This window comes from Limanda limanda, chromosome 1 (genome assembly GCF_963576545.1).
Source record: "Limanda limanda chromosome 1, fLimLim1.1, whole genome shotgun sequence".
NCBI classification, from domain to species: domain Eukaryota; kingdom Metazoa; phylum Chordata; class Actinopteri; order Pleuronectiformes; family Pleuronectidae; genus Limanda; species Limanda limanda.
This window is the reverse complement of record NC_083636.1, coordinates 34,593,576-34,734,566: the sequence shown is the minus strand read 5'-3', so window position 1 is coordinate 34,734,566 and position 140,991 is coordinate 34,593,576. Positions and strand designations below refer to the sequence as shown.

Below are 140,991 nucleotides of genomic sequence, written 5' to 3'. Positions count from 1 at the left end.
GACACGAACATGGCTCTCAAATATCCGTGTACAGGATTAAATGACTGAGATGGAAGGGATGTTGTTTCAAACGCTTAAGAAATATAAGGTGTTGACATATGTTAACATTAATTTATGAGATTACCAATGAACTAGTTCTACAGGTGGGACAACCTGTTTACCTCATGTTGAGGCCACAGCAAAGAGAGACGTGTAGTATCTTGCATACATTTTTTTCTTTTTTGAATCCCCTAAAGACATTTTCTATGTACAAATACTTCAAACATTGGTCATTAATGGTAGAATGACTTATAGCTGTACGATCAGTAGTAGGCTAAATGTGGCCAGGCATTTTGTGTGATAAGCAATCCATACTCATAGTCCAACACGATCCTGCTCTCTCTAAAAGTTTCTTCTCTCGTGTCCATCAGTGTCTTTGTCAGTGTCTTACAACAGCACCAGTTTGTTTCCAGGATCTAAACTGGGCACAGTGTCGGTCTGACAACAACTTTCATCACGCCTCTTCGTGGTTTGATGCTTTCCAACAATGTGTCACTGTTAGTTTGTGTGAGTGAAAGCTTAAGTGTGAGTATTATATTGCATTTATGTGTGTCTGCTGTAAGTTTAGCCTATTGATCTGGAGTGTTTTCTATATTTTCTGTTTTGCTGTAAAGCACATGGAGTCTGCCTCTGTATGAAATGTGCTATATAATTTGAGTTTTATCCAATTGACCATCAGAGGTGTTTGTCTAATTGTTACAGAATGAAAGTAATTCATCTTTACTTTTTCTCCTAGGATTATAAAAATGATCGAAGGCTCCATGAAAAGCTTCTAAAAAGATCTTGAGGTGAGAATTTATAATTTTCGGAAGCAGTAGAGCAAACTGCATCTTTGCTACAAGTTGAAATATTTGTGGTGGTCATCAGAAGTTCGAAATTTAACCTTCTGACCTCTGCTACTGAGTTGACAACAACCGAAGCCACAACACGCATCTATGTGAGACATAATGCTTACAAATGACAGCTTAGTCAGTGGGTTAGACCAGTGGGTTAGACCATCAGGCGTGTTGCAATTCAAGTTATTGTGACATCACTTCTGGGGGGGGGGGGCGTGGTCTTTAAGTCGAAACATTTCAAACTCCAGATCAGTCAGCAGAATATGTTCAGCCCAGTGAGTCACTGAAGAGCCTGAACTCATAAAACCTATTGAGACACGACATGGAGGGAGTGTTGTTTCCTCGCATCTTTCCTCAGTATCTTAAATGAGCTCATTGTCATTTGTCGTCGAGCCCAGTCAGCATTTGTAGAAACCATCATGTGATTCTATTCTAAGCCTGTTGTGTTTGTACAGAGCTGCAAAGCGTGACGATGCAAATAAAGATGTGATCAAAACAGTTCCTGGTGACTGAAAGGTTTTCATCCGTGATCTCTCCTCACAGACAACAGTCCTGGTTCGGCTTTGAGAGGAAACCTACTCCTGAACATTTTGTCACTGGATTGATCAGATTGACACAAACTAAATGATGTATTGATCAAAACTTTGTAGTGCTCACGTACACCACATGGTGGCAGCATTTTATCAAGAACAGGATGAGCATTGGTTCCTGACTAAAGAAACTTCAGTTATTCTTGATGCCAGTTTGACTTGTTTTCATTTGGGTCGAGGTATAAAACTTCACATGTAGCACTTGTGGTTTTATATTATGTCATCCTCTCTGTTGATATACAGGGTTCTCGTTTTCAGTATTGTAGCAATGCTCTCCCTTCTCTTTCCTCTCCATTCATTCAAGTCTTTGTATCGGTTCTTATCAAATTACTGTAAGCTGATCCCAACCTTTTCCATCCAGTCCTGAAGAGCTGGTTTCATCGCTGCTGAATCAACAGGCTCATTAAACACAACTGAGCGGCTTAGAAAACAAGATGGCTATCAAATCATTTCCTCCCGACACTGTATGTCAACATACTTTTCTTTTACATGCAAGCTGAATGACTGAATATTTTTTGGGAGGTGTTTTACAAAAAACAATCTAAGGGCATATTTATGTCCAACAGAAGGAATAAAGTGGGAACTTAACTGACAAAGGATGTAAACTAAGAAAGCACCCCTTTAAATGTATATCATTTTCTCCTCATGTGTATCGGTTGGTCTCAGAAATCCACTCGGAACAAGTACAATCAGACTCAAATGTGACCAACTGTCCTTAAAGGAGAAAAAAAAGGACTAGGCGGTGGACTAGTGGCAGAAACTTGGACTATGGGCAGAAAAGGTCTCTGGAACAACAAAAAGACGAACCTGGATTGATCTGTCCAAAAATTCAAGAGGATTCTCCCTACCCTGTCTAGTGCTCCTGAGCAAGGCACCTTACTCCCCTAACATCTGCTCCCCGGGCGCCGTACACGGCTGCCCACTGCTCTGTGTGTCTGGCACCACATGTGTTAAAAGCAGAGGTTAAATTTCCGCTTGCATGAGTGTGCCTGTGCATGTCTGTGCATGTGTGTGGGATAATAAAATGTATCTTAATCTTAAAGCTTCATTATGGCACCAGTCGATTATGAAGTCAATTAAGGTGCAGTCGCAGAATGTCATGAGCACTGGGAAGTTTCCTTGGGCTCTTTCAACTTGTTTCAATATAATTGGTCTGATTGGTCCCCCCCCCCCCCCTCCATCCCCTCAAGCCACAATCAACTGCTTGTGAGCTGTTTCAGGTCTGTGTGACTCTGATGAAATTAAACCTGCGTCAAAGCATTAGTCCTTAACCCTTGACCAGACTAAAAAGCTGGGTGGGAGGGCCTGAATGTTTTATTGACACTGTTGCTAACCCCTCTCCACACAAACACTCCCACACTGAACTTGACCCCATGTTTTCAGTCACTTGGTGTCACTCTGTTGGCTTCACTTGTAATTACCAATATACCTATAATAAATTAGCACAACATAAATTCCAAAACAAACATTTTGATACAAGATAAAATAAATACAGGGCACTTGGTGGATAAGGTACTTGAGTGTTGCAAATTTCGACCTGCATTTTTAAATAAATCAAATTACAAATAACCAGTTTAACTGAGTCTCGAGGGGATTCTGGTCCCCAGGGTGAGAAATCCAGTCATCCACAGCCCGAAGGTAGTATTCTTCATAAGGCCTGAGAATGTTGGATAATAAGACTGCAGCTGGTCAATGACAAGTAATGAAACAAAGTATTTAAAATATAAAGTATGTACACACAGGAGATCCATCACTGTCTGTTAGGGGCCCACAGGGTCTCAGTCGGTGTCTGACAGCAGCACCAGTTCATTTCCAGGATCTAACCTGGGAACAGTGTCCAGAGTCCGACCATGACTTTGTGTCTCATGGTTTGACCACTTCTAACAACATGTGACTGGACCTGGTGAGGTGTGGTTGACGGAGGGATGTAGAACCACAGGAAGAGTTTCTGATGAACACGCTGTCACCTTGGAAGATCGTTTTCAGTTTTCTGTTTGCGTCACGGGTGTTTTTCTGTTGGATTTGATTTCCCCTCTGTCACGAGCTCGTCAAGTCAGAGCCGAGTCTCTGTGACATCCTCCGCTCGGCAGTCGACAGGATGCTCGTCACACGGGGGTTTGATGTGATAGCCGAGCGGGTATCTTGACAACCTGGTTTTGCACTTTATCACCTTTCATTATTGTCATTCCCTCCATGAAGGTCTGAGCCTCCCTCTCTGTCAGTCCCTGAGACGATTGGGTGGATCGGTGCTGACCTCACATTTCACAAAACATTCTGACTTGTCAACAACTGTAATTTGGCATTTGGGAAGTAGGCTCTGTTGTCTGATACCAACATTTTGGTTGGACATTTTGTAGCCTGTGATGTGGTCCAGCAGGTCATTGTAGATGTGTTGTGTGGATTTGTAATAACTTCAATATTCTCTCAGTTTGAGTGTAGCATCTGAGTGTGTTTCTAATTTTCGCATGTCTCCTAACAGCTTATCTACCTGTTGCAGAACATACATTCAAGCTTTACACAGTGTAGTATCGCCCCCTAGTGGAACTCTTTATTAGTGCCTTTATTTTATATAAGGCACACAAATGCAGTATTTCCTCAAAGTGGACACTATTCAATTCCCATTATAATTTCATCATTAATGCAAATATTACTATTACTAACCATTATCATTGATACTATTATGAATTGGTTTATCATTGATATCAATATCTTTAATGTTCCATTGTGTAAGATCTAGATTAAAGGGATCTCTTGGCAAAAATTGAATATAAAATAATCCTAGTGACGTTTTCACTAGTGTGTTTCATCTACTGTACGAATTGTTTTCTTTACCCTAGAATGAGGCCTTTGTATTTAAATACTTTATATTTACATTGGGAGTGCGTCCTCTAGAGGGCACCATGTTTTCTACAGGAGCCCAAACTGGACAAACTAAACACCTTTGAGTTTTTATGACAACTGAAGGTTACCACAGGTTCTCTTTCATGTTTGGACGGGGATGGTGAGGTGAGGAGTATTCAGCTGCAACATGCAACTTCACCACTAGATGTCACTCAATTCTACACATTGAACCTTTAAGTATCATTATTTTTGTTTTCCTCACAAGATACTGTTCATGCTTAAATACGACAACATTTCTCTCCTCTCACCCCAACTGTTAGAGGCAAATGTTCGCCCACGCAGAGTCTGGTTCTATTGAAGGATTCTTCAAGTTAAGTGCGTGTTTTTTTTTCACTCTCTCCACCGTCTCAAGGTGTTTCTCTGTTATTAAGAGGTCTCGACCTTAAAGTTCCTTGAGATGTTTGATTTGATTTGGTGCTATGTAAATGAAATCCCAGATACGATACAGATGAGGGCTTCATGCAATGATGCATTACTTCTTGCCTTCTTGTGCCCCGGACAAAATGAATGTGAGCCTAAAGTGATCCACTTGTAAAATAGCAATTGTGGCCCAAACATACTTAAACAAATATTGGCCTTTTTGTTGGCAAACACCTGCTGCTCTAGACAAGGTGTCGTCTGGATGGAACCTAAAGTGGCCCATGGTAAATATGGCCAATATTGCATAAAACAAATTCGGCCCCCTTTGGTTGACATGAAGTATTGCTATGGCTTAGTTATGGCCCAGATGAAACAGGAGCAGACCGCCCAAGTGTCATCATTCCATGTGGGTTGGGGGCCGGATCTAGGGATATATGTCAATCTGGCCCGGAACAATTTTCCTTTGTGGGAAGAAGTTGAATTAAATAATAAGAGTCACAGGTTTTAATAGGGTGGTTACCAAACCGTTACTGGCCCCTGGCCTTTCAGAGTAGAAGAGGATTTTACAGTGGTTGAAAGGGCTCGACTAAATCAGACCATGCTCATTTATTTTCTCTGTGCAGAGGAATTGATGTGTCTGCTCCTACAGAATCAATCTGGTCTGAAAAAACAGCAATACATTTTCTTTTCTTTATCTGTCTCTGCCCTTGAGATGCTCTTTCTCATAAAATTGGCTCACTTGCTGCGTCTGTGTGTTGTAAACCATTACCGAGCGCACTACGTCTGGTGGCTGGGAATTGATTTGAATAAAGACTCTGCTTCGGAGAGAGAAGGGGGGCCAGAGTAAATAAGGAGGTGCCGGTTATATACAGACACACAAAAAAATAGGGGGCGGAATAAGCGTGGCCAAGGAGAGAGGGCAGCCTGAGCCTGCTTTGCATGCAGGGGGGCTTGTGTGGGAGAGGGGAGCTGACAGGGCGCTGCAGTGCTGCCTCCAGCTCTCAGACAACAGCTGCTCAGAAAGAGGAGACGTCCTGAGGGTGCTGCGACATGTCTCGCTCTCTCTCTCCATCTCACTTCACCTGTCTGCCTCTTCCTTTCATCACACACACACACACACCTTTCTCAATGCTGCACACACACCCACACACAGAGACGAACACAATGGGGCAAGTGTGTTGAGAGATTTATAAGAAATTGGCAGGCTGCCTGTGCTCAAACAAAACACTCCAAAATAAACCATGAGGCTGAATTTCTGATGGAGTGTCTTGTTTGTTCTTCTTATTCAGAAAGATGTGTATAAAGAGTAATTATCCGCAGTTTAATGGAAATGAAATGTTCTCCCTCCGCGGCTGTCCAAGCTGCTGATGAGACGTTTGAGCAGACGAGCGTTTGTCTTGACTTCAAAAACACGCCTTTCCAAAATTTGCATTAGTGTAATTTGGCTAATTTTCTGTGTTTTCAGCTTTTGATCTATTTCCTTCAGCAAAGAATAGAAAACCAATTTAAGCTGAGTAATTTTATTCACAACCTGAGGACCACACACACACACACATACACACACACACACACACACACACACACACACACACACACACACACACACACACACACACAACACCACACCACACTAACACTGAAGATTGTTTGATGTGACAGCTCCGGGATTTCATGAAAGTTTTCTTCCCCATTAAAGAGAGAATCGCTTCGAAGTTCTTCATCTCTCATGAAAACTTGAGAGATCATTTAATTACCAACTAATCCAAATGAGTGCATGACAAATTAATGAAGAGTCGCCCTGCATCGATAAAGCAGACTGTGCATTAATATAAATGGAGCTGAAATGAGACTGAAAAGCCACTTTTTGTTTTGAGTATAGTTTTAATTACTTTCACGATTTGGAGGTGAAAACATCCAGAAAGGACGATCGGGGGGGGATGAGAATTGAGAAAAGAGCTGATTTAAACTTATTAGTCTGTCTCATGCAATACATCAGGAAAGTTGTTTCATGTATTGATGTATTGATCCCATAATAAGGGACAAAGAACTGTACCTTCTGCTTGTTGCCCTTGGTTTGTCAATAGAGAAAAGCAGAAGGGATTGCAGAGGCATGGACGGGGCAGAGTTTGATCTCCAGACAGAGAGAAATCAATTTTCAGAGTACAAGCGGTTCAGACGCAGACAAAGACGAAGTTGGTTACAGTACGAGACAGTATGCTTGTCGGAAATTTTTTTTAAGTGAAGTTTGGAATCATTACTTATTAAAATCAAGATCAGGAAGGGTTATTTAACCTGTTATTTCCAAGTGGAAATAGTCATATTCTTTCCTGCCTCAACTTCCCCCAGTGTCTCCCGGGGGTTGGATGGGTGATGTAGTCCCTCAGGTGTGTCCTTGGTGGGTTCTGGGGTGTCGTCCCAGTGGTTCATGCCTCAGGACGTCTCCGAACCGAGGAGCGTGGCCTTTTCCACCACCTCAGTTTGCTCCTCACTCTGCGAAGGAGCAGGGATTCAGCGTCGAGGTTTTTCAGAATCACTGAAGCTCAGTTTAACAAGCAGACACCAGCCAGCCGGCGGAGAAACCTCATTACAGCCGCTCGAACCTGCGATCTCATTCTCTCTCTCACTATTCAACAAGGACGTGAACCAGGGCTGACGGGTCAATAGAGAGTTTTACTCTTTGGGCTCGGCTCTTGACTTTCGCCACCGCATTGTGATGCAAAGCCCGGCCAGCCAGTGGCCTTAACCGACCATCAATCTCACCGCCCCCTACGTCGCTCCACAGTACGCCGCCGCTCCATGTGTGGCAGCTGCTCCCTCCTCCAGGAGAATGAGAAATCTGCGCCCAATAAAAAACCTCTCAAATCTCCAACACTCCACTTCACATTTCAGTGAAACCAACAGGAGAAAATCCTCCTCGAAAAGTAGAAATGCCTCCACAGAGGTCAGATGCCCCCATGTACATTTACATTTGCTCAATGTATTAAGTTAACTATTAAGACAGATAATAAGTTGAACTGATTGCTCCCTACTTACCTTTAGTTGAGTTGAGAAATATTGATAACTGATAAACGATAATACTCTAGCCTCACTGTACGATAGTTTGAACTGCGATTTGCCCGGGGTCTTTCTGTGTGGACGTTGCAAAGCTCTTGTGACCCTTGACCTCCAATATTGAATCTGTTCATGAGTCCAAACTTCCTCGAGGCGTTGCTGAATGTCATGGGACCAAAAACATGTTTTGTGAAGCCACCTTGACCTTTAACCTTCCACCAGCCCAATCATCTCTAAGCCTGAGTAAACCCTTGGGCTGAATTTTAAGAAATTACCTCAAGGCATTCTTGCAATTTCATGTTCACAAAAATAGGACAGATGAGGGACAGACAGACGACCATAAAACGTCGTCAGCTCAGCATCTTAAAACTCATGTGATTAACAATGGCATAATTATGTCTATCGTGACATTGAGACAGAGTGAGCTGGTTTAAATTTGACCTAATTAAAACTTTCTATTGCAGTTTTCCTACTTGTGCTGGTTTGCATCCAGCAGACTCTTCAGATGCATCACCTCACGGGAAGCTATGTCGTCTGAAGCATTGTCTGTCTGAAGGGAACGTCGCTGTTAGGAAGACTTCTCGTAACCAGTGTCCTCCAGTCACGCTCTGGGCTCTTTAGTAAAGTCTTATTTATCTAAATATCAAATGCAGGAAATGTTTAATGTAGCTTAAGAGGCTGAAAATGGAGAGTTTCCAATGATTTATTGGCGAGGGAATAACAATATTGAAAAGGTCATATAAGGGGAAACTGATATCCATATTGGTCCATTAGGAACCTTCCAGTTGTAGATGTTATGGATTCAGGGCCACGACTCTGACCTTACATGTAATCAAAGTCTATAACCGACGTGTTTACGACCTCTAGGCTGTGAATGCCAACACATTAACTTTGCCTTGACGTTAATTTAGGACTTGGATGCTTTAACCTATTTATCCTCATAGACCAAGCGGCTGGCTCATTAGAAATTCAAATGATCAACCCAAACTTTGTGCAAGTCTACTGAGCTTAAATGTCAAAAAAAGTCATCAACCCAGTGATTGATGCAAAATAAACCCTTGAAAATAACAATGAAATAAACATAAAATAATGATAACGCATTCAATTTTCCAGCCGAAGTGATGGTACAGCTAAAATAAAATGGCATATTGGATTTCACTGAGCAGATACAGTACGTGATAAGCATGGATTTTTTTTATGAAAAAGCAAGGACAGCTGATGGAGATGGAGAATATTGAGTAGATGTGGGGCGTCACAGAGGTGGTCGGCTGTACGCTGCAGATGAATATGTGATTATGTCTCCCTGACTTATTTTAAAAGAGACCATAGCTTTTTGTCTGTCAGGTTGTTTTTAAAAATACATCAGTCTTTCTCAAGGGCGTGCAAAAACAGTCTGGGGGGAAAAGAACAAAACAATTAAACCGTAAGGTATCAGAAAATCCTGGAAAAATCCCCCAAATTACCAGGGAATTAAGAAAAAATACACCTCACAGCAAAATATGGTATTTAAATTGTCCGAAAAAAATGTGTTAGGAAAAACATTAAAAAAAAACTGAGGAGAAAACACCTCCAATCTCAGAAAGATCCCCAAAATTTCACTTTAATTGTTGGTAAAAACCTGAAGGACAATTTACTCCTGAGAACATGCATCTATTTATCCTCTGAGACCTTGACCTGACAAGACTGGATCATGAAAACGACTCCGGATCATGATTACATGTTTAATAAATGTACGTGCGGACTCCTTCCTGCATTATTAACATCTTACAAGGGAAGCACCACCACTCAGGCCAAACACATAACTGTTTCCTGCACCGTAAACAAACCAGATCCAATCCCTTGTTCAGGAGTTAGAATTTCTGTTAGCTGTTGTACGAAGGTCAGAATCCTGACAGGTGATTGTTGTTTATGAGCTTTAACTTAAATCATTGTTTCCTTCATCACTCTCTCACACAGAGATGCAATCAAAGTGTTTTTCGTGACGTATGCTGTCAGTCAGTGCTCAGGAGATGAATCTTAATGATGCCTTGTTTGAACCCCTGATGTTTGTTTTCTTTTTACCAAGAGCTGCGTCATGGTCCAAGTGGCAGATTTAATACGTTCAGCAATAAATACTTTTGTTGCAGATTTTTAAAGCCATTTTTATTCGAGTGTAACTGCGAAAATACGTTGTCGTGTACAGTAATAAGAGGTGATCCATTTCCCTTTATCTATTTCATTACAATTTGATTTACAAACATAATTGTAAGGCATGAAAGGCCATCGTAAAAAATAAACAATATAATTCATTGTATTATCAGTGTAACATCCCATTGCTCTTCTTAAACACACGCACACCGTGTTGTCTCGGTTCGAGCACCACTGCTCTTTGTATCTGGCCACACAAAGTAAACAACACACTCGTGTACGCCGACTTAAAAATGCACCGGCATGAGCCAAGGTCGGCGCCGTGTTAGTAATCACTCCCCAGACATACCTGTCAGTAAGTTCAGTGTTTCTACAGGAATATAGAAGCAACGAGGATGCTGCATTTCATATCCCAAACAAAAGCTATTTAAGATTATTTATTTAGAACAAAGTAGTACAAATATCCTAAATCATCTCTGTAATTTATTCAGCGCTGGTTTAAGCGGATACGACCTGAAGTTAACGTTGTCTTTCTTCATGCTGATCGATTCCAACGTGTGCGTCTCCCCGAGCCCTCGAGACGAAGCTTCAAACGAGGTTCCACCGTTGAGGGAGTTTTACCCCGACTCCTTTTCGGCTTCCTGTTCCTCCCGGGTTTTTTTGTTGCACGTCGACGAGGGATCGTTCCGCAGGGAAAGCAGCTTTGTAGCTTGAAAGGGACTGTGAATGATATTCAAATCAAATGAGAAATCATCAGTATATTTTTATCTTTCTACTTTTCCAACTTTTCGTGGCTTTAGACGCTGTAAAAGTCAAACCTGTCGTGAAGTTGAGAAACTTTTGGTTTGAATAAATTTGATAAATAGGCCTTTACTCTGGTTATTTCTTGGGGTGTTGAAAATGGATGTGTGCCCGGTTAATACTCGGTCTGTGGAGAACAGATGCTGCTTTGTATTCTCACCTGGAAGAAATTCTTGGACCGGCTACAGACGGGGAAATTGGTTCAGCTAAAATATGCTGACTCGCTGAGAAGAGTTGAGAAGAATCTCCTTTTCTCTCCCGGCACAGCGGCGTGCGTCCCAGCGTCTTTCTTCATGACCCCGAGTCTCCTCCATTTTCCTTCCATTTGCTCTCCTGTGTTCTGAAGACACTTTGACGGTCGGTGCTAAGAAGGATGGGCTCTTCAAGCTGTTATATTACGTTTCCTGCAGCTCAGTCTCTTCCCGGGTCTCTGCTTCACACTCAGAAAGTACCTGTTGTGTTGAGATGAAGGCCTGAGTCACGCTGTGCCGGGGCCGGGCACCGATCAGCCGATGCTCACCTGCTGCCAGTGTTGGGGAGTAACGGAATACATGTAACGGCGTTACGTATTTAGAATACAAATTATGAGTAACTGTATTCCGTTACAGTTACAAATTAAATAGATGGTATTCAGAATACAGTTACATTGTTGAAATCAGTGGATTACATGACGGTACTTCTCTGTTTCACGAGTTTAATCACTGTCTCGTAAATCCACCGGAGGCAAAGCCCCCAGGAAGCAGCTGGAGACCAGGGCTGCCGTAAGAGCGCCCGGACCCCGGCGGCGTGAAGAAGCCTCACCGCTACCCGCTCGGGACCGTTACAGGCCCGGGACCGAGGCTCTGAGAGAGTTCCGTCGCTACCAGAAATCTACGGAGCTGCTGATCCGCAAGCTGCCCTTCCAGCGCCTGGTGAGAGAAGACCGACCTGCGCTTCCAGAGCTCCGCTGTCATGGCTCTGCAGGAGACCAGCGAGGCATGCAGGGTTCACACCGGACGCTGAAGCGACGCTAAAATAATATCACCCGTTGACCCAGTAGTATAAAAGCATATGGTCACTTGTTGCTCCAACATTAACTGCAACAGCGTCCCAATTTAATGTCATCCATCTTCAAGAACTTCTCCGCTGTTTGCTCCGTTCAATGTCGGGTGTCGAGGGTAAATGACGTATTCTCCGCCCCCCCCCCCTCTCTTTTTATCTTTATGACTGCTTGTGTGTCTGTATGGAGGGGGGCATTTAATAATGTGATCGGTCAAATTGGTAAATTTAAAACTCCAGGACAACAGAAGGGGAATACAAACTATGGGATGCATGCTTTATCATTTATATCATATAAAATATGTCATCAATATCGTTTAAAATCATTTTTCAGTGTGATTCCTGGAGCGATACGCTCGCGTCAAGCGCAAAAAATAGACTCGACGCCGAAACGATCGCTGCACGGCGCGAGGCAGCCTTGGCGCAGGGCGGGGCTTCAGCCTCCGGTGGGACCGGCACAGAGGTGGGAGTGGATGGGAGCCGGACATCCAGCTGGCCCGACGCATCGGCGGAGAGAGATTTTAAACTGCTGCTGCTCCACTGACTATAACAACGCCGCAATCATACACTTAAAAAATGCAATACAAACCGGAAGTATTCCAAGTATTCAGAATACGTTACTCAGATTAGTTAATGTAATGGAATACGTTACAGATTACATTTTTGTGCATGTATTCTGTATTCTGTAACGGAATACGTTTTGAAAGTATCCTTCCCAACACTGCCTGCTGCGTTACAGTCAAGGTTAGAGGATGCGAAGCCTGTGGCCCAATTGGCTGGGATCAGGGCGAGGCTGGTGAATTGTTATCGCACGGACACCATTGAATTGGTTATTTCACCCTCCGCTGCGGACTACAGGGATTTAGTGTTGTTTCTCTGTGATTCTCCTGCAGGGTGACCATCAATCAAACTTGACAGAAAGTGTCATATCCGTGGAAACAATTTTACTCCCCAGCAGCAACGAGACGCTCCTTCATAAATTCTCCTCCGGAATATGGTTTCAGCGTTCGGCCGTCAGTTGGCTCACATTCCTGCACAGCACGTTCTTGTGAAAGCAGCTCGCCGGGCTCCCAAAATTTGCCGAAACTTAATCAGACTTAACTTGATCAAAGTGTATTTGTCCTTGAAACTCAAAGCATATTTCCAGCTGAACTGATCCTTGAGATTTACCTTTTTCATTACTGTGAACCCAGCCCCGTCTTGGAAAGCCCTCTATTTTGCATCTACTTTTAATTTCTTGATAGTTGCCATGATGGGTGGACGGATGATCTTTATTATACATAAAGATAAATCATGTAGTCATCATTTGAAATAGCAATAAATTATAAAAACACGTTTGCAATTACTTATATAATCGATCATCAATTTCCTCAATGGAGGATCAATAAAGGTAAAACCTATCTTTTCTTGCAGCTTGTTTAAAACCCTGTTGATGGGCCACATGATGTTTATGGCAGGAGTAATGCTCAGCAATTACACATGACAGCTATGTGTGTTTTTTTGTTCACCCTGACCATTAACAGGCTCCAGTGTGACTCAGGCAGCAATTTCCAAATGTCAAAGCCCGAGAGAAAACTAAATAGCCCGACCCGAACCCAGCAGTGTGATGTTTTCCCAGAAAAAATCAAGTAGATAGCCGAGCAGACATCATTTCAAAGTCTGGCTTGTGTCGGGTATCCAAACTCTGTGTAAGGCATATGACTAGAGCGCACCATCCTGAAGGTCGTTGGTCTGCTATCTTGTTTTATTATATTTTCCTATTTCATCCACACAAGCTAGGTTTCCCACCCAGTGAGCTATTTAAGGTTGATGTCTGAGAGGTGTATAATGTTACACACTTTCACTTAACAACTATCCTAAACCCGTCATTTCTGGTCACCTCAGTGTGTACATGCATATCGGATGCAAAAAACATGAGGAATCGGGTCTGGGACCTTCGCTGTCATTGCTGTCTGACATCTGTCGGGGTTCTTGCCGCAAATACAGATTTTTAATTGTTTATCAGGGTCATTATCATTGAGTCACAGACTGTGACGCTGGCAGTGGATCCATAATAAAGTAGCAGTTGGGTAATCAATCACACTGAGTCGGGCAGCAACACTTGACTCGTGACATCTAAACTCCAGAAGCGCGACAGCCCCATAAACACATCTCGGCCGCTTTGAAGCTTTTCCAAATTAGTTTCAAGAAAAAGCTTCAAGGAGAAATTTGCAGCGATCCTCAAATCACAGCTCTCTTTCATATGGTATCGCATCTGGCTGATCTGACTCAGGCTCCAGGTTTACAGATGCAAATGCAAACTTTGGAAAACTGTCACACTCCTCACATCCCCACTCCTCCAGAAAAGAAAGTTTATAGAATAGTTTTATTCCCAGAAAGTTATATGTATTTATTACCACATTTATTTTATTACACGAGAACACAGAATTATAAAATGTATATTTAGTTATTAAAAATGCACAAAGTACCCTTTTACTGCTCACTACTGCATGTCTTCAATAATTCTACCTGATTACAGCTCTGCTCAGTTCCATGTTAGGTGGCACTTTAATGAGATTTACATGAGATCACAACGCTATGTTCCAATAAGCATAATGAGAAATAGAATATTTACTTTTCGATGCTTTATCTCATTATTTACCAGTCTGTTGTCCCAAACATCATTTAATGTGGCTCACATTGTGCCCATTGAATATTTTGATTGAGAGTTGCACTGAATGTTTATGAATCGACTGCCATTGCACATCTGCTGCTTCGTCAGATCACATTGTAGAAAGTTACATCTGAACAGATGGAAAATTATCAACATGGGAAGAAAAGAGTGTCTGTTTGTGTCCTCACAAGCACATCCACAAACTCTGCAATCATTCATTATTCATTCGGCAGTTCACTCCTGCGGGGTGTTAAAAAATTGGACAAACTATCCCATAATGAAATGTGTAGTGAGCAGTTGTTTGTCACGTACAAAGATGTTTGTTTTTATCTAAAGAGCTGAGTCCAAATGGTCTTAGACTTGTGGATTCATCAGAGGTCGTCTGTGCGTCTGTCATCCAATCCAGTTCTGTTTACAAAGGTAATCAGTGTATATTTTTCCATAGTATTAATTCTTGAGTTGTGGCCAAAAACAAATTGTGTGATCACCGACCTTTGACCTTTTTACCACAATAATCAGATCGTATCACTCTCGGTGAACATTTATGTTGAGCTGTCCCTGAGTTTGACGTTGTTCTGTAGATGTTGTGTTAATGACAGTGGCACAGACGTGAGGTCAGAGTTACCTTTGACCAACAAAACAGAATCCATACATGTCCGAAGTCAAGGAAGAAGGCAAAGTTTTAAGAAATTCCCCTAAGATATTGCATTTAGGAGAATGGGACAGACGGACAGACCACTCAAAAACTTTAGACATCCGGCCACAGCTGCCCGTCTCTGGCACGGATGAATAACTCGATGGCTGCCAGATATGAAAAATCACCTAAGTAGTGTGACATTGCTTTGATCTTACCAAATGACATAGTATAGTCCTCTATATATATATAATTTACCCCATACTGTGCAGTGCATGGTCCACGGGCAAAGCAGGACACAGGACCGTCTGTGATGATAGAGCAAGACCAAGAGTTGTTGTGCATTATCCTGCCCACCGTTGTCTATCATTAGAGAATCTTCTAGTCTACACATAAACTAGTTGTAGTTGTAGTAGTTGTAATATTTTGTGACAATCTGTTTAAGCAACAGCTAGAAAGTTTGACACCTGCTCATCAAAATTATGTAAAAGTGGAAATTCTGCTGGTGGATTGTTGAATACGAGTGTTGTGCTGCTGTGTGTTTGCCTCCCAGTCAAACAGGTGAAAGAGGAGGATTTCCTCCACAGTGACGGCTCTGTTCTCTCCACACGGTGTCAATTTGCGTCTGTTTTTAGTTTTTCCAAGAAAAGCCGAAAGATCGTCCGTTCCACTGTGCAGCTGCAGCAGATTGTAGGTTGAGACGCAGCGGGTCGTTTTATATACGTCAGGTTTCAGTCTGGATTAACACCTGCTGCCGAGTGAGACAGGTCTCTTTGTGGCATATCTAATGGGGCTCACGAATAATTTGTCATTTCTTTCCCCAAGGAGAGGAATTCTTTCAGATAAAAGCAGACGTGCAGGAGCAGGACTGAAAGATGAAAATAAGAATGGTCTCTGTCATCAGAATTAGAAATGCTTTGTTGGTCAAACTAATTTGTGTAATGCAAGATGGGATTTCCCTCAAGTATCATGAAATCAGTGAGGAGGATGTAATATCTCTCCATAACTCGCACCGCCTCAACAGAGGAGCGGCCGTCTAACCACTCACCTAATGCATTTAAATGTACGCCGTGGTTAGTGTGGAAATACCAGTGCAGGAATTATACATTCACATCCAGCGATGAGAGACTGAAAGTTTAATTCAACTAATGCAGGTAATTTCTCCCTGTTAACCTTCCTCTGGTTGGTTATTAAGCTACGTGATCAGTAGCAGACGCCAGGATCAAGGTCGAGTCCTGTTTCCCAATCTGGTAAAAAGGACCCAATGTCGCCGACAGGATGTGTCAACACGTTTGTCCGAGGCTCGAGTCTGCAACTGGAGAAATTTAACATTATTTAAAAATACTGATGACATCTTACGTCATAGCTGTGTAAACACATGAATCTGAAGGGCAAATGTTAAATCCAGAAAACAGAAGACGACACAAATGCAGACGAGGAGAGTTTTTCAAGGGAATAGAAGACTGAGCAAAAGAGAACAGACTAAATACACAAAGTAAACCAGACACAGGACGGGACAAGTAATCAGCATTAAGAGAAAGCCGAAAATGATGGGAAGCAAAGACAAAGAGGCGAACAAGGGAAGAAGCTAGAAAGTCCACGTCGAAATTAAGAACTCAAAGAGCAAACAAAGATATAAATCCAAAAAGCAAACAGACGTAAATTTGTTTGACGGAGATCCAACAATGGGGCTGAATCGTGAGAGTAAAAAGGTTCAAGCAAGGTTCAGTAATCAGGTTGTTGGTTTGAATCCCCGTTCAACCTGGGCCTTTCTGTGTGGAGTTGGCATGTGATCTCTGTGTACCAGTGGGTTCTCTGGTTTCCTTTCACAGTCCAAAGACATGGAAATTGTCCGTCATGCACACACGTTTGAGTCGGAAAGGAGCTGCAGCTTGTGGATCCAATCATATATTTCATCTCACCTTTAAGTTTTAAGCCCAGTTAAAGTGGTAGTATCCCGACTGTAAAGAGAAATTGATGGGACGCCATGCAGACGATGCTACATGGTCAAAATCTGGATTTATGCCGTAACGTAATGAATGAAAAGTGTGATTTTATATGATGGGTAGCTGTGAAGATAAATGTGCAAACTTCATAATAATTCTGCAGTAAGGCACCGGCCTAGGGACAGAGTAGAATTTGTCCTTACGCTTGTGCAGAGTAGAATTTGAATTTTTCTGAATATCTCATTGGACTTTTAAGTATATCTGGCGTAGGTGACTAATGCCCAGTTTGGAACCGTCATCTCCACATGATGAATATAAACCAGCCAGAGGTATTTCATAATAATCAAGCGTGTAAATAGGCTGCGGTGGCAGAGAAGCAACCAGCACCTGTAAACATGACAGATGGACTGAGGGGGGGTGCAGTGACCCCTCGCTTGTTTGGAGGGGAACCGCACTAATGTGGCAGGGAACAGATATTTTGAGAGACAGTTTTTGATTAAATTAGTGGGCAGAGCAGAGGCAGGAAGCAGAAAACACAGACTGGTTTTGCTTCCAGCATCGATAACATCCGAACACTGTATCAGACGCTCTGCACTTCATCTCTGTGTTTGTAAATCTCTGTTGTCGCCTCAGAGTTTGTCATTATTGTTTTGCCTATAGAGGATTTTAATTAGTAATTTAATGCTGATGAATGCGTCCATTTAGGACGATCAGGTGGTTCCGTCCAAAGGAATAAGTGTTGTGTGCTATATGAGAACAAATGAACAGCACCCTCACAGAAAGTGGAAATTAAATAGAGGATCTTAGCATTGTAATTTTCTCTTCGGGATTTGTATCTTAGATTGCTTCTGCATCGATGGTCTCATCTTTCATGAGTCTAAAGCCTCTGATTTCAGGGGGGGAGGAAAATGGAGAATCAGAATTAGCTGCATCACTCTGACTCAGGTTTTTCATCGCTTCAAAATAAACAATGCTTTTTTTTTTCTTTTTTTCTTATCGGCCGACTCTTGAAACTTTAATGTCCTCGTTTCAAGTCACTTTCAGAAATGACCAAAAAAACCATTGACCTCAGGTAACAGTGTTAAATCAAGATACAAGATGTGAAATCCAGCTACGCACATGCAACCTACATGATGGCAACACGCACATCTGCAAGGATTACATGAGCGACCACTCTTGGAAAACTAATCTCCCTATGTGATGTCTGGGATAACGTTCGTAGAGGAGATTAATATGCCAATTGTGTAGAAATACCAGGCTATTCATGAGCAGTGTTTTAATAGCCCTGATGTATCTAAATCACACGGCCGCTGTCTGCACATAAATCTTGCAATGCCACGCTGTAATTGGCATCCGTAGTACGGGAGGAATATAATCACATGCAGGTTGCGTGGTTGTAATCTATGGAATGTTTGGACAAGCGAGCGTGAGTGTGAGAGCAGTTTAAGGATTTACATCTTAAAGTTAGTGAGATATGCTAAATGTAGAAATAAGGGATGCAGCAGATGGACGTTGGAGTAAAGCTGTGAAAGGCAAAAAGAAAGGGAGAAATAAAGAGGAAATTATCGACGGAGAGACAGATGTAATGGGTTATTCAGGATGGAGTTTCAACATTGTTATTCATAGAATTGCATGCTCGGATTAGCAGAGTTTTCTCACCCACATAACATTCTCATGGCTTGAAATTACCACAATGATGGTTCAAAGCGATCGGGAATGATTAGGGGGGGAAAGAGACGGCACTGGCAAGGAGCTGGATGGATCTAGGGAAGTATAAAAGTATATTTTAATTCAATTAAATCTTTCCGTCACATTTTAACTTTGGTTTCTGAAATGCAACTTGTATTTCTTTAATATTTGTCTGCTTTTTCTGTAAGTAGAAGTGGGGACAGTCTGGAAACACTAGGGGAGAAGAGATTACCGCAAAGTACCTGGACCACATTCAAACCCATGTCACAGCTTCATGGTTTGTATTTCAGTCCAGTGAGCAGCCAGGACACAATAATCTCTTCCCTCACACACTCCCCTGGAAATAAAAAAAACACTGTCATCATCAGCTGCCGGAGCAAACACACTTCTACAAATCCACTGACAGTTAAATCGTGTTTAATGCATCTTTAATGATTTCTTAATTTTTTAATGATCCTCCTGACGCACGATTGACGTCTCAATATTTGACCCTGTCAAGCGAACACATTCCAGAGGGAGGATGTGTTATTGTGGACATGTTAAATCCAGTATTTGCATTGAAAAGGTTTCAGTTTGGGTAAATCTGTCTCTGTTGGCTGCAAAGTATCTCAGAGGAAAGGTACCGTCAGCTCTGCTCATTTGAAAAAGGACATTTGAGCTTTTTATCCTGACGTTTCTGCACATCCACCTCAGCCCGGCTCTCAGAAACAAATCTCGGTATCAATCAAACACGGTTTTTCTACTTCTGAAGGCACTGATCGGTGTTGGAGTCGATCCGGGGACTTATGAGAGGGAGTCTGTAAATCTCAAATGCAGACAGATAATCTTCACTGACCACGAGCACTGGCAAAGCATCTGATCCCCCCACCCTCCCCTCCCACCACCACTGCCACCACTGCCCCTTGCGGGTACCGATGGCCGGCGTCCTATCAGGAGCAGTCCTTGTCCGGAGGCATGTTCCAGAGATAAGAGAAAAGGGGACAATGGCAGAGTAAAAAGTCTGGGAGGAGCTGAATATACACTGAACTCAATAATATTGAATTTGCTGAACAAACTCTGCATCTGTGAGAAACCTTATAACACATGCAAGAACTAATGTGCATTAACAGAAATCACAATTCAAGAGCTGAACAAGCGACTTTTGAATATTGATCAGAATCGTCTGCGTTAAAAATGATCATAACATGTTGGTGACTCTGCAGAAAACTATTATCCTTCCTGGCAAATGAAAATAATAAAAAAAAATAAATAAATAAATAAAATTGAAAGAACAAAAGGGGGGACTTCCTGCAGCAAAAGGCAAATGGAAAAATTACTCTATTTACATAGTTAAACTTAAATCCAGGGGCCGCAAAAATGTCTTAGAGCAGAATTTAAAACCACAGTTTTTCTGTCTGCGGCAAATATAAATAAATTTATATGCAAAAACAGCAACTGAAGAATTGGCTCTAAATCGAACACATAAAAAACATTCATGCATAAATGCATAAACGCAGGAATAAATGAAACTATAAATTCACTCCAGTCTTCCTATAAAGTAATCTGCCTACAAATAAGTGTTCGACCTGACACCCCAGCTCAATCCCAGCTGATGTATCACCCTCCAGTTCCTGGTGTAACTCGTCTCGTCTGCGAACGCGTGTGCATCTGCTTCCTCCGCCTGCTGGCTGCACCGCCGCTGTCGGGATTTCCCATCCTGCCTCGCTGTGGTAATTGAAACTGTGCAGGTGTGAGGCTCAGTGCACTGGGACTTCATTAGTAAAGAGAGAGATTTTAGTTTGACCCATTTTCCTGAGAGCCGGAGAGCTACACGGATCTTTTCTGACATCCCAACTGACGCTTTGACGGGAAAAGAGGAAAAGGCAATTAATTGATTGCTTTGGCATGTTTGATCCGCAAGAGAAAGTCTCGGGGGTAATTTCCAGACCTGGAGTCCTGGAGGTGTGAAAGGCCAACGTCTGTCGGACTGGTGATGAAACTTGTTTTAAAACCATGTTAAATTCACTTTACTGCTTCTTATATCGAGGACATTTGGTGTTGTTTGTTCTCCAAAAGAAAAAAACAGAGACAGATGCAGATCATTCCGAGATCTCCCTACTGATGGATTAATGGAAATGAGCGAAGGAATCGTCTAGTTTGGAAATCACTTTGCTGCGAGCTGACTGTCCGCTCGCCGACAGGCATGAGCGGAATATCAAGTGTTTCACAAAGACAGGGAATCTCCGCTTCTCTTGTGCGGATAGATTCAGGTATTTTCTTGCTATTTGAATGTGGTGAATACATTAGAACTCCACTGACGGGATAAAATGAGTCGCTGTTTATCGGCAGAGAGGAATAAATTGAAAACGCAAATAACGCACGCCTCTGCCTTATCTTGCGATGTCAAAGAAAATTGATTAAAAAAGAAATGCTGGATACGTCCCTTTGTCCCTTTTTATACACGGCCTATGGTCCGGATCTTTGCCAAAATGTATGACTGTACAGCACCTGATGAAATCACATTTAAATCTGTGAAATCCAAACATTTTCAGGCCCCTAAATGTGCTGGATTTTTCTTATCATGGTGAAAAATATGCACATGAGCCCTGAAATAAACCTTTATTGTCCCCCCCCCAAGGTTCATGAAAATCCATTAAGTGTTTTTTGTGTTAAACCTGCTGACAAACAAACCGAAGCACAGGGGTGACAACATAACCTCCTTGCTAGAGGTTTTCCACTTGGGCTGGAGGTAACCTGATAAGATTTACACTAACTGAATAACCGGAGTTATCATTTTGGCTGCAGAGGGGAATAAATCAATTGACAACGACCTTGGGGCTTGATCTTACACCAGTGCAAAGCCACTGGGGACTCAAGAGCTCAAGTGCATTCACTATCTAAATAACACGCACGCTGGGAAGGAAAATTACGGAATGCAAAAATAGCAAAGACACCTGTGTGGTGCTTGGCGCTGGCGTGACAAGAAGTCGTAACTCATCACGGAGAGAAGAGACACATCAAAGAAGGTGATTTCATTTGTTGCTTTAATGTGAAGAAGGACGACGCTCTATGACAGCATGTCCTGGATATAGAGCTGTTCTTCTTACAGGTGTGTTTGCAAGCTCAAAAATAATAATATGCTTAACTGAAAATCACCGGTTTTTATGACAGTAACTGTCAACGGTGACTAACATCTGAGGCTTGTGACTTGTTTTGCGAGGCGATGGACGCGATGCCACCTCCTCTTCCTCTTCCTCTTCCTCTTCCTCTTCCTCTTCCTCTTCCTCTTCCTCTTCCTCTTCCTCTTCCTCTTCCTCTTCCTCTTCCTCTTCCTCTTCCTCTTCCTCTTCTTCTTCCTCTTCCTCTTCCTCTTCCTCCTCCTCCTCCTTCTCCTCCTCCTCCTCCTCCTCCTCTCTGTCCTGCAGCCATGTGTCCAAACCTTAATGAGTCTGGAGCTGACAACACGGCTCTTCAGACATAACGGGTCACGAGGAGATTATTTCACTGTGTCGACCAGGGAGGCAGATTTTAATTCATCCCAAATCTCCATACTCAATTTGCATTTCAAAAGGCAGCAATCCTTTAATTTCCATGAAATTGGGTGTCTATTAGAGGATGACTTGGATACATGGAATACAGGAGTCACTCCAATAGGATTGTGACTTGGAGAATATCACGCGTGGGAAATTACCCTGCAGATTATTGATGCGCATGAGGTTTTTTATATCTATTAAGCAACTTTATCTTCCAAGTATTCATAACCAATAGATTTTCAAACAAATGAATATTTAAACATCCCGATATTGTCTTTTTCACAACCATCTAATCAAAGCCGGGGGCTCTGTGCTGCAGAGCTGGAAACTATTAGATACAGAGAGAGAGAGAAAATAATCATCTTATCTGTTGTTTTCGTTACATTCTGTTTTTTTGCAGGAGCCTTGAGTGCCTTGATTACAGTTTTAATAGTCTCTGAAATATTTAACACAGCATAATGTTATATTGCCTTTTACTTCTGTTGCCGTGGGATCTGAGTCCATTATGTAACTCCTCATTCTGCTCAGACGGATCATGCTCTCAATTTCCCTGGGCGAGGCGGAAATATTTTGTGACCTAATTCAGAGCTGGTGGATCTACGCGTGTAGGTAAACTTTCATGTGTCAGTTCTTGGCTGCAGAAGATTGGAGAAAATTTTTAATTTGGCATGGTTAGGAAACTAACGGCTCGATCAAGTTTTCATGAAACAAAATTCTGATTATAAACCACATGAACTGTCTTTAATATCACTGACCCAGGAGCTTGCAACCAGATCAAATCTTTTTTGATTTCTTTATTTCTCACATGAAATTACCTCTCCCACAAGTTCCTTTCTTTCCCTCCGAGACACTGTCTCCACAAAACTGCTCCGAGAGGTCACAGATTTAATTCACCCCTGTGTCTTGTCACATTGCATTTCATTTAGCGCGTGATCTTGTCGAGTCTAAAAGTATTTTGGATCCATCTTTTAACTCCTGTCAGGGTTGGTTGTGTCCAATCATCTGTTATTTTATGCTATTTTAAAGTTAATTGTCCCTCAAATATTTTGTTTAAGGCATCTGGTGCTATTCTTCCTCATGATGTCCTGTCGGTATTAGCTTAGCATTTGCCCCTTAAGAGACTCAAATAGGGTAAAATCCTCCTTTAACCATATCATAAGTAATGCAGCTCGGGCATTGTCAGTTCCAGAAATTTTTAAATTGACAAATAATCTCAGCATTCAAAATATTACCATTAGGTTCAGTTCCTACTTTGGCTTTCGTGCTAATGTGCCATGCCAGCTATCAACGCAATGCTAAGGGGACACACATGGGAGATAAAACACACAACCAAACAAACACAAACCAGGTTCACCAGCTGCCTTGGCCTCCTGTTTTTTCAATTAATGTGATTTGATTGGCTGGCGTCTCTGTTTAAGTAATTGTTTTAAAATGATTGGATTGGCTGATGCCTTCGCTGCCACATGGAGAGTTGAGATCTGCCCAACATCAACTGTACAAGCGAACAAAAGACACAATTACGTTCGGCAGCACAAGCAAATCAAGGATATTAAAGTGATAATGTCAGAGAATCAAAGACGGACTTCTTCACGTTTCCATAAGGTGCATATTGCACATGTTGGATTAAAACACGTGGTTTTCAATTTATTGTCAATGTCCAGACCTTCTCCACTCTTATTTCAAAAAACATCTTACCGCAAAAGACCTGATTTGGATTCACAAGTGATTTGGCTTAAAGGGGACCAGCTCCCCTTTTAAAAGCTCAGACAGGTTTTCTAAGACTTGTGAGTGGATTTGTGGGCGTTTATTTATGCTGGAGACCATGACGTCACAGTGAAATGAAGAATACGTCCCTTTCACCTCCTTCTGTGACTTTGCCTTATGTCTCCCTCTGTGTCTCCCCTTCAACTAACCCTCACAGTATGAGCTGACCTCACCGTCTCCTCCACGTTCCTTCATATTTAGCATAGTAACAGGACTGAGGGAGTCATGAATCCGATCTGTCTCCCAAGAGGAAGGTGATTATGCCATTTCATGAAACAAGGAGCCATAACGAATCTGGGCCACTCTTTCGTCTTTTGTGTAAACTGGTTGAGCTGAAAAAAAGTTAAGAGAAACAATTCCGTTTGTTGTAGAAGTTTTTCAGGGCCTGATGGTGGAAAAAAAACACTGATGAGGAAAGATAAGGGAGCAGAGCAAACGGGAAACAACAATCGCTGGAAGGGCAGAGGATGGAGGAGAGCGATTGAAAATAGAGACAGTTTCTAGGAGAGGGAGTTTCTGCTTCATAGACAGAAGAGGTTAATTAAACAGAGGAGGTTAATCAAAACACACAATAACATCTTCGTAGAGATCCCCCCCGTGTTTGAATCTAAACAATGTTTAATTTTCCAATTAAATCCCTTTGACGAGGACGAGAGACGCTGAGATCGAAACAAAGACGGCTTTGTTGAAGAAAGATAAAAGAAATCAAAAGTATGCAATTCTACACAAGTTTGTTAAAGAAAAAGAAAATTAAAACTCTTAGTTTGAAAGGTCATCCGTAGCTGCAAACCTTTCACTCATGACAAAGCTTTCCATCTCTTGCTGCTAGACCTTCTCCTCCTCTAACGTGTTTTCAGACAAACCATCAAAACCGCGCCTGAGGGCAGAGGAGTCGCAGGTGTTTCTGTTAACATCAGTCAGAGATCTGGAGAAAAATATCAGGGGGGAAGAAGTCATCACAATCCAAAGACCCCATTCGCTATAAGGAATGGGCTATATAATGGTTTTGGTTGTTTTCCTGGCGTCGAGACAAAAACACGAGGGTTTGTTGTTCATGTTGCAACGAGAAAATAATATTATCCTCATCCTTGTTATATAGAGACATCAACTTTAGCCTGTTTTCCTTGATGGTATCTGATGAGTAAAACTTTGAAGTCATTGTCCTTCAGAGAGAGTTCTTGTCTCTTGATGAGATCTGCGTGAAGCGGACGTGATTACTGATTATGATAAGAGGTTAAATTAAATATGGGGAGCGTCCTTGTCTGTCCAAACAGCCGAGCCAGCCACAGCACTGAGAGATAGAGGGATCCTCGTAACCTCAGAGGGCAGATTCATGTTTTATGACTAATTTACGGATAATCGTTAAAGTGAAATAATTCAAAGATCATTCTGAATCATCATTTAAAAGCTTTTTAATTGAAACGTATCCATCAGCTTCCTTTTGGTTCTTTTAGTTGCTCAAATCAGGAAAATTAATATGCTGAGTCAGAAATGATGTAACTCAATAGCCACAAAAGATAACATTTGATGCTGGAAAAAAAAGTTTTTCTATCAGAAGTTCCCCCGATGCTTCATGGTTGAAGGAGTTTTTGCTGCAGATTGGCTTCACTGATCCAAAACAGATTTAGCTGAAGAATCATCCTGCAGGTGAAAACACACTCAAGTCTTTCAAATACAAGAAGAGTCCAAATATCATATGGCTTATGCTACTGGTATTTTATATTGTTTTTGTGGTCAAATTCAAATACAAAATAAAAACAAATACCTGACAGATGACAGGAGTACTGTCATGAATAGACCCCCTATGAAAACCATTACAGAAGCTGTATCCCCTTATCCATATAAAATCAACATAATGCAGGTTTTGAATATGCAGTGGAGCTACACCAGAATATACTGTTCAAAGCTAAGCTCACTGAAAACTATTGTTTTGAGTGCATGTGTGTTTGATGTACACATTGGAAATGGAGGATCTGCTCTCAGCGGGAACATTTAAAGCCTAATGGAATGGTGGTGGAAGAACTTCATGAATACTTCAAAAACACAAAATAATTTTTTTAGTACATTTTAAAAAGTTTAATTAGCAGAGGAAGTTTGAAGTTGCAGTTTGATTTGACTAGGAAACACTAGTAAACTTGTAAACAATAAAGATTATTCACGGATTGAAATTACTACGGGGTGAGATCTGAACATCCTCACATCTTCACAGCTCCTCTTACAATATCTCTCCCTCAGCTCTGTCCCTGTGCAGCAGCTTGGTTCCACCTCAGCACACCGTGACGGTAGAGACGAGCTCGACCCTGTCCATGGAGCTCCTTACGACCTGCACGTCTCCCCAGTGACGTACGACCAGAGCCCAGCTTCAGGAACCCTGGGTGCATTGGACCAAACACTGCTGTTCCTCTCCCTGCAGGTCACGAGGCTGCAGCCACTCGGAGGCGGGTCACCACTCTGGAGACCTGGCGATGAGCTTGAGTGAGCCAGACAAGTTCAAGGTTCTTCTGTCACTGAGGCCCAGTGCTGTAAGGTGTCCAGTCTGAGAGGACTCCTTGACCCACCCTGAACTGAGATAAACACACAAGAGGAAAGATATAGCTCAGCTACTTTTGGACTTTTTTAAATAAACTGTTTTTGTGAATTGACAAATTGACGTCATCTACATAAGTCTGTGGCAATCCCTTTCAACTGCTATAGTCATATTGACTGTCATATGCTATTGTTATGTTTACCTTTTTTATGACCTGATTACCAGTACTCCCTGCACACCAGCTCTTAATTCTTAAATGATAAATCCCTTCGCTCTATAGTCCCATCAGTTTGGCAGGTTGCTGCCTCCAATGCTGTCTTATCTCTTTCCTGCTTCAGCTCTGACTTCTGCCTCTCTGTGTTCGCCCTGTTGGACTTGTGTGTTTTATCCCCCCTTGTTTCTGCTTGTTCACTTAGTCATAACATCGACTCAGTACATTTTACTACAAGTGTTCTCCCTATGAGTTGTGCTTCTGGGGCCACACCTTGCTAAGATTGTTACACAGATACTGTCACACACTAACAAGTTTTGCTCTGCTGGAAATTGGGGCCAATGCACAACACTGTTTTCCTGTTATCTAGCTACAGGGCCAATGTTGTAGCAATATTATGTGTGTGTGTGTGTGTGTGTGTGTGTGTGTGTGTGTGTGTGTGTGTGTGTGTGTGTGTGTGTGTGTGTGTGCGTGTGTGTGTACGTGTGTGTGTACGTGTGTGTGTACGTGTACAGATATCTTTGTGAGGATCATTTTGAGCCTACAACCTTTGGAAAAGTGAGGACATCTCGGCCGGTCCTCACTCTCCGACTCGCTTTAAATTGGTTGTTTCGAGGTAAATATTTGGTTTTGTGTTTAGGATTAGGACTAGGTTTAGATTAGGGTAAGAAGTACCCTGATCCACTCCTGACCTTTATACATTATATTGGAATTCACATTGTTCCGTGTGCACTTTCAGGAAGAAGAACTGCAATTGAAACTCTGATTCCAAATCACACAGAGGTGACTTCACTCTCAGTTCCAGTTTAGCCATGATCTGGCATTTCTCGAGAAACAAAACATTAGATCATAAGTTTTGCTCCGTTTTAGATGGAAATTTCAAAAAAGAGGAACAAGGAAAAAGTTGCAAAACTGACAAAAAAATTACATCACATCATCCTTTTAATGCGAACAAGCAACCGGGAGGAAGTTTCCCAAAGTGCCTAGGTCTCTAAAAATTTCAATTACAGCTTTCAATTTTCTATTTATTGAAAAGTGCAGTCGAGCTCATTTGTATGCAGCATTATCAAATACTATTCAAAGAAGGGAATTGCATTTTTTCTCCATGGAGAAGGCCGAGAGAAGGGGATCAAAAGTGTGTGATTAAATGGGAGGTGAGGGAGTTTATAAGAAAACGACCTTTTGTGTCCTGTCCACATAACATTAGCAACTTTAAATCAGCCTCCATCCTTCCTGTGCTCGTCTGAAATATGCCACACACTTAATTCTACATTTCTTCCCCAGGACCAATCTGTAAGTGCATAAGGGTGGGGTTTGGGCAATAGGTGGTTTGTTCTAATAAAACTCATCAGCCTGGAAAGGCATCGCGATGAAATCTCATATCCCTGCAGTTTGCTGTCGTCACATTGGACATCTTGACAGAGGGAAAGCAGTTTATCGCAGCTTCCTGGGTCGTAGCAACCAACTCAAATTGGATGGGAGCATCTGCTGCTTCATTAAGAAATTCAGCCAGAGGATGTTCATTCTGTGAAATGAAGAAGCACCAGGGCTTATCTTGCAGAAATTTCTTTCTAAACAAAGACTGGTTTGTTTCAGTTCAGTTGCTCCTCAGCAAATATGTTGTGTCCTCGAGGCTCTATTCACATATTCATTGCATTTCCAATCTGATAAAACATTTGTTAAGCCTTCGTTTCCCGCAGTGTTTACATCTGCTTGTGTTATTTTTTCTTATTTACATTTCCTAGTGGACGGCTTCAGAGAGATGATAGTAAATCTTCCCCGTGCTTGTACATCCCTGTGCATGCAAACAATACATAGAACCAACGGTGATCTTTTAACCTCCCCTGCCAAAATCCAATTTGACACAGCTCGGGGTCACCTTCTTCATTTTCCAAAGGACAACCTCCGTCCTGTCATCTGCGCCCCGTGTTTATGATTGGCCGTCTGCTGACTCCACAAAAGAGCTGCGTGACACGAGGGCAAAGAGGATGAACAGGCCGGCGAGCGAGCCGCTGCAAAGAAACCATCTGCTCAAACCAAACCTCGCTTAGAGAGACACTGCTGACTCTGCAAAACAAAATCAAGAGCTGGTCACTCCTCAGAAACACACTCCTCAGACTAACTTCTGGACAAGGGAAAGGGAAAAATTAAGGGAAAATCACAAACTTGGCTTGAAAATGAACTTACAATTAGATTTAAATTGACATTTCGGTACATTCGGTACATTTCCTAAAAGCTGCTGAGATCTGTTTGATCAAGTGCAGACCAGAGCTGATGACATGCCCACAGGATGATCAAACACTTCGCCTTAATATTTCCACCAGTGACTGCAACTGGGGGGAGGGAGGGGGGGGGATAAAACAGCTTCATTACACCAGAGGCAACCGAGCCTAAGAACTGTAAAATTGGTCGCAGAAATGGTATTGATCTGGTATTTCAAAGCGCTGCTGTGACCGGACTCATAATGCTCCTCTTGTTAATGCTCCCGCTCTGCTCTGTCTTTAAGCCACTCCGCGAGATATCATGTGGCAGGGTATAAGAAAAAGAAGGATTTTGATTGACATGCCATTGACAATTAATTTGCAAAAGTAAAATTCAACCAAGGACAAGTCTTACACATAGAAACCTTGATAACATCGCCCAATTTACGAGCTTGTCAGCGAAGGAGAACACGTTTGCCAAGATTACAAGTTTCCATCACTGATCCTGAGTCATGCATTGGTAAGTGTAGCGTACATGGGACTGCCCATTCAGAGCAGGGTGACCTTGTCAGAAGCAGGAGTGGTCCTTACCCACAACCACCTGGGTAGCAGGCTAATGAAATGGGAGACGGGGAGGATGAGCCAGTGCGACCAGCTTGTGCAAGACAATGACTGATTGTCTGGGGAATGCTACCCAACATAATGCATTACCCTCACGTAATAGACTTTAGTGCAGGACAAGATCCCCAGAGGACAAACAAGGTCACGGGTTTTTGGGGAAGAAAGCGACGCGAGTGTACAAAGGTTTGTTTCATGACCAGGTGAACAAAAGAAGTGGAAAACACATGGGTCCCTTATCCTTAACCTTGCTTAGCAGCTTGAATAGAAAAAGCACGTTAACCTGCATCTCACGACAACAAGCCTGCCCTTCTATTCAAATGCGTCTCTGAGGCCGTGATATTCAATTTCCAGGGAAATATCAATCTTTACAGGATTGCCAAGAGATTGTCCTGAACAAAAAAATAATGCAGAAAGACATCAATGAATTCCTGCCATATGATTAGTCCATCAGGAAATATGGTGGCGGAAGCTGCTCCTGACATTTAATGAGGCTCGCTGACTGAGTCTGGCTTGAGTCTCCAGCCAAACGACAGCATATTTAGAGCCATCACCCATCAAGCACCTGTCAGTCCGCTGTGCCTCTCACCCTGATGGATGGTTCGCCCCTGGTGTATAGTGAGGAGCGAGCCATCCGACCACAGTGTCACCAGCGGTGGTTAATGACCCGCTCGAGGGCTTCCAAGACGAAAGTGAGAGCGAAAGTTTTGACCAGTAACACGCGCGTCCACAAGGAACACGTGAAGAAATAGTACAACAACTGAACATGATTATCTAAGGTCAGGGGGTATTCACTTCAAATTCAGGTCCAGATAGAGAAGTTCTCCTAAAACAAAGACCTGAAACATTACAATCCCAGCACCATAATCTTAGATGTTATATATTAGCATTATAGACACCTGACTGTCTAATCAAAGAAGGTATAATGCAATAATATATTTCAGTTTTTAACATTGAATTACATGGAGGGATTATAATAAAGAATTCTCATAAGAAATGTAAAAGTAAAAAACAAAATACATAGAGTTTAAAGTGCTTGAAATTAAATAAATGGTGTAATTTAAGGGTAACTTTTTCTTTTTGTTAAAAAATCACTGTGAAAAGCCACTATTCTTACTTTTCTTTGACTCACTTATCACTGTCTATTCTCTCTCATCCCGTTTCAGGTTCATTCACACACACACACACACGTGGATTCAACCTTCGCTTCCTTTTTAGTTTGAATCTGAGTGATTGAAGAGAAGAACAAAACCCTCACTTCCTGTAACGAAGCAAATCGGCAAGCCTGGTTTTGCCTGGAGTTCAACTTCAGTAAACTTTGACATTCACCTAAGGTGTTATGCGTGACCGTGCACTTATGCGGGTCTGCCCACCGACTCACTGGTCTGATTGGTTGAGCGGCGTCATGTGAGATGATTTTATAAAACCCATGCAGTTGGTCTGTTGGCTGCAAAGGCAAGGAAAAGGTGCACCTGTTGAAATAGGTCGTCTGTGTAAAACCTTCTCCTCCAGCACTGAGGCGTATCCTGGCATTTAATCCTGGGATTAGTCAGTAGCACAATAAATCCAGCAGGAGGTGGATTCCTGTATTTATTTCTGTGAAGTAAAAGCCACACAGCTCGGTGTGTGTGTGCTCGTGATGGATGTGCACTTAATGCTCATTCTTGGTGAAGGTTATTAGCTGCTATCAATGTTTCACTGCTTGATGCGGTGGGTTATGAAGATAGACAACCGCTCACTCTTATCCAATAACTTGTCTCGCTGCTAAAATGTTTATCAAACGGAATGATGTGTTCCGCCCTTTGCTTGTTGTGAGGGACGCAGACATTACGCTTCAGCAGCGACCCCTGAAGAAAGAACAGTGGTGATGTTTTAATCTGATTGTCACACTATAAATGTGGAGGAGGAGGATTAATGTTTTACTAGAAGGTGACGAGAAGGAATCTGTCTGAAGTCATCTGTAAAACAAGTTTCTTTAATCCCTGTTTGGTGAAACCTGTGACTATCCCAAAATGAATGAAGAGCAGGAGATATTGAAGATAAGTAGGAAAATGATTTCCACTCACATAGAATGTCAGATATAAGTCATATTGTTTCCATTTAAATGAGAACAATGTCAGAGAAGTGGAGGCGGACCAGCTTAAAGATTACGTTTTATACTGATGAGTTATTCAGACGAGTGAAAGTTAATAACCGAGCTGGGAGGCGGCTCTTCCTTACCCAGGTATTCTCTCCTCATGTTTCCCCAGACGTGTGTCTCACGTCAGGGCCTTGCTATTGAACATGAAGGTCTCCTTAGAGCTGTTTTCCACCTGTCAGGATGTGTTTAGCTCTGCTGGCCAGGCAGCTGCCATGTTCTCCTGATTGCCGGATTAAAGGGACGAGAGTAAGGAGAGCCAGCCGAGAGATAGCATCTCGGCAACAACATGGTGGCAGCTGATGGGTGAGGCGCAGTGACTTCTTCATTTCTTTCCCGCCAGACTGCTTCGATGTATAAACCGTTGATTGGACAGAGGAGACGGGAAGGGAGTTCACTCAACCCTGTCAGAATCCAATTCAGCAGGGAGGCCAGACGTCTCCTCAGTGACATGAAGAACCACGAGCACATCCCTTGGTATGCTTCAAAAAACATGTGTGTGTGTGATTGTTTTAACTGCTGGTAAATGATCTTTGACATTATTTACTGAATTGACTCTTAAGGCGTTTAATTAATACTTACATAAGGTGCAGGAATAAACATTTTAAGAAGCGTAGATCCAGTCTAGTCATTGCATTGAACCATAGAGTGTTTATAGACGTGAAAGATGTTTTTCTGCTTTCCTCTGTTGTACAAAAATATAGCTAAAATATCCCAAGGGACCGTAATCAATTACTTTTGGTGTCATTTTGAGCCAGTGTGCTCGGTCGTGGTCGTGGTGTAGAGCCACAGTATATTCTTATATTTTTATACAATGAAAAATACCATCTGAATTAACCTTTATAAATATAAAGTTTGTGTTCATCTGTAATAGATACTTATACTCTAGATTATTTTTGGACAAATAATGTAGATTATCTTAATGATTAAATTGTATATTTTGATATTTAAGTAAGACTTCAATGTGTGTCTAGACTGAGGTGATATTTTGTCTCTTCTTTGCAGAGCAGTTGTACGGCGTGGATATGACCATCAACCAATCACACCTCTGGATTTTAAAGGTTGCAGCAGTGGCCAATCACATTTCCACGCCGCACCTTCGTCAGTCCTCAGACAGGCCTCGGGCGTTCAGAGATATTCAGAAGGGTACAGCCTGATGTCCTCGTTATATTTTAATACATCACTTGAATAGGTGATTTAAAAATTCAATTAGAACTCCGAGGCGCTTCTCTCGCCCCCGTTCGGCTCTCGCAAGGGGGGCGCGAGAAGAAATGAAATACGTCACTAATGGTCACGATGATTCGCAATTAATATTTCATTGGGATGCCAGGGAGTCGTCGCAACTGCTGTTAATGACAAAGAGGGCCATCTGCCGCAGCAACAGGTAATTCAGGGAATCCATCATAATCTCAGAATGATACAGTAACACGGCAGACGCCCAAATGTCTGGTCTCTCTGTTCTCTGACAACCAGCCAGAAGTTGAATTCCTGCACTTCAGATGTCGTTGCAGTCAGGTCTGAGGTTTTCCAGCAGTGGTGAGTGAAAAAAACCCAACCCTGCATGAATAAAACATTCAAGAGCTGAATTTTTTACATCTCATTTTCATTGAACCCTATGTTCTAAAGCATGATGGCATCATAACCTTCCTCATTGAATCGGACCCCTGGTTCACGTATGAGCAGCGGGGGTGACACAGCCTGACCCCCGCCGAGGACAAATTAGTATTAGTTAGTTGTCCGAGCCGGAGCAGGTACTCGTGGTGCATGTGAATTGAGATAAAGGGTTTATTCCATCAAATATTCATGAATGGCCGTGCATTACAGCCCGTGACGTACGCCCGCCGATGTCTAATTGCCAATTACACCTGCAGCTCTCAGAGCACGATGGTGAAAAGTGATAGTGAGCGCAACAACACAAAAGAAGCTACTGTCGGGTCGTTCCTTAATGCGTTTCTCATTAAAAAAATGTGAACAATAAGAAATAATAAATATCATGATAATCGTGTTTTGAAGGACGGTGAAGGATCTGTGCTGTGAGAAGATGAGTGCAGGAAGGTGACCTCAGGAGGAATTAAAAAGAGAGCGCCACGTCCAGGAAGAACACCAGCCATGGAGATTAGGAGATATAACATCTACACTGACGTTGTAACAGCCGGCTTTATACTGGTGAAACAAGTAATCATAAAACCCTCACTCAGTGGAAACCTTCTTCATGTGTGTGTATCCAGGTCAATTGTACACCCTATACTTCATGAGTACTCCGCGGCCAGAGGGTACTTGAATTGTGCCCTTAAGTTAAGAGTATCTTACATTTATCCTGGACAAGAAGCTGGTTGTCTTTACATGACAACAATATAATACAGTATACAACTCATGGATGAACTGGATAGAAAATTGTGTTTTAAGTCAAAAGTCAAGGCCACTGTGATCTCACAAATCAGGTTTTCAAATTGTGAGCATAATATCTCTGGAAAACCTCGAGGGAAATTCTTCAAATTTCCTCAGAATGATCACTTGGAACCAAAGATTAATCGATTAGTATTAACTGGTTGAAGGTCAAAGGTCAAATGACAAGTTCACGATAACCTCATATCTTCCCAACAGCCACAGAGAGTTTCATTACATCTTGGACAGGACTCAAGGATGATCTGATTTGAATTTGGAGGTCAAAGGTCAAAGTCACTGTGATCTCACAAAGCCCGTCTTGCTTCATGAACATGTTCTCTTAAGAACGCCGTGAGAATTCTTTCAAATTTGGCAAATAAATGTTGGTCAATGATCAAGGTCACGTTGACCTTGGGAAACATTTGTTTAGTCTCATTGACACGATATCTCAAACTGACTTTGGGTCATTTCGTTTGCTTGATCAGTCGTCACTTGGACTCAGAGATGAAATAAAATCAGATTGCAGGGGTCAAAGGTCACTGTGCCCAGCTATGAATCAAACTGAACTGGTTGTCAGAGGCACATAATTCCAGTTGTTCAGGTTTTCTCTCCGTGTTACATCTGTACATGCAATGGGATCCCTCCTGTGTTGCTCTCCCTGACATTTCTTCCTTTTTCAGGTTAACGCACAGTTTTTTTCACCTCGTTTGATTTCTCATTTTGACGGATTGCTCAGTCACAAGTGTATCACAGTGATTACTCAAACCTCTCTTTGAGCCAAGCCTCTTTACGGCCAGATGAAGTGAAAGGGGGCAAGGAAATAAAACAATAAATATCTGAAACATTTCCTTTGTACACACCGGGGACACTGTTTCCATTCTGAGCACATAAAAGCTCTCCGTGGTGTAACCTTGTGTCGTCAATTACAAAACCCCAAATGAATCCTTCACGGTAACCTGTTTGGATGTGGTGCCATTGATGAGATGTTTGGAACTCCTTTATGCGCCGTTAGTTTAATAGATTGCTTTTTCCATGCAGGGAAAACACTGTAGGTTTAAAAAAAAAACAACTGACCTGTGTTTCCTTAAGATAAAGATGAATCTCATCACAAGAGGGTTTGATAGACTTCGCCTCAACACTAACAAAGAAGTGGACTAAATGCAACAGCATCTGAATAGCAAGTAGAGGTGCTTGTGGTGTTTAGTGCAGGTTTTGTAAATGTATGCATGAACCTCGTGAGATAAAACACCAACTGATGTAAATCCAATGACATGTGTAATCACCTTCAACATATTTCACAGCAGGAGATGCAAAGACTTTGATTGTCGCTTAGATCAAACCAGTTTTCAGACTAAAGGGAAACGTCTAAATTAATTAACTGCACAAAGCCGTCCTCTTCTTTTACCAAGTGAAACTTCAAGTATCTGGAATTTCATTTCAGTTCTGAACAGTAGCAGAACCGCGGAATGTATATATTTTTATGCATTTTTCATTTATAAGCCTGTATTTGACCAGATTAGTCCCATTGAGATCTAACAAACACACAGATATATACCATTTAAACTTGATCATATTAAACACTTGCACACAGGGGAACTGGGCTCAAGAGATTTAGGTTTTTAAAATGATTCAATGTCACAAGGTGCTAAAGCTGAAAATCAGTCTGTAAATAATTCCGTGCTTTAGGCGTTAAAAACTTAAAAGTTTTCATTTCCAATTCAGTCCTGACCTTGGGAACAACAAATCGTAAAAAGGTGCATAGAATGAAGATTATGTCTTCAATGATTCTAGTTTAAAAGAGAAGATAAATATGTAGGAATGTCCCCATCTGCCAACATGGAGAAGGCAGGGTGTATAACTTATACTGCAGCCAGCCAGCAGGGGGCAATCAAGATGATTTGGCTTAAATTTCGGGGATCCGTCATGTTGTCCGTCTTTATAAACATTCTGTGGGTGAGACTGACTTCAAACAGAGACAGTGTCCTCACTACTGTACGTTTCCAACAGATTAATTTGGTTTCTATAAACTCTTCTCATTTCTCGCTCCACAACTCCACAATAAAACAGAAATTATGAGCCATGCTATGCTCTCTTCTTTTGTGTCTCTGCTCAACAGGTCGGCTCGTGTCACAAATGCTACCATGGAAACAAGGCTCTCTTTGGCCTGGGGGTAAGGTCTTAAAGTTCTAAACTCTTAAAGCTTAGAAATAAGTTTATCTTTAGTCTTTTCTGTGAGACTTACAAAAGACGTGTAATCAGCCACAGCCAACAGGCACTCTTTATTTTACATCACAGTCTTATAGTGCAGCTTTACTGATCATGTTGTGATAAATGATCCTCACCCAGCCGACCTTGTTTTTCTGAGACTGCGGTCATGACTGGACGTCGGGAGGAATTTACAACAGTTTTCCTCGAGCTCAAACTCCCGGACGTCGGCAGCCGTGGGTTTGATGTCTCTTCCCTCCCTATACTTTCAGGTCTGTTACCTCTGTAGACGACTCCCTCCGCCCCCCCCTCGATGTTTAATTTGATGATGATAGGATGGATGTCAGGACCGAGCTCCATCGGTAGACGACCCCAAGCTGGGACGGTCCCCCCTCTGTGATCCCCCCCCATGAATGACCGTCATGTCTTCTTTTGAACCCTGGGAGGCTCAAATAGTGTTAGCTCTATACTTATATTTGCAACTGCACATGCTTCCATAGCAACACAGAGGTGACTCACACTTCTCAGATCTCATGAAATATTGGCTTGTTCGAGTTTGACAAGTCTGAAAGTGACTCAGACATTTTTCTGCACAGCATGAAGAGTCAAAGTTTGACATTTTGTTTCGTAAATTATTGTGTAAGAAAATACGAAGTTAAGGAGGCTGTGTTGCTTTTAATAATCAAGTGATGAAATGTTTAATGAAAGCTCTGAGTTGTGTTGTCATTTAAAAGCAGTGCAAGTGTATTCATAGGCCTACAGCAACATCCAGACAAAAAGCAATTCAAACAACATCGCCCGGCTACACAATTACTGGATATCTATGCTTCTCCTCACCGAGTGAATCCAGAGTTTTGTAGTCTGTGTTAAAATGATTAATCTGAGTCATCACAATGCCATCATATTGCCGAGGAGAAAGAACAAAGCCTGCTATTCAGGTTTTAAGTAGTGTGCCTGTGTGAGCACGGAGCCAGCGGGAGGCTCAGGTGCGGCAGAAAGAGACAATTCCCTCACATTCAGAGGGGAATAGACCTGTCAGTCCCGTAAACCCTTCGAAGAACCAACCAGTGGAACCACATGCAGCGCTCTCAGCCCACGTCACACTTATCTGACGTGTACCAGGGTGGAGAGATACCGAAGCGGGGGGAAGTCATTATGCGAGATGCAAGGGGAGTCTTCTGGGGGAATTGGGGAATGTTTGTGTTTTCAGAGGGTTGACTGTGTTGTTGATTCGGATGCATCGCAGTGAATACACATCACATTTCAGCCTCGGAGTCGTGGAAACACAAACCTGAGGGTGTGTGCTGCTGCTTTGTTTTGGGGGTTTAAATAAAGTCTGCAGTCTGTAACACTCTCTCTTTGCTCACTCACTCCTCAGGATATTTGTCATGAGTAAATTCAGAGTTAGCCTCTAAGCCACAGTCACTTTTTTAAAAGACATTTTTGTGTCGTATCTACTATAAATCTCTGGCCTTAACGAGATTCCTATAGAAGAAAAGAAAACTGCATTGTTCCCATGGGAAATTCTGCCTGCAGGGATGAGTGAGCAACAAGGTAGTTTTCTCTGGGTTGTGTGCTGCATTCCACTTCCTCTGGGTAGTTCAGGTTATGTTTTCATATTAATAAGTCCCAGCATCAATACTGTATTAAAGGAATTGATTGACATTTTTGTGAAATATGCTTATTGACTTTCTTGTAGAGAAATGGATGAGAAGATTGACACTTGTGTCCGCAGGGTAAATATGAAGCTGCAGCTGCACATGTAATATAAAGTCATTATAAAAGACCAAGATGCTGACGCCAAATGGCTCTAAAAGCACCATATACGGTAAATTCAGCCCCAAAAAATGATCAGCTCAGCTTTTAGCTTGTCTTTGTTGGTGTTATGTCGCTGATGAGTAAACATCTCAAATCCACAAATTAAATTTTATATTCTGCATTTGATTGAATTCCTGTTTGCCCGTGAATCGTTAATTAAATGCCCGAAAATACGCTCCACATGAACTAGCCCTGGGTTTAGTTTAATTTGTTTTCAGACGTTCAAATGTAGTAGCCTAGTGTCAATATTGCAGCCAAACTAAAAGCTGAAATTCAAATGGTTTGTATCTATAACACTTTTCCAGTCTTGATGACCACTCAAAGTGCTTTACACTACAGTTTTTGCCATCCATCCATTCCCACAGTGCACCTATGTGCAGCTCTTTCTCTACCACACATCATTCATGCACTGGCGACGCTGTCAGGTTCAGTATCTTGCCCAAGGACACTTGGGATCAAACTGCCAACCTTAAGGTTAGAGGACAACCCGCTCTACCTCCTGAGCCACAGTCACCAGAACAGATAAGTAGCTGGGCTCAAGTGTATCACCACCTGTTGCTGCATTCACACTCTCCTGCGCCATTAAACGCTGCCAGCCGACTCTCTGTATTATGATCCCACAGGCTTTTGACTTGGAGAAAATCTCATTACAGGTTTTGGAGTGTGTGTGTGTGTATGTGTGTGTGTTTGTGTGTGTGTGAGACAGAGAGAGGTAGTGAGTGAGTGAGAGAGAGAGAGAGAGAGAGGGAGAGAGAGAGAGAGAGAGAGAGAGAGAGAGAGAGAGAGAGAGAGAAAGAGAGAGAGAGAGAGAGAGAGAGAGAGGTGTGTGTTAGAGAGAGAGAGAGAGAGAGAGAGAGAGAGAGAGAGAGAGAGAGAGAGAGCATCAGTGTCTCCTGCAGCGTGTCGTCTGTGTCAGATGAGAAGGGGGGGTCATCTAGGAATCCCTTGAATCTGCTCTCAAGGAAAAATCCCACTAAAATCTCCAGATTGTCTTTGATCCCTCGCTCTCTCTCTCTCTCTCTGGATAGAATCAGCTCGTGTGCGCTGCTGCTTTATTTGCGTTATCATCGATTCAGGTTTTTTCCTCTTTTTTTTTTAAGAAGATGCCGAAACGGGAAAGAAAAGTGATGCAGAGAAGATCGGGAATCGATCGTTTGACACCCAGAGACTCGCAGTAGGAATCAATCATCGATTTGTTGCAAATATTTTTTACTTCATTTAAATTCTTTTTTTATCGTTATTTTCTGTTTACCTCTTGGGATTAAGATTTTTTGAATACGAGCTAATCGAGCCGTGCCGGGTCAGTGAAGGCATCATCATCGACAGTGTGGAGCTTTGCGCATCGGGCTGGACGAGAGTAAAAAGTTTTTAAGATGTCATTTTTATAAGATCGCCTGTTCGCTTCACGTCCTGCTCCCAATCGGCTGCTGCAGGCTATGCATTGAAAACCAGAGGAGATTCACAAGCTGCACTGTTGATCCAACACGAAGGAGATCTTCTTTTCTTTTTTTGGACGATATCATAACACCTGACGAGGGGTTGAAGAGTGTTTTTCTGTGTTTTTGCTCGAACTCTTCTTTTAAATCGAGAACAGTAGCAAAGGGTCTCTGTTGCAAACTCCGGAGAGGTGGGCTTTATGAAGATCGCCACACAGTTGTTGGTTTCCCCTCGCAGAAATGCCAGTGCGTGCTGTGACCACCAGGTTCATGTACAAGGGACTTTGCACTATTCCAGACATCCTCACCTACCGGACTCCTGTCATCCTGCCTGAGGATGAGGTGGAAGGTGAGTCATTGTTGGAGGGATGGATGTTAGGTCGGCTGGATTATTGGTCTGTTGGATGAATGGTCCGTCAGTTGATTGGATGGATGGTTTGATGATTGGATAGATGGAGGGTCAGTGGGTCGGCTGGTTGGTTGATTGAATGGTTGGATGGATGGTTTGTTGGGTGGTTGGATGGTTGCACTGTGATTTCAAGTTGTGAGTGACTTGCAGCATCAGAATCCAAGGTCCGGCTTGTGAACCGGTTCAGGACCCTGGAGAGATCCTGCCAGTGTGCGCTTCTTTTCCTCACCCACACATCTGGGTACACTGAGGGCTGTAGCTCTGCATGTTAAAAATATTCTGTACTAACTTACATATGTTCCACATCATGGAGAGAGTTCACATATTCCATCAAATTCAGCACATTCTGCTGTATATTCTCATGGTAATTCTTTTATCTCTTCACATGTGTCTGTTTTTCGATTTTTTGACAATTTCTATGTCAGTTTTTTTATTTCACATAATTCCCAAAGAATGCAGTAACTTATAACTAACAACATGCATTTTATTGGTTCACCATGCATGACATGTTGTCTTAAACTTGTGCTTTCAGACAGGTCAAACATAAAGCTATATTATGGCACCTGTGAGACCTGATTTCACCTGGTCTCCTTCCCTGTAGGTCATTTGTTTCGGAAAGACAAGGCTTCAAATTGGTCCTACAAAAAAGCGCAGCCTCAAATGGAGAAAAACGACTGTGATGAACGTCAGTTTGATAAGAAGCAGATGAACAATACCTCTTCAGGAAAATCTTTACCTAGATAAAAAGCAGTTATAAAGATGGAAGATTGATTCATTTCCAGACTTGAATTGTATCTTGATATTAATTAATAAAAAAGAAAGGATCCATCTAAGACACAGGGCCGCACTTAAACCAGATACAAGATTCATGGGAGCATTAAAAAATCAATCTTGCCGTTATAAACGTGGTGCAGAGCCGTTGAGATGGGACGTCTCATTTTGGCAAACAGGATCCACAATGAGAGCACAGCTGGCTGTGATTTGGAACAAAGCCAGGCAGACTAGAATAAAGAGATAACTCGATCAGATTCGATATCAAGAAAATCTTTCATGAGAAGGGAATTCCATTTCCCCTTTATCTGTCCGTAGGTTGCCCGGGCCCACAAGTGGCTGCCTGCCCTTGCTTTGAGCCACTTATTTGACATTGAAAACGCTATGACGGCATAAATTTAATTAAAAAAAGCTTGGTGTTGGGAAAGCAGGAATTAGAGCAAGAGCGAAATGACAAGGGTGCTGTTGTGTGGCAGGAGAAGTTGCGTATAGTCAATGATGAGAGAGCTTTTCGGGTAATGAAGGAGTCAAAGAATGTAGCTGGCTAATTGAGTTGCATTAGATATTCAGGACATAGTGTGACAGAGCATCCGAGCGTGACTGTATTTATCCAGGGACGACTCGCCGAGCACATAATTCACTGCTTCAATTACATGGCCTCGCACCTCAGCGGGTGAACACCGCTCTACCTTGTTTTCCACCCAGCAGCTCCGCCCACGCAGGTTTACTAAACAACTTTCATTTACAGATCCGCAACCTCCCACGTACAGGTCGTCTCCCCCTTTACAGCCCGGCCGCTCCACCTTAACACGCAGTGTGGGAGCTGCAGGGCCGTTCCAACGCACACTGTTTGTCTGTGAACTATGCTGCAGTCCACTGGGTCTTGAGAGAGAGAGGCCTGAAAATCAACCTATTCAAATTGTTTCATCCACAAAATACTTAATTACCTCGGGGCAAAAGCTCCTTTATGTATATTTATTTATTTATATATATACATATATATATATATATATACCCCTCTGAGAAATAGATTATAAACACATTACTGAACTGCAACACATTAAGCGTTGGAAAATGGCTGTAAAAATGACATTAGGACAAAAGCACAGTAATGGTGGAGGTTGTTTTTGAGAATTAATCACGAAGCGAAGACAAGTTAAGAGAAAGGAGGAAAGACAATAAAACACCAAACACCAAATTTTGTGTAGGATGAGTTTCATCCCTCCACCATAAGAAAATACTGATATAACTGATTCAAAGAGCCAAACTTCTATACTCTCAACGAGCCCATTGATATTACACAAACACAATAATAGGAAATTAATGTTGTTTTTATTAGTGTTTATGAGTAAAGAAAAAGGAAACACGAGCTATGTCAAATTTTCTCAGTGACATTGTTGCAGGGACATGTCGACTTTTATTCTGAAGTTCACACTGACAAACACAGCACAACACAATCTGACGTTTAATAACGATTCTAATTTGATCTATTGTCAGTGTCATGCAAACTGGACATCAGCTGCTTCTCTGTCTCGTACAACAAAGTGTGAGTTTCAATTTAAATCAAAGAAACTCGGTTGACAAGGCTAAAGTCTCCTTTGACACTCATTGTTATATTCGCAGTGATAACGGGACGACAGAAGCTTGCAGTGCACGGGAAGACATTGTTTATTGAGGGTGAGGTGTAGGCAGAGTTATTAAGCACCTCAGCTCCTAATGGATCTGCTTCCAGGGGGTGTTTTTTGAACAGATGGTTGCTTATAGCAGGCGGGTCAGTGGCGAGGCTTCTTTGCCCTTGTATCATGCAGTTGTCATAAACCCTCATATGTATTCAAACCACCACTGCTGTAAAACCAACTCTTCTCCTGCTTCATCTAAAGCATGTGGACTTAATATGCTTCTCATTCCAAACAGTCTTTCAAACGTTTAACTTTGGCTCTATCTCTCGTTTCTCTGTGTTTCTGTGGCAGGGACAATCCATCAAAAATTACCTCCACACCGACGCCACTTTAGCCATTCACACTGTTTAAGTCCATGACAGCAGTCGCCACATTATTCCTGCCAGCACATCCATTAAACGTTTATGTGTGTAGTCAACCTGTGTGAAAGAGTTCGACCCACTGAGTTTGGTGAACGTCTATGTGGAAGTTATGCTGAGCCAAGTGCCTCCCAGTGTCAGGAGCGTCTTATTAATACCAAGGTCCACGGCCAAGTTCAGCCCATTACACCTGGAACGACTGGGATTACCGAATACGGCCATGATACTTTGACTTACGAGCACTGAGATCTGTCCATCACCTTTATAGAGTCCACTCTGAAATGTGATGCATGATCATGTGATGATATATATCTACGCTTTATATGAAATGAAAGACATCAATCTGTATTTAACACGATGCACTCGTCTCAGCTGTCAATCACGACTTTTCACACCGTTCTTAGACCACTTTAAATAATTGATTTAAACCGAACTTACCAGAAAACCACTTCCCTGCAGAATCGATCCCTTATGGGGGAGCTGTCATGTCGTCCATCTTATATACAGTCAATGAAGTTACATTTGAAATAACAATCATTAAAAATGTCCATGATTAGATCTTTAATGTAATGTGCATTTTCTAATTTATTCTATACTAATTCGATTTTTAAGCTGATATCGACCCACGAGTCCAAAATAAAGCCGAACTTATACATCTAATTATTTTCCAGCCGTTTAATTTCCTTTTCATTCACGTCATTAAAAGTCAATCTCACCTTGTTAACATTGCAAATGCATTTACAATAAACTGGCAGACTCTTTAACTGCCCACATGCTGAAGCTGATAAGACTTGTGTTTTATGGCGCAACAGTCGCGTCTTCCTGGCAGTTGCACTCTTGGCGGTCGCTGCGAGCTCGTATCACATCCTCCGTGAATCCCTGACAGAGGATGTGAGCAGTGTTTGTGGATCATAGCCAGCAGGAGAATCCCCCAGAAACCAAGCATTATAGTGGAGTGTGCACCAGCTTCCACTTTGTAGCTGTCGTCTTTATGGCTTAAAAATGGAGCAGGTTTCTGCGGCAGTATTGTAGCAGGACTGTGTGTGTGTGTGTGTGTGTGTATGTGTGTGTGTGTGTGTGTGTGTGTATGTGTGTGTGTGTCAGGGATCTATAACTGCAAATATATTCTGCACACAAACAGAGGAATATTTGTCAGTCCAGATTTGCAATGGTTTGATGCGCTGTTTTATTGAAAGGGCCACACTCGCCCAGTTGAGTTCAGTGAATATAAATGCAGAATATTTGCGTGTTCATCTTTGATATTGAGCAAACCAACAACAGAAAGGTTACAAAAAGAAAAAGAAACTCCTCTCCAGACCCCGACACTCCGCTATCTTTGCCTAGGTTTGTTTAATGCGTCTTCCTCTGTGGTCAAAGACAAATCCCTGCTCATTACCGTTGTAGCCGCAAAGGAGAGATTCACAGTTTCAGATAACATTGTTTAACGTTATGAGAAGACGTTAATTATGAGACTGTGTCTTTTTACTGTCCGCCCTTCTACATCAGCCATATTTTATTTAAATCATCGCGTTGAGTTGGGACACAAAGCAAATGTTAACTGATGAAACTGGTGCAGATGAATATTTATGAATATACAAAATTCATGCCACTTCTACCCTGGAGTCTCCCTTAGATGTGAGAACCGCTTCAGGTAATGTTCAACAAAGACTCGACTTAATGCGCTTTGCTGTCTGAGGGGTGTAAAGTGCATCACTGAAGTCTGAGGGATCTAACTCGTCCTGATTCGTTAGAGAATTGATCGTATTCTCATCGGAAAACATCGGTTATGTCATGGGTACCCGTTTGTTTTCAAAGTAACCATTAATATATCTTTTAAAACGAGCGCATTAATTATATCTGATGTGTTTATAAGAGCATGAAGTCATATGAGTTATTCCTGCAAAACAGCAGCAGCAATATAAAGTCCTGGTCTAATTCATAATAGAAATAATTCTTAATAGTTCTTTCCCAAAATAATGGTGTCACATAATTTATGATGAGCCTCTGTGTGTGTGTGTGTGTGTGTGTGTGTGTGTGTGTGTGTGTGTGTGTGTATGTGTGTGTGTGTGTGTGTGTGTGTGTTAGAATATAATAACAAAGAGAGGTAGAGATGAAGTGTAAATGTATGGACTGGTTATGGATTGCTTTGTGTGTGTGTGTGTGTGTGTGTGTGTGTGTGTGTGTGTGTGTGTGTGTGTGTGTGTTTGTGTGTGATAATAGAATTCTCCACATGATATCTTAATTTGGACTAATACAGTTACATATTAGTGACAGACACTGATACTATGATCTACTCTGAATAGACTTTTGTGATTATTGTGTGTTGGCAGATCCTCTAATTTAAATGTCTCAATCAAAATGTTGGAGACTTTAGCAACCATCTGAGCTCAAATTAAACTAGAAGTAATTAAAATGAAACTTAAAGTTAGCAGGTGACAAACCTACAAATCTCTATTAAGCAAATTCTTGTGGCATATGTTGTCCTTGTGACCTGAATGTTCCCATCCACCCATGACCACTAGGGTAGGAAAGACCTGTGTGTGGGCGTCGACTGGAACATGTACACAATTCTCACCAGACACAGAATGTGCCAAGTACCTTCTATGTTCCTGCCAGTGGGTTCTCTTAAGAGACAAGTGTGTGTGAATGGGACTGAGCGGTCTGCTGGATGATGCACTGATCTGAATTCTGTCAGAGCTTTGAAACACACCCGGTCGTGAAAAGCATCTGAAGTTCTGTTGACTTAGAGAAACTTTGGAGACTGAGGACTACAGCTTATTACTATTCGATTCTCTTCACTTCACTTCCCGCAGAGCGGAGCGACGTCTTCATCTGCCTCCTGCTGTGTTGACTCTGTTACAGTTCCCTGTGCAAAGTCATGATCATGACTGGAGGGGGAGAGGGGTTTGGCAGTAAAGCTGGACAGTCACGGTGGGGAGCTCCCAGTGGTGGTACACATGGTGGATGCCTTTTTCTTCAAGGATACAGTTGTTTGGTTCCTGGTACAGAAGAACAACATGAGTTAATACTTTATCTTTTTTTTACAAAGTTTCCTTGAATTGTGGAGGAGATTATTGTTGAAAAAGAGCAAAGTCAACTAGTCGTTCTATAAATTTAATTATTGGATCGAGGAATTTACATGAAAGTAACTAATCTCTGGTGCATAGGAATCACTGCACTGCCTTCTTATAATAGATTGCATTTTCTATTTATTTGTACTCAAATAACTGAGTACTTTCTCCTTCACTTTATTTTACAAACAAGTGGTAAATCGATTCAATACCCACTTTGCATTCTTGAAACAAATCCTCTCAGCTGCACTTGGAAAGGAACCAAATGTTGTTTATTACAGGGTTTGTCACAATAATTTAGCAAAAGGTATTTTTCAAACATTTAACATGATAAATAAGATTTACTATACTCACACTATAAAGTACACAGGTAAATTAACCGTTTTAATATCGCACTTCTCTAGTATTATCGACCACTCGAAACAAAACACCTTGAGCATTTCACACACACATTTCTATACACAGCATATACTGCAAGCAAGGGGGATGGGGGTTTCAGTGTATTGCTCAAGGACATTTTGACATGCATACTGAGGGAGCCAGAGATCGAACTAACAACCTCCTGGGTCGTGGATTATTTATTAAATCACAGATGTTGCAGCCTCTTTGAAAGAAAATCTTGGCTCCATAGAAAAAGAATAATATCTCCCACATATGTTATAATTAATTCCTCTTTTGTTTAGCCCAAACATGAATATCTGGTTGTATGATTTTTAATCAAAAATGTAATATCATCCTCCTCTTTCACACAATCTTCTGTATCTCTAAGCCTTTCTTTGGGATTTCCCTTGTTATGTAGAGGAGACGGTGGCCTTTCTGCCAGAGGCACTGAAACTTTGCCAGGGTGCAGCGGCTTCTTGGCATCAGACTTTCCGTTCATGGCAGTTTTCAGCTCCACCGACGACCAGCGGGATCCATCAGTGGGTCCGAAAAGTCGGGAGGATCTGCTGCTCCTCATCCTCTGATCCGGGTCACTTGGAAGGTCAGCAGACTTTTAAGTGCTGGGTTCAGATCTGGAGTTTGGAGACAAATCCGTGTTACAAAGTGTACACAGGCTCCTGAAAGTACATCTCCTCACAGGGGAGGGATGAGGATGAGGTAATATGTGATTTACTGAGATGTTGACTGAAGGACGAAGGTGATAATCCAACTGTGGGTCAAATAACAAACAGCTCCACGTCGAAGAATAAATAAACATCAACTCTCCTCTCAAGGAAACAATCAGCGGCATAATTCTTTTGGCAGCCGTTGGTTGAACCGTGAAATTGTCAGTCAATATTTCATTTTGTTCTTGCGTGGCAAAATCTGATGAAGTGGTGATATCACTTTTGTGTCCGCAAAATACACCCGCTGCTCAATTTAATGAAATTTGCAATTCTCCTTCTTGCCTCAAGTGACCCAGTCCTCTGATGTAGAGCGTACACCAGAAAGCACCAACTGCATGAGAAGCACGGGTGGTAGGAAGAGAGCGACCCAAATAAGAAAGACAACACGAAAAACACAAGAATATACTTGTGCTGCGATGTAACAAGCAATAACATGCAAATATTACTTCTGTGGTCCCCAGGATCCTGTTTGAGATGCTGCAGCTCCTGTTTTGAGGACGTGAAGTCTGCACATTGTCAGAAATAGAAAAGATTATTCATTGGTGTGAACACAGGCAGCCACACTCACGACTCGATGCGTTTTGGACCATCCATAAACCAGCATTCAATAAACGATGCTGTCAGCATTAGATTTGTATCTGACAGGGACTGTGGCTGGAGTGAATCACATTTGCTTTGCCATGGGAGTATCGTATTTGTCCTTATAAGTGAGGGCGTTTCATTGGTTACACCATGGGTCTGTTTCTTTGAATTTCACGGAGAGCATTTGCCAGAAAAAGTGGTTTATTTCAGTCCTTTCACATGGGTAAAAATAAGCGAATCTCATTGTAAAATAACAAAAGGAAGAATGGACATTTGTTTGTATTTTGGACTTCAATCCAAGCAGATTCTGTACTTTGGAATTTAAAAAATGTTGGGTTATTCTTTTCTTCTCAAACCAGACGATAAATATAAGATTATAATTAACTCTTTCTTCACGGAGAAGTCTTGGTTGTGTGCTTTGGATGCGTCTCTACACGTTTCTAACATTCACTCTTGTGTGAGATAATCAGTAGTCCGGCCACTTCTCGGCTGGATCGGTGAAATTCATTATTTGTCACGGGCACCGGAGGTCGCGACACTGACACCGGTGCTTGAGGAAGATACGGAGCCTGTGCCTGTTGCACTCCGGCTGTAATTTAGACAAATACGCTGGGTCTGATGTGTCAAGGCACAGTTCAGACAATGTCACATGTCGAGGAGGAGCTCAATTTATGCACCTCGGCAGTTTCTTATTGTCTGTGCATAGACGGCCACTGTTGACAAATCACTTGTAAACTTCGTGCACGCAAGATGGATGACCCGTGCCCGTCAGCTTGCAAGGCTGCATGCAAATCTCAGGGGGCGCTCGCCCAATCGTGTTCTTGCATGCAAGGTACTTCTCTCCAGTGTAGAAGCACTTAGTATAATTTCATGCTTTCAATGCATGAGGTTCAAATAAGGTTCTTACAAGCTGTTTAATTTTAAAATGAAATATAACTGAAGAAAGAGATTTTGAGAATTAATGACTGATTTCTGAATCTACATACACTTCTGTACAGAAAGGAGTGAGAGGTTATGTGAATGTTTATTCTGTTGATTAGCTTTTTATTTAAATATTTTTTTTACACTTTAACATCACTGCTTCAAGTATAGCAGGCAAATATTGCTCATGAATTGATTTACATAGTGTGAGCAGATGATACCTGCTCGGCCGCCTTTCAACATAGAAATCTTACAACACTACACTACTGAAAGAGCATCTTCCTCCTCTTTGTTTGGTTTATTGGCCGGTGGCAACCAAGGTCAAACTGCATTACCGCCATCCTCCAGATCTGCCTCTCCTTCCTTACTCTTCTTCGATACATATATAAATATCGTTCCAACTCCCTGAGAAATCATGGAGGGGTTGTGTATATTTGAGGATCTTCATCAAAAAGAGCCACCAGCATTCAGCCTTTGATGTGCAACTGCTTTTCCCCACTTCAAACAGAATCCAGCGATGCATGACGAGGACGGCAGCCAAATGGTGATGTTTATGGATTATTTACCAAAAGTCGTAGTTAATTATAAACACATGAACCTGTGCACCGACGTCTGTTGCTACCAACTGTGTTGTGGTCAGGGTTATTATATCTGAAGGTGCCTGTTAGTTTACAACTATACTGATCAAGGAATTTTCTCTTTTATAATCTTAGCGGAAAAAAACAATTTATACAATATTGATATAATAAGTCGAGGCCAAGGACAGATTTTTGGCCAAGCATCCAATTACTTTTGAAGCCGAGGAGCTTGGGAACTACGTGTTTTAAGGGACTGTCTCTCACACAGCTCTGTATTTATTGATGTAAACCCACTCAAATTATAGTATTAATGTACTATCAATTATTTTATTTGAAACTAAATGTACAACTGATGAGTCCGTATTCAACCACCGTATCCCTGTCTCTATCCATGGTGCTGAAACACTCAACTACAGTATTTCATCTCTCTTTACATGATGCTAGAGATCCATCATATTCACTATCTCATGCACTTTTTTCTTTACACCATTTTATTTGAGTTCAAATTCTGAGTGGATCAATGTGTGCGCTGTAATTTGTCCTGGAAGTTTTTCTGTGTAAATCGAAAAAAATAGTGTCCATGGAGGGAAGGCCGGATTATAGCAGATTCTATATATACCCATCCATACACATTTTTCCCTTCAACTTTAAAAATTGCTAATTTAGATGAACTCCCTTGACCTTTAACAAAGTGCTAAAACTGTTGTTAGGAAAAAGAGAATGAGACCAATACAAGTGCAATGATGTGGATCACTCTCTGGAGAGATACGGTACAGGAATAAACTGGAGTAAATCATGATTTGGCTGCTTAGACAATGTTAGGATCAAATTATTATTGTTTTTTGTCTTTTTTTAAGGAATTGTTGAAAATAGGAAAATGCTAAATATCCCCACACTTTTTAATAGGACTCTCTGTGCCTCTGGATTTTCTGAAACTTCTCGAAGTCTATCAATTTTCCCTCTTCAAACACAAAAATATATTAAAATATGCTTCTCCTTTCTCCAAAGGAAGAATATCCCGATAATATCTAAGAAACAGCAATAACTATGAGCCAGCCTAACTTTCTGAACACATTTATAAACTTTAAACTACTTTTCAGTTTTGCTATAAACACTTCAAACACACTTTATAAATCCACACGTTCAACTGAGCCAGCTGTTGCTGTCAGTGGGAAAGTGATAAATCTGTATTCGCCTGTTTGCTGTTCCGTGCATCTCTGCTTTCTCTAAACTTCTCCCTCAATCATCGCCCTCCTTCTTCCAACAGAGATTCGCGAGGCTTTCAAGGTATTTGACCGAGATGGGAACGGCTTTATCTCGAAGCAGGAGCTGGGGACGGCCATGCGCTCACTGGGCTACATGCCCAATGAGGTGGAGCTGGAGGTCATCATCCAAAGACTGGACATGGATGGTACGTTTCTCTCTCCGGGTCCGATCATGAGTGTTCAGGCTGCTGCATAAAACCCTGCAGTGAGATGTCCGTGGGCTTTTCTGTCTCATCAGGTGACGGCCAGGTCGGCTTTGAAGAATTTGTCACTTTACTCGGACCTAAGATCTCCTCTGCTGGAATGCCCGATAAGTTCCACGGGGCTGACTTTGATTCAGTGTTTTGGAAGGTAAATCATCAGCAGCATCATCAGTCAGGTCTAATCAAAGTCTTCACCTTCTCCCTTATCAGCGTAAAACAACTTCTTTCTTCTCTTTAGGATGTTTTACAGAAGGCTTTTCTAATGGATTTTTCAATAAAGAGCCATGTGATATGATTTCAGAGGCATGGTGGTGCAGTGGTTACTCTAAACTGTCCATAGTTGTGAATGAGAGCTTCATTGTCTCTGCATGTCGGCCCTGTAATGAGCTGAGATCTGTGATCAGTGTCTAATAGGATTGACTCCCCCCCCCCCCAGAACCCTTAAAGGATAAGTGATAGGAAAATGACTGAAGTAGGATCTAATCATTTCAACATCAATAATGTTTTGTAGTATCATATTGACAGACAACACCTTGCTGATTACTGCACCACCTCCAGTATCTCCGTGTCTTGCATCCAGTTGCGTTATGAAATAATTTATTGCGGTGTCTGGTTTCAATGGAAATGATTGTCTCTTTTGACGGAACAGCCCAGCGAATACTTGCAATCTCTAACAAGCACTCATGACCGGGAGCCAACAATATTTATAGCTGATCTGCAGCTTGCGTGCGTCACTTTGGGAAATTGAGACGGAAGTTGACGTTTTTTTCTCCTGTGTTAATTAAACCTTTTTTTCCTCCTCCCAGTGCGACATGCAGAAACTGACGGTGGACGAGCTGAAGAGACTTCTGTACGACACCTTTCGTGACCACCTCACTATGAAAGACATCGAGAACATCATCATCACTGAGGAGAGCCACCTGAACAGCCCAGAGTCCCACGTGGACATTGACAGTACGCTGCATTTGAAAGATTTTATTTCACACATTGTTGATCAAACATTAGGACATTGGCTAATATTTCTTTTTTCTACATTTTCATCCCACAGCAAGCCCAACGCAACAGGAAAAACACACGTGTGTGCGCAAAAGCCTGATTTGTGCCTTCGCCATCGCTTTCATCATCAGCGTTATGCTCATCGCAGCCAATCAGATGCTCCGCAGAGGGATGAAGTGAATGTGCCGCTGATTTCAATAAGGTTGGACTGAAAAAGCTAATGTTAACCCAAATACATTTCTGTTATTGATTTTTATTTCAGTGTTTTCAACGGCAGCAACGATGCTACAACAGCTTCTCTCCACAACGGATTACTTGATGTCATGCAGTGATTCTGTGTGACCACAACATGGTGAAACAAAAAAGAAACTCATTTCAAGGGCTGGTTAGAACCCTAAAGCAGTCAGACTCAAATCTCTGATGTTAGATAGTGAAGCAGACTGTAGAACACGTCCATGTACAGTATGTGCTGTAGTGATAGCTGTGTGCTGTGTCTAATATCTCAAAAACAATCAATGTTATGGATTAGAGCTCAATGCTATTTGGAATGCGCCTAATAACGGTTATAGTGCTAAAGCAATACAAAGGTAGCGATGGGATACATGTTGTTGTTTTAAATCACTTTCTAAAAAACACAATGCAGTGTGTCTCTTTTATTTTAGTGTTGCTATATTTTGTGTGTGTGTGTGTGCGTGTGTGTGTGTGTGTGTGTGTGTGTGTGTGTGTGTGTGTGTGTGTGTGTGTGTGTGTGTGTGTGTGTGTGTGTGTGTGTGTGTGTGTGTGTGTGTGTGTGTGTGTGTGTGTGTGTGTGAGTGTGTACTTGTACAGATATCTTTGTGAGGATGAGTTAGAACCTTTAACCCTACACATTTTGGCCACCTCCCACACACAAGCATTTAGTGGGATAGGGGGTTAGGGAATGCATTATGCCAATGAGGGTCCTCACTAAGATAAATGTACAAACGTGTGTGAGTGTATTCTTTCTTATTTTAATTTGTCCAATACTGTGACTAAATACCGGTGCAACCAAAAAAACATTCCCATATCTGTTCTTTGTCTCTTGTGCTTGTACAATGCTTATACCTGCTAAACATCAGCATGTTAGCATTGTCAGTGTAAACTGTGATAGCCGAGTACTCACAGAGCCACTAGCTTGTCCAGGATAAAGTGCATGTAGTGTAGTGATATACAGCTTTAGGACTACACATGTGACATCACACAAATCTGTCAGATTGCACTAATTTGTCACTTTAGTAAAAGAACATCTCGTAAAGCTTATATTGATGTAAAGAAGCAAACGCATCAAAAGAAGAAAAGTGCATTGTCCAAGTACAAACACATGCTGTGTTCTCCAGTAAGCTGTTCTGCAGAGAAATCCTGTGGCGTAATTCTAAGGATGTGACAGTTTTCTAAAAAAGAAATCTAATTGGCTTGTTTTTTACACTCAGAGTGAGACCTCTCAGCGGAGCAGCTGGGGATTCCTCTGTAAGTCACACAGCTGTGTACCGAGCTGAAAGGTGGAGAGCTGTCAGTTTAAGATGGCGGTAAACAGTGACATACAAATTAAAGGCATGACACCGAAGGCAAACATCAAATCTTTGAAATGTCAGACATGAGTGTGTACGTGGGTATTTATGCAAAGATTCCCAAGATGAACGGTAATCCCCTGCAACTGGTGAAACATGTTTCCATCTGCCTGTGATACTTCAAACGTTACTACATATTTCAAATAACTTTGCATCCAAGGCACCAAAATGAGAAGCTGTGTAACCTGGACAAGCAGCCGTGGGTAAAAAACAATCATAACACGCGTAGAGTTCAAATTAAACTGTAATATTTATAGCAGACGAGTTAGTTCACCCAACACACCTGCATGAACATTAAACCTGAACTAAATGTGTGTTCTATGTGTGTGAGGTCCAATCTTGAATTCCAATGTAAGTATTCAAATAATTATGCAATTTGTATAGTGGTCATCGCAAGAAATATTCTCAGTATATGACATTTTCCAGTAAATGTCGAATTTTGTGGACGTGCAAACCAATACTCAACACTAAGCAGAATGCTGTGAACGATAATTTAACATATCATGAGAATGTTGTTTTCCGGCTTTTACATGGAACACCAAAACAACATATTGTTTAAAGTATAACATGGTTATATTTTCTTACTTGGAAAAGTGAAACGTTGAATCTAAGTGATTTTATTATGAATGTAAGCATAATGTTTTATAAAAAAACAAACTATATCCATATATAATATACCAAAATATCAGGTTTCTGATGTATCATTTCCAGTTTAACTGGACATTCAAATACAAGTGCATGTGTGTATTAAGCCCATGCTCTTACATACATTTTTCTGATTAGTTAAGATTCATTTTTCTGAATGTTTTCTTTTACAAATATTTGTTAAATTTGACGAGTTTTCCTAAATGCTATACATTTTTCTCACTCTTTTTATCTTAAAGTTTATCGAAGCTCGACCGCAAGATGAGACAGTGGCAATAAAACTGATATTTGATCTCATAGTAGCTGTTTATGTATGACATACATATTCAATCACATTACCTCTCCATGTGAACATATCACATAATAAGGTGTGGGTTTGTGCAAATATAAAATATATTTATTGTGTCAAATCTTGTCTAAAGACATATAAGCAGATATTGTGTCCTATTATGTGTTAGTGTTTTAATGAGTGGATTTCTGTAAACTCTGTTGATGGTTGTCTTAGTTCATTTGATTTAAACTGTTTGATAAATCTTCGGTTCTGTGCCTTTGTCATCTGAAGAACTAAAACCTGCATTCCCACGCCCTGTCTGATATTAACTTTAGCAGATTTTAGAAAGATGCAAAACACATTTAATAAAAATCCTGAATTCTAATCTAATGTTAAATGTATTTTTGAACTGTAACATATTATGCCGTGGGATTACTAAACTGAATGTTGGCTATGTGTATGAAGTATTTGGAGGAAGAGTTGCAAATGTCAAAGGATGAAGAATGTGAATTCCAATAAGCTAAATAAGAGTCAGACATATTTTGAGCTTCTGAAATAATGTTCAAAAAAATATTTGTTGTATATCACCTTTTGTGTGCATGTAAAAAAAAAAAAATACACTCACACATCTGAATGTGTGAACAGGAAAAGTTCTCACGAATTCAAGTTTGTGGATGTGTAATAAAGTTTTGCAGCTGTAGAAATACTTTGTGTATGTGTTGTTTATAAATGTACGCAGGAATATGTTCAACAGTGAGGTTTTACAAAGCTGGTATTTGATTCCATGGACACTCGGCTATTGAACAAAAATGGCCGTATAGCTGTTTGACATGACTGCAGACTACATCAAATACTAAAGACTCCTGTGCTTAACAGTTAATAGTTTCTGACTCCGTAAACTAGTGCAAGTTTTTTGTTAACTAACGTAAAAACTTGTGTAATATTTTCCCACTTCCATTTATAGAGATTATACAAGTAAAAATACTGCTTCATAGTGCAAGACGTAGCTTTAAGTAACAGCAGAATGAGACACAGTATTGACAAAACTGTACGTCACACACAAAAAGACATTTTAATGAGGATTCTGGTGTCAAAACGGTATTGGGTAATGAACATAGAAACAGTGTTAACATCTCAGCACAACCACAGATAAGAGGAATACATAAAACTGAAGTTTTTGAAAGGCCAAGGCCATTGATAAAAAAAAAAATCCAACATATCTGCATGAGGCTTGTTGCAAAAACGTATTAACAAGAAACTTTACGGGGTTGAATCTTATAATTTCCCGTTGCTGGTTTAAAGAATGAGGTCATGAAATCTGTTATTCCCCAAGAGACACAACACAGGATTAAGAAGAGTTAAAATAAAACAAAAAATAAATTTCCATCTGCTTAGCGATCCTGCATTCCTCTCAGGGCATCAATTGTTACCCCGGAGAGGTGCCTTGTTTTAAAGATAGCTCGATGGAAACATCTAGTCTCAGATTTTGTACAAAGAAAAAGTTTTATGCAAATACAAACTTTTAATCATCAACCCCATTCAGCGTTCACTTTGACTTTCCATCCACCCGGAGGAGGTGGAATAAGAGATGGTGGAAGGTCAGGAATGGAGAAGAGCTGTGGAGGTATGTCACTTTCGGATTGCTCCTCTTCACTGTCTTCCTTTTGTTTAAGATCTCTGCAAGATATAAATAATTGAGCCGATGAATACTTCATCAACAGGAATAACCATTAATCATGTAAAACGGGTTGCCTAAGTTCTGAAACCAAAAAGAGGATGATTACCCTTTGCTTCCGAGGGCACCTCCCCTCTTCTCCCTCCTTGAGAGCCATTCTTCTATACTTCGGCCCTTCCTCCTCCTGTCCAGAGAATCCTCTCTGTGCTGTCTCTCATCTGAAAGTCAATGAAAATGTTCACTCCCCTCAAAATGGAGTTATTCACACAATCATTTAGATCAAATGGGCCGATGAGGAGGCTTGAATTTAACAGTTTAGCTATAAACTTTATTATAAATAACAATAAATATAAAAAAAGAGAAAAAAATGTAATTATTCATAATCTATTTCCCAAACTCCTCAAACACATGGTAGATGTCACTACCCATCGGTCACATCTTACCTTCCACGTGTCTTTTTAGGTTATACAGATCCTCTTCGGACATGTGAGAAAACCTGCAGCTTGGCCCAAAATCACAAATTCCTAAATAAAGAGAAAACCAGGATGTTTATAAACATGCATTTCATAAAATGTCTTGGTTATAGCATAAATGTTTGGTTCAACTGTTTTTCTTTACCTTTTTGGAGAAACTTCCTACACGGTTTCTTGGCTTGCTCGTCATTCAGAATGGCTGCCGAGTCTGTAAAAAAACAACAATATTAGAGCATCCATGCTTGTTTATCTTACCCTACACTTTGAAGGGAACAGGTGTGAAACTGAGATGGCATCTTGAAATATAAGCACGCTTCATTCTTCAATCATGGTGTCATTCACTGGTTTAGATAGTAAATTTCACAGGGATTCTGTACACAAAACAACCAGAAGATAACATCTTGGGTAATTTCATCAAAACACAACATACACAGGTCTCACCTCTGAAATGATCATACCAGGCCTTTTTTGATCTGTGATGCTGGACTCCATTCAGGTGTTTCTTCCTGTTGTGCATGTTGTCCTGAAAGGACCTGTCGCAGTAGTCACAGTAGTATCTCCTCCCCATGGTGCAGGTTCTGTGTTCCAACCACAATGTCACCTTTTAAACCTCTGAAACACCAAAAGCAGAAACAAAACAGCTTTAGACACAGTAGCTGCTCTGCCAACACATGGTGAGAGAGTAACCTTGCTCTTGAGATCTCATTATATCCAGTATTACACTTAAAATGTTAATGTTGCCATACAAATAAGCTCTCTGATTGAAATCTATACTTCAATGTTTTCGTCAGAGGCCTGCAACAAACATATTTTTATCATAATTACTTGATCTGTAAAAGAAATTCTCTGAAAGCTTTATTAGCTGTTGATAAATAGTCAAACCCTCATCACAATTCCCTAAAGCTAATAAATGTGAATGCAGATCTGCGTAAAAGAAGAAAATACAAAAATGGGAAGCACAAACCTCAAGTAATCCAGTCTGCACTAACTAGAAGCCATAACCAATATAATACTCTACACAACCATATATAAAAGGTATATTTATATCGAGTGTATTGGTTTGACGGTCGATTGCTGCCATCTCCTGGTTTGTTCCTGCCTTTTATTTTGAAAAACCCTGTATATTATACTTCCTCTTTTCAGAGTGTTTCAGCCTTTAATCTGCCAACATGAGGTTTTATAGAAACACGATGATCGTGTAAACAAGTGATGTGATACAATTCACAGTTTGAAAAACACTAACATCGCTGAATATCTGTGCGTAGCGATGATAGTTTAGCACACGTGGTTACAAACAGTCAAATAAACTCTCAATTTAAACAGCTAAGATCTCCTACCATTAATGAACCTTTGATGTCCTCCTCTGTGGTTTCATCTTTCCTCTTCAAAGCAAAGAAAATGTAAAATCCTGCTGCGTCCCTGCAGGATCTTTATTTACGTCTCCCGGCCACTTCCTGTTCCGGGGGCGGAAGTAAAGAGAGCAGACTTCCGGTCCTGCGCACTCTCTCGTCCGTCATGGCGCTGGCTAAGACCGTCTACAACTTGCTCTTCAGGAGAACGTCCACTTTCGCTGTAACCATCATGGTTGGAGCGGTTTTCTTCGAGAGACTCTTCGACCAAGGCGGCGACGCGATCTTCGAGCAGATGAACAGCGGGGTGAGTGTTTCCGGTGACATCTTAAAGCCGGTTCGATTCTGACCTTGTAAACAGAGGGCGACGCGGCCGGGCTGTTAGCTAAGGTAGCTCGTTTTGTTAGCCTAGCCCTGCGTCCTTCCGGTGCCTGTAAACTCAGCCTAGTACGATTCTAAACCATGTTATCGTGGAGCTAACCTTGTCAAATCTGTGTTTTTACTTTAGAAACTATGGAAACACATCAAGCACAACTACGAGGTCAAGGAGGAATAAGGACCCGGCTCCCGGGGTCACCTGAGGCTGACGTGCAGCTGTGGTCACACTTCCCATCTTCCATTCTTCCATTCTTCCTGGACTTCACATCAGCAGTCAACATGGACAGTGAGCTCAGGACTGGCGACCAGAGGAGCCGAGGGAGCTGATCCACTGTCCAGACCATCACGAAGCTGGAGCAATGGTTCCTGATCCCCCCCCCTCCATCCCAGTTGTTGTTTGTCATGTCTGTTCATCTTTAAGATTGTAAATGATTAAATTAAACATGTATTACAGTACACACTGTTTTGTTTTGTTATATCAAACATGGCCTGCATGTCTAAGTGCACTAGTTGGTGAAGTATAGAGATAAGATTTAGTCTTTTAAAAATGTAATATGACTAGTATTTTCATAGGTAGTCACATTAATACCTATGAAACCATCAAAAGATCCATATCCACCGTAAAATCAGTAAAGTGCTTACCTCAGCAATCTTACACGTGATTGTCTAGTTCCTTAAGTAGAACTACAAAAGGGGGAAATGGAAGTGGACTGAAAAACTAAACGTCATACATTATGATCAAAGAAGTCTGCACCCTCATTTGAGAAGCTTTTGTTAGACCCTCCACCAAGTTTGGTGTAGATCAGGTATCTTGTTTTTGTGTAGGAGGAAGTATTTTCAAATATCTTGGTAAAGGGCATTGCTATACAATGGATAAATAGTTGTGTCCTTTTCATAGAGCTGATACATGTTTTTTATGACATGCCTGATATCTGATGCTAAAACAGAGAAGCATTTCAAAGAGGGCAAAAGGAAGTTTGTGTTCTGGTGGAAAACGTTCTGTGTGGGATCTTTATTAAATAAATAATAGTTAAGTATATGTAATTGGGCTTTTCAGACAGATACGAATGCCTCTTTTGTAACCTTTTATTGAGGTGAGGTTTTATGGAAAGCTGCCAAACTGAATATCTCATACATGAATTTGAGTTTTTTGCTTTTTATGTAACTATTAATACTTTAAACAATAATGATATATTAACCACAGCAACAGGGTCAAGCTAGGCCACAACTATTCAAATGCAACACAAATGACTCCTATAAAGTCTCACGCCTTTACATGGCACACTAACGCTACTAAACAGCAAACAGCCAAGGGCTAGGTGGTAGTCGTCACACCCTATTCTCAATGTTGGCTCAACATTAAATTTGCACCATAAATGCAAAAAAAAGTATGTTATATGCTATGAACTATATATACTTCGTTCAGAAACATTTAGACTTGCAGTGAAAAACAAAGGTTAGTTTCAAAATAATGCACAATTTCCAAATAGACAAACGAAAGGTGAGAAGCAGTTGAGGGTCAGTAGCTGATGAGTGAGGGCATCGGAGGTGATAAGTAACATGGAGGTATCGTTCAGAAGAAAACTTGCAAACTACTTGAATAACAGGAAAACATTTGTTACAATAGGAATCAAATGTACATGTCGCATGATTGCTGTATTTTAGTAAATGTGTCAGTTCCAGTCAAATGTAGAAACAGTATCTTTTACCCAACCCCATAGTCGAGTGAGCCACAGACTCACACCCAGGTCTGACAGGTACTGGATCTCAGGTGTGAGCATTTTTTCACACAGTGTCCTGAATTTGGGATCGATATCGTTCTTCATGTTGTACCCAAGGATGGAGGACTCTCCGACCGGCTGCCAGGGCAGGAAACGACTGTCCTGAATGTTCTGGGCTTCGACTGGATTCCCTCCCTCGATACAAATAGCCTCCATCTCTGCATTTCTCCTCCTCAGCTCAGCTACCTCCTGTTTCATTCTGAGCTTCCCAAAGGACTCCACTCTGGCCCAGAAGGTGGCATTGAAGTGCTGATAGAGTCTCCAGTCAGCCCCGTTCCACTCCAACGCTTTGGCTCTGACCTCAGGGCTCAGTTTAGATACAGATGAACTCTTGCGAGAGTTGAGTTTAAAATATAAAATGTCCTCTGTGCTCCAACACAGCTTATGCTTTAACAGGATAAGAGACTCCTCAAAGTATTCTGCTATGAGGACCAAATGTAAATATTTGGATAAGTAATGAATACCCCTCATCACACTAGTATCATTAGCTTCAACGTTGTTATCAAGACCAAAGTCAAAGAAGAGCAGGTTTTTAAGGTAGAATGAGTTGTAGGCATCCGGGCTGTAGAACGCCTGAGGATTCTTCAGAAACTCCACCAGCTTGTTCTCTCCGGGGATACTCCATGTGAGAGGAACCGCCCTGTGATAATAGTGGAAGGACGACTCAAAGAGATCCACCGGGTCTCGTAAGATGGTGATGTAGGCAGCATCTGGAGGCAGGAGCTTGGATACTTCTCGGGGCTCAAAGCGCATGTGGTTGCAAACAATGTTGAAACAATCTCCAGGCCTGTAGTCCTTCACCTGGGAGCACTGGAAAGGCGATGGGTAGAGGAAGTCATTGCGCCCATCGGGGAAGGCAAACTTGAGCTTGTGCTTTTCTCCAAATCTGAAGAGGATGTTGAGCATGGTGCTACTGGCAGTTTTATGGGTCTTCATGAACATGATGTTGGCTGCAGGGTGGCACTCGTCTGAATTGGGTTTGCTTCGTTGAGAAGGCCTGGTCACATTTACCTTTAATATTTTGGCCATTCTGTGTGGACACGTGTCTTCTTGGGAGTCCCTGTAAATAAAGCACAGGCATAAGTCAAGGGAATAGAGCACAAACCTCCACCAAGGCCCAACAGTCCCCCTATGAAACCACATTTGATTTTTATACAAGTATAATAATGCACATTGTGTTTTTTCATGAAGATCCAATAATTTTCCCCTGAGAAATCAAAAAAAAAGTGGAAAAATGTCCTATCTCGCAATGTTAATGAAAAAACAAACAAAACCATACAAAAACATGATCTCTTTGTCAGAGGTAATAAATCTTTGCTTTTGAAATATTTACCTCATCTTCACTTGGTTGGGTTTTGTCAAGCAGTAGAGCAGCAGCGTGATGTTGGTCAATAAAACCCAGAGAATCACCCTTCGTACTACATGTGTGCACTTGAGTCCGTTGATGCCAAACATGACTTAAACCTGAAAATAAAATCAGTATTGTGGAGGAAAACTTTACAGGGAAAACTCTGGTGTGGCTGTGAAACACACCTGTCTACGGTTTGTTGTGTTACCGTTGTGCTCTCATATAACCAATGAGCAGCATCTGCTGAAATGCCCTGCAGCCATTACACACAGAGGGCCACAAATGACTCCCTATAGCCTCCCTCCAAAGTACATATCATGCATTTGCTTTAGATTGAATGTAACCTACAGCATCGCTCAACAGGAGAGGTCCAAATTGATATAATAAACTCTATGAGGGATATATTCGAGTAAACTGCTGACTTTCGATCAAATAAAACACACAACCCCCATGTTTACACTGTAAACATGCTTACGATTATAGAACTGCCCCACGCACAGTTAAGGTTAAAGTCGAAATTCAAACAGCACAGTGTTCACACTGGGAGACAACAGAAAACTAAAAGAAAATGGCTTAGTTGTTCTTGAACTTTCTCAGAGAGGCATTGAATAGAGAAAAGATCAGGTTGAAAGATATGTCCCTGAGAATGCAAGCTGGGACTTCTTATCACTGTCATCTCTATTTGTCTCGTACAGTCGTTTGCGGTGGATGACTAAAGAAATCAATTAGTTTACAGCCGACAAGAAATACATTTAGCTGGGAATAACAACTGTATAAATCAATATCAAAACGGCAAATCAAAACAAAATATAAATGACATGGTGAGACAAAGACAGAATGAAAGAGCAATACACCTGTTGGAGAAAGAGGAGAGGAGCGTTCCTCACCTGCAGAGGACGGCTCGAGCAGTCCTTAGTTGCAGGAGAGCCTTTTGTTTCTCTTTCAGCATTCTGCAGAGTGTCTGAAGGTCCCGTCTCATTGGCTGTGAAGACTGAGGAAGGATCTGAGCTCTCCTCCCACAGGGCCAGGAAACGAGATTGTTCAGTCTGAAGGGAGACTGCTGGAAGGTTCAACTCCACATAGCTGCTTTAATAGATTCGAAATTTATTTAATCAGCTATACAAACACCAAGTCAACCTCTAAATCTAAATATAACCTGCTTAAGTAGATTGGGGTTCTGGTTTTGTCAGTTTTGGAGAAATAAATATGACTATAACTGTATGATGATGATATTGGCTGACACACATGTATTGCATATTGGACTTAGATAGATAGATAGATAGATAGATAGATAGATAGATAGATAGATAGATAGATAGACAGACAGACAGACAGACAGACAGACAGACAGACAGACAGACAGACAGACAGACAGACAGACAGACAGACAGACAGACAGACAGACAGACAGACAGACAGACAGACAGACAGACAGACAGACAGACAGACAGACAGACAGACAGACAGACAGACAGACAGACAGACAGACAGACAGACAGACAGACAGACAGACAGACAGACAGACAGACAGACAGACAGACAGACAGACAGACAGACAGACAGACAGACAGACAGACAGACAGACAGATAGAAAGATACATACATACATACATACATACATACATACATACATACATACATACATACATACATACATACATACATACATACATACATACATACATACATACATACATACATACATACATACATACATACATACATACATACATACATACATACATACATACATACATACATACATACATACATACATACATACATACATACATACATACATACATACATACATACATACATACATACATACATACATACATACATACATACATACATACATACATACATACATACATACATACATACATACATACATACATACATACATACATACATACATACATACATACATACATACATACGCAAATACACATACATATACATATATACACACATATACATAAACATATGTACACATATACATCCACAAGCAAAAACACGTGTTTTTATGGTTGCACTGTGTAGGATCAATGGTCTATTGTAAATATAACAAGCACTGTTCCTCCAAATGAAAACACTTCTGATGTTCTGTGCATCGTTTCATACACATTACCTATAGATATATGGATATATGTATGTAAGCGTACTCACCCAGAGGGGTCTGCCTGACTCCTCCCAGCTGTGTGCTGTGTTGTGGGGGCAGTCGGGATGCTTCAGTCTCCACACACTTGGACGCAGGTGCTGTTGACTTTGCTGACCTGCTGTTGACTTTGGCTGCAGCTGAATCATTCTTGTCTGATTCAGTCGGTCTCATCGATTTGGCATTGGCAGCCCACCAGCTTCCTGTGTGACGTAGTTATTGATGTGACTGACATCACAGATTACATCACAGAGGATAATCAGATCTGTCACTAGGACACAGGAGGGAGGTTGGTATATTGACTTTGGAGTTTCTATAATCAGGAGGGAAAATGATGTTTGGTTAACTCTAAGGCAGCAACAGACCTGTTATATCATGTCAGTCATGTTGTGTAACTTGTGTAACTTTAGTTGTTGTGTGTGTAAATGCTCCACAAACAAACAGAACCTATGTTTAGATATCAGTTTTGTTTGGGACTTGCAATATTCTCAACAAGAGTTAAATAAAACTGATTTTTGTTTACAATAACTGCATTTTATTGTCAAAATATTTTACAATTGTACAAAAACAGAATATATATATGTAGAATATATATTCAACTAATCTAGAGGAAACCAGACCAACACAAAAGTAATTCATCAAACTAAACAACATATATTCTGTTTGTTTTTCTGTTTATTTGTTTCTCAATTGAAAGAGAGCAAAAATTTGTTTCTGTAAGAACTGGAGCTCAAACCACTTAGAGCTGTTGTTGTTACTATCAACACTCCAGACCAATACATGCAGCTTGTCTGTAGTCAGGTTTGTAGACAGGTTCTCAATTAGCTGTAGTCAGGTAATTCAGAATGACCTGACTACAGGCTTAATATTTGTGTATCTGTGTTTATGTAGCCTAACAAAATTGATGAACTAAAATACAAACAACTTTGACGTTAGTCATTACACAGATGAGGGATAGAAAAAAAACATTTACCTTAAAATAGCGGCTTCAAAATCCTTCTAATGGTAATGACTTGTAATAGGGAGAATGGAGTCTCTTTCCCCCCCATGCCGCACCCTATTCATGCACCATTCCATGTCACTGCTGTTTTCAGGCCCCAACAGTAACGTCGGCATGTAGATCAGATTAAAAAAGCATGAAGTCTAAGTAAAAATGTCTGTCTGCATAAACAGGTTCCCAAAGCATTCAGACTGCTTATTTAACCATCAACCCTCCAGGCCCGTAGAGGCAGCTCGTTTATTAACTGTTGGCAGTGGCAACATGACAACGAGGCAATTTACACACATATGACTGAGTGACAGTGTCACATGAGGAGTTCATAAACACAGCTGTAAATACAAGCAACATTTTTTTTTAATTATCCTCCAGCTGCAGTGAGAACCAACTCCATTCAAGGAGATGAACTTTTTTAAATTTGCCCTGTGTATATTATAGTTTTACGTTATAACTTGTTCGTTCACCCCCCGGGGCGAAACCTCTCACAGATGACTGAAAGGCCACAGACAGCATCGAAACCCGAGATACTGACACAACCAGTCCAAAAAAATCGCATTCTCTGCATTGATAAACTGCAGCGAGGCCACTTTCTGCTCACGTGCAGCTTATGAAACAGAGCAGGTGAAATCACAGCATGACTCAGCTTGTTTTTGGAACATGTCGGAGCAAAGAAAATAAGCAGCTTGACTTCTGCTTTGGAGATTTGTCCTCAGCATAGGATGAGGGGAAGATGTTCTGGATTTCAGGGAAAACTGAACAGACAGATTTCTGCTCAGTAGAGAGTAAAAGGAATTTAATCAGAAACAGACTAAATCAAACAAACCCCCCGAAGACACGTCAGGAGAGAAGGGATGGTTGACTTTTATGCAAAACTCCACAGTTTACATTCTTTGCATCAATAAACGTCACGTGAGAAAAACAGCTTTTCTTCTTGTTGATATGCTGTTAGGACTTAAAACAAGACATGAAGATACATTCAACTGGTTTTTATATCATTAAAACCCCTGTGGTTTACAGTAATCGTCAAATGTTAACACATTTACATATAATACCAACAATAAACATGCTAATATAATTTACAATCCTGCTGGAGGAGTGTACAGTGACGACAAGTTGTACAGCAGCTGATTGCTTTCAGTAAATCTCATGACAACCATCATAAGGCACTTTGAGTGACAACTATGACAAATAAAATGAACATAAAATACAAAGTGTCTTTCATCATCAAGGCACTTATAAATATATACAAATAGGCCACATCTGGTAGACATACAATATCATTTTCTTAACATCTACTGAATAATTCCTTGTTATGAGGATAAATGTTTACAAAGGTCCATTAACAAAAGCAGGTTTTTATGCTTTTGCAGATTGAATATGAGGATCACAGTTGCCGGGTTAACTTAAATAAACTGGTGCTGAAATATCAACCACTTCTTAAAGGATCAGCAGTGTTTTTAACACTTTGGTTATTAAATATCCTAAAATAAATCCCATCACAGGCAAAAAAACATTCTTCAATACCTCGAACCCTAACAAGCACAGGAGGGACACTAGTCTTCCTCTACTCAGAGCAGCTATCAGGTGGTGGGTCAGCTCAGTTCAGACGCTGGAATGTTTACAGAGATGTACCCCTGTTAGCATGTTGCGGTGCTGTAGCTCAGTAGACAGGCTTGTAGAAAATCTGGCCACACAGCAGCCTGCGTTTCAGCTCCTTCCACAGCAGGCTGCGCTCCCTCTGTGATCCCTTCATGAAGCCGCGGTTCTCCTGGGCGCGGCGGGACAGATAGGGAATGACCTCATTGACTGGGCCGTATGGAACATACTTGTAGACTGGGAAACCTGCCTGACCTGTTTTTATCGAAGCAGAGAGAAAGAGACTATTATTAAAAACAGGGGTCATTATCTCCACCGTGAGTGTGTTTGCATGTCATGACTTTGTATGTAAGGTCTGATAACAGCTTTTAAATACGGATGTAGCAGAAATACAGTCAGGAAAAGTTACCAGTTTTTCAGAATATATTCATTAATCTTAGAACTGCTTATAGAGTTATAGTAGTTATTTAACTGCAAGTTGGTGGGAAAAGTGAATAAATATCGCGTTAGATAACTGACATGCAAAATTTGCCTTTTGAGATATCAAGTGATATGACAAGGTCAAACTGGCCCTTCTGTTACGCTAGTGGAAAAAAGATTAGGCCTGTTACAGCATTAACTTCTTTTTACATGAGGATGAGTGTCTCAGTTTTATCAGTGCTCCATGAACAATCTTGTTTCACAAACATGGAGTCTGACTATTGTGTCATGTTCTGTTATACAATAAAGGACAGAGCGATGCCAATTATCTCTCAGACAATATTGGCTGGTGATGTGTTTATCTTGATAGCGTGCATCCCGGCTGCAGCAAACATAAGAAAACGCTTAGTAACAGACAGGTAAGAACATTGAGTAACTGGAGTTGTTTGTGCCTAAGATATGTTAGATCATCTCTAAGGTCAGTGGCCACCTGAGTACTGAAAGGGTGACGTCAGAGTGCATATGTCGGGGCCAGGACTTTTGGAACCCGCCGTAGGTTTTACTGGAACCTAACCATGTCGTGCGAACAACATACCTAGTGGGAAGCTGATCTGGTCACACATCCCCAGCAGCTGTCCAAAGTAAACTTTATTCTCAGTGGGTGAAAGGCCCATCTCATTCATTCTGAAAACGAAAACAGAAAGGCACGCAGGTTACATAAGAGGAGCTGCAGTGTGGTGTTTGTCCCCTCGGGCGGCAAATCATGTAATTGCTCTGGAGAGTTGACAAAGACGACCTTTTGCTCAGAGAAATATCCAGAGCTTTGGTTTAAACCATTGGGAGTAATCCTTGATGAATGAGGCTGTTTACAGTTTCCTTGTATGTTTAAACCAAATCTGGACTTAGTACATGTTGAGTGAAATCTTCATGCAGGCTTAAGACTGGACGTACTTCTGGAGGGTGAATTTCACCGTTTCCTCGTTGTGCGTTGCCACCATGACGTTTGCCTTCCTGTTGTGCTCGATCTCCTCCAGCAAGTATTCCAAACACCTGCACAAACAGTGAGGCAGATGTTTAGAGTTCAGTCATTATCTAACCGATCCACATGTGGCCTTAACAACATAACTCAGCGCTCACTTCTGATACATCCTGTTGGTGGCCTCATAGTCCGGGTTGATTGGGTCCTCGTATCCGATCTCCTCGGCCCTGGCTCTCTCTTGGTACATGTAGGCTCCACGCACCAGCTTGGCACCGAAGTACCAGCCCTCCCTCCGTGACAGCTCCACATCCACAGTCACATTGTCATAGGCATCCTAAAAGCATTGAGTCGTTCAAATACACACACACACTCAAGAGAATATGAGAGATCATCACTCAGCTCTGGATACGTTTTTTGTTGAGATAGAATGAAAATTGTCTCAATGCGCCTTCATGAGGAAATCGTAGTCTCACCTTGAGGTAACACTGGTACGTGTTGAAAATGATTGGCTTTTCTTTGTTGAATCTCCTCTGCATCTCCAGGGTCAGTCGACTAATAGCCGGCTGGAAGTACGTCTGCTCGGCGTCTACCATCAGCCTCACCCCGTTCTCCACAGCATGCTGGAACACACAAGGTGTATTTACGTAATTTAAAGATTTAACGACTGGCTGCACGTGACACTCATCAATGTGCAGAAGAGAAATCAGCAAATCATAATACACAAAACAGGCATTTTATCATAATATGGCTGTTTCCTCGTCTTGTTTTGTTTCCCTACCTTGGCCAGAATGTCCACCCTCTGCAGCATTCTCTTCATCTGTCTCTCTTCCCTGTCTGTGAACGTCTTCAACAACGGCTCCAGCTGGCCTGTCTGCACAACCACCACACAAAATATCCAATCATTTGGCTGATGCTTTCCTCAAGATCGGAATAAGTATATTTATATTTATCTATAAGGTGCAAAAGTCTGACATGTTATTCTCATCACTCCTGGAGAAATGTCTCTTTAAAATATATATTTTTTTGGAGAGCTCTGACTGTAAAAATACATTTCGAGCTACGACAAGTCTGAATTATTGGAACCAGAAAGCCTCACCTCAATATTTGGCACCATGAGCAGATTGGAGATCTTAGTGGTGTCATTTATTAAACTGTTCCAGTCAAGCAGATCAATCGTTCTGTAAAAGAAAATGCTTTAAATCAAATGCCCTCAGAATATTGTTATTGCGGATTAATTGGAGCTAGTTTCTGTGTAAAGAATAAACCACAGGCCTGTTGATACTTGTCTGTGTGAGATAAGTTCAAACACGTTCTGTTTTCTTACTGATTGTGCGTCAAGAACTTAGGAACTCAGCCTCTTATGTATTTAATGTAAATAATAAAAAATTATGAACGTGTGTTGTTGTTATCATTGTTGTAATAAGCGACTATCTTACCCTGACAAACCCAGCTTCTCTCCAGTAAACCAGTTCTCTATGTCATCCTTGGCTCCAACACCCATCTGAGTCAAATTTGCCTTCAAGAGAAATATTTCACATGAATTGGGTGAAAAGTCGTAGAGATTAAAACAGGTAAAGTGCATTCAGCAAACAAGCCTGGCAGCAGTCATCCATGAGCATGCATTGACCCTCTTTAGACTTTGGCGAAGGTGAGACTCACCTTGAGTTGGTCCAGCTCCAGCTTTTGTTCCAAAAGCATCATTTCAGATTTTCCCTGTTGAGCGGCGAGGAAGCTGAAGAAGTTTCTCCATTGGACCAGGACTTCAGAGAACTGGAGCTGCTCAAACACAGAAAGAGACATTAACATTTAGCTCCTGCACCTGAACCCTATTGTGATGAACACTGAGGCGGGAATCTGACACAGTAAATATTGTTTTCCATAAACCAGTGTCCTTCTTTTAATATTAGCCATGTCCCCTAAGGTTTGTACACAATAAAGTGAATCTACGACCGTGCTTATCTTTTGGCATTGGCTTAACACCATAAAGGTAAATAGATCATGTTTTATATCCTCATTATGATGACATGGAGCCAATACGCAGGATTTATTAGTGTAACATCAGGGATCACTGTTGTTGCAAAATAAAGGGAGTCGCGACTTTATCTAACATCTGTGGTTAACATGGTAGATGAAGATATGACTTACAAGGAACTGTGGACGTCCCAGAGCGGTTAGTTTGATGGCAGAAAATCCATCTACAGAGGCTCCACCTTAAAGTGATTACAAACTTTATTATGTCAGTCATAATGCTGCACACATTTGATGTTGTTTAACTCAGCTATAGATCATTTACTTATTTTGTTCACGATGCAGTTTGTAGAGTGACTACACTACAAAAAGCTTCATGTAACTAGTAAAATTGAGTCTCTAAATCCCTAGTACAGGAACCTTCCTACTCACCGGAGGCTTTAATGCATTTGATGAAAGTCTCCATCTGGTTGTCACACTTGGCCTCATCCGCGTAGAAATAGGTACGAGCACTGATGACACCCCCCCGCCTGTCACCGAACTGTCGATGAGCTTTATATTTCTTCTCACGATGAGCAGCCCCTGGAGTCGGAAAACAAAACAAAACATAAGACACACCGGAAAAAGACAAATAAGAATTTAGTTGTTTTGATTTATTAATGGGGGCTCAATGGAGGTTTCCCTTTAAAAAAAAAACATATTCCATCATATTTAAAAACTCTAAAGACAGAATACACAAGTATTACACAAGTTATCAACAGTTGTTATTCAGTACCAATGGTGGTAACACTTAGTAGTTACATAATAAATCCAAACAGATTTATTTAAATCCCACAAGCTGTTATTTTGAGGGCAGTAAATGTATTTAATTCTGCTTAAATGTATCACAAGCAAATGTGGTTAAGGGGAACTGTCACATGTTCTTGATTATTCATTCAGCTGTCAGCCGTTCTGAAAATAACCTGAGGTAGTTGTCTAAACATGTGACTCCTCATAAATAATATAGTAGCACTGCTGTAATCCCTGTAAGGCACCGCTGCAACTGCCAGTAACATTACAAGATATTAAGGAAATATTTTTATTGTGATATAAGATTTATAAATAAGGCCAGAGAAATCCCCTGGGAGTGATGAACCGGAGCCTCACATTTCTACCCTGTCACGCAAACAAAAGTTTCCTCTTACTGTACCAGCAGGGCAGAACATTTCAGACCCACCAGGATCCAGTTATAACCGGCACTATCCAGGCCTGACCACATGAGCACATAACTTAGACGCACTAACCACATGAGCACATAACTGAGACATACCAGTGCTGACACACGACCAGGCCACAGAGCAGTGAGAGTACCCCGGTCTTTACTTGCATGTAAGTATTGTGGTGTATAACCTTGTATACAAATAAAAGTTCAACACACCTGGACTTTCTTTCTCTGCTTCAGAAACACATGCACTGTAAAAGAAGGAAAGAGTAAAGCAATTATTATGATTTCCTCCACCAGATGTAACTTTACTTTTTCAGACAAGACAAATGGAAAATTGATTTTAGTGTCTGTACTTAGGACAAATATACACTCTCTATAAACAGGAAAGCCTAGGTGTTCTTCTATCATGATCAAAAGAGAATTGAAAAATATGGAAAGGAAAATTTAAACGTTTGGAAGAAACTTACTTGCTAAATAAAATGTATTTAGCAGGTAATTTAAACCAGACTAGCCGAGCCCATTTGAATGCAAATGCGATGACCTAATTTCTGGACCTGTTGTAACACGAGTGAAGTATCTGTGAACAAACATGTTCGGTGGGTCGTCTTCTTTGACGTCTGCCGATTCCAAGATGGTCAAGATAATTGGATCCAGTATATATTTTAAAAAGTGCTTGGATTTATTTCAGCATGCGTATGTTCGTGCTTCGTAACATAATCCCCAGAATAAGCTCATTTCCTCTGCAGGACGTTACACAACATGTCCATATGTGTGTGTGTGTGTGTGTGTGTGTGTGTGAGAGAGAGAGCCCTTTGAAGGGATCCACACATTGCTCTAAAAGGCTGGCAGCCTCCCTAAGAAACAACCGGGCTCAACCAATCAGAGGAGATGGGTTTGTCCCAGCCGACCAATAGAGGACGAACACTGTTTTGCAATCGCACATTAAACAAACACATTGGATTCTGATAGCTGTGTTGATGTGAAGGAAAACTACTACGGATCACATGACTCATGAATTAGATAAGAGCCACAACAGAAGTCAGACTTGCAGTGATAAGATAAGAATAAGTTGCTATGGATTCACAATATATCTCAATGGAATGTTTTCATTAAGCCAAAGGGGGTTTGACCTGAGACCAGAGATGTATGTTGTGAAAGTGAATTACATGTTTACAGCACATTCCATACACCTGTAATGTGATTGTACTAAGAGGGACAAGGGCAAAATGACTACCGGGGATCTATAATATCTATTTCTCACAGACTTGTAATTCCGGCAATTGTCACTCTCAATTTGCAGCTAATTCTACAAGCAGACATGGGGGGGAAGGGGGCTCAATTTGAATGGACTCTTCCTGGAGATCAGGGCCTGGCACAGAAACTTGCAGTCTGGTTACGCCCGTTGAAACACGACACTGTTACGCAATACATTGCCCTGGCCCTGGTGTGCTGCACATTTGTTATACATTAGAGCTGCTCTTGGTTTTAGAGCCACACAGAAACCTTTGGCAATGTCCCCTGAGCCACAGAGAGGGAGAGGACAAAGGCCCTGTTGTTGTCACGGTCGGATGTAAACAGAACACTCACTCCATTTCCTTCTTGACGGCCTCCTCCTGGGTCAGGTCTTCCTCGACACTGTAGTCCAGAACAGCCCCCACCCCGAAGGCCTGGTTCTTCTTGATTAGAGGTTTGATGGACTCCTGGTCCTCCCCTGCCACAAACTGGCCATAGAAGGTCATCTTCATCACTTTCTCAAACAGCCACTGACCCAGCACCTTCCTGCTCAGATCGATCAACTGACAACACGGAGGAAAAACAACAACAACAACAACAAGGACATTAGATGAGAGGCAGGCCGAGAATTTCAAAGTGTTTTACATGAAATATAAAGGGCACCATTTGTAACCAATTGTAAAAGCAATATAAGCCGATACATGGAAGCATTTAAAGAGAAATAAGGCTACATAGAGAATAAAAAATTTGAGACAGTGTATATAAAGTGATTATTTGAGTTAATTACATGCCCTAACAAACAGGAAAGTCATTGATTTAAAACAACTAAGATCTTGCTCCAGACGACCTGAGGGGTCTGGATGGTTCCTGCTGTGGCTGTGGATCAGAATCTGGGGTGAAGACCTCCTCACCTCTTTGTTCTTCTCCACCAGCACGTCCACGGTGCAGAGCTTGAACACCACCAGACTCCGGATCAGCTCGGCGTTGCCCTTGCTCTCGTACGCTTCCTTGGTGTTGTCGAAGTCGATGTGGACCCTGCTGAGCGGAGTGTCCTTGGAGCTCCGGGTCTGATGGATGAGCTCCAGGGGCTGAGCCTCCACCACAGCGCCGACCCCCGGCTCCTTCTCCTCCACCACAGCGCCGACACCCGGCTCCTTCTCCTCCAGGCTCCTCTTCGTGGAGGCCGCCGTCGATCGACATCTTCCGCTGCAGATCCGCAGTTTGCCCGAGTTCCCCCGGACGAGAGCAGACACCAACTTGGCGTACGACATGTTTTTCTTTCTTTAAGACAGTCCGCAGAGCTCCTTGAACCGCCTCTGGTCGGTGAAGCCTCTGAATGGCTCGATGATGCACGTGCCGGAAAGTCTCCGAACTTTAAAAGCAACTTGCGCCGGGGGGCGTGGCCTCACCCGTTATGTCACGCGGGAATATTTTTTGACTTTATATATCAAATATTATGACAGAATAAGACAGATAGATAGACAGATAGATAGACAGATAGATAGATAGATAGATAGATAGATAGATAGATAGATAGATAGATAGATAGATAGATAGATAGATAGATAGATAGATGGATGGATGGATGGATGGATGGATGGATGGATGGATGGATGGATGGATGGATGGATGGATGGATGGATTGATAGACAGACAGACAGACAGACAGACAGACAGACAGACAGACAGACAGACAGACAGACAGACAGACAGACAGACAGACAGACAGACAGACAGACAGACAGACAGACAGACAGACAGACAGACAGACAGACAGACAGACAGACAGACAGACAGACAGACAGACAGACAGACAGACAGACAGACAGACAGATAGATAGATAGATAGATAGATAGATAGATAGATAGATAGATAGATAGATAGATAGATAGATAGATAGATAGATAGATAGATAGATAGAAAGAAGATAGATGGATGGATGGATGGATGGATAGATAGATAGATAGATAGATAGATAGATAGATAGATAGATAGATAGATAGATAGATAGATAGATAGATAGATAGATAGATAGATAGATAGATAGATAGATAGATAGATAGATAGATAGATAGATAGATAGATAGATAGATAGATAGATAGATAGATAGATAGATAGATAGATAGATAGATAGATAGATAGATAGATAGATAGATAGATAGATAGATAGATAGATAGATAGATAGATAGATAGACAGACAGATAGATAGATATTAATATATTGCGATTATTATTGCTATTATCTCTATAGTAGGAGTATAGTAAAACGTGATTTTGGATACAGCTGAGCTATGTGGAAATCATACTCAACATTTCGCCTTTGGATCAGAGTCCAGAATGGTACAGGGCTGTGATCATTTTCTGGCTTTAATTGTAAGAATTTGGATTGTGGACTAATAAGCTCAACATCCTTGTGTGAAAGTCATTGTCATTTACCTCACAGGCCCATTTATGATTTATACCTGATCAAGCTATGAATATTAAAGTTGTATAAAGAACCATATACTTTTTTGTTTGTCTGGTCATGGTACACATTTGTATTGATTTTTGTGAAGATCGGTCAATGTGAACATGTTCCCTTACATGTTGGTAAGAATCATTTATAATATATAATAATAATAATAATAATAATCCCTACAATTTCAATAGGGCCTGCCCAAAAAAATTAAATAGAATTAAATAAAATTAGGGCCCGACCACTGACAGGCACTGACAGACAGTGAGGCCCTATTGAAATCGATACACAGGTGTATCATGACCAGAACAACAAAAAAGTCTATAGGTGCAATTTGAAAACGCAACAGGAAGCCTGCTATTTGGCATTTAGTGGCCATTTTGGCCATATTCCACATTTTACTTTGAGGTACTTGTACCCGGGCTTACATCAGATCAACTTCAAATTGAGATGAGTGTCATCACAACAAGATGGAGATACAAACTAACTCAAAGATCGATTTTTCTTCACACGTTGTGACCGTGGCGTGGCGTCAAAGTTTGATTACACGCCATTAAAACACGATGTTTCAATTAAAAAAATGCAATTAAATTATATACAGTCTATGCCCTAGACTGTACATAGTTTTTTACAGTCTATGGCTCTATTTACAATTTATTTGTAAGTCATATCTTCATGTGTCTACTACGTTAACCACATCCATCCTCTATCTAACCAAATTACTTTTTAAATGCTTCCATGTATTGGCTCATGTTGCTTTTACAGTTGGTCATGGTGCCCTTTATATATTATGTAAAGCACTTTTGAAATCCTCATAGACTGTGTGGTTACTACTGGGTAATACTCCTCTTTAACCGGCTGGAGGCAGCAGAGAACTCACCAGCCGGATGTTTTCCCTGAAGTCGGAAGTAGAAGAAGTCACCGGGCTGCTTGTTGCTAAATGACGGTAGCACAGCGCGCTAGTCGGCAGCATTAAACCTACACAAGAGGGCGAATTCACTTGCTTCTGAAAGGTAACAGCACATTTTCTACTAAATTGTTGAGTTCTGCATGTATTCCACGTCCATTTCCCAACCACACACATCGTGCAGCGTGAGGAATATTCGTGCGTTTCAGCCCGAAACAGAACGGACGTGATTAACAAAGAAGTGAAACCGTCATGGCTGGTGTAGGCTCAGCGGCTCGTTTCATCTTCAGCAGCAGGCCTCCACCACAATCTAACAATTACCACATTTACTGTTGCTTGGTTTAGAAAGTTGTACAATATATTGTTAAAAAAAAAGCAAAAAAAAAGCGATTAATTCATTCTAAATATCCGAATGGTGGCTAATGCTAGCCTAGAAATGGATGATTTGAAATTCTACCATTATGTGCCGTCGTAAAACAAGTGTTAAAGCGAATGTGTGGCCCAGGATCTAACTTTAATAACGAGGTGAATCGGTAACCTGTGGATGTGAATGGTTTGCTGAAAGAGGGCCATCAGGTTTGGCCGGTTCACCTTCTCTCTCTCTCATACAAGTCAATGATAAGCCACTGGGCGATCAGTGGTTATCTTACAAAACTGGTTTCTCCAGCCATCATACATTTTATGACGAGGGTCCAAAGTTCTACTTCTAATGTAATGTAACTGTTATTAACCTTCATTTTCAGATGTGTAACCTCTAGCCCCTTCTCATAATTTCACCTAACGTTATTGTGCTTGGTGCTTCGCTCTACTTTAGTAAATGTTAGTTTTTAGTTAACAAACACTGGTGACAAGTAAAAGGATTTATCCAAACAAATGAGCCGATTATGCAGATTATCAGTTGTAATTTAAAGAGAGACTGAAACCCAACCATGTCACTAAATCAGTCTCAAATGTAGATTCCTCCACAAACAAGATGACACTTAGACTTAAAATAAGAATAGTTTGAATCCATTTAATTTGTAACCCATCTATACATTTTTGCTACATATGCAGATGGAAGCAATGTTTGTTTCTCCACATGATAATTTTGATCCTGTGTTTTAAGGTTTTCAGACTTGGATCCAAGGTCCTGTGCCATTTGTCTTGAGTTCATCATTTACGACTATGATGGCAGCATCTCTGCTTTAGAGTTTAATCTTATTTAAGACATTTGATGTGGATGGACTAAGTGTTGGATTGGGACTAGGATTAGGATCAGGACCATCTCCAAAGCTCATTGTGAAAACAAGAAGTGATCTTAAAGTCCCCAGGTGCCCCCATTCTGTGTCAGCAGTGCCACTCAAATCAACCACCATGTCAGATGGCCGGATCTATGTGGGGAACCTGCCCGTGGATGTCCAAGAGAGAGATATCGAGGATCTCTTCTACAAATATGGAAAAATCCGCGATATTGAATTGAAGAACAATAGAGGCACTATCCCTTTTGCCTTCGTCCGATTCGAAGACCCACGGTGAGTTTTTGACGTGGTCTTTGCCGAGTCGAATCACATTCCCTTTGCATCATACCTTAATCTCTGTGATATGATATCATCTCCACTGACTGCCAGCAGGAAATGGATGGAAATGGCAATTCCAGGTCAATGTCCACTAGTGAAACAGGCGTATGGTAAGGGGTTCTTTGCTGTCTTCTCATAGGGATGCGGATGATGCTGTCTATGGAAGGAATGGATATGGGTATGGAGACTCCAAACTGCGTGTTGAGTATCCTCGCTCTACTGGTGCTAAATTTGGTCCCATGGGAGGAGGAGGAGGAGGAGAAGATGGTGGTGGTGGTGGAGGAGGAAGAGGAGGAGGAGCAGGAGGAGGAGCACCTAGGGGAAGGTTTGGACCCCCAACTCGAAGATCTGAATTCCGCGTCATAGTGACTGGTAGGTGGACGTCATGAGTCATAGCCAGATATTATTTATCTCTCTCACTGCAACCTGGAAGTCAAAGAAACTGGTAGGAAGGTGGACTTAAGTCTTAGGCAGACATGTTTTCTCTCTCTCTCTCTCAATGGCGGAATTGAGGACAAAGGGGACTATTAGAGGACATCATGAGTCATAGGCAGACGTTTCTCTTTCTGTCTTCTGGCGGAATGGAGAACAAAGGGACTAGTAAAAGGACGTCATGAGTCGTAGGCATAAACATTTCTTTCTCTATGGCGGATTGGAGGACAAGGAAACTAGTAGATGACATCATGAGTCTTAGGCAGATATGTTTCTCTCGCTCTATCTCATGGCGGATTGGAGGACAAAGGGACTAGTAGAGGACATCATGAATCATAAGCAGAAATGTTTCTCTATCTCATGGCGGATTGGAGGACAAGGGGACTAGTAGAGGACGTCATGAGGCATAGGCAGATATGTTTCTATCTCTTGTGGCGGATTGGAGGACAAGAGGACTAGTAGAGGACATCAGGAGTCATAGGCAGATATGTTTCTCTATCTCATGGCGGATTGGAGGACAAGGGGACTAGTAGAGGACATCAGGAGTCATAGGCAGATATGTTTCTATCTCTTGTGGCGGATTGGAGGACAAGAGGACTAGTAGAAGACCTCCGGAGTCCTAGGCAGATATAGTTCTCTCATGGCGGACTGGAAATCAAAAAGGACTAAGTGGATGAGGTCAAGTCAGACCTTAAGTCATGAAAAACAAAACAGTAACTCGAAACCAATCATGTTGGCTGCATAATCCCAAACACCAACTTTAGTGACTGGTAGGTGACATTTTGTCATTCTTTATGATTAATGATTTGTTAATGTACTACATTAATATATGTATACAAGCATGTTTATACCAGCTAGATAAACGGGACTCTTTGTTTAAGACAAACCACACAAATAAACAAAAATGTATAGTTAGGAGGTACAACAGAGTGAGGGTCTCATGTCTAAACACTTTTAGTTTTCTGAAAATTTTACAGAAAAATGTAATCTGCACTAGTATATATGCGTACCATACACAAAATCTTGTGGATATTGATTGCTCTAGTGTTTAGACTTGTACACATAAAGAGTTACACAAGTAAAATTAATAATCTCCTATTGGTAGTTAAAGTGACTGTCCACTAAGCATTTCCAACTTTTGGTTTGACATTAACTTTGGGTTTAACATTGCATAGGGAAAAAAATGTACATGTATTTTCCGTAAGCACTTTGAGAGTAAAGAAAACTACAACTCCCAGAGAATTAACATTTAGCTATTAAATATCCGTGACTAAATAAAAGGGGTGGTTTAGCTTAAAGGGTTCATGCTTTATGCAAAATATTAAACTTATCCCTGCAATGAAGCTCTTGTCCCAACTCCCTATCACATGTATGTTTTTCTTATGTCAGGGTTACCACCAAGTGGGAGTTGGCAGGATCTGAAGGATCACATGCGCGAGGCAGGCGATGTTTGTTTTGCTGATGTGCAGCGAGACGGAGAGGGGGTCGTGGAGTTTCTCCGCAGGGAGGACATGGAGTATGCTCTACGCAGACTGGATCGGACCGAGTTCCGTTCACATCAAGTAAGTGCCGGCGATGATGAGATTTATTTGTCCCTTTTACTTATGGATGGTTAAAGAAACAAATGTCCTTTTTAAAATTCCTTTTATAGGGTGAAACTACTTACATCCGTGTCTTTGAGGAGAGGGGGGAGAGAGGAGAGAGGGCGGAGCGAGGAGAGAGGGGGGAGAGGGGCACTCCCAACTGGAGTCGCTCCCGTTCCCGCTCCAGATCCAGAGGCCGCTATTCATCCCCCTACAACAACCGAGGATCTCCTCCTCCACGCTACCAGTCGCCTCCACGCCACGCCATGGCGCGCCATAGTCCACCCCCCCGGAGGCACCCTCCACAGCACCATAGCCCACCACCACGTCATTATCGGTAGAAAGACCCACCATTTACCAAGGAATTGGGGAAAGTGTTTTGTAATTCTTTTAATTTTAATTTTGTTTACTCCAGTCCTCCTCATAGGATTCCCCAATGTTACCTCTTGCTACAAACATTCCACAGTCAGGATCCCCTGAACATCATGCTCCTTCCCACAGCCTTAAAATACATTTTCCCATTTATTTTAAAAGCAATCCTATGTTTTGTGGAAGCAGGATTTATTTTTCCCCCGACTTGGTGAGATAAGAGGTAATTGTATAACATTGGAAGTTTCTGATGGTGAGACTGTCAGGAACCACGGCGAAGAAGAAATGTTGTGTCATCCAAAACAAATTGCACAGTTCTGCAGCTATCATTCTAAAGTTTGTATTGTTTTCTTAAAACTCGTTTTGTGTGTGTGACAATTCTGCAGCTTGAATTTTAACGTTTTTTTTTGCCAAACTACAAACCTGTGAAGCTGATCAATATCCTCCTCAGTTCACCTGTTGGACCAGTGACACGTTAACTGTGAGCCTCACTTGTCAGTTTCTTTTTTTTTAAATGAAGTGTGAACCGCTGACTGAGGTGGACTTAAATTTGTATCCATCTCAGATGGTTTTTTTCTTTACCAATAAAATGCAAACTTTTACTGTGATTCTTTTCATTCTTTCATTTCTTCCTGATGCAACTTAAATTCACCTGTGGTATTTAAATTTTGTCCATGAAGAAATATTTGTTGTGATTATTGCTCCAGTAATGGCTAACCATGGGCAGGTTTACGGTCTTTCAAAGGGTCAACAGAGTTCATTCATACCCATTATCAGAGTCTCCAATTATCCTATGCAGCATGTCTGGACTGTGGGAGGAAGCTGAAGAAAAACCAACTCAGACCTAGAGAGAACAATTCTCCCTTTGTGTTTCCCCCGACAATCTTTCAGAGCTGTGGTGAGATAAAATGGGGAATTTTCTACACAAAATATTTGAATCCTTTGATTTCCATGTCTTCCATTGAAATCACATTAGAAAGAAAAGGGGCCTGTGTGCTGATAGATTAGAGAAACAGAAATGACTTATTCCAGGATATTTTGTAGGAACAAAGAAATTAAATGTAGTCGACCCTATGCCTAGAGTATCTTGTATTCTTACCTATCCCTTTTAAATGAGATAGTTTGAAGTGTGTAACTTTCTGTCACTCTATAAATAGACACAAGGCACATGAGATGCAAAATATAATATTTTTAATACACAATAAATCAATTATACCAGGTGACCATTTGAGAACACAGAAAAAAATAAAATAAAAATATTTATTTCCAATGGTTTACTTTTATCTTCTTTTTCATTCTCATCAGATAAAGCCCATATACTGTACAGACATTGTATTGCATTTAATAAATATGTACTAGCTTATTTTTTTTGTACAATAAATTCCATTTCTTTTCAACACAGTAAATCCTCTGAAACAACAAACACAGCAATACACAAACAGCAATACTCAGGCATGTTTCTGGAGATCATATGGAGACACGTTAGCGGTGATATCAAAGCACTGGACTCGAAGCCACATGAACCACGTCGGCGTGTTTTGGCTACTTTGCAAATGTGAGCGGCACCGTTAAAACAAATGTTCTGACTCGTGTCTTGGTGAAATCACATAGAGATAGTTGTGGACCATCTGCTGAGATTTTAACAAATCCTTCCATCAGATTGACTTCACGTGGATTTCCCTGGGATTGCTCTCTACCAAAGAAAACCTGTCACAGTATAAAGGCTTGTTGCCATTATATGTGATAAAAGCTGTCAACATTTGAAATGAAGGATTAGTTAGGGTGCTGCAGATTTATATCTTAAATTTACACACACTCAACAAAGATTATATCCATAGCTACATACCACTGATTAGCTTTCACCGAACTGACCCTTGAAATGTAAACACTTCAGGTACTTTACAAGGCTGTGGGGACCTGAAGAACAAGCAGGTGCTGGCCGCCTGAGTACAAACGTCTGTGTGCGGAGTTGTTTCGTCCACTCAAGCTAAGAGGGGGGGGCAGTAGTCAACCTGGTGACCCCTCCACAGGACTGCACTGCTTCAGATCCAGACAACTTGACTGCCTTCTCAAATGATTAATCGAAAGGCGTCCTCTGCAGGACAAGAAATGTAACTGAGGGAGCGTGACAAGTGGCCAAAGTGGAGCAGCGGATGTCAGCCTCAGAGGAAGGAGTTTATTTTTGAATCAGTTTGAAGAAGGAGATCTTGAGGTAATAGTGCAGAGAAAATGCACAATTACTCAAGAATATTTGAACAGCTATCCTAAAACCTTTTGCCAGTTCAGGCAAGGAACTAGATATACGAGGCAAAGTAGATCTGCAGGGCAAGACAGAGGCTATGAAACTCTTAAGGGGAAGTGAAAAGGAAGCACGCTGCCTTCACCGCACGCCACCAGCTCAAAATCAACCACCACCGCTGCTCTCATGAAGCTGCAAGGAAGCACAACCTGTCTGCACTGATCCGTCTTGGTGTTAAAGCTGAATTCCCCAGCCTGAGTGAAAGGCTGTTAGTCCAGCAGAAGAAAGGTACTGAGCATCTGCATTGACCACTTGTGTTCAATTCAGGAGAAAACGTTGGTTTTCACAGAAATAAAAGCTAGGATAGGTAGCAACAGTCGAAGGACATTATGCAGCACACAGCATAAGGAGCAGAGGAAATGATGCAGCTCCATATGCAAAATATGTGAAATCGGTGTGTACAGAGTTTACAGTTTCAGTCTTGATATCCTGCCAGCTTGTGTGCGTCGAAGGCAAATCAGAAAAAAAGCCTCAGAAAGGCCAGCGAGTGGTAGTGGTGCTCAGAGACAAACCAGTGACTACACATTGCACTCGAACACAACCAAGTACCTTCGTCTGTAGCACGTCTACTGTCCACACAACTGAACTGTCTTACAATGTCAGATAATATCACTGGAAACATATTCAAGTGTATCACACATTGTAAACGTATATGGCCGTTAGAACTTAACGGGGGAAGGGCAATGCAGTGGAGAATTTGGTCGCTGTATCCCTGAAAAAATGGCTATGTTTAAGGCAAAATAAAGAACATCCTGAAGCAGTTTCAACAAGGGTCAATCCACTAGGTGAACAACAACACTTCCAAAATAGATGTACAGGCAACACTTGCATTTCCTGAATGTGGAGAGGAGCAAGTGCAGATGAGTTGTTTTACAACAAAGAGCAATTTTAACGACCAATTCAAATTTTTTCAGCACTTCATCATTTACACTGATTCCTTTCCTCTCTATTACAGAACTATGTGGTTGTGTCGGTATCTTGAATCGATTTAGCACAAAGAATTGTGAGAGTCACGCTATCACTTGTTTTCTATGAGGGTCTGCACCTTCTGGACCAGGTCTCGAGCCATCGTCAGGACCTGGGATACGTCGTGATGCTCGGCCATTTCTGAGGAGAGAGTTTGAAAATCATTTTGTTTTTAAGGTTAAAACAAAAATATATTTGTGGACCAAGCCTTACTGAGAACTATCCTGCACACTGTCTTACTTGCAGTGATACCTTTATTTGCAACATCTTGTAGGTTTCTATCTAAACCAGACATGGGCAAAGTACGGCCCGCGGGCCGTATACGGCCCGTTGGGCTTTTTAATCCGGCCCGCCGAACTTGTCCAAATAAAAAAAAAAAAAAAAATAATAATTAAATTAAAAATATATATATATATATTATTTTTTTTTGGGAAACTAACAATTTTGTATATATATATATATTTTTTTGGGAAACTAACAATTTTGTAGCACTTAAATGGCACGTACTTATAGAACTTTGTAGTTTTGCTTGTTGTTCTGGGTTTAAACCCTCGGGGTTGATGCACTGATTGTAAATTGCTTTGGATAAAAGCGTCAGCTAAATTAAATTTGCCCGGGAGTGTGGTGTATAGGGCTTGAAAAGGCACATGATCTCTCTTCACTTTTTCCCTTTGCCCTGTGAGCCCTTCTGTAAAATGAGAGGATCAAGGAAACAAAGAGTGGACAATGAGCGCCGAGTGTTTAACACGGAGTCGACAACAAAATACTTTTTCACTGAAGTCCAATCTAAGGCTGTATGCCTGATATGCCGAGAAACTGTCGCAGTTTTCAGGGAGTACAACATCAGCCGTCACTTTGCTACGGAGTCAGTCAACGCAAGAACGGGTGGCTGCAGCTCAGAGGTTGGCGACTTATTTACAGACTCAGCAACATTTTTTTTCACAGACAAACTGCGATTAAAGAGTCATCTACCAAGGCATGTTTTTTGGGGGGCATTCGAAATAGCAAAGGCTAGCAAGCCTTTTTCTGAAGGCGAGTTTTGGTTAAATAGTCTTGAAAATAAGTGCTTTGCTACTTGGTAAAGGCAAAATCTTTTCATGTAATGATTTTTCCATGTCATTTATATTAGTTCACAAAAACACTCCATCCATCTGTTCCTGGCCCGGCCCCTCTGTCAAATTTTGGAACCCATTGTGGCCCGCGAGTCAAAATGTTTGCCCACCCCTGATCTAAACTCTGGTAATTGTTTTTCAGCACTAATTCTACTATATTATAGCCCTTGTATTTCTTACCATTGAAGAACTTGATGATGTCCGTGAAGTCCATGTTATTCTCCAGGATGATGTCTCTATACATCTCCACAAGTGCCAGAGCGATGAAGAGCACAAAGTGCTCGGAGGACGTGTGTTTGGCCACCCAGATGGTTTCCCACACAGAGAACACATCATCGTACACCATTTCTATTTGCAAAACAAAACAGAAATAAATCATATTACATTCAGCAACATGTTGTGGCAAATGAGTAATCATTGATTCAGGCAGATATCACGATGCCTGCATTTCCCATCACCTCTTTTAAAGTCCAGTAGAAACCAGCGATAGCAGAAGTAGAAGTGGGTGTAGTCTCCATTCTGCTGCATCAGTTCAAATAGCTCAGAGTCCAGGATCTGGACGTATGAAAAACAAAATGCCATCACTTTCACCCCACAGCTTGTTTGATAATGCATCTCTGCACCCACATGTAAATTAAATTATACCTGGATAAGAGAACGCATGTTGGCGAAGTGAGAGTCCATGGCTCCTCCGTGAGGGAAATTATTGTTCATCCTCTTCATCATTTCAGTGAAGCAGCTGAATGCCATGACCTCTGGGAAACGCACACACACACACACACCTTTAACAAGTTGTTCATTTGGCCTTTAATGTGCACTAGCAAAGCTGATATGGACAGAATAAAGATTCACTGACCATCGTCCAGAATCACCAGCAGGGGCGCCAGCAGATCACACATGCCCTGGACGTAACCTATGTCCAGATGCTGCCACACGTAACTATGAAGACGGTCACAGGGTTTATTTCAGTTGAGACAAACCTTAGATGTATTTAGTTTGGCTCAACATTTACCTGCACATGATGTTACGCAGCTTCTCCAGGTTCTCAGGGGTGAAGTAATAATATGTTCTGTCACAGCGTCTGACATCTTTGTCAATGCGATGTAAGTTGATCAAGTACATATCCAGAATTTCTTGCTGCAAAAATAAAAGTACATTCAGTTTTTGTTTATCCTCAAAATGAAGAGGTACAGGTATGTCTAGTTGTCATTTTTAATACTTACAGAATAGGTTTGTTCTTCTGAGGATTCATCGTGTTTGGCGTCGACTTCCACCTCCGCAGCCTCCGCTTCAGCGAGCACATTGTCCATCTCCGGCTCCTCCTCAGAAAGGCCCGGGTCGGTGCACTCAGGACTGGTGTTACAAGCCATGTCCAGATGGTGATCTGGGACGAGCCCCCCGGACGCCATCCTTTCTCTTTGTGCCGGAGACATTGGCGGTGCAGAGAGGCCTGCAAAAGGCCTGAACTTAATGTGCTCAGAGGTCACACATGTGATCCCTGCAGGGATGTCCTCCATTTCCAGCGCCGAGGGAGAGTCGTCTGAATCGGCCGTGTCTGGAGACCTCCGGGAGTGGGACGTTAACGAAAGGCTCCCCCTCGACGCCGTCTGAAGAGCATTGAGCACCTGCCTGACAGGTGAATTTGAATCGGGTTTCTCAAATGGAATTTCTGCTGGTTTGTCCTTTTTGGTTTCGGCCAAGTCACAAAGTGTTGCTTCAGCTCCCTTTCTCTCTGACTCCGTCGTCTTGATCGTTTGTGATGATATCTCAGGAGGAGTTTCAGAGCTCTCTGGCTTTACTTCTGCTGCAGGTGGACATAAAGGCTCCACCTCCACGTCTTTGCTCTTGTGTGCTTGAAAAGTCAAGGTCTGCCCAAGTGGAGGAGCTTGGAAGTATTCGTTGCTAATCTCCGTTTCTAACTTTAGAACATTGGTGTTCTCTGGTGCAGATCTTCTATTCTTAATTGGGTCTATTGCTTGGAAATCTTTAGATGGCTCATTTGCTTTTGAAACTTTTTCTTCTACTTCAGGTTTTTTCTCAGCTTCAGACGTCTCTTTAGACTCACTGACCTGTTTGTCTTCAACAACCTCCTTTTGTGAAACTGTCTCCATCTCTTCCATCTCTGACACCTTGTCCTTGGCAACTTGCTCCACAACATCGGTCCCTCCTGGCTCTGATCCAGCTTTGATATTCTCATTTAAGACATCAGAGGCTCCAGCTGTGGAATGTGCTGTTGTAGATCCATCAGCTGACTCTGTGACAAGAGGTCTGTTTTCCAAACCTGGATTTGACAGACCTGGGGAGGAGGCGTTGAAGGAGGGAAGTTGTGGAGAGGCGGCAGTGACGTTTGGGTCGTCCTTCACTGGACTGCAGGGCTGCACGTCTCCCTCCTCAGGCCTGGGCTCAGACTCAATCGGATCCGCTGCCTCAACCGATTCAAAGACCTGGCATCCCAAGAATAGTTAAATCCAGGAAGTTAGTCCATTAGTAACAAACCACATACTTTTCATTAGCACATTTCCAGAGTACAGTATGTTCCAACCCTGCAGGCAGCCTATGGTCTCATTTGTTTCATTATCCCATACACATAACTTTGAGGTTTGAAACATGCAGGAGATGGAATGTATATTTGATCACAATGAACATTTGGTCACAGTTCATTTAATGCAATTGCCAAATACTGTTTTGCATCCCTGCCTCCTTAAACTGAGGCCACTGAAAACAAATTCGCACAATCACTGGATTGATTCTCATAATATTTGGCTTGTTCCCAAAGGATGGCCACAAGAGACTTCCCTGTCCTTTCCGCTAGCACCACCTGCAGGCCAAAGTTATGTATTTTCCTGTGTTATGATATTCATGGTTAAAGAAAAACACATTAATTTGGTGGATCCCTGACCTCATGTATTATTTGATGGATTACCATTGGTTTACACTCACACAATCCTGTCGCCCTATGGTAGAATCAATTCAGCGGCTCTGACTTTTCATCTAGTTTAAAACTGACTATATGTCTGTTGCAAGGAAGTTACCTCGATTTGAATCATGCTTTTGGAACTAACAGGAGGCCCATGTCTACCATCCTAAATGTTATAGATGCTCTAGAACCTGTTATCTCTAAATAACATTTAATAATTGGACTAAAACACACAAAACACTGGGTTGCTCTATTATTAAAGCTACAGTAGCTGTTGTGACGTTGATGTCTACCTGTGCACTACTGCTGGAATCACTCTGTGAGCTGGCATTCTGTTGATCTGAGCTGCTGCTTAGAGACGACTGCAATGACACACAGGAGACAAACAGCAGAAGCGTAAGACATTTAGAAATGTAATCAGAGCACTATAAATGTTTACTATCGTGTTGTGTCTGTTCTTAATTCGGTTTTTCCACAACGAGGCACATTTATGTACTAAATCGTCCAACTTGCATCTGTGCTGATGGTGGAGTCTCGCTGCACTGGAGCCCTTTCCACACTGGCCCCGGACGAACACCTGGCGATGGCCTCTGCGTGTTTCTCTCTCTCCCTCTGACGGACGATGGCCTCACAGCCCTGCCACTCCTTCATAGTCTGCTCGTACATGACCCGCATCTGTGCATCGATCTGGAAGAGAAAACTTAGGATAAATAAACAACACATCCGATGCAGTGTTCATGTATCTTACACACTACAGAACTTTGACAGAAATACCTCCAGCCTGGATTTCTCAGTCATGGTGAACTGGTAGTGTCCCAACAGGAAGGGCCAGACCTCTTTGCGTAGTGAAGGGGCCACGCCACCAAAATACACAAGCCTGTGTATCTCCTTCTCCTCGTAAGCCTGACCAAGAGGAGATGGTTATTTATTAACTCACACTAGAACAGGACAATTTAACATAACAATGAATACTTTTTATGGCCAGTGGCTCAATTCTTATTCTTACAGAGCTTTCTTTGAGGAACCTGTTCCAGACCTCCACAGAGAGGCCTTCCTGGGCCCCACAGGGCACATCATGGTCAACTATGGTGGTGTTCACCAGAGCAGAAAGGTGGGTGCGGACTGTCGACAGGTGGCGGCAGTATGCAAGCCCTGTAGAGGAAATATAAACATTTCATATTGGATATTAAGAACGTTTGTTTCAATGAGAACAATCATTTTGAATTAAACCCTGAGTCGTTGGTTCTCACATCCATAGAAAGCACGGGAGATTATTTGGTACTTCATGGTGTCACAGAGGAGCTTTAAGGAAGCCCTGGAAGAAACGTGGATAATAGCAAAGTTAGACGAGTGGGATAATCTGAATAAGGATTTGAGTCCGTTCCTGGGGAAATAATTACCTTTCTGGATTGCAGCAATTAGGCAGAGAGCCATCAGAGGAGCCATTTTGTGAGCAAGAGGAGCACGAGGACTTTCTGGGGGTTGGCTGCCACAGGTTCACCCCCTGGTCCATCAGCTCTAGAGCCACTAAACAGCAAAATACCCCCGATCAATACAGCTATTGCGGCAATCAGCATAATAAGCAAATAAAAAACAATAAATGGTTAAAAAAATACAAATAAATGAATCTAACTGAATCTATACCTATAGCTAATCGTATTGATCTAAACTGAAGTTGTTAAGAGGGAAAATAAACCTCAGATGTGATCTCTGATGATAACTCATTGGATTATCTGAGGGAGGCAGAACAGGAAGATTGAAGACACTTACTGAACTCCATCTGAATCCCAGGAAAGAGGATTCGAAACACATAATCAGTTGCTTCATCATCCTCCTTATCCGAGACAGAATCACATGAGCTGTGCGGACTCCTGTTCCGCAACTTGGGGAAAACCTTTCCCTGTGAGGGGAGAGACCACTGCATCTTAGCAAAGCACTAAAATAATAAATATACCACTAAAATACAGCATCGCTGCATTGATTATTGGGAATGTAAGGCGATAAAATTATTTCAGCGCGCCCACCTTTCCCCTCTGATTCCAGAGCGGCGGGTCCAGCTGTCCGTGAGGTAACAGGCCGGTCTCCAGGCAAGTGAGAAACTGGAGGAGGTGGCCACCTTTGGGGAAATGTAGAGGGGGTCTCTGGATCCCATCCTGGCTCACCAAAACTACTGTCCCACCACTGTTCACTGGAGAGATAAACACAGACCAACAGGATAAATAACTCTTCAAGCTCCTACGTTGGTTACGGTAATAAAAATGGGGTGTTAGTTTACCTTGCTGGTGACAGTGGAGATACACGATATCTTCCAAACGAATTGTCATGGCGTAGTCCCAATAAACACTGAAAGAAAGATATGAAGCCATTGAGTAAACCATGTAAAAGCGAGATCTTCCTCTTGTGAAACTGGGTTCTAACAGTCTTACAGACCTTTTCTCTGAGTCTAACTCCCCCACATTTCCATTCATCAGCTGATTGGGCGTCCATTTCAGTGTCATGACATCTGCAGTTTGATGCAGAGACAGATAGCCTGGGATGGCCTCCATGTCATCTCTCTGCAGACACATATAACAGCTTGTGTGATTGCAACACTCTTTATATAACCAGAGCATAAATCAGCTAACAGAGGCAGCAAGTTCCCTATTATGTGAATAATGCTCAATTAATAGTGACTCTCTTAGAGCAGACACTAGATTTGTATGATTTTTCTTTTTAAATAAGGAAATAAAACACACTCACCGGCTGCACCAGCACATTGTTCTTTCCAAATAGCAGCGTGGCTCTGGAGTTCTGGTGGAGCGACTCAACGTACTCCCTCACCCACATGAGAGGGCGGTCGTCCATGCTGCCGCTGGACTGTCTCTTCTGGATCTGATCACAGAGGAATATGTGATCACAAGCGTTGCACACGTCTGATATCACACACACATACAGTGGTTTATAGCTTATTGTTTCAGGGAAATTGATGAAGTTCTGCACTGTCTAACCAGAGCAGGTCGTCTGGAGGGAGAATCCTGCCGACAGTGGCCGCTGTGGATGCGGTGTCGCTGCACCAGCTCGTCAGCGGAGGGGTCCGTCCAGTAGTGGTCGGCGGTCTTGACTTTGGTGTACTCCAGCGCACAGGGTCCCACTGTAAGACAAGTTTGACTGGTTTAAAGTAAGACAGATGTTGTCAAGTAAGGCAGAGTAAAGGGTTGTAGTCGCTCCATGTGCAGATTAGTGAGGTTCATAAATACCCAATAGAGACGCAAGAATCGGTCCATCAGTTGGATCCATCAGCATCGCTTCTCTCTCATAGAAGGCACTGCAGAATTCAAATAGAGGGACTTTAGAGCATATTAGGATTTCAAAAGGATAACAGATTTTGTGTTTGCATATCAATACTGTCCAGGAGATTTGTAAAATAACTGCATATTATGGGATGAAAAATAAAATGTGAGAAGAATTTTAATCATCTGCGATATCAATAAAAGGATTGTTTCTTTCAGAGAACTTTTTAAGGTAGAATGACGGTACCGAAATTGGATTATCTGAGGAGTTAATGTACTGAGGCCACACATTTAATGATGTGTACAAATACCTGCTGTTCTCTACCAAGTACAAGATAATCTTGTCCAGCAGCTTCTCCATCAGGGCAGTTCGGATCCACAGGTGTTTCAGCGCCTGAGGGGGGACGTTGCCAAACTTCGACTGCCGACTGCGCTCGTTACTCAGTGAGGAATTGTTCTGTTTACTGGAAAACAGAAAATAAACTTGACAGATGAGACGTCTGTGTAGAAGCTCATTAGTATGCAATGTGACACATACAGTAGAAAGCAAAGGGAAAAGATATACAAGACTAAAAGAGAAAGAGTGCGTAGTCACTGGCCTCTTATTTGCAGAAAGTGCATTTCACCTGTTTTCTATGATCTGTTCCAGCTCCTGGACCTTGTGGCAGAGATCTTCAGCAGGTGAAAAGCTTTTTGCCACCTTCATAAAAAGTGCTGCAACCTTGTTACTGCACAGCAGCCCTGCAATACGGCGTTTCAGCCCATGGAGCATGCAGGACTCCACCACAGCTGCACACAAACACACAGAGTATTACTATATTCATTTGGCACCCATTTTGGGGTTTAGATTTTTGTTTTTACATTTCAGTTCATGTATTTGAGGTGAGATATATATTTTATTTGGCATGAGCACACTATCATTTGCTCTCTGTGAAAACCTCACACCTTTATAGTTTCTACAAAAAAACAAACAGGTGACAGGGAAGGCACAGGTGGCACAAGTAGAAATAGAATCGAATCTGTCCGACACTGACTACTGTTGCTAGGATATGAGGGATGTGAATCACACATGCATCACTCCTGGTTAGTATCAACACCTCTGAAGGGTGTTCTACTTTAATGCAGTCCATCTTATCCGCTCTATTAAATATAAACAGACATGGCTTATAACATGACAAACATTTAAAAACATTAGAATAAAATGTTAGAATTTACATGGCTTGAACTGAATAGATTGTAAAGGAGCATTTTGCATAGTGAGGATGAAAACGTGGGAGTTGACAGACGTGTCAACCATCTGTACTGTACATGTGTGACCAATACTGTGACCTCTGCTATCAGATACAGTATGTTCTGTGCAATAATCTCAAATATAAGCACTAATCGACTGAACTATTGTAGTAGGGGAAACTATTTTCTCTACGATGCACAAAACAAAATTCTCAATATCTCTAATATATATATAATAATATATTTATATAATAAATGGCTTAGTGTGCAGTGAAATCATGATAGCTTTAATAGAGAAACTCATTTACCACAGAAAGATATGATGTGGCTGCTGTCCACATGCACAAACTTCCTTGTCACTGCCTCCTCCATGATTTGTTTCACCTACGAGAGAAGGGTACATGGTGAGACAAGACTTAGTCTGTCTGACATGAGAGCAAATATGATGCAAGAGGCAATGATGAAGTAGCATGACAACATCCTTTCTTCAGTATCTTCATGCGCAACCATCCGCAAACACAATTTTCTGGAGGGAGGAGGGTAAGTCCAGGAGTTTACATCAATAAAGTTGGAAAACCCTCAAGAATCGTCACTATTGAAGCCTCAGAAGTCTATATGCAGATCTTTAGACTTCCTCCAATGGATTTTGTTCACGTAACAGTAGGAGATCCCCCTTCCAAGTTAATATACACATCTTGATAGCATGTTTATGAGGCAGGTGTTTTGTTAGCCTCAAAGACAAAATAACCATGATGACATTGCTACGCTTTTTTTCTCAGACCTGATAAAACTTCCACAGAGCCACAGAAGACAATATAAATATGCAGCTTTCACAGGCTGATGAAATGCTCCCATGTATGACTCTGATGTGTAAAATCAGCGGAGTGCCCCTTTAGGTTAACTCAGCGTAACCATATTGAGTTTCCAATTATGTACCTTCATAATATATTAACTTTAAGTGCAGCAAGTATGAATATGTTATATTATAAAGGCTGACATAATAACTAGGCATCTCTTATTTGATCAGTGTATTTATTCACTTACACTTCACAGTATTTTGCCTGTGTTCTGAAAAGGAACCCATTCTATTATTGATGTTTCATACAAGCAGTTATTATTATAATGATAATAATTTGTAAAGCTGACTGAATCTGACATGATGTGCAGTGCTGTTTACCCACAGAACGAGGGAAAAATGTACTGAAACTGTCAAGTCATGAAACAAGATGGGATTTTACTGCCTTATTTAAAAATATATATATTGTATGTAAAGCTATACTGCAGACGAGAGGCACAGAGAAGGAGCAAAGGATTATGTGTGTGTCTGTCTGGAACATCTGATTTGTAAAACACCTATAACACAATGATCTGGACATTTAAAAACAAAACCCATCATTCCAATTCAACGCATGGACTTCCAACCCACAGCTCGCAGCCTTGCCCCTCCTTGCTGCAGGGTCTGGTACCAGAGTCATGGATGTTTGAGAGGCAATGAGTCACAGGTGAGGGGGAGCACGGGCACGATGAGGCCTGGAGTGCCGGGGCTTTCTCAGCAATGAATAAAACATCCTGTTTTTCTCTCCCCGGGGAGTCGCAGAGTCACAGAGCAGTTTGCACGGCTCTGCAGTGTGCTCCCTTCCAATTCCTGAGCAGATTCATAATCCAAATGGTTCCTCGCTGAGCAACACATCACCTGGCTTTGGTTGGAGTGTTTTTGCATTTAATGGTTGATGGAGCACAGACATAATAGAGATGCCAAGGTCACACCTTTAAGTTGTTAAGAATAAGATGGTGTGTTGCAGAAAGGCCAGTTTAACCCCAGAGAGAGAGTGAGAGAGACAGAGAGAGAGAGGGAGAGAGAGAGACACACACACTACTGCAGGAAATGAAAAATAATCTGGTTTTGCATGGATGGGAGCAAATTAACCTGCAGGTGCATTGGTAGCCCCCCCTCCCTTCCTGATATAACATCATCAACACCACCACCACCACCACCACCACCATCATCATCACTATTATCGTCATCATCACCCCCAGCATCAACGTCATCACCATCCTACACCAGCAGTCCCCAGGATATAAAACCACAGCCATCTTACATGCATCCACCGTCATTGTGGTGTCAAATAAATGATAATTTCTTTATGATAAACAGGCCCGTGTGGCGTAGTCGTGGCTCACAGCCCATGAACACACACTCACACGCACACACACACACACACACACACACACACACACACACACACACACACACATCAACACATAAACACAAACGCACACATGCACACACAAACACACACGTACACATACACACATGCAACGAGGAAATCAGAGGAATAAAAGATAAATGAATGCATCGCACCTCTTTCTTCACATTGCGCAGCAGTTTCTGGCGCGTCTCGGCCTCTGTCACGGGAGAAAACATCATGATTAAAGCGATCAGATGCTGAGGCTGTATCGGAAATGAAGGATGACAGGCTCACGACGACAGGGGGGGGTAATAATAATAACAGCGGTATACCTCCCATCGCTTCCCCGGGGCAGGATGCGGCGGCTGACACGCACAGCTTCACGGATGGATGTCCAGAAAAACGAGCAAGAGGACGCACAGCCGCGGGTCCGTGAGGTGGAGAGGAGCCGAGATGTGCGATGTGTTCTCATTAAACCTATCTGCTACCTCTCAGTGAACCAACACCCCTTTAAAGTCACAGTAGCCTAGACGATAACCCTCACAACACATATACACTCACTCAAGATATCAGACATTTCCCTTAGACTTTGAAAACTGTTAATTTTTGGTTTATTTGTCATTTGTTCCTGAACATTTTCTGAGCCTGGTTATTATTTCGTGATAATTGGACCTAAAGAGCCTCTGGTCTATTTCATCAAAATCTCATTAGATTAATCATCACAATTAGACTCCTGACAGAAGTAATGCATTAACACACAAACAGTCCTATTCATCTTCAATCATAATAAACAGACTATAAAGTGGTGTTAATCTCTAATTTGCTTCGTTTTTGAAATTTAATTGACTGCAGATCTTGCACGACCTGCTTTGACGATATTGTAATTATGCTCTAGACTCGTTTTTTATGTCTTCTTGAGAAAACTGTGGAGTTTTATTGAAGGATGACGTGTTAGTTCAAGTCTTTGAGGCCTCAGCTTGTGGTCTCATATACATTTAACTACAGCAAGTTTTGCCCATGGCATACACTTTATATGCTCTAAATGACATATGGCATAATATTGCTATATAATATATGCTATAAATGGCATAAAATCTCTAGATGGAATATATATGCCATACTGTAGATGCTCTAAATGGCATATGCCACAATGTATTTGCTCTGTATGACATATGCCTTACTGTATACATTAAAAAACATGTGCTGTACTGTATATGCTTTAAATGGCATATGACACAATATATTTGCACTGTCAGCATATGCCATAATGTATAAGCTAAATGTTAATGCCATACTGTAGACATGCCATATAAAATACATCAATGTAAACAAAATACACTGCAATGCTTTAAGCGGATTTCAAATGTTGTTGAATAGTTTAATCTTAAGCAACATCCTTTCTAGTATCGATTTTTCTTTTCTTTCGATTATCATGTGTGGCTAAATACCATTGAGTAAAAAGTCAGTGTGATAAGAAATACTTCCAATCTTTGAGAAAAAATGATTTAATTATTACTTTGACTTTTAGCTTGGACCATGTCCCATCTGCTAACGTGGAGGAAGAGGGATAGATGACCTGTACTGTAACCAGCCACCAGGTGGTGATATAAATGCTTTGGGTTCACTGGGTTCACTTTTGGGGAGCAGTCATTATTTCCATCTTTTTGCATCACTCTATGATAGTGATAGATAGATACATATTATAGATAGAGAGAGAGAGAGAGAGAGAGAGAGAGTCATATATAGATAGATGGATCAATAGATAGATAGATAGATAGATAGATAGATAGATAGATAGATAGATAGATAGATAGATAGATAGATAGATAGATAGATAGATAGATAGATAGATAGATAGATAGATAGATAGATAGATAGATAGATAATTGATCCCAAGGGACATGTATGTTATAATAAAGCAGCACAATATTGTAATAGTCAAGGTCAGTACATTAACTGCACTTAAGTAGGCTAACATAACTCAAAGACTTGAAAGTAAAGTTTAATGTAAAACTTCTTATCGTTATGAAAGTTATGATTAACACATGTGATCCCTCATCAGGTCCTTTTTGGTGTTGAGTTGGCCGATGTGGGCTCGTGTATTTTGAAGGGGGGTGGGGGCAAGGAAGCAGGGAAGGAAGCAGACAAGGAGGCGGTGTGAGTGTTGGGACGGGCCACCGCTTTGTTCGGCAGCAGGGGAGGGGAGACCGACACTGAGGCTCAGCTAGGAGCCGTAGATCCGATCTGCTGGGGCGGACCACCCTGTCTCCTCTCTGAGACCTTCTCCTTCCTCGCCCGGACCCGGAGGATCCACGTCCAGGGATGTCAAAGCGAGTCCGAAGCCGGGAGGTCTGCGCTGATTGCAGCTCTCCGGGTAGGGATGGCTCACACAGCTAGCTCCTATCGTTAGCTTCCTGGCTAACCACAGCTAGCCCCCGACTACAACTCAGCGTCCAGTTAGCTAATAGCCTGGTTAACGTCACCGAACGTACTGCAGTTAATTAGCGGGTTGCTAGCTTCGTGGCTAATTGTGGTATTTTGCAAACATGTCTCTTCGCGGGAACGTTTGTTGTCGCGTTTGTGTTGTCACAACAACTTCCAACTCTCAACCTGTAATCTCTGCTGTGTTGTCTAATTGACGTTGGGTTAGCTCAATTAGCTAGTTTGCTAACCCACCCACATCTGTTTTGCATCTGGGACTGATCATGTCTTGGATACGGGGAAGCTAACCTGATGGGTGTTACTGTTTATCTGTCAGTTAGCAAACAGCATCGTCTGGGTGGAGTTAATGAAATATCAAGATGCTTAGGTTTATTGCTGTGTTTATCATCAGCATTTACACTGAGGCGTTAAAGGTTTAGTGTGTAGAATGTAACGACATCTAGTGGTGAAGTTGCATGTTGCAGCTGAATACTCCTCACCTCACCTTCCACTTCCAAACTTGAGAGAGAACCTGTGATAGCCTTTAGTTGTCATAAAAACTCATAAGGTATTTAGTTTGTCCAGTCTGGGCTACTGTACAAAACATGGCCGCCTCCGTAGAGAGGAGCCAGTCCCAGTATAAAGATACGTATTTAAATATAAAGGGCCCATTCTAGGGTAAAAGAAAATGATTTTATATTAAATTTCACCTTATTCTTATACAGTGAAGCTTTTAACTAAAACATCTCGCATCTTCATCCAGAGCCACGCTGGGCCTCGGTCAACAGAGGTGTGTTGATCTGCGATGAGTGCTGCAGCATCCATCGAGGTCTGGGGCGACACAGCTCCCAGGTCCGACACCTCAACCACTCTCCCTGGCCACCGTCCCAGTTACAGGTGAGAAGACACAGACTCAACATCACGATGCAAATGGATAGAATCATTCATCATTTATAATATCAAAGTGCTAAAAACAGGTCAACTGGACTTGGTTGAGCTTCTTTAAGACGTTTCATCTCTCATCCAAAGGGCTCGTTCAATTCTTCAGTATTTTATAATAATGGTGCTGTGCAATGTAGATGTTACACAACCAGTGAGGAACTGGGGCTAATGTAATAATAACTCATGTGATCAGTTTTGTGGTTTCCATGTTGTAGATGGTGCAGACGCTGTACGGCAATGGAGCTAATTCCATATGGGAGCATAGCCTCCTGGACCCTTCCTCCTCAGTGAGTGGGAAGCGTAAAGCAAATCCCCAGGACAGAGTTCAGTAAGTGCTTTTAAGGATTTTTGAAGTGTCAGTCCTGATTTGGGCATGCTTGTTTGCACTCTGAGATGAATAATTGGCCCTCTGTGCCATGAACATGACTCATGGCCAGTCCGTCAGTCCACAATGACGTGAAGAAGTTGAGGAGGTTTGATCTGTTGACGTTCAGATCGGGAAATACACAACAAAATGAACCAGAATGGCACTTATGAAACCACTTGAAATTAACTACATCCAGATTTTTATTTGGATTTGCACCAAATTACACACACTCGTGAATATCTGTCCCCTATAAATGCCGGTTTTTGGGGGTTGTTTTTATGATTCAACGAAAGTATTGAAAAATGCCCTCTATCAGTGTTAAAGAAAGAAACCCCATCCTTCCACGTAGTTTGTTTTTTGTGACGTCCTGCTAAAAAACAAACGCAGATGAAAATATAACCTACTTGACAGAGGGAATGATCAGTTTAGATGCCAGATGGGGTAATATCCTTATCGTGTCAACCAAATGGAATCAATTTGGTAATTTAGTTGATTGACTGAATGACGATGCATACAAGTACTTTTAAAGCGTTTATGCTGCTTTTAACTCTCAGAATCTACCGTAGCCTTAGGAGACAATAAAATATCCATAAGGCTGAGTTGTTATAAAGTCATCCACTGCCAAGTATAAACACCGTACTGTGTCTGGCTGATGGAGTAAAGATAAATAGTCGGCCACATATAAACACAGCCATGCCAGAGCAAATGCATTCAGTCACCAGACAGATGCAGACAGAGAGTAGGCAGGGCAGCGAGCAGGAGGCGGCTATCCTCTATCTCAAAAACAACGTTGGAGATTAATGCTATTTTATCTACTGCATCGATAGCAGAACATTTCCCAGAAACTTCTTTAGAGGAACTAAACCTGTGTTTCAACTGGAGGCAACAGGACCAAACTGAGTTCCTTTGGGAATGTTCCAGTTTCTTTATTCTGAGGGTTCAGGAACTGTTAGTGTGGAGTTTGCTAATTGGACAACACAGACTCTGCAGTTGCTTCAACTTCTGTACTGATTCAGTCACAAAACAAGGAAGTATTCTGCAATAGATATTAAGAAATAGACTTTAATAAACTAGAATTTTGTTAGCTTCCCCATAAGTTTGCTGTAGTGTACTGTACTTTACTCTATTTGTACACAGCTATAGTTGCTCAGATGACAGTGAGAATAGAGTTTTAGATGTGAATTAGCATCTTTAATCTTAAAAGCTGTCTACCTTTGGAATCCTGTGTTGTGGTATGTCAGAATGTGGAATTAAGGACATCCTTTTAGATGTGTTCTATGTTGTTTATCTTAGATAAATATGTGTGTATCTGTGATATGGTCGTCAATAGTGGACCAGATTTTCAATGTTCTTGGTTTTGATTTGCGACCATCTGTTGTTGTTTGCAGTCCCAACAAGACAGAGTTCATCAAGGCCAAATATCAAATGCTGGCGTATGTCCATAAAATGCCTTGTCGGGAGGATGATAGTGTTACCGCAAAGGACCTCAGCAAGGTGAGGAATAAATCTGTTTCTTTTTATTCATCAACATTCATGTGATTTAAGACTAACCCAACATGCAAATAAGCGTATCTTCTTCTTCTTTGAGGGAACAGTTAACCCAATGGGGATGTGTTAAAAGGCCGCATGTTAATGATTGACCACAGCAGGGGAAGTGCCTTTTGTTTTTTGTCTTTGATACCAGAGCACTCTTGTAATTTCCTAAGGGACATGGTCTTTTTGTATATCGATGCTTAAAATGTAATGCTGCTGTGTCATGGTGCTACTCGCATTTTTTGGAACTTGTCAAGCTTTTGATGTAACTCGACAGCCTGTCTGACCTCATCTCTTGGAGCAGCTGCCACTATTTCACACTTCATTGGATTTGCGTACTGAATTCATAATTACCACTCAATACAAATAATTTATGAAAAGGTTTTTGTATATGAATATTATTCATGTCAATAACTGTTTTAACGATATTTATGAACATATCAAATACATATTTATGGCTGTTTTTGTATATATACGTATACACCTTTGTAATATTTTTATATATTTTATATGTCTCTTATAAGAGAATACATATAGATGGTGATACTGTAATATAGATAGTGTACTTGTTCGTACTTGTTTTATATATTTCCAGCAGGATCATATCACTCAGTTCTTTACAGATGTCTCGAGTGTAGCCAAACCTGTTTGTGTTCACAATGAAATCAAAGCAAACCTCCTGTCGGTCTCTTTTCAGCAACTTCACTCCAGTGTTCGGACTGGAAACCTAGAAACCTGCCTTAGGCTCTTATCTTTGGGAGCACAGGCCAACTTCTTCCATCCAGTAAGTCTAGAAGAATACACTAAACTAAAAAAATGTTTTTGTAAGTTGACATAATATTAATCCTTCATCATTGCATTGATTTTGGAATCAAAGGAGAAAGGAAACACCCCACTACACATAGCAGCAAAAGCAGGTCAGGTGTTGCAAGCAGAGCTGTTGGCAGTTTATGGAGCTGATCCCGGAGCTCTGGACTCCAGCGGAAAGACCCCCATTGATTATGCAAGGTAAAAATTGGTCTACATTTTCCATTTAACATTTTATTAATGGTATAAGCATTGTGAAGTCTAAACAAAACTATATAATGCTTTTAACATATCAAAGTTTTTAAGAAGTCACAATATGGAAGTCATTATTTCCAGGCCTTGCGTTGTATTGTAATTCATAGTTAAAGTACATGGGCTACTTCTGTCTCCTATTTGTTTCTAGCTCTGTAATCAGAGCTCATTGCTGGCTACACAGAAAAGATTCAGTTAAAATGAACTAGAACTAGGTTTCTGTGTATGTTAACATTTGCTGTGGTTAACATGATTTAGATGGAAGCGTAGCTTGAAGCTCCACTGAAACAGATGTAGCCCAACTCACTGGTGACTGTGCTACAGGAAATGACAGACATCCTTTGGAGATTTAAACCAGTGAAAAAAAACTGATGTGTTTATAATGTGTACTATGTATAAACTGACGTGTTAATGAGGATATTGCACACTGTTAAAGGAAAACAATAAAGGAAAGGTGAACCGCATTGTTAGAAACAGGAAATAACACAGTTGCCGACTGCAATGGCTAACATATTTAGCATGCTTTGCACTACAATGAGCACTGGACAGGCCCAGTGGCATTTGTCAGTCTAATTCAATAAGGGTATGACTAATGGAGACGGGAGAGGAAGGAACGATTCTTTAGTAAAGTATGCTAGCTGAGTCAGCTCAGAAGTTAAAAACAGAGACTTCGAAATAAAATAGAAAGACGGGAAATAAAAGATACTTGAGCTGATGGTGATGTGTCATGTCACATTGTACAAATAAGTTAAAGCCAGAGTTGTATACTTTATTGGCATAACAGAGACTTAGTGGTGTGTCCTCCCTCTGTCATCATGGCCAGCCGACACTCGTAGACGTTCTGTAATCATATGCTCGATATTACTATGTATTGCTTGGAGCTACCAAACCACCTTTGTACCCTAATTGAGAAACATACTGTAATTTTCTGTGACCTTCATGAGCGTAAAAAAGTTTATAGGTGTCTCTCCTGAGGCATTCTTCAGCCTCCGTATTTCTGAAATATGACCTTTTTGTTATTCCTAATCTGTGCAGACAAGCTGGGCACCAGGAGCTGGCAGAGCGGCTTGTGGAAATCCAGTATGAACTCACTGACCGGTTAGCATTTTACCTTTGTGGTAGAAGACCGGGTAAGTACAGTATGTACATTATGCATGACTGTATGGCATTCGAGAGCAAAACTCTGTGCTAATGACTCTGTCATGCTCTTGTTTTGTCGTAGATCACAGAAATGGGCAACACTTCATCATTCCTCAGATGGCTGACAGGTAAGAGCTATGATCCAAGCTGAAACATCTATTATTTATAAAAGTTGGGATGTTGTGAAGCACAGAAATCAATACCAAGTGATACTACCATCGCCAACAGCCCCCTGGCGGCTAATTAATATAATATAGTTTACTTTTAATTGTATATTATAGACAGCATGATAGTCATTCACAATATAATTACAATTCTATTTCTCCTGTGCTGCATTGGATGGATAAGAAATAAGTAAGTATGTCTGTTACTTTTGCCTTTGTTTCTTTTACTTTGTATTGCAGGAAAATAATTATTCATGTTTCCTTTGTTTAAAGCAGTCTGGATTTGTCGGAGTTTGCTAAAGCTGCAAAGAAGAAGCTGCAGTCGGTGAGACATTTCTACTTGTGATTAGTTTCCTGGCGGTTCCAAAGTGTTATCTCTCTTTTTCACTGATTCTTCAGTTGCTCTAAAACTGAAGCAGGAATTCTGCTTTATTTTGTTATAGCTAAGTAACCATCAGTTTGAAGAACTTGCCATGGATGTTTATGATGAAGTCGACAGGAGGGAAACAGATGCCGGTAAGATTTTAAGAATAGGAAATTGTGTATGTAACACACGTGTTTTAATTGCTAGTATAATGCTTCTCTTTCAGTGTGGTTGGCCACTCAGAACCACAGCACACTCGTAACCGACACCACGGTTGTACCTTTTCTGCCGGTCAACCCAGAGTACTCATCTACCAGAAACCAGGTAAACGCGTGTTGCCTCTTAGTCAAACTTTAATTTGAAGTCTGTCCTGTGTTCCCTTTTTTATGTTTTGATACACCATTTTTGTTTTTCAGGGTCGCCAAAAGTTGGCAAGGTTCAGTGCTCATGAATTTGCCACCCTGGTGATCGATATCCTAACTGATGCTAAACGGCGGCAGTGGGGTAATTCCTGTGACAGTCCCAAAGGTAGAATATTTCCCTTTTATTATTGTTTGTATTGCAGTAAATGTACTTGTTGTTTGGAAAGTACTTGTCTGCAAAAAGTCAGTAAATGTGGACCATCTTAGCTGTTTTAATGGGCTACAATTGTGGACCATGTGTGCGGATGTAAATGTGGAAAAGCTGCATTAAAAAAACCTTTACATTCTGCAAATTATGGAGAACCACATCACAGCCTGTTTTCTTCCGGGTGTTTACTCAAAGACAAAATATTGTTGGTATATTAAAGACAAGCAAGTCCTGATTTCTGGATTCAGCTCAAATTAAATTACTTCCTTTGCTGTTTAAATTAGACATCTGCCTTTAGCTAGCAGGGTTTGTATTATTTCTCAATCTTTTGATCTGGTGGTCATTCTTCAGAGAGTGTGGAGCTGATCCTTCAGGGAATAGACAGTCGCCACAACAGTGATAGCCAGGACAATGATCAGCCTGATTACGACAGTGTTGCATCAGACGAAGATCCAGTACACGAGGCCACTTGTGGGGACAGCTGCAACGATGGAAGGACCAAGGTTAATGTTTGTGGGACCCAGCTTCTTCAGATATTTAAACACATCCTCTTGCTTTACTGTTAAATTCTTACGGTCCAATGTGACATGACGTCCTGCAGAGCTCGGAGTCGTCGGACCTCTCTGATGGACCAATCACAGTGCAGGAGTTCATGGAGGTGAAGAGCGCCCTCACTGCGTCAGAAGCCAAAATACAGCAGCTTCTCAAAGTCAACTGTCACCTCAGTGAAGAGCTGCGGTCCATGCACAGCAAGGTAAATGAATCCACATCTTATTAATAATCAAAGTTTACTTTTGCACTGCACATTGGTTACTTCTCTGTATTTGCAGGGGACTGCCAATTTTGAATCAAGTACATACTAATTTTATTACTTAATGTCTATAATAACAGGTCGGTCGCATAGTATTTATGATATTTACTTCCTTTCTGATTCTCAATGCTCACTTCCAGTTGCATTAAGATTATCACTGATATGTGACTTTGACTCTATTACAAAGGCTTATTATTGATTACATCGCTGTATTCATTTCACCCACATCTGCTTTTTGACTCTCAAACAGCCTTGTGTTGCGTGTGCAGAATCCTCCTTTGTGTTACAAGAGACATTAAGTTATTTGATATCCTATGTAGGAATCACAATGTGTATAAATGTGTTTCTGTCTTTTGCCAGGAAGACTAGAGTCCTACATGAAATATAAAATTCAATAGGGATTCTACACCACGAGGGAAAACGGATGCTGTGTTTCAGAAGGAGCGGAATTCCTGTGGCGATAATTAACTATCACCACAGGAATCTGCTATGCCGCACAGTTTAACAGCCAAACAGGATTTAGTGTAATAGTTCTTTGTGATCTGAAACAGAGGATTCATACAGAGCCTCAAGTCAGATGACAGAGGTATTTATTCACAAAACACAGCTTTACAGAGAATATTGTGATCATCGATCGCAAATCTGCAGAAGCATCAAATAGCCTCAAGTCATGAACCACTTACATGTGATTAATAGACGTGTGGGTGAATTACTAGATCTATTAGCTTGGCACTCACCAAAATGTCAATGATCTGGGTCCACAACTGTTATTGAGTTTAAGTATCAAGTATCCTTCTACTAGCTTCCTTATTGCTTAATATTACTCACCAGTAGATTTCCCAATCAGCCCCAGTGTTTTAAATCAGATCTGCACATAGTTTCTTTTTTTTTTGGCAAGGTTTTGAGGAGCCTCCCAATTCTTTTCAAATGTTCCACCCACCACCACTTAAATACATTCTTGAAACTATCCTGGTTATTGAGCAAAAAAATAAACCAGGGTGTGGGCAGACCGGGGGCCACACACAGTTTCAATCATTCTCATTTCATTCACTTGGACCCAAGCAGGTGAAAAAGCCTCATTTCTCAATATGGCAGCATTTTTTATTTGGTTTTCCTCACTGGCTCAATGTTTCACACTCTACACTTGACTGAGAGACAGTGTACTGACCATGACAGTGTGCTGCCTCCTGCTGGTTTCTTTTCTCCTTAATGTCTCCGCTTTTCTCTGGTGACACACATTGACTTTATTACATTTCCAAACATAGCAGCTCATTTTTTGAAATGTCCCTTATAAATATTGCCTATTCTAAGACAAATGAAAAAGACAAAAGCTCTGTTAAGAACTACAGATACCAGTATTTATTATTTTATGTTAGACTGGGAATATTCAGCTTTTTACCTTATCTGATATAATATAATCTGATATAAGTATATTTGTCGACCTTATATGATAATAGACATTACTAGAATGTCACTTAGTAGGTAGCATACCTTGGACAAGGCCAAACAATCCCCTGAGATTGAATCAGGCCATACCTAATTGTGTATACTCATCAGTCCCCTGAATGTGCCTGACTCTTTTTCATCCATATCTATGAATTATTCCTTTGCAAATTGGTGAAAATATCAAAAAACACAATTTTATAAACGGAATAAAATAAATTGTGTGGATCTCCCCATTTTTGGGATCTGTGCCTCAAATGTAAAGACTTCTTTCTTCGCCCATGTCCCATCATTCATCCACTGAGCTTTGTAGAAATCCATCTAGTAGCTTTGGAGTAATCCTGCTGACAAACAAACAAACAATCCAACCAACAATCAATCAAACAAAAAGGACAGGAGCCAGAACATAACCCCCTTGTTAGAGGTAATAATATTGACAGGAAGCTGAGCAAGTCCTGTTTCTTATCTTCTGCTTTGAAAAGAGCTTTGAAATGCTGTTGATGTAAATAAGGGCAGCCACTGGTGCAGCAGTTTCTCAGTGGGGTCAAACTTCAGTTGTAGCTGTCAACACACAGTGTCAGCATTTCATTTTTCAAAGAAACAAACCTTTTGTTGTGAGAAACACTTTGAAGGGAAACTAAAAACAAAACAGAGGTGAAGACGAACCTCCCCCATTGAATTATTTCTTTTTCTCCTGGAGGCTTTGCTGCATTCTACTCTATTATTGATGTCTGGCCGAGCCTTTGTAAAGAGATCGGCCCCCACCGGCTAAAGTTGCATTGAAAGATATTTTGTTCTCTACAGTTGAGCACCCTGCAGACTGAAAACACAACCCTGCGATGGCAGACCCCCAGCGGACAGCAAAGCGCCCAGGGGCCCCTCGGTCGACACCCACCCCGCGGGGGTCGCGCCATGTCGATGTATGAGACCGGATCTAATCCCAAGCACTTCTCCCACCGAGCCGAAACAGCCAGGCACGAGGATGGAGTCGTTTTACAACCTTTCCCAACCAATGTAAGCACAGAGGCACCAAGGATCCCGCTGGATTTGTCCTCACAAGACAAAATAGTGATGCCTGGCTTGGGGCTGGTGTTGGTTATTCATTCGTTCATTCAATCATTCATTACATCTCAATAGAGTATGCTCAACTTGGTTTGACCCCTTTCCAGATTGGGAGGGGTCCTTTGGGGACGGCTGCGTCCTCCCTCCCTACCTTCCCCTCCTCCCTGTCCTGGTCGAGGGACGAGAGATCTCGAAGGGTTAAGTACCAGAGTTCCCCTCGGTTTAGAGGCAGCCCCAGGGGACAATGAAAACCGTCCCCCTGCTTGACCCCACAGTCTTCTCTCTCCTGACCTGTGTCTTTTTAAACTGCTTTTTTTATCAGCATCGCGTGCCTGCATGCACCACAGTGCCTCTGCTGCCGGTCAGTTACCAGCTTCCTCTCTACGGTGAACCTCCACCTGAGCCGCTGCTTGAATGATCAGACCGGAGCGTTCAATATCCAAGAAAAACAAATGAAATGGCTCATCACAACGCGCTTATTAGCCATAACCACTCATTAGAGAACACACGATTTACATAGGGACTTCGTTGCACCTACTAATTGCATCCCCTGTCGTATGCACTGTTATATCACAATGATACTGTTGTGTGTTTCCTCTTTTTTCTCTTTATCTGCTTAAAAACAATATGTTTGAAGGTGTGATTATGGCTTTGTTTTCAGAAATGCATGATTCTGACTTGTGCTCACAGTTGCTCCTGTGATAATTTTCTGCCAATCATATACAGTAAATACTATGTATATTTTATGATGCTAATCCCCTGATTCCTCTGCAGGGCTGTAGTTTAGAGGGACGGAGCACCATGCTGGAGAGTGACAAAGACACGACACCCAACCACTCTGAACTGGAGGAGATTGGGTAAAGGCCTTTTTTAGGAAAATTCTTTACCTTCCAATCTAAAGTGACAATGACTTCAGGATTCATGCAGGATTAACTGAATTAAAGTGCTGTTAACAGGAGACAAAGAGATGGAATAAGAAATTAAGTCTGAAATTAAATAAGTGGGGGAAATGTTTCTTGCTTCTGGTGCTACAGATTCAATTATCGTTGTAGCAAAAGCTTTCATATTTAAAAGTCACATGGGAAGTCATTTTAGTTTGGGCAGATTTTTTAAAGGATACCGATATTGGTACTAGTTAGCAAATTGAATCAGTTGGTTTTGGCTCTGAATTGTGACAGCCAGCCTCAAATTGAGCTGCATTTTCTAAATTACAACCAAGCTGCATGGTATGGTAGTGGATTTTCTATAATTTAAATATAATCACACTCGTTATAGACTGGACTATCATCTGCAATTTACATATTTTCTCCCAAAAACTGGATAAACCAATGCATGGCCGTGCATGGAGCAGTAAGCAGTGATAAATGCATTTTCTTCTTTTGCACTTCTAGAAGCCCTCCTTCAGCCTCTGATACGATGGAGTCCGAGGCGGAGGGTGAGGAAGACGCCACCCTGCCGTGCACAGAGGACGTCATCTGTAAGACCGAGCAGATCACCAAGAACATACAGGAGCTTCTCAGGGCTGCTCAGGAGACTAAACATGAAAGGTACTTTGGGATTATGTATAATTAATAAACATAAAAACGAATTATAGTCTAATACATCAAGTATATTCCACGTTAAGATCAACAGAGCCTGGTGTTTTTGTAAATGCTGTAATCTCTTAATTCAGCTTCTTCTAGGTCAGGGGTTTTCAATAGTGATCTTCTGAGCCCAGGGCCCTGCTGGTTTTCATTCAGTCTAGCTGGCTAACTGGTAACTGATTATCATGGTGAATGGAGTCAGTCGCTTAATAAACAAAACCAGCAACACTCTGGTTCCAGAGACTTTGATTCACTGGTTCTGAGCCTTGTAGACCGGCCTCTGCTCTGGTGTCCTAGAAACTCCCCATCTGCTGGGGGGGTGATGTTTGTTTCCTGCAGCTGACAGGAAACAAACATCACATGAGCATGTTCCCCGGTGACCTGCCAACTCCCCCGCGACTTACTTTGGTTACTGAGGTTTCCTGTACTCATTCATGTGTTAATATTGTGCATCTTTACTGTTAGACAGACATCACTGCTCTTCATTTTCCTGTGAGAATTTTAACTATTTTTGTCATGTAAACGTTTCTAATATATGGAGATGAACAGTGTGTATCATCTGGGTAAAGCTCCTAGGAATAACATGATGCTGTGAACAGTATTTCATTCTAGTATGTAGCTGGTCTTATGCAGGCTTTCACTGCTTCATCATTGAGGCTCTTGACAGGGGAGTGTTTGCGGTGGCTGTTTGGCTCCAGTGTTTCTAAATATAGCACATGAGCGGTTGATCAACCTTTTTGTTTCCCATCCACACCAGCTTCCTGCCGTGCTCTGAGAAGATCTGCGTGGCCGTGAAGGAGATGGCCGCCCTGTTTCCCAAGGTAAGACGACTCCCACCAACAGCTTGGCGGCCCCTCCCCCAAGTAATTAAAGGATTTGTTGTTTGTCTGAAACCGGCCCAAGGTAATCTAAACTGACTCGTCTCCATGATGGGCCTCGGTCATTGCATTACTTAGTTTTATGTTTGCAATTCATTGGATTACTTGGTTTCTTGTTCACACACACATGCATACATTGCCCGTGGGGCTACTGACCACAACCAGAGTGAATTTATAGACATTTGTCATTTTTGATTTTTTTTAATCAAGTCTCCATCATCCCTCTCCCCCAACAGAGGCCGTCCTCTGAGACCGTGCGGGGGTCTCTGTGTCTGCTCACGTCGAGCGCCAGCCGGCTGCACGGAGAGTGCCACAAGGCCGCCGACCACAGCCCGGGCCCGTCCGACATCCAGCTGGTCACTCAGCAGGTCATCCAGTGCGCCTATGACATTGCCAAAGCCGCCAAGCAACTTGTCACCGTGACAACCAAAGAAAATAACAACTAACTAAAAAACCCAAAGACCTTTCTAATGCGCCTGAAATACAGTTTGTCAATGATTTTGCTCATTTCAGCTTAATCACCTTTTCTGTTTTCCAATATGAATTAATCAGTGGGATCATTTCAATACATACCTTCAGATGGGGAAAGTCTGTACATTTACAAATCAAAATCACAGCTCATTCAACAGCTTTATAACCTTGATTGTTGTTGTATTGTACAGGAAACAAATATTACAAAACCGGTTATATTCTTAACCTCACCTCATTAGTGTGATCCACACCATTTCCAAACGTGCAATGAGTGTTTATGTCTATATACAACACTCAGCAAAACAAGCAGTTGAGCTACATTGTACTAAAGTAAACACCAGAGGTCATCAGTTGTGCTCCTTGGGTCGTGTTTCTACTTTACAATTTACTTTAACCATTTCAGTTTTTTTTATTTCTTAAGACGCAACAAAAGTGTTTAATTCTTGAATATTGATGCCACTCTTTTAGATGTGAGTTTGTGTATTGGGCAAACATATTGTCGGTGCATTGAGCAGCATGTGAGTCCGGAGTGTGTGAACTTCAATTCCATCCAGTCCCTTTCGCTGTGGTTGAAGGTGTGTAAGTAAAGTTTTTTGGAGTTCTAATGTTACAGCTATATTTCTGGTGTTTGTGTGATTGGTGTGTGCGTGCGTGTGTGTGTGTCACAGGGACGGCCCGGGGGAAATCCATTTTGAATCAATTTGAATAGCATTATGCAAATATATAAGATGTATGTATCCAATGTAATTCTCTATCAAAATAACCCAAATGCTATTATATTTATAAAAGTGTATGTCATACCTCTAAGAAAATATCAATGTTTATTTTCATAAGCTTTTGTTTAACATGTCGCTCACGTGTGTCCTGAGGTCTGGGACGTCTCAGCCAGCCGTTGGTTACAAGACGACTTGTGATCTCTTAGTTTTCTTCGGTGTGGTGCTGTAACCGCCATGTCTTACAATCAGTGATGACGTACATGTGCCCTCTGAGTATAGAGTCTGTCACTCGTTGTTGTGCAGCCGGGTGCGTTTGAGCGAGGGGTGGAAAGACGACTAGAATACCGTACACGAGAGGAGCTACCTGTGTTTGAATGTATCTGTCAAATATCTCTTTCAAAAAGATGAACACATCGGTTACTAATGTGGTCAAAGAGCCAGTGTTGCATCCTGACTATAACCACTGAAATATAAAAATGTATTCAGCAGCCACATCCGTTTCTCTCAAATTCAGTGAACAACTTTTTAGAACTCTGAAGGCTGGAGGAGCTATTTGTACGTTTCGTTATTGCGAAAGCCAAACCACTGTTTACTCAGCAGGTTTAACCACGAGCTTCAGCCAACATACACATTACATGAGATTAATCCCTACTGAGACAATAAGGGTTAATATTTGCTTTAGGCTTCACACGAGTAAAAGATTAAGAGGTGATGCTGAATTTGCGGCGTTTCTTTCAAATGGCTCCTTATATAATGTTTGTTAATTACAAAAGTATTAAGTGATTCTTCTCTCATGAGCTTTCAGCTGCAGCTCACAGTCTGAGTTAGTTTAGTTATGAATTATTTTTCCAAATATCTCCAGTATTTGTTCGCGTGTACATCTGCATGTACAACTCCGGATGATACCGTGCCACGATGACTGGGAATCCCAACAGATGTATTTTTTTGTACGTTTTGAAAAAAGATATTTATTTTGTTCCTGTTCTGCTTTTTTTTCTTGTATGTCATGTGATGAGAGATGTGTTTTATCATTAAGCACAAGTCATATTCACTTTTCTTTCTTTTTTTTGTGATGCAACCAGTGTTATTTTCTTTTTAATAAACTTTAAAACGTCAAAGGAGAATTTAAAAGCAAGATCATGTGACGTTTGATGGAACTGTGGCCATAACTAACAGGATGAAATGTGAAGCTGATGTAAATGTAGATTAAGAGTAGTGTCCTTTTAAAGCCAATTCAATGATGATCAATCCATTGCTTGTGAATTCAAAATGTCATTTGTAAGAGGAGGAATGTTTTACTTTCAGTTTTGCATCTGGTTTTCACTTTGACTTATTAATCAGAACAAACAAAAAACTAACTGGGTCTTGACAACATTGACTCTACTTTACAATAACTAAACAAACTGGTTATTTTTTAGAAGGTAGATGACTTGTGTAGTGTTCAGTATTCGGTTGCTCTCCACTCCTGGTTCCAGCCCTGACAGTGAACTCCCTGTAGTCTGCCCCTGTGGTGGAAAACACTCCCTACCTTAGCTCTAATAAAGTATAACTCGTACCTCAGCTCGTTGTGGTGTTTTGTTCTGTGTGGTGTGTGTGTGTGGTGTGTGTGTGTGTGTTCCCTTCACACCGACGTGTTGAACTCTCTCCACCTGTTGGAGGCTGGTGTTGCTCCCCCACCCCTCTGACAACAGCTCAGTTCCGGGTTCGTTCCAGCCGGAGAGCTACCGCCTCCACCACCGCTGCTGCCGCTGCTTCACACCCGGGATCATGACGCTTTTACTGGACAACCAGTTCAAGGAGCTTCCCCCGGACCGGTCCGTGGACACCAAGCAGTTCCTGGAGGCCGTTTCCCACCTTCCGCATTTCTTCGGTGAGTATTTAAAACCTTTTGGCTGAAGTCGATCAAAACAACGTAAAGTCAAGTCTTCCACGGACTGTCACGGTTCATACTCTGTTCCTCATGACTTGTTATTCTGAGGCAAAGAGTGGAACGGGACGTGGCTATTTGCTGGAGAGCCGCACGAAGGGGATTCAGCAGATAGAGAAACTCTTTGTTGACTCGTTGACAGAGAAACATTCATTTTCTCCTCTTTCCTATTTGTATGCATCCTTCCCACGCCAGAGTCATTCACATTGCACTGCTCTTCTCTCTCTCTCTCTTTCTCTTTCAGACTGTTTGGGATCCAAAGTGTTTTCAGTCATCAAGTCTGACATTAATGGAAATATCACGGTGAGATACACACATCTGTCTGGAAGCCCTTTCAGTTTCTGAACTCTGCTGCTGCACTGGTGTGTTTTCATATTAAGGTGGGGGGGCTGAAATGTGAGCTGGGGTTCAATGCTGAAGTTCTTATAATGTGATACAGCCAAACTATGAGTTAGTAAGTCTTTATTGTCAGTTAGAAATACATTATTTTGAGATACTAAGTAATTATTATAAGTAAGTAGGTCACCATGTTGAGTTGCTAAGCTTCAGTAAAAGTTAATAAGTTAGTAAGAGTTAATAAGTCGTTATATTTGAGCTAGTGAGTAATTTTCCTGAAAAACTAACTCATGTTTTTGAGAAACTAAGTATTAATTTTGATTTAAAGTCATTATTTTGAGATCTTGTCATTATTTTTAATCAGTAAGACACATTATTTTGAGTCAGTAAGACATAATTCTGAGTTACTAACTTATTACATCTAGGTACCAAGTCATTATTATGAGTTAGTAAGACATTATTTTGAGTCAGTAAGACATAATTCTGAGTTACTAACTTATTACATCTAGGTACTAAGTCATTATTATGAGTTAGTAAGTCATTTTCCTGACATACTTGCTCATTATTTTGAGAAACTAAGTCTAAATTTTGATTACAAGTCATTATTTTGAGATCTTGTCATTGTTATGAGTTAGTAAGACATTATTCTGAGTTGCTACCTTATTACATTCAGGTACTAAGTCATTATTATGAGCTAGTGAGTCATTTTCCTGACATGCTAGCTCATTATTTTGAGAACCTAAGTCTAAATTTTGAGTAAAATGTCATTATTTTGAGATCTTGGCATTATTTTTGAGTTGGTAAGAGTAAGTGTTCAGTAAAAGTCATTGTTTTGAGTTAGTAGTACGACTTTATTCTGAGTAACTAAGTTATTACATGTAGGTACTAAGTTATTATTGTGAGCTAGTGAGTCATTTTCCTGAAATACTAGCTTATGATTTTCAGAAACTAAGTCATTATAACAAGTCCTCATCTTGAGATACTAAGTTGTTATTCGGAGTAAAAGTCAATATTTTGTGATATATGTGCACTTTCAGAAAATCCGAGCCGTGTACCTTAAGGATCCTGAGAAGTACGTGACCCTGCAGGACATCGTGGAGGTTGAGCGTGAGGCCCACGGAGCAGAATGGCCCAAAGTTGGAGCAACGTTAGCTCTGATGTGGCTGAAGAGGTGAGCGCTCCCCAAACTCAATGTTGTGACATTCTGTGAGTTGAACCTTCTGCTGTCTCGGGCTCATTTTCTAAGAAGTACCCGGTCTCTCCTGCAGGGGTCTCCGTTTCATCCAGATCCTGCTGCAGAGTTTGGTGGACGGAGAAATAGACGAGAACAACCCCAACCTGATACGGGTCAATATCACCAAAGCCTACGAGCAGGCGCTGAAGAGATACCACGGCTGGATCGTGCAGAAGATTTTCAGTGTGAGGAAAATGTTCTTTTTAGGTGTCAACTGTTTTCAACCAGTTATAGCAATGTAATAGAAAGTGTGGACGGAATTTGACCGTTGTGAAACAGATGTTCAGCAGATCAGGCGACTCTATCTGATTTTATCCCTTTTCTCCTCATTTTAGTATATTTTTATTGTCTTTCTCTCACATAATGTATTGTGAGGTTATTTATTTACATGTATTTACTGGCAGCCGGTGCTTTTCTGACTTAGAAGCGAATGCCTACAACCGAGCTTCAGTACAGCAGGAGACCTTGGAGTGAGAACCAAGTAATAAATCTAGTCAAGACGACAAAGTGCAAGGACATATGGGAAAGTTACATATTAAGGCTGTTAGGAGAAGAGGTGCCTCTGGACGATATGAGCCTTTCATGGAAAATTCAAGATAAAGAGAGACGGCCCTGCTCTGATGACGTTTGCTCTCCATCAAGGAATCACCAGTGAGAACAGTCTGGACCGTGAGTTCCTTGCGATGTTCATTGGAGGGACGCAGTGGCCAAGAAGGAGCATAAGCCTGTGTGATTGAGTTCAAGTAGACTGGTTCAGACCCCGAGGTCGCTCTGCAGGCGAGCATTAGAGACTCGGATGTGATTCGGGCGGCCGCCGTTTAGCCAGTGGGGGTCGATGTGCAGCGGAGTGACATGTGCCCTTTAAGGTTGATGGAAAAGCGGAGCCGTCATCTGTGAGGGTTCCGCCGCGCGTGAAAGGAGAACTGTTAGAGGGGCATTGAATTAGAGCAGGCGGGAGATAACAGGGGCCTGTATCAAGAGCTGGGTGGTGTACTGAGGCAGGAGAGGCTGGGTTTCTCTAATGTTAGCGTGCAAAGAACTGGATGATCCACACAAGATGGTCAGAGGAGGATGGTGGGTGATTGAACATGACCCTCAGGTTAGGGTGAGAGATAAAGAACTCAATCTTGAGCCTATTTATTCAAACCCATTTTCTTATTTTGTTGTTTTTTTGTCCATTATAGACGGCGTTATACGCAGCTCCCTACAAATCCAACTTCCTCAAGGCGCTGTCAAAAGGAGAGGAAGTGAAAGAGGAGGACTGTCTGGCAAACGTGCATCACTTCCTGGTCAATTACACCGCCACTATAGACGCCATCTACGAGATGTACACCAATCTAAACGCAGAGCTGGACTACACCGTTTGACGTGACTGGGACCAGGAGGAGCAGCAGGAGGAGCAGGAGAAGCAGGAGGAGCGTCCTGAATCCCCGTCACGTCTGTCAGCTCTCTCCCAGCTGTCAGACGAGGTCTTTTATCAGGGTTGTCGTAATTTTTTCATTAAGTTTGGTATTTATTACATTCATTATAGCTTAAAACATATTAATACTGCAAAATCCTTGGATTCAAACGACGATTCAAGCTGAAGGTTATGTATTTCTGCGCTTGTATATAATTTCAAGTAATTGCAAGATTGTTATCGCAGCTCTCACACTTTATGAAGGATTGTGTTATTGTGTGGGCGGTTGCTTTACGTGTGTGTTGAGTGTTGGCCTTCACCTGTTCCTTTGAGAGAAGACTGTAAACACTGTTATCTCTGCAACAATATTTCTGTTGGTTTGCGGTGTTCACTGCGTCCTGAGCCCTGAGGGGGGGGAGTCACCTCCGCCGTTAACCTGTGAGCAATTGTACAGTTTGTTCTCAGCACTCTCATGGTGTCACTGAACAAATACAAAGTGTTTTCAGAACAAGCCCCAAATTTATTAATTTATTTGCCAGTAATTCAGTTTTTAAAAGAGGGAATTCGTTTTTTCTTTTGAACCTTTGCTTCTTTCAAGTTTGTGGTGGTGTTCATGCTCTGTGTTGTTTTGTTTCCTTTTTATGTATAAATTAAACTTAACTCTTTTTATGTCAACATTTTGCATCAAAATATCTTTTTTCTCATTTCAGGAGAAAGCATGTAATGTACACCTTTTTATTAAGAATTAAACAATTTTAGGATCATATATATTAGCTGTAGGAATACTCAAAAATAAGTTCAGCCATTATCAAATTTGTTAAATGAGCCAGTGAAGTCACACCTACATTCAGTTCAATACATGTCCTCTAGGTGGCGATGTTTGCTTGTCTTAGTTTTCTCTTTTAATCACATTAGTGTTGCAGCTGCTGCATCAAAGATTTGAAGCGGTTACGGATAAAACCCCGAATCAAACAATCTGCAACACGAATCTAGTTTCAGTCTCAGTCAAATTGGATTTTAAATGGCTCTTTAAAAAACAGTTTTTACTGATGTTTGTTCATCTGTAAGAGCCGGTTTGTGAAAATCTCTTTTTAGTCCTCAACATGAACATGTTTCCGAGGCCGACTGCTGACAGAAATGTTTTTTTCCCTCTCCACCAAACATCAGCAGCGAGGAAAATCCCTTCTCTTTTTCATGTCTCCTAATCCCTCAAATCGACCAACCTCTTCCTCTGCCCAGTCTTACTTATCTGAAGAGTGTCCCAGAGGCCCCAGTGGCTCTGGTTCCTCTCCCACAGGAGCCCGGGCCTGAGCTAATCGTCTCTGAGCGAGAGCGAGGCGAGCATGTCTGTAATCCTGTAGGTTTATCAGAAGAGTGGCCTGGCCTGTCCTGACTGAGAGATAGGGCGGAAGAGCTCAGAGCCAAGCCGGGGACACAATGGGCTAAAGGCAGGAAAATCATTTACAGCCGAGCCTCAATGACAAAGCCACTGACCTTTTCCCTCTGAAATATTTATCTGCAATGTAGTCATCAATTGAATATTGCAGCATTATTCACAACACTGCATCTGATGCCGCTATCGACGCCACCAAGGTTATTGGTTTGGTAATGGGCTACTTAAAGTGGGCGTGAGTTTTATGTCCGTGGTGATCTAAACTGCATTACAGCTATAGCATCCAATTTGGTCGGGATAAATGAAGCAACACAAGAGGTGCATGCAGGCGCACCGGTTTGAGATTAGCAATTCAGTAGATGGGGAGTTACAAGGCCACTTCTAAATAATGTGACCAGCGGTTTCCTCGAGGATTTATCATCAGGAATAAATGTAATTTTAATGCACAAGCGTAATATCTTAAGGAGGGCAGCTACGTTTATTTGTATTTTTAAGGATTCCGTGTCTTCAGCCCGAGCGGTGGCCATCCGTCTCCCCCGACATAATTCACTGTAACAAAATTAGTGCTTTCAACTTGCATCATTTATCGGGGAACCAGTCCAATGTGTTTTAGCTCAGGACAAACTCACATCTTATTATAAAGCCCAAGATCGACCGGTGGAAAAAAATAGATCTTAATAAAATGAGATCTATGGCTTGTCAAAAAAAAAAGAGAGACATGCCCGGTGGTTAAGCTATAAATCCCTTTGCAATAAAACCAGAAAAATGTCTCCTTCCCTTTCCACAACCGTTTTATCATTCATGAATATGATCAAACCGTCTCCTCAGCTCCACGATGGACAGATAATAAATAATCTCATTTAATAACACAAACTCTGGGCTGGGTTTAGAAAATTTCATTTACTTGACAATCCTTATTAAGAAGAGGCCAAAAGGGGGGAGGGGTGGGTGAGGGATCGGGGTCATACATTGCAAAATGTAGTTATTTCAACATCATACTTCATGGAGAGCGTTCACATGTCCATATAGAATAATTGCACTTTATAATTATAGAGACAGTTTGCTATGTAACTCAACAGGCCGACATAAATAAATAGTTTTACAGAACCAGTGCAGACACACACAGATCTCTTCAGTCACACGCCGCACGCCGTCACAGATCCTATAGCCCTAAAAAGAAGAGGAGTGTAAATGATTCAGGCGGCCGGCTCTCCACAACATGGCACTCCATCATTCCCAGGTGTCGTGTTCCGCTGCCACAACAACAGTCACATCCAAACACACCCATCTTTGAGAAATCTTAACAAAAACACAACCAAACTGCACATCCTGCTTGGCCTGAACGCCACAGTGTTGATTATCCATAATATGCTGAGCTGAGCGTGACTACATCAAAAACAATTCCGATGCTAAGTTACATCACTTTTGTCTATAACTGCATGACAATACAAAACACAATGATCAAAAAAAGATGTTCACCGGCCCAGAGGATGGGCGTCATACTGCTGAAGCACACGTCTGATAACACTGAAAAACTAAATTCACATGAAAGTAACAGACGAACATAATTTGAGTTAATAATCAAGAAACGTTCCCTCTCAAATATGGAAAAAAAACCCATCATATATTCACATAAACTGTCATATTCAAGTGTTTCTAGACGAGTACCAATGATTATTTCAGTTTCCCATGTTTGTAAAGGCCGACGGAGAAACAACAGACAGTGTTTACACGTTGGAACACGATGGCGGATCATGATTGGTTGCTCAGCATCAGTATCAAACGGAGAACAGCCATTTAAGATATAAAAATAAAAACAGAAAAAGTCCATAAGATAAACCTCTATCTTAGGTCATGATTATCGTTTACCTTCAGGCTTCTAACACCGAGCCGTACTTCAGATACAGTTCATGCACCAACGTAACAAGGCGTGTCTCATTCTCGCCTCCGCTGTCAGGTGTGTCACCTCCGCGCCCCCCCGCTGTGCGCCAGCGCCTCGTCTTATCTGTAGACGGGGAGTTGGATGTGGGCTGTGTGGTGGTGGTGCTCCAGCAGCGGAGGCATTCCCATGGCTTGGTACCCGCGGCCCAGCATGCGCTCTTTGATGCAGGGGGGGTGGATGTCACTGATGAGGCACTCCAGAGACTGCAGGCTGCTGCTGAGCACGGCGGCGTGGCACAGGCTGGAGGTGGGCATCCCACAGCAGAGGTTCGGGTCGGTGCTGTAGGCCTGCATGTGGGGGGGCGGGAGAGGCGGATGCAGCTGAGGCTGATGATGCTGAGGGTGGTGTGGGCGTTGATGGCAGTGTGGGTGGAGGTGGGGGTGGGAGAAGCCCATGTCCCGAGGCCTGGCCGTGCACGTACCCGTTGCCAGCACCTGGGAGGTATAACAGTCGCTGTGGGGGGGGGCCAGCACGCCGTCCCAGAGAGGAGCGAAGTACTGGGAGGAGGCACCCCCACTGGGAGGAGGCGGCCTGTAGGCCAGCTGAGAGGAGCAGGCCAGAGGGAGGCAGGACTCAGGAGACTGGCCCCCCCCGGCCGGTGCTGCTCGATGCCCCTGAGCAGCGCTGCCCACACTGTACATCCTCACTGCCACCTGCTGGTAGGACGCGTGCTGCTGCTGGATCGGATGCTTGTGCTGCCACAGCGCGTAGTCGCCCTTCTCCAGGTAGCCGGCTGTGGCGATGTCTGCGCTCTGCGTGGGCAGCATGGCTCCCGTGAACGCCAGGCTGCTCTGGGGTGGCACCCCCAGGACGAAGTCGGAGTCCGAATGTGCCACGGCGGCCACGGCCTGCACGGTGGGGCTGGCCCGCGCCTCCCCCCCCAGCTGCAGGGCCTGGCTAAGGGGAACTCGGCTCATCTGCCTCATCAGGCTCTGAACCTCGGCCAGCTCGGACCGGGGGAGCAGGCTGCGGTCTCCGGAGGTCATCCCCGGACCGGAACAGAGCGTCTCAATGGGCACATCAGAGAGCTTACAGGCGCTTATATGATAGGCCTTGTGCCCATGTCTGACAGCGTAGCCATTATTCAGAGGATTGTTATACGGTGCCACAGAGGCCGGATGGTTGTTGGCATGTTTAGTCCTCCTGCCCTCCGAGTTCTTCACCCCACCTCTCACCACCTCCGAGTGTTTGACGGCCAGCAGGCCTCCTGAGCCGGGGTAGGGGCTGTAGCGATGGGTGCCCGTGGTGTCCAAGCCGTTGACGGTTTTGTTGAGCTGCTTGTGCTGCGGCACCCGTACCTCGGAGGGGACGATTTTGATGGACAGCGGGCTGTTGGCGTTCCGCTGGGCGAAAGCATCCAGCTCTGCAGGAGACGGGTACCGGGAAATCACGGTGGCCAGGTCGCCTGAGGAGAAAGAAGAGGAAAATAAGCGATTGGTCTCAAAGAAGCTCTGTTGTTTTTTTTACCTTTCAAGCTCAGAACTATTAATGGAATGATGGAAGATGGAATGCTTTCTAAAACTTAGATTATTTTCAATGTTACACAGGGAAATTAGAAGAAGAGCAAGAGAAGAGGAGCTAAATCAGATGCAGCAGCTCCAATGAGATTCATTTGAAGATATTAAGGTGTTGGAGGATCGAATGAAAAAAGGCTTCAAAGTCATTTTTGTTGCTGATTACACAACTGATATATCAGCAATCGCCTAAATACTAAATTATTTTTAGTTGTTCCACATTTCATTTTTGACTGTTCCTCAATAACTCTGAAATCACTCAGGCATCGCTGCTTCGCGTCAATGAAGGTTAGTTCCACTTTATGCTTTTATGAACCTGAACCGATCCCACTGTTAAAAACCCTGGAGTCCACGTTGAGAAGGAGAAGTTGTTGCAGATGGGGACAAAAAGAGCAATCACACAAAGAGCACTTCTGATTGAATTGTGTGTGTGGGAAAGCTAACGGGACAAACTAAGATTGGATTTAAACACTATTATTCAGGCAATTTCATGGCTGCTTAACTCCTCGCAACAAAGGTGAGGTGGAAAACGGTGGGAGCCATTTAAAAACAATAAATCACCTGTTTGAAATTACAGCCACCTTTCAGGCCGACACTTTTATGGAGTTTCTGGCATAAAATAGAAAAGGCGCTGAAATTAACCTACAGAAGTCGGTGGAAATCATCACGGGCGAAATAACAAGCCTGTAATCTGCCACAAAAAGCTTCTAAAAATAAGGATAAAAAAAAACAAAACACTTCATTTCATTTTCAATAACAAAACCAATTCCAGCGATGCGGGGGAGAGGCTCACTTGTTGTTCCCATTTGAAATTGATTTGGGAGTTCATTTCATTTCAGGCCTACAGTGAGCCTCCCGACTGTGAAAATGATTCAATCTACAAGATCCATCTCATGAAAGGAATAAATTGGGTGTTTAAAATGGAGGAAGGAGGTAAGGTGGAGCGTTCAATCCATTCAGAAATCTCCTGGCGAGGCAGAAGCAGCGCCGCGGTGGTGCCGGCAGCGTGAATGAATTCTACAGAGAAATACAACGAAGCAAAACGCTGCTTATTATGTATCGCGGCGTAGTGCTGCTATAGAAAACAATGACATCTGGGATGTTGGAGAGGTGTTTATACTGTACACAGCATCAAGATGTGAGCTCTCGCTTCTCTGGTTTCACATAATCCTGCTCACCGAGTCGGAGGTAACAGGAAAAACCAGCTGCAATAACAGTTTCTGGCCTTTGGCTAAAAAAAGCTTTTATTTATGACCATCAATGATAAGTAAAGGAGGATCATAACCGCCCTGGAAGAAGCCTAGGTAATGGGGAGTGATATGAAAGATTAAATGAATCTTTGTGATACCACAGAACTAAACGTGTCTCTTATTTCTGCCTTCAAATTGCTCAGTTACCTGAGAGAGATCGTTTAGTCGAACGCTTCAGTCGTCTGTCGCTTGGTTAAATGTCAGCGTTAAGCTCTGCACGCTGCCATTGGCTCGCTGCTCCGCACACATTTCAAACACTTTGAATGCTAACACGTCTTCGCAGGGTGTCTGATATTGTTAGTCCAGAGATTACAGCCCTGTCAGAGCCATGGAGACACAACACAGCTGCACTTCCCCACTGTGGCTGCCTTAATGTGCCGCCATGGAAACCTCATTAGCAAATAGGCCTTTTCCCCCAACACACTCTGCATTCACATATTTGTCATCCGAGGACCACTCCCGCGTGGCGTATGCATGAGAAAAAGGGGGGATCATTTTCGGCTGATCCCCCGACAGAAGCGCGACTGCTGGATAATGGGAAACTCAAAAGCGAGGACAGTAACAGCGCGACCAGCATTAACGCTAAGCTCTAAATTACCAGCAGAGGTAATTGTTTCAATCTTGAGGACTTTATTACCAATCACGGGTGTTAAACTGCAGCCCAGCACGTCATGTTTACCAGTCAGCTGCATCGCTTTTTGCTCATCTCACAAGGCTTTCCCTCCAGAACACACCCAGTTTAAAAAATAAATAAAAAAAGGGACCTACAGTGTGTGCTTCATTAATTACAATCTGGCTCCACGACAGCACAAGTCTCCCTGTGAAGGTGCCAAGGAAGCACGAGCCTCCTTTGTGGAGGCTGCTGTCTCATCCTCACTCTCAACACCAAGGCCAAATATATATACACACATGAAAGTGATAATTGATGATAAAGTATCGCTTGTGCTCTGCAGGCGTCGCTTTCACTTCCCAGAATCGGAGCAAGGTTCAATTTGAAAGCTTTTTTTTTTAAGTTAATGGTTTTGCTTTGCTGGTCCATTTCAAACTCCGAAGCTTCCAGATCATTGATCCTGAAAACAAGCAGAAGAAGGCAACAGTCGTTCTATTCAGAGGATTGTTTAGCTCTTTTGAAACCGAGGTGTTTCAACTGCAGCTCGGAAATGTGTGAGGGAGAAACCGAGCAGGTGAAGCGTCTGAGCAGCAGAGCAGCTCTCAGCCTCATCCCGGCTGTACAGTCTTTTAGGAGATGAGATTCTTCATGTTCTTCCATTAATGCATGTTTAATGTTTAGTGGTCGGCAATGAACCTAATGAACCAAAGACCAACTCGTTCAAGTCTTTGAATTAACACAATGAAGAGAAGCAGAAAAAGATAGAAAAGAGAACATTTTCTTTATTTCTTTCTAACTGTTCTTCTCTCTACTTCCATCTCTGCTCTAACCACTGGCTTTACTATTTAATTCAATGAAAACTATATTTTTTAAAGGTTAAAGCACATTATCTGGAGCAAGCTTTGGTAAATTAATCTCAAAAATCTCCTTCATGGGTGTCAACCATGCATTTCACCCTGACATGTTTTCCTGTGTTTCTCCCCTGTGGCCACGACGAAAGTCACGGGTGTAAAAAAAAAATAAAAAATCAAGACGAGAAATGAAAACAAATACGAGGTCGTTCACATGACAACCGGGGAAATGGCAGCTTCGTGTTGTCAGGTGAGGAATGGAGGGGAGATAATTAGCAGTCTGACCTTAAGCACTTAATCACCGTTAACCTGCAGTCTGCAGGCGGCTCCTCAGCCCTGACACAGAGCAAGAGAGAGAGAGAGAGAGAGAGAGAGAGAGAGAGAGAGAGAGAGAGAGAGAGAGAGAGAGAGAGAGAGAGAGAGGGAGAGAGAGAGAGAGAGAGAGAGGGAGAGAGAGAGAGCGAGAGAGAGAATATATACATATATATATATATACTTACATAAGGTAAATTATGTTTAAGGTGAAGACATGTTTAGAGGTTAAGGTTAAGGTAAGGTTTAGGGTAAGGGTAGGCTTGGGTTAAGGTTGAGGTTAAGGGTTAGGGTTACACAAGTAAAAACTATGGATAAGGTTCCAGGAACTTATTTATTTGAACTAAATTAAATTTATTGTATTTATTTTCTTTTTTTTACTTCATCTGTCATCCCTCAACTAGTTGTCAACGTTTGAGTCACTGGTTATTTCCATATCTTCATAAGCCACTGTTTACGAGAAGCAACCCCCCCACCCCCTTCACTCACTCATACACACACACACTGAGGGCGAGAGAGAGAGAGAGAGAGAGAGAGAGAGAGAGAGAGAGAGACGAGAGAGAGAGAGAGAGAGAGAGAGAGAGAGAGAGAGAGAGAGAGAGAGAGAGAGAGACGAGAGAGAGACGAGAAACAGCCCAGAAAAACATCAGCCTCTTTTCTCGAGCAGGCCTCGGCCTCACGCAGTGTTTACACGTTTAAATTCTTTGACCTTTAACAGCCCCCCCCCCCTACTTGTCCTCAGACACAGCTGATTAAAGTGGGCCGTGCTGGATTAAAGAAAAAAGCTTTGTTTGTCATTTTCCTTGCCTCAAAACAGAATCTGCATAATGACACTGATGTAAGATGCATCCCCGGCTCCCGATTGATCCCTTTACTGGTCCCAGTGGTCGTGCTGGAAGGTGTTGTTGGTTCGGGGGGGCACGCCGCGCGCTAACCGTGCCGTGTGCGAGTGTTGTGGCGCCACGCTGAGAGGAGCTGGCACGCTTTCACAGGAAACACCTAATCCTGATTTCCCTCTTTACATGCAGAGGAGACTCGCTTGGAGAGAAACAGTCGGGGGTTGAGGGAGAGAGAAAAGGAGATTGTTGTAATGTGTGTGTTTGTGATTTTGAAAGAAGGCGGAAATGTTTGCACAGGAATAATCTGCAAATATACAAAAACCTTGCGTTTTTTTATAATCACGCCACGGTGCAATTTGTGGCCTTTCACAACCTTGATTCCAACCCCCGTACAATTCTGCCACTGGGCTAATCTTTTTCCCGTGGTCACACTTGAAGCCCCCCCCCCCCCGCCCAGATTAGAGCGCAGTCCTCATTGTTTTGGAGCAGTTAAAGTTAATCACTAATTTATGGGCAAAACAAGCCCCAGAGGCAGGGATGAGATCCGGAGGCGGGCGAGCACTTTGCATTTCCAAAAACCACTCCTCCTGCCTGTTACACCCCCGGAGGCCCGACATGAGGAATGGGAATGGCCGCTAGGTAATTATTCCTTATTAATATCCAAACAGGTTGGCTTGAAATGTCAGATCTTATGGTTGGGACATCTCCAGAACACATTAGTGAGATAGTGAGACCAGACAGTTGATAATAGAGCTCCACACCGATTATTTCTGATATTCAAAATATTCCTCAACCCACTTTCGCAAACCAGGGCCTGACCACATTCACGACACATGTAAAGCCCATGTCTCTGTTCCCATGACAACCTCCCCCCCTTTTTTTTGGGCCGAATTGGCCCAATAAGCCTATAGTCATTAGAACCATGTAATTAATTGGCCCTGCCTCCATTCATCAGAGGTTAGACGGAGCGATAACACCAACAATTATAGCTGCTCTGTTCTCCCTCCATACTTCAGCCAAAAATTGAAAATATAATTATACAGTTTTTCCGTTTTGGATAATGATTCTATCTACAACTTTATTGGTGATGGATAACTTCCTTCTGTAGCTTTTCAACTTCAGTCTGGGGCCTAACGTGTCAAAACAGACACAGAGAAGCACAGCGGCCACAAGATGGATGATTTATGAAGTGGTTATAGAGTTTCCATTGGTGTCAGAGCAGATTGTGGGAGCTTCACATTCACAGTGTCAGTGACACACAACTCTCCCGGTTGAGTTGGTACTAAATGTGAACAGTGGTGAAAAATAACTTGGGTTAAAAATTAAAAGAAGGTGTAAATAAAAACATAAGATGAGGAGTTAACTACGACTCCCAACATCCAGTCATTCTCATACATGTGGCTTACGCTAGGCTTAGAAAACTGCTAATAGGTACAGCTAATACGATCTTACTGCTGCTTGCTGCTAATGCTAATGCCACTCTGCTTAGCAGCCCGGATCAGTAGCCTCCCTCTGGCTCATGGGTAATGTAGTATTTAGAGCCATCTGTCATGTCAAACTGACAAAATAGACACAAAGTTTAAATTATTGAAACCAGTGACCACAACATGCATGTAAAGGGTTTACAGTTTATCCAGAGGACTGACATGATTCTTTGTTGAGTGACGTATATTATTAAAACAAAAAACTGAAAAAATGGGAATAATTAATGGAGAAAAAAGAGTCCTGACAAATATAAAGACAAACTATTCTGGTTCATACAACAATTCTTAAAAAACTAAATTAGCTTGCTAAATTTCGTACATTTTTAAAAGGCAAATGATGTTTGTTATTTAAAACATCATGCTGAGAAAAGACAAACACAGATCTATTAATCAAATTTATCCATTAATCAAATATTGATTAATCAAATATTGATTAATAGAGGCTTAAAGAGTACGGTGCATTGTCAGCAGTTTTCAACACGTACCACAAGTTCTAAATTGAAAAGACATTAACATTTAGAGGTGGACAGAGGGATGCCAGTTAAGACCTCTGTTTAGTTGAACCAACCTAGCAACCATCTGCTCTTACACCTAACGTCTCTATTCTTAACCTCAATCCATAAACACACTAAAATAATTTCACATACATCCCTCACTCCTCGTCAGCAGGTTGTACGTGGAGGTGCTGGAGTAACCTCAGGGTTGAACACTTAGCTATGTGTGCTGGAGGAGGCTCCGGCGAATACTCCGTTGCACCAGTGTCACTCCTCATTTGTTTCTGTGCCGCTTGGCCCAGCTTGGGCAAAGTTTCCCCTCTAAAAGCCGACCCGAGCACAGGCCAGCAGCGTGGGAAAAAGAGAAGCGTTTCCAGCCCCCTGCTTTCAAGCTGAGATAGCAGAGAGCAGAGAGAGGAGCGCCGCTCGCATTCACTCTCGTCACGTAATTCCTCCCACTGGTTTTTCTCAGAAATCTTTCACATGGGTTTGTGGGGCTGAGAGCTTTTATGTCCTCTGCCTTCCATTTATTGATAGCTAAAAATGGAAATGGCTTTTCAAAAGCGCAGCGGCGACCGGGCGTCTGTCCCCATTTAACATGATCCAACAGCGACTCGTTTAATGAAGGAGCCCGGACCCACACAGACTGAGCTCCCATCAGCAGCCGATTCCCTGTGGTTGTGCTTGAAATGTCAGGCCTCAGCTGAAGGGTGCCGCACCACGCCACGGCACAGTCGCAGTACATAAAACTAATGGGGAGGGGGAGGGGGAGGGAGAGGGGGGTCGAAAAACAGGATGAGGAACGCACACCCCTGGTTCTGCCTGAGGCAAACTAGGCCCTTCTGTTCCAATGTTTAGCAGACAAGTGCTCCACTGATTCCTAATTAATATTTAATAACAAAATAGACAAAGAGGTATTTCACCCGGGGAGAGACATGAGGAGATGAGGAGATGAGGAGATGAGGAGACGGAGCTTAAAAGGGGGGATGGAATTTGTAAATTTGAGTTCGGTCGGAAACACAGCAATTGGTTTTTGAGTATGTAATTCGAAAAATAAGGCTGTTGCAGAACCACACAGGTATTTCCTCTTCATTTGGTTGATTTGACTTCATTGTATATATAGTATATGAAGTGTATTTGAAGTATATGAAGTGTATTTGAAGTATATGAAGTGTATATGAGCTATATGGAGTTCGGTGGGCTGAGAAAACCCCCTGGAGTGGCTCCACCCAGCTTCAACCCGAGAAGAGGTCAAATTATTCAGAATACGTGAAAGCCCCCCCCCGTGAGTGCATGTGCAGGTGTCGGGTTAACAACGTCATTGAAATCTGATAATTACAAACACAATTATGGTGAAATTAGACTGTGTAATGGTGCGGTGCGTGATGCGTGAGCAGAGCTAGCCTTTGTGAGGGAGCACAGGCCCATGCAAATGAACAGAAACATTTACAGGCAACAGGATCAGTCAGATAAGATCCTCCTGACCACCACCCTGCTCTCCAGGCACAGAAAAAAGATGTGCATGTGACTTATCAGCTCGCCAAGCACTGATAGTCAAATGATTCCGATTCACTCGGAGGAAGATCTGAAAGTACACGCTGATACCGGTCAAAATTTGCATAGTCGTGCTTTCTCGGACACTTCCTGTTTTGCAGCACAGTAGCAGTTCATGCACGGGTCTGAATAAAACACATTAAATATATATGTTACAGCTCAGGCTCACTATAATGATGCTGCAGCAGCTACAGGAAAGAAACAAAACATCTCCACAGGACATCATAAGTCTCCGTGTTTCATGGCTAAGTGTATTAATAAAACTGCAATACACCCAGCTGAACCATTAAACTGTGAGCAATTATAGATCTTCAATATAACTCCGAACCAGACCCAGCACAGAAATATGAGGCATCAGCAGTTTTTAAAATCGGAATGATAACAAAAAAGAAAAAGGAAACCACAGCAGAATAACTTCATTTGCAGGACTGTGATCTCATTATCTGAATCTAGACTATAGAGGAAGAAGAAGAAGAAGAAAATGTATTCAGAGCACTGCACAGATCCCACAGATGTAGAGTTACACAAAAAACAGAGAAGAATCCGACCAAGGACTAATTCTGCAGACATGTCACATCCAACCAATTAACTGGAAGGAATCTAATTACAAATGTCAATCCAGGTTAGTCCCAGAGATACCGGCTCAACCTTTCAGTGAACGCGGCATAATCAGTCAAGATGAAGGTCACTGACATTGGGGGCGCTCTCTGAAATGTGAACGTTATTAGTAACCCTGTGCGGGAGAGTTGATTAACTCCATAATTTCAGACTCCACTTTGACCACTGGCACCGCAGGAGCACAGTGATTAGCAACCCAATTAAAAGGCATCATCATCATCATCAGGATTGGCCATCATTTTAATTCTAAGAGCTTAACGGCAGCTGACGGCTTAACGCGCTCTTGTAAGGTTAACTAGGCAAGTAACATATTGAACTTGATTAATGTTGGGATTCAACTTTTGCCGTTTGCACATTGGGAGGAAATAAGTATCTGGCTTGCATATACTTGGACATTTAGGACATCTCTGATTACCACTCTAGTCTGTCCTGGCCTGGTTCAGACCACTGCCAAACTAAACCAGTTCCCTGTCCATGTGGGCTCCTGCTCTGGTCTGCTTGCAATGTGCTGCGTGTGGTATCGATGGAGGGAGGGTTACGATGTGTTTGGCAGAAAATGCTGATTTTGTGCAGTAGTGACAACATTTACTCCTACACTGTGTTTTACTACTATAAACGAATAATGGGTAATCGGTTGTGGAGCAGATAGATTGCTCCTAGAAGTCAATGAATTTCCTGGAGTAGGACAAGCTGCAGTTTTTAAAGACATCCAGGAGATTCAGACCAGGCAGGCACAAACAGACCACAGCTGTTCTTCCACTGGGTTTAACTTAAAGCACCATAGCCCTGGTGCAGAGCTGCTGTCTTATTTGAATGATTTTCTTAATTTCTCTCATTCTTGTTGTTCCTTTTCAGTCTCTGTGCACAGTTAATATGCTGCACCTTCTACAGTGCCTTTGCCAAAACCATACATAATCTTTAAGTCGACATGGTCAAGCTGAACATGATGGATTAAAAAGTCACTCAGGAACAAGAACCCGACCAGTTACTATTAACTTCGTGCAGAGTGCGTGTTGTCAGCCCTCTGTGTTACCTGTGTGCCTTCATGACTCACCTTTGCGGGTGCAGGGCAGCACCGGCGGCACCAGCAGCTGTAATGGCGGCGTAGCAACATCAAGGCTTTTGGGAGTGCAGGCCAGACGCTGCGACGAGAGGTTCTGTCGTCTCTGGATACAGGCCAGCATGATCGTTCACGACGGCTGCTCACAGCCTGGGTAAACCTGCTGGAGTAAAGATAAAACAACAGATTATTAAACTTTATCGAATCACCAATTAACACCAAATAAAATGTCAAACTGAGACATAGACATTTTAAAACCCCAATGGTAATAAAGACAAGGTCAGAGGATCAACAAAGTCAGCAAGTTTCATTCACTTGAAAACCATCGATGGCTACGAGAAGTTTCAAGGCAATTTACCCGGTGGTTGTTGAGATATTTCAGGCAGAACCAGGATGAATGAATCCCCGACCAGTTCTCTTGTCATAACTTTTGATTTTAAATGTTTTTCTCATTTCATGGTTTGGCCAGATAAGCAACGTTGGAAAGAAAGCAGATGCCAACTTAATGTTTGGAGAGAAAAAATATATAACGATAGGCATTACATTCAATCATCACTTTGATGTCGGAGAAAAAAAAACTGCCAGCGCACACGCTATAAACTCTCCTCCTTCAAAAACATCTCCACTTCACTCCGGCAGCTGACATGTCTTAAAACTCTTCAACGTCTCGGGTCCTTTTACCACATTAAAATTCAGGAGCCCGGCTTTGAACTGCGGAGGCTGCACATTTAAGGAAGTAATCTCATTTAATAACGACGCCATCTCCTCCTGCTGCTTAGTTGTTATGATGGTTCTCCGCCGTTATCAACCTTGCTCTGTCAGCTGCAATCACACAGATCATTTACAAGGACTCCTGCAGCCTCGGGGTGCGTTTCCAGTTTGTTACCATCCCCGAGACCTGGGTTTCTTGTTCTATGAATTTATGGCTGTATTGATCAGCGGTGAAAGCGAAAAGCGGCTCGCTCCCCGGAATAGGCCGCGCTGTTTGCAGGGTTAAGTATTGTCAGAGGAAATGAGCGGCGCAGTCGGAAGAAGAAGGCGCCTCTCCACGACTGGGCTGATTGAAGCAATCATTCTGAAAAGAAAGCCAGGCATTGAGGGAATATTTCGGTGATAACGGTGTTTGACTTTCACTTTGATTATCTGAAGGGAGTCAGCAAATCTGTATGCTAGCTCTGCAAAACTAAAAAAAACCGGGGCTACTGTGAATAAACTTCTTACTGATTTAGGTATCTCGCATACCGGCAACAAACTATCTGAGACATACAGTATATACCGTTAATCCGGCAACTGCAGTAGTCCCCCCAAAAAAGGCAGCCAGCAGCATCCAGCTGTCACATTGCCTCTTTTTCTTTTTCGGGTTTTTCAGTTCCTTTGGGTTTTGCCTTGATTTCTCCCTCAGGGTCCGCGGAGCCGCTAAAGAGAGTCAACCACGGAACAGAATGTTCAGTGATGAGCTGCGGGAACGTGATTACCTCCGCCTCAAAAGGAAGAGGAGACAGAGAGTGGCTTTCATTTTACTCAGGTGCCAGCCCTCACTCTTCCCTTCCTCCCCCTCCTCCGCTCAACATCTGTCCCTCGGTGACAAGCCCACTTCAAACTGCTCAGAGAAACCTGTCTCATCTGAGCACGCACTCACACACACACACACACACTAACACACACATCTGAAGCGCTAAAAGCCAGAGTATGGTCAGATTCCATTTTGAAAATAATAGCAGTTTCACAACAACCCCTCCATTACCACACATTTATCAAGAGGGAGGTGACGAAAACGCAGAAGGAACACAAGAGAGGGAAAGTATCTCAAGGGAAATCCCTCCACTCGCAGAAAATGAGACATGAATTGGAATACCTTCCATTACCCCCATAATTTGCAGATGGAAAAAAAATACATCAAGGAGGTCATTATAATTCAAAGAGGCCAGCAGTGGCTTAAAGAAGAAGAAAGTTTCTCTTAGAGCAGAGAAGGAGCCAGATATGATCCATAAAGTGCAAGTAATGACGGTTTCTTTCATCCTGCCATCTAAATTTTAAATTTAAAGAGATTTTTGCGAACATTTTACTTGCTTCCTGAATCTCGAGAAGAATTACCTGAAAGCCGAGGAGACATAAGAGATAAAAGAGAACCCCAGGATCTGTGATGTTATCTCGGCTCAATTCTCGAAGCAACATGGTTTCTCCAGCCCTTCATTTCATGTTCTGCTCAACAAAAAGTTTTGCCTGTGGCTTTTGTTGATGTCATGTCGAGATATCTCCCGACTGACAACTGCAAAGTAACTGTCAGCAATCGTAGAAATGCCAGACGCTATCGTAGTTCAACTCAGCTTCCACAAACAAGGTCAAAGATCGTTGTCATTACTAAGATGTTCAGTGTTTCTTCAATTAGCAGCAGGATATTGTGGTTATTGTTATAAACCGGACGTCTCACTTCTCATATTCACTCTTCTGCTTCGGGTTCATCGCCTCAGTGACCTCTGTGACATGCTTATTAGGGGAAAGGACAAAGTTTAAGCTGCAAGGACGTCTAATCCTCGCCACTCTCCTGCTACATCCGTGTGGCTGATAAGCAGCACGCTGTGGTCCGCCGAGGGGCGTGCCAGCGAGATAAAGGCCTTGTGCTTCGCAGGCCATCTAACTGTCCCCCATGGTTTTCTGATAAGGGCGTTTTTGGCGGACAAGTTTATTTCTCAAGCCTCTTCCTTCATTGCAGACGGGACTTGAAAGGCACCGTTTTTCTGATGTCATCTCTCCCGGGACGGGGACAGGGGCTTTTTTCCCGAGGAGATATGGTCAGCTGAGGGGCCGAGAGGGAAGTGAGGGAGGGACTTCATGACGGCTGCTGCCGGCACTGAGATGATCTGTTATCTTAAACGTACAAAACACAAGTTTGGCCGTTAACAGCCTCTAATTTGAAACATTGACAAAATACCTACTTTGATGATGTTGTGAAGCAATGTGGGATCATGGAGGTTAATGTATTTAGTTTGGATATTATTGTATATTAGTTGTATTCTAATCAGGCAGAAACCAGCAAGGGAATAATCATTATCCTTTACGAGTGACAAAGAGTGGAAGGACAAAACAGGGTAACTAGCTAGCAGTTTTATTTTCCTCATAAGTCATTGGCCACAGAAGTAATAGCAGAAACAGACAGGTAGAGTAGATATGACCCAATTTAAAGGTGACCAGAAGGAATCATCCCATTAACTTTTATAAAATTTGAAATTTCTCAGGCTCTCTATATCTTTGGAAACATTTTGGATAATGTCGATGAAATATAGAAGTATAGTTATTTTTAGATGCTTAAAAAAACTATTTTAAAAGCATCTGTTCAACAAAAATATTCCCTCTGGCTAATTTTCTCGAGACATATGCAGTGTCATCAAATTAGCACCAATGAGGAAAAAATGAGGACAGATATTCAGAATATTCCTGAAGATTGTTAAGTAGGTTATGCATGATTACCCAGAAAATACACTGGACCATGCCTAACGTTTTACCTGTCAGGCTGCACAACAACAGCTGCAGCACAGGAACAAGCATCAAAGCGGGAAAAAAAGCCCTTCATTATACACGAGCATGTGTCTGACCTTCTGGAGTCTTTTATGAGTCTGTGCAGCATCAAGGGTCAGAGAGAAGATAGAAGCAAATTGCGAAGAGAGCCGCCCTCTCAGCAAACATGAAATGCACAGGGATACACACCGGCTCTACCCAAACACACACACACTCAAACTGTCACTTACATACACAAACACACACTCAAACTGCCACTTACACACACACACACCCACACCCACACACCCCTCCCTACCCAAACCATCGCAGCTCCTGTTAGCAGTTCTCAGAATCTGCTGTTAATAATTAGATGATAATGAAAAAGGTTTAGGACGAGCACCCTTTTCACTCTCTGGCTGGATTAGCATGTGAGTGCTATGCTAATGTCCCCCCCCCCACCCCTTCCTTCCACACGGAAACGGCAGAAAAAAAAGAGAAAAGGAAAGAACACAAAGGCAAAAAAAAACCGAGGTGAACGTATAGAATGAAATAGATGATTAACAAAGAGCAAATGGTTATTACAGAAGAGGAAGAGCGGCGTCTCCCTCTTTGAACGAAAACACGCCTTGGCCCATGAATAACAATCCACTTGCTGTATAATTAATAGTATATTATGCATGGCTTTTATACTGTCTTTAAGGTAGGCACTGCAGGAACCTGTTTAAGTAATGGAGACCAGACAAGTAGTCTGACATACAGGGCTGCTGCAGCTGCTGGATTCATCTCTATAAAGCCCTCCTTACACACACACACACACACATCCCAGCCCCCTCATACATTTTTAATAGAATCTATTACTTCTGGATTAGCCGATAAGAGCTGCCCTGGTTAAATTCTATAATAGTTTGCATAATTGGTATCAGAGCCGCATATAAGAAAGCCCCAGATTTCTCTCTTCTCCTTCTCTGTGGAGAAAGAAGAAAAAAGGACACAAAGGTTCAAATGCAGGAAAACCAAACAACCCGGAGTCACTCGGCTCCACGCTAAAAGAACACTTGCGGCCCGAGGCCGATAACAATGAGGCTCATTTCCATTGAGATTAGCTCCTGTAAAAGGTATTACAACGGTTTAACCAAACCGAAAAGAAGCATTTCCTATACAACTTGCGTGCAAGCACAAAATTTATGTAAATGCAAACGCCGGGCAATGCTCAGACAGATGTCCACGGCGTTCAGATGGATGTAAATCATGCAGCGTTAATGTCTGGTTGCCTGGGATGAACATAAACGTCACAATTTCTCCCGTGCACAACGTCATGTGGCCGCCGCTAAACAGTTGTGTTACGATGAAAGCTGAGGGAGAAGAAGTCTGATGGATCTGTAACAACAGCCAATCATCCACTGACAAGGAACAGTCTGTCCAACACACAATCTTCCACATATTGCTTCACGATTGCACAGACGTAAATATGAGTGTAACATCTGCTGCATGTATAAATCAAACATAAACCTGCACATTTTTGTTGGACTACCTAAGTTTTGATCAGGTTTTTCCGCAGTTTAACCCAACAAACCCTTAGCTTTTATATTCCTGTTTTGCCGTCTCATAGGTAACCTCTTTTTGGGAGGCTGTGGCTCAGGAGGTAGAGCGAGTTGTCTGGGAACCAGATGGTCGGTGGTGTGATCCCCAGTTCATCCATTCTGCATGCCCAAGTGTCCCGGTGCAAGACGTTGATGCCAAATTGCTCCTGATGGCTGTGCCGGCAGTGTGAGTGGGAATGATGTGTGATGGAGAAAGTTGCAACTTTACTTTTGGTGTCTTACAAACCCGCGAGGGATGAGCGCTTCTGTGTGTATCACATGACAAAAAGAACAAATCTAGTAAAGTCATAGATGTATCGTATGATTTGTTCATCAAGACCAGAAAAGCTCTGTATCAATACAATCCCACTATAGGTCAACTGTGCAAAGCAACATTGTCAATTCATTTTTTCCTCCCCACTACCTGAAAGTGAAAAAAAAATACATCAGTTCGCAGACTGCAAATCTCAAACAGGATTTTACAGGATTTTAATATTTAAACATCTAAACTGCGGCAACAAATGGTTTGAAATGAATGACAGTCCGGCTCCGTGGGATCAGAGCCTGCACTATTAACTCCGGCAGCAGCCGCAGCTCCTGCCAGCGTGATGTATTTGTCTTTGAGGTTTACAGTTCTGACAAACAATTACTTGTTTACTTTGGAGTTAATGCAGGCCATTTCTGTGAGTCAGTCTTTCAAAACAGCCTTGGCTTGACGATTAATGTGTCATATATAAACAATATAATCACTATTTTTGTAGTTTGTTGAATTAATGGTATTTTCTTTGCTTATTTGTGCAAATGTATCCATGGCACTTTCTCAAGTTTGGTTGAGAAACACAAGTGAGCTTTATCACTGGATTTGGTCTTTGGATAAATACTAACTCGGACATTTTTCATTTAAAAACAGATTGCCCGACACAAATTTGACCATTAATCCAAAACTGCACAATTAAACCTTATCTCCGAGAACAGCTTTGGTCGGCAGTAGAAAGCTCGGACTGACCCAGATCTGCCCTTGCCCGTCTACGGTGCCAAGGTAAAAGAAACTCACCGCATGGGGTAAAGTCTGTCCAATGCCAAGGTAGCAGTAGAGGGTAAACAGAGCCTTATCTTATCCTTCTCCCAGTGTGCACGCCGAGACACGCTGTCAAAGAGCTATGGGTATGCTGTCCAGCCTTTAGAAAACGTTGACTAAAGATAACAGATGGTGGAAGAGTGTGCTGAAAAGTTTTGCAGTGGAAAGAAGGGCACTATGGTTTCAGTTTTGACGTTGACATTTTGTTTGGCCGACCTCTTTTGTAGAGTTTTATGAAGGAGAAAACCAGAAAAAAACCGATACACAAGCATGAACTCAATCCCTCCAAACCCGCCCCCCCCTCCCTGAGCCCTGTCATCTTTTTGTTTGGCGTACTGTTACACTGTTAAGGGTCACCGATTCCTTCTAGTCATTAAAATCTCGAAGCAAACAAAAAACTCATTAAATACCGTGGAGCGAGAGAGACGCTGCTTGCACGGCTCTTATTTGAGCCATAACCTAATGATAAGCTCCCTACCCGGCATCGTGGAAATATCCAAGCAAAAAAAAAGAGAAGCCCTTTGATCTCTGGACCAAACAAAGATGTCATCATCTCAGCTTCCATCTCTCAAATGATAAAGCATCAGTTGCAATTTGGCCGACTTGATCATTAATTCGAAGTAATGACCGAGCACCGTCCTGTAGACAAAATACAGATTACCGGAGCTCCACATAACCCCCCCCCCCCCCCCTCAGTCCCTCCCCCCTCTGCGTTGACCCCAGAGGCCCAGTCCTTAACCTCCCACCCTTAACCCCAGTTTCACTACTCCATCATCCTATTAGAGTGAAAAGACCAATTAGACAGATTTCAAAAGAGGGCAGGCTGCCTGTAATTACACATGACATCTCTTAGCAGATAAAAAAGGTGACTACAAAGGGTGCACGGGGGAGAAAAGGGCGAAGTGACTGCGCCAGCTACATTATCCATGTGTGATGGGGCAGAGCGGCCGGGTGCATATGTAGATATCATCAAAGTCATTTTGCATCATCTCATCGTTCAGTCTCCCAACAGGAGACGGATGCACGACGGGAAATCTCCCCGTGCACATACCAAGTCTCAAATGTGAATCCGAGGATGACACGGCAGAAAAAGACGTGACCTTAATCAGTCCTTGTTCTGGTCGGCGTAATAATCGTCCAAGAAAAGGTCACCGTCGTGGTGAGCCATTCCCTCCATTCGGTAACTCAGCGGGCCCGGAGATTGAGCGAGCCTGGGGAAACTTCACAATAGATCAGAGCTCAGCTTCGCTCCTGAGATAGCAAAGGGAAGCAGGCAGCCAAATGACAAATCCCCCCTCTCTCTTCACGGAGTTGGAATTACTGCCGGGGTGTGATGTGAGATCAGAGGGAACCCCCCCCCCATGGGATACCTGCACACTGACTGCTCATGATACCGCGCGATTTACAATCCGCTCAGGAGGAGCTCCGGGGCCGGGGCAGAGCACATTTCAAGCAAACATGAATATTTGTCATTGTGTAATTAGTGACATGTAACCGTCTCAAACTGAAGAACGCAGCTGCTGAAGCCCAAGTCAAATGACAGCGTGTGATGTGTGAGCCCGGAGCAGCGAGTGCTCACTGGGGGAAAGGGTTTTAGTGTGAGAAGCAGATTTATGGATCGAATGCCAAACCAATATACTTTATGATGAAAAGGGGACAAGCTACTAAAATTTTTATTACCGCTGCGTGGTACATCAAAGGCAACAGTGGCATGTTTTGAATATGCTTATAGGAAAATCATAAGAAAGACAGATACGCCTGTTCCTGATCACCACAGGCCTCAAAAGGAAAGAATTAACCCAGGGGAGTTGACATACTTTTCTCTTTTTTGGTCAGAAAATAGCTTGAACAACAACACACACAAACGAAGAGAAAGAAGATCTATCTATCTATCTATCTATCTATCTATCTATCTATCTATCTATCTATCTATCTATCTATCTATCTATCTATCTATCTATCTATCTATCTAGTATGACTGTTATTTGTGATGTATTTAAATAGCACTTGTTTTAAAAGTGGATATGTTTTGCAATTGAAATCTGAATTTTTTCAGCTGTACTCTCTGAAGTAAAATGGTACTCAGTGGAGCGCATACCTCCGCCAAGGTCTCCTTCAATTCAATAAAGCTTCACCAACTTTCATACAGTCATTAATAACAGTTTCCTAAATGATTTAAGGTCCATTAATTAGTTCTTGGGAAAATGGTATGTTGACATTCTTTTCTCTTTTTTGGTCAGAAAATAGCTTGAATAACAACACACACAAAAGAAGAGGAGGAAGAAGAAGAAGAAGAGGACAATGACTGACACCAAATTGCAGCTTTTCTTCTTCTCCTCCTCTGCTGAGAAGCTGTGACATGACGTCTCTCTGGGTAATAAAGGATCAGGCAACAAGCAGGAAGAGCATGCGGGCTAGAATTTCACACCTGGCCAATAATCTATAGGCCCCCCCTCTGCTGCGGCTGTAACCTTCAACCCCGGCTGCCACCGGTGCAGTGAGGTGCGATGATCCCACCTCCGGCTCACAGACAATAGAAATGGAAACCTTCAGAGGCAGGCAGCCCTCAATGACCGATAATATACTTCAAAGCACTTCCCGTTTCCACTGAGACGCTGACATTATAAAAAAGCGGCTCCTCGGTGCGCGCGTGCACGGCCCCAGCATCCAACTCGTACGTGCACACGCACACACACAGCTGATGAGAGTGGAAAAACGCCCCTGGTGCACAAAACAACAGTTTTTATACAAGAGTAAAAAACCTCCAGAAACTACACAATCATCATTACGCACACGTTTCTCATCCATATTATCACCAAATTACGCACATTTCCCATATTTGTAAAATAAAACAGGGACTATTTTTGACCATTAAATGAATCATTCTCTATGTTGGATATAAATTAGAGTGCTTATAGCTGCATATAAATACACATTAAGCAACAGCAGGACACTGATGTACAGCATCTTTCACCACTTTAGCCTCGTCGACCTGGAATCAATGCAGGGGCAGGATCCCGGAGCATCTTTACAACCAGACGTGTTTTATTCTCACTCGGTCATGGTCGTGCGTGGCCACACACACACACACACACACACACACACACACACACACACACACACACGCAAACACACACACACACACACACACACACACACACACACACACACACACACACACACACACACACACACAGCGATCATTCAACCCTATGGAGCTGCAGGGGTAAAAACAAGAGAAACATTTGCCACACACACTTTGAGGGTAATAGTGTGAATAGAAGAAGTCTTACAGAGTTTGGTCTTATCATAAGGCTTGTTTATCTTTGGCTGGCCCCGGCTGATTGGTCGGTAGGCGTATTTCCTCCGCAAAAAGCAATCTCGCCTCCTGTGATTCCGCGGTGCGCACTGGAGACCTCCGGGGATACATCCATGGATGAGGCCGGATCCATCAGCTGAACTTCCTCAGCATCTTCAGCACAAGAGTAACGAGAAGGAAACGTCACCGGTTTGTTCAGTTTCTTCCGTGAAGCTCATCCCGGGAGCTGACAAAAGCAGAGAGAGTGTGTGTGTGTGTGTGTGTGTGTGTGTGCCAGAGAGAGAGAGTGATGTCGGAATGGCAATGAGTCCTCTGCACTGTTGAGACCGGCTCCGGGCCAATCAATCAAGGCCGCATTTGAATATTCCCACGGCTCGACCAATCGGGTGCGAGGGAGGGCGGTCCGCTGCCGTGATGCCGGAGCCGTCAAAGCGAGCACGTTGCTGTGTTTTAAAGGAGAAGAGCCTCTGATGTGACGGGAGCGGAGCTGATTCAAGTTTTTTGGTGGGTCGACGTTGATCCCTGCACGTCTGATCGATTATGAAATCTGCATCTCAGCCAATCAGAGGAGCTCTCTTAAGCAGAATGTGACCATGAAAAACCTATATCACCTCAGGACTGGGAGCAACGATTGAATACAAGTATAGCAGGTTTAGAAATACCCAATTACAAATGTTCTGCATAAAAGTCCAAAAGCATCTATCTATCTATCTATCTATCTATCTATCTATCTATCTATCTATCTATCTATCTATCTATCTATCTATCTATCTATCTATCTATCTATCTATCTATCTATCTATCTATCTATCTATCTATCTATCTATCTATCTATCTATCTGTCTATCTGTCTATCTGTCTGTCTGTCTGTCTGTCTGTCTGTCTGTCTGTCTGTCTGTCTGTCTGTCTGTCTGTCTGTCTGTCTGTCTGTCTGTCTGTCTGTCTGTCTGTCTGTCTGTCTGTCTGTCTGTCTGTCTGTCTGTCTGTCTGTCTGTCTGTCTGTCTGTCTGTCTGTCTGTCTGTCTGTCTGTCTGTCTGTCTGTCTGTCTGTCTGTCTGTCTGTCTGTCTGTCTGTCTGTCTGTCTGTCTGTCTGTCTGTCTGTCTGTCTGTCTGTCTGTCTGTCTGTCTGTCTATCTATCTATCTACCTACCTACCTACCTACATATCTATCTATCTATCTATCTATCTATCTATCTATCTATCTATCTATCTATCTATCTATCTATCTATCTATCTATCTATCTATCTATCTATCTATCTATCTATCTATCTATCTATCTATCTATCTATCTATTTTAAAAGTGGATATGTTTTACAAATGAAATCTGAAGTAAAATGGAACTCAGTAGAGCGCATACCTCCGCCAAGGTCTCCTTCAATTCAATAAAGCTTCATCAACTTTCATACAGTCACTGATAACATTAATAACAGATCCATTCATTATTTCTGTGGAAAATGGTGAAAAACGCCCTATCTTGCAAAGTTATTGAAAGTGGTAAAAAGAAAATCCTCAATTAGCATCCAATATTTACCAAGTTTTGTGGTAATCCAGTAGTTCTTCGTGAAATCTTGCTTGTAAACAAACAAACAAAGCAACAAACAAACAGATGAAACAGGTGAAAACATGGGTGTAGGTAAAATATGGACTATGAGATATGATCATGTTGTGAAAGCAGAGTAAAATGAAAAGTAGAGCAGTGCACATACCTGAGAACTGTACTGAAGCACAGGATGTCGTTGCAGAGAGAAAACCTCAGTGGTGTCGAATCAGCACCTGTTTAATACAGTGAACACACAAATTATAGATCTGTCTTTGCAGCATAGGCACATTGATCCTAAAGAAACATCTGTGAATAAGAACAGGTTGAACGCAGAGAGCATCACAAACAGAAAGTGAGGATCTAAAACGCCTTTTTCAATGCAAGCGACTCTTGTCTGACACAAAATCGAGAACCAACCTGACTATAAATGATGTCTCTCGGGTTAAACGTCTCTGGATGAGAGCTTGTCACGATCTGTTGCTGAAAATAATTTAGTGTGCCATTTCCCCGGCAGACAGCCTGACTTGTCATAGGATGGAAGCCACGGGCGCAATTAATCTCTGTGCCAGCAGCGTCTCCCAGTTTGAGTATCCTGGTATTGTGCTGGTTGGCTCGCTGTGACTCTCACATGGAATGAAGCCATCATGAATGTGCTGTGTCCAAGTCCAAAAGAAAAAGGTGTGTTGTGTGTTTAACCAACGCCAAGGGAATCATAATTTAATTAAACAAGTTCATCCTGTCCTCAAAATGTTTTATAGTTTTCTAATGATGCGTTGACAGTGTGTGTTTCTGTGGTGAAATTGTGAATTATACATGTTCTGCTCCCTGAGTTGGTTTACACCCAAATTGTGAGCACTTATCAATGTAATTGTCGACTGTCCTTTGAGGGCATGAGGTGTTTGACACATTCAGATGGCAATGACAGTGTATGCTTGACTACTCACCCATCTGAAATCTAATAATACTTCCCTGTGGCTGCCAAAATGTACATGTTGTAAGTCTAATGGCATCACAGCATGAGGTGACTGCATAATGCAAATGTGTGTGTGACTGTGAATTTTTGTCTGTGCATGTGTGCGTGTGTGTGTGTGTGTGTGTGTGGGTGAGTGGGGGGCTCATTTCCTGAGCCAGTGGGCTTCCTCTGCAGGTCTTTTCACTGTTGACACTTTGACACGTCCCAGGATGAAAAGTACAAGTGTTAATAGTGAAATGAATGATGGCTGAATTCTGTTGGGTCACATTATCTTGAGTCACAGGGACAGTTGAATGGAACCGAGCCATCATTGATGTTGTTGGGAACACCGGGGCTAAAACCTTAGAATTCCAATACCATTCACAGTATGCATGATGCAGGGGCGCTGCAACAGGGCGGGCACAAAGCTGGGGCCTCACGCTGAGAGGGGGCTCCTTAGAGCTGTCACAGAAATGACAATTTTGCAAGAGCGCCCTTTCCGATCAGCCTTGTGCTGACAACAACAACATAGTTAGAACCCATCCCCCCTAAACAAGGCCCCATGCTACTAGTGTTCTACCAAAAGCTTTGTTATTTTAGAAGATTGGTTGAAGATTAGAATGGTTCAATGTAGGTCCCCCCTGGTCCCTTTTGCCTGGGGCCCCTGAAGTCCCCTGCAAAGCTCTTGGTATTATGAGCTAACAGCTGAACTCACCTCTGCTCTTTGAGGAAAAATAAATGTTTGGGAACTTGTCGCAGCTGCAGAAGAGAAGGCCGAGCCCAACAACACGTCCAGGTGTTTATCTCACTTGCAGGTCCGCCAGTCAGAGCTGCCGTTCTGGTTGTGCTCCTCTATTTTTTCGTAGTCTTGTTTGAGGTTATAGCCTACACCGTAGTCTTATGGTTCACTGTTTCCATTTCACACTGGACGTTGTCCCCAGCAAAAATGCCAAGCAAGGTCTGGACTTCCTTGTTGGTCAATCATTCATACCTTTTCTTCAAGTTCATGACCTGAGGCTCAAAGGAGGTTTGCAGCTTCAGGTTTTTAAAAACGATGAGTGAAATAAAATGCAGAGAGTGTCCGACTAATCAGAAAGATTCAGCTTTGCAAGACCCATCCCCTTTCACATTTTTAAGGTGAAAAGATTTACCTGGAACTTTATTTAGTCCCTGGTCCTTAAGGCTTCTAGTTCTGGTGGAAAGTTCCTGCGGTCGAAATTCTGCTTTATTTGCGTATCCTTGCAGGGTGGTTAGTTAAGCTTAGCTTAGCATAAATAGTGGAATAACCTGCATCCTTGTAGTTATTGGACAGATATATCTCATTCATAATGTTCCTCACTCCAATAATGTTGTAAATGTGACGATGGAAACCAACCACACTCGCTGCAAACCCCTGCAAACACAGGTGTTATTATGTTGTTTTCTGTGGAAGCTAATCGGCCGCACGCCAGGCAGCGAGACCTGAAGGAGACAGACTGAGAAAGAATATTGAATTGTTTCTTGACAGCTCCCCGCGTGTCATTTTTCAACTTGAATGAGGCCTGCAGATGGCAAATGAGGCTGCTATGCACCAATGTCCCTGTATTGAACACGGAGGATATGGATGGAAAATACTTCTCTAGTTAATCACATGTTGTTGGAATAATGGCTCGAGGGAAAGTGAAAGGGCTCCACTGTTGGCACAGGAGCTTAATGCAAACAAAACACTGATCCTCTGTTGTTGAAATCTCTAAAAAAATCCACAAGTAGTAATTATTCAGTTTGCAAGAGGAGCCTTTAGAAAATTCTAACCCTACAGTAAAGACCCACTTCATATTTTAACAGTTTTTAATGATATGATGTAAAATGGTGCAGAGTGATTCACACACATATCTCGGTCGTAACCTGATTACGTGTTATGATCTGTGTACAG

At 42.1% G+C, this 140,991-nt stretch overlaps 10 protein-coding genes across 22 annotated transcripts; 5 read left to right on the top strand and 5 right to left on the bottom strand.

Annotated features, from left to right (window-relative positions):
* The first annotated feature begins 39,719 nt into the window (after nt 1–39,719).
* On the top strand, nt 39,720–51,599 carry cabp7b (calcium binding protein 7b). The gene is made up of 5 exons (XM_061080059.1): nt 39,720–39,828; nt 50,223–50,366; nt 50,459–50,571; nt 51,230–51,377; nt 51,472–51,599. Exons 1-5 carry the CDS (start codon nt 39,720–39,722, stop codon nt 51,597–51,599), a joined length of 642 nt encoding a protein of 213 aa, XP_060936042.1.
* A 3,369-nt stretch (nt 51,600–54,968) lies between these two features.
* zmat5 (zinc finger, matrin-type 5) lies at nt 54,969–57,526 on the bottom strand. The gene is made up of 6 exons (XM_061072869.1): nt 57,407–57,526; nt 56,511–56,681; nt 56,215–56,277; nt 56,040–56,120; nt 55,706–55,814; nt 54,969–55,598 (listed from the first exon to the last, which is right to left on the bottom strand). Exons 2-6 carry the CDS (start codon nt 56,635–56,637, stop codon nt 55,451–55,453), a joined length of 528 nt encoding a protein of 175 aa, XP_060928852.1. The 5' UTR covers nt 56,638–56,681; nt 57,407–57,526; the 3' UTR covers nt 54,969–55,450.
* Nucleotides 57,527–57,582: 56 nt separating this feature from the next.
* On the top strand, nt 57,583–58,252 carry LOC133005502 (cytochrome b-c1 complex subunit 9). The gene is made up of 2 exons (XM_061075206.1): nt 57,583–57,725; nt 57,927–58,252. Exons 1-2 carry the CDS (start codon nt 57,585–57,587, stop codon nt 57,972–57,974), a joined length of 189 nt encoding a protein of 62 aa, XP_060931189.1. The 5' UTR covers nt 57,583–57,584; the 3' UTR covers nt 57,975–58,252.
* Nucleotides 58,253–58,868: 616 nt separating this feature from the next.
* Nucleotides 58,869–63,128, bottom strand: gal3st1b (galactose-3-O-sulfotransferase 1b). 7 transcript variants are annotated; one of them, XM_061075182.1, is made up of 5 exons: nt 63,098–63,128; nt 61,813–62,008; nt 60,911–61,041; nt 60,589–60,637; nt 58,869–60,387 (listed from the first exon to the last, which is right to left on the bottom strand). In XM_061075182.1, exons 3-5 carry the CDS (start codon nt 61,030–61,032, stop codon nt 59,470–59,472), a joined length of 1,089 nt encoding a protein of 362 aa, XP_060931165.1. In that variant the 5' UTR covers nt 61,033–61,041; nt 61,813–62,008; nt 63,098–63,128; the 3' UTR covers nt 58,869–59,469. The 7 variants fall into 7 exon arrangements, with proteins under 7 accessions (XP_060931165.1, XP_060931132.1, XP_060931115.1 ...); XM_061075149.1 differs by having other exon boundaries at nt 58,869–60,637; nt 61,780–62,008; XM_061075132.1 differs by having other exon boundaries at nt 58,869–60,637.
* A 1,796-nt stretch (nt 63,129–64,924) lies between these two features.
* On the bottom strand, nt 64,925–72,811 carry prodha (proline dehydrogenase (oxidase) 1a). Its single transcript, XM_061072693.1, has 14 exons — nt 72,395–72,811; nt 71,838–72,046; nt 70,464–70,498; nt 69,479–69,628; nt 69,224–69,288; nt 68,738–68,854; nt 68,515–68,594; nt 68,175–68,256; nt 67,857–67,949; nt 67,552–67,698; nt 67,237–67,412; nt 67,051–67,149; nt 66,695–66,783; nt 64,925–65,934 (listed from the first exon to the last, which is right to left on the bottom strand). The coding sequence occupies exons 1-14, from the start codon at nt 72,752–72,754 to the stop codon at nt 65,744–65,746; spliced, it is 1,893 nt and encodes a 630-aa protein (XP_060928676.1). The 5' UTR covers nt 72,755–72,811; the 3' UTR covers nt 64,925–65,743.
* A 2,059-nt stretch (nt 72,812–74,870) lies between these two features.
* On the top strand, nt 74,871–79,395 carry srsf9 (serine and arginine rich splicing factor 9). Of its 5 annotated transcripts, none has more exons than XM_061076229.1 (5): nt 74,871–74,953; nt 76,181–76,358; nt 76,543–76,775; nt 78,225–78,397; nt 78,487–79,395. In XM_061076229.1, the coding sequence occupies exons 2-5, from the start codon at nt 76,201–76,203 to the stop codon at nt 78,757–78,759; spliced, it is 837 nt and encodes a 278-aa protein (XP_060932212.1). In that variant the 5' UTR covers nt 74,871–74,953; nt 76,181–76,200; the 3' UTR covers nt 78,760–79,395. The 5 variants fall into 5 exon arrangements, with proteins under 5 accessions (XP_060932212.1, XP_060932238.1, XP_060932221.1 ...); XM_061076255.1 differs by having other exon boundaries at nt 76,178–76,358; XM_061076238.1 differs by having other exon boundaries at nt 76,158–76,358.
* A 2,709-nt stretch (nt 79,396–82,104) lies between these two features.
* Nucleotides 82,105–93,005, bottom strand: sgsm1b (small G protein signaling modulator 1b). Its single transcript, XM_061076853.1, has 24 exons — nt 92,943–93,005; nt 90,889–90,964; nt 89,977–90,139; nt 89,662–89,814; nt 89,318–89,385; nt 89,069–89,211; nt 88,821–88,952; nt 88,512–88,636; nt 88,357–88,424; nt 88,106–88,269; nt 87,852–87,981; nt 87,482–87,608; nt 87,332–87,396; nt 87,088–87,233; nt 86,856–86,984; nt 86,595–86,768; nt 86,375–86,443; nt 84,388–85,608; nt 84,177–84,301; nt 84,021–84,103; nt 83,810–83,919; nt 83,623–83,719; nt 83,345–83,512; nt 82,105–82,193 (listed from the first exon to the last, which is right to left on the bottom strand). The coding sequence occupies exons 1-24, from the start codon at nt 93,003–93,005 to the stop codon at nt 82,105–82,107; spliced, it is 3,888 nt and encodes a 1,295-aa protein (XP_060932836.1).
* Nucleotides 93,006–94,967: 1,962 nt separating this feature from the next.
* On the top strand, nt 94,968–109,848 carry git2b (G protein-coupled receptor kinase interacting ArfGAP 2b). Of its 3 annotated transcripts, none has more exons than XM_061075101.1 (20): nt 94,968–95,143; nt 95,954–96,087; nt 96,348–96,460; nt 97,888–97,993; nt 98,730–98,816; nt 98,910–99,040; nt 100,127–100,221; nt 100,314–100,359; nt 100,672–100,720; nt 100,839–100,911; nt 100,986–101,083; nt 101,176–101,287; nt 101,681–101,832; nt 101,931–102,083; nt 104,388–104,597; nt 104,753–104,842; nt 105,420–105,502; nt 106,037–106,192; nt 106,986–107,049; nt 107,343–109,848. In XM_061075101.1, exons 1-20 carry the CDS (start codon nt 95,092–95,094, stop codon nt 107,550–107,552), a joined length of 2,214 nt encoding a protein of 737 aa, XP_060931084.1. In that variant the 5' UTR covers nt 94,968–95,091; the 3' UTR covers nt 107,553–109,848. The 3 variants fall into 3 exon arrangements, with proteins under 3 accessions (XP_060931084.1, XP_060931076.1, XP_060931092.1); XM_061075093.1 differs by having other exon boundaries at nt 100,669–100,720; XM_061075109.1 differs by lacking the exon at nt 104,753–104,842 and having other exon boundaries at nt 100,669–100,720.
* A 137-nt stretch (nt 109,849–109,985) lies between these two features.
* Nucleotides 109,986–113,864, top strand: LOC133002879 (glycolipid transfer protein-like). The gene is made up of 5 exons (XM_061072470.1): nt 109,986–110,163; nt 110,465–110,523; nt 111,594–111,727; nt 111,825–111,975; nt 112,975–113,864. The coding sequence occupies exons 1-5, from the start codon at nt 110,061–110,063 to the stop codon at nt 113,155–113,157; spliced, it is 630 nt and encodes a 209-aa protein (XP_060928453.1). The 5' UTR covers nt 109,986–110,060; the 3' UTR covers nt 113,158–113,864.
* Nucleotides 113,865–116,583: 2,719 nt separating this feature from the next.
* Nucleotides 116,584–127,238, bottom strand: LOC133012573 (protein FAM222A). The gene is made up of 2 exons (XM_061080331.1): nt 127,105–127,238; nt 116,584–117,929 (listed from the first exon to the last, which is right to left on the bottom strand). Exons 1-2 carry the CDS (start codon nt 127,232–127,234, stop codon nt 116,584–116,586), a joined length of 1,476 nt encoding a protein of 491 aa, XP_060936314.1. The 5' UTR covers nt 127,235–127,238.
* Between the last annotated feature and the right edge of the window lie 13,753 nt (nt 127,239–140,991).

What these genes read in the sequence shown, in the direction of transcription:
- sgsm1b (XM_061076853.1), bottom strand. Translation starts at nt 93,005, where the DNA reads ATGTTTTCTCCCGTGACAGAGGCCGAGACGCGCCAGAAACTGCTGCGC. An exon ending in CCACATCATATCTTTCTGTG is followed by an intron (nt 90,140 to 90,888) that starts GTAAATGAGTTT and finishes GTTTGTGTGCAG; the next exon opens with CTGTGGTGGAGTCCTGCATG. An exon ending in GCTGGTGATTCTGGACGATG is followed by an intron (nt 83,920 to 84,020) that starts GTCAGTGAATCT and finishes TGCGTTTCCCAG; the next exon opens with AGGTCATGGCATTCAGCTGC.
- prodha (XM_061072693.1), bottom strand. Translation starts at nt 72,754, where the DNA reads ATGTCGTACGCCAAGTTGGTGTCTGCTCTCGTCCGGGGGAACTCGGGC. An exon ending in GTGAAATTCACCCTCCAGAA is followed by an intron (nt 66,784 to 67,050) that starts GTACGTCCAGTC and finishes TTTCGTTTTCAG; the next exon opens with AATGAATGAGATGGGCCTTT. An exon ending in CCAGATCAGCTTCCCACTAG is followed by an intron (nt 65,935 to 66,694) that starts GTATGTTGTTCG and finishes CGATAAAAACAG; the next exon opens with GTCAGGCAGGTTTCCCAGTC.
- cabp7b (XM_061080059.1), top strand. Translation starts at nt 39,720, where the DNA reads ATGCCAGTGCGTGCTGTGACCACCAGGTTCATGTACAAGGGACTTTGC. An exon ending in GCCTGAGGATGAGGTGGAAG is followed by an intron (nt 39,829 to 50,222) that starts GTGAGTCATTGT and finishes TTCTTCCAACAG; the next exon opens with AGATTCGCGAGGCTTTCAAG. An exon ending in GTCCCACGTGGACATTGACA is followed by an intron (nt 51,378 to 51,471) that starts GTACGCTGCATT and finishes TTCATCCCACAG; the next exon opens with CAAGCCCAACGCAACAGGAA.
- gal3st1b (XM_061075149.1), bottom strand. Translation starts at nt 61,032, where the DNA reads ATGTTTGGCATCAACGGACTCAAGTGCACACATGTAGTACGAAGGGTG. An exon ending in CCCAACCAAGTGAAGATGAG is followed by an intron (nt 60,638 to 60,910) that starts GTAAATATTTCA and finishes CTTTATTTACAG; the next exon opens with GGACTCCCAAGAAGACACGT.
- LOC133002879 (XM_061072470.1), top strand. Translation starts at nt 110,061, where the DNA reads ATGACGCTTTTACTGGACAACCAGTTCAAGGAGCTTCCCCCGGACCGG. An exon ending in CCACCTTCCGCATTTCTTCG is followed by an intron (nt 110,164 to 110,464) that starts GTGAGTATTTAA and finishes TTTCTCTTTCAG; the next exon opens with ACTGTTTGGGATCCAAAGTG. An exon ending in TCGTGCAGAAGATTTTCAGT is followed by an intron (nt 111,976 to 112,974) that starts GTGAGGAAAATG and finishes TGTCCATTATAG; the next exon opens with ACGGCGTTATACGCAGCTCC.
- zmat5 (XM_061072869.1), bottom strand. Translation starts at nt 56,637, where the DNA reads ATGGGGAGGAGATACTACTGTGACTACTGCGACAGGTCCTTTCAGGAC. An exon ending in CCTAAAAAGACACGTGGAAG is followed by an intron (nt 55,815 to 56,039) that starts GTAAGATGTGAC and finishes ATTGACTTTCAG; the next exon opens with ATGAGAGACAGCACAGAGAG. An exon ending in GGTGCCCTCGGAAGCAAAGG is followed by an intron (nt 55,599 to 55,705) that starts GTAATCATCCTC and finishes TATATCTTGCAG; the next exon opens with AGATCTTAAACAAAAGGAAG.
- git2b (XM_061075093.1), top strand. Translation starts at nt 95,092, where the DNA reads ATGTCAAAGCGAGTCCGAAGCCGGGAGGTCTGCGCTGATTGCAGCTCT. An exon ending in CCTTTGTGGTAGAAGACCGG is followed by an intron (nt 100,222 to 100,313) that starts GTAAGTACAGTA and finishes GTTTTGTCGTAG; the next exon opens with ATCACAGAAATGGGCAACAC. An exon ending in GCAACGATGGAAGGACCAAG is followed by an intron (nt 101,833 to 101,930) that starts GTTAATGTTTGT and finishes GACGTCCTGCAG; the next exon opens with AGCTCGGAGTCGTCGGACCT.
- LOC133005502 (XM_061075206.1), top strand. Translation starts at nt 57,585, where the DNA reads ATGGCGCTGGCTAAGACCGTCTACAACTTGCTCTTCAGGAGAACGTCC. An exon ending in TCGAGCAGATGAACAGCGGG is followed by an intron (nt 57,726 to 57,926) that starts GTGAGTGTTTCC and finishes TTTTTACTTTAG; the next exon opens with AAACTATGGAAACACATCAA.
- srsf9 (XM_061076229.1), top strand. Translation starts at nt 76,201, where the DNA reads ATGTCAGATGGCCGGATCTATGTGGGGAACCTGCCCGTGGATGTCCAA. An exon ending in GTCCGATTCGAAGACCCACG is followed by an intron (nt 76,359 to 76,542) that starts GTGAGTTTTTGA and finishes GTCTTCTCATAG; the next exon opens with GGATGCGGATGATGCTGTCT. An exon ending in CCGAGTTCCGTTCACATCAA is followed by an intron (nt 78,398 to 78,486) that starts GTAAGTGCCGGC and finishes TTCCTTTTATAG; the next exon opens with GGTGAAACTACTTACATCCG.
- LOC133012573 (XM_061080331.1), bottom strand. Translation starts at nt 127,234, where the DNA reads ATGCTGGCCTGTATCCAGAGACGACAGAACCTCTCGTCGCAGCGTCTG. An exon ending in GCTGCCCTGCACCCGCAAAG is followed by an intron (nt 117,930 to 127,104) that starts GTGAGTCATGAA and finishes CTTTCTCCTCAG; the next exon opens with GCGACCTGGCCACCGTGATT.